At 42.2% G+C, this 144,179-nt stretch overlaps 4 protein-coding genes across 4 annotated transcripts; 2 read left to right on the top strand and 2 right to left on the bottom strand.

The window, feature by feature from the left end:
- Window positions 1-11,267: 11,267 nt before the first annotated feature.
- Window positions 11,268-14,187, top strand: CITED2 (Cbp/p300 interacting transactivator with Glu/Asp rich carboxy-terminal domain 2). The gene is made up of 2 exons (XM_066178981.1): window positions 11,268-11,543; window positions 12,186-14,187. Exon 2 carries the CDS (start codon window positions 12,193-12,195, stop codon window positions 12,913-12,915), a length of 723 nt encoding a protein of 240 aa, XP_066035078.1. The 5' UTR covers window positions 11,268-11,543; window positions 12,186-12,192; the 3' UTR covers window positions 12,916-14,187.
- Window positions 14,188-30,951: 16,764 nt separating this feature from the next.
- Window positions 30,952-65,901, top strand: TXLNB (taxilin beta). Its single transcript, XM_066178980.1, has 10 exons — window positions 30,952-31,042; window positions 35,916-36,332; window positions 38,262-38,353; window positions 42,129-42,299; window positions 47,897-48,091; window positions 49,746-49,865; window positions 54,949-55,023; window positions 60,207-60,299; window positions 61,419-61,514; window positions 62,595-65,901. Exons 2-10 carry the CDS (start codon window positions 35,930-35,932, stop codon window positions 63,399-63,401), a joined length of 2,052 nt encoding a protein of 683 aa, XP_066035077.1. The 5' UTR covers window positions 30,952-31,042; window positions 35,916-35,929; the 3' UTR covers window positions 63,402-65,901.
- Window positions 65,902-77,351: 11,450 nt separating this feature from the next.
- HECA (hdc homolog, cell cycle regulator) lies at window positions 77,352-103,082 on the bottom strand. The gene is made up of 4 exons (XM_066178979.1): window positions 102,706-103,082; window positions 87,533-88,573; window positions 84,261-84,415; window positions 77,352-81,667 (listed from the first exon to the last, which is right to left on the bottom strand). Exons 1-4 carry the CDS (start codon window positions 102,935-102,937, stop codon window positions 81,503-81,505), a joined length of 1,593 nt encoding a protein of 530 aa, XP_066035076.1. The 5' UTR covers window positions 102,938-103,082; the 3' UTR covers window positions 77,352-81,502.
- Window positions 103,083-125,539: 22,457 nt separating this feature from the next.
- Window positions 125,540-130,156, bottom strand: ABRACL (ABRA C-terminal like). Its single transcript, XM_066180461.1, has 3 exons — window positions 130,066-130,156; window positions 127,601-127,667; window positions 125,540-126,107 (listed from the first exon to the last, which is right to left on the bottom strand). The coding sequence occupies exons 2-3, from the start codon at window positions 127,659-127,661 to the stop codon at window positions 125,923-125,925; spliced, it is 246 nt and encodes an 81-aa protein (XP_066036558.1). The 5' UTR covers window positions 127,662-127,667; window positions 130,066-130,156; the 3' UTR covers window positions 125,540-125,922.
- Window positions 130,157-144,179: the final 14,023 nt, after the last annotated feature.

Genomic DNA, 144,179 nt, shown 5'->3' with positions numbered 1-144,179 from the left:
CTGTGAAAGGCCTCAATTTCAAAGATTCTCTGCTCTCGGGTGCTGCACCACTTCCCACACACTGTCACAAGTCTCCAGTACTTGGTGCCGTTCTTTTCTGGCACCAGGTGATCTCAAATCCTTTCTTTTTTCTAAGTAATTTTCCATTCCTCACACCTATGAAGAAGAGTTTAATAAAGGTAATTCACCTAAAGCTAGGTGATTTTATTGCACAGTTTTGGCTCGTTCCCTGGGCTCAGCCAAGGGACTCACCATGTAGGACCACAATTCTCATCCAGGTTGACAGTTCCCAGCTCATGGGGACACCAAGACAAGCCTGCTCCAAATCCCCAAATGCGCAAAAGCCACATGCCCCAACAGGCACAGCAGCAAGGGGGACTCAGGCAGGTGCTGCTAGCTGAGGTGGTGGCCAGGGAGAGGAGGGCGATCCACTTGAGGATTGAGGAACTGTGGAGGCTGTTTTGTGAGGACTGAGAAGAGACACCAGGGATGAACAAGGCTGGGGTGAGGCAGCTGTGGGGTGGAAGGCAGAGAGGAGCCCTGGAGGGGAAGGGAAGCCCAGGCTCGTGCACCTGATAGACCTGGTGTCTGAGAGAAGTCTCTCCTGCAGGCAAAACAGAAACCTGAGGAATTTTCCTGAGGGACAAGGTGGCAGCTACTGATCAGTCAGTACCAAATTTAGTCACACAAGCATGGGATCATAGGATTAAAAGTGAACCCTCAGCAAGCCCCAGACTGGGGTGTGGGTATGTGGATGCATCATTGCTGAGGAAACTTAATTTCTCTCTCTTTTTTTCTTCAGCTCCTGAGTGGCTGAGAGAACTGCCTCTGCAGAGATTGTTACTTCTACAAAACACAACAGCCTGCTGAAATAGATTTAGTTTATAAAGTAGCTCCCTATCCCAGCAGCACTGCAGTGGTACAGACCTGAAAGTCACCTGTACAGAACACCAAAAAAACCCAACACTCATAGCAGCAAAATCTTCTGGGTCAACAAACAAAAGTTTGTGAAAAGAAAGAAGCTTTGATGTCAGTTCTTTGGATTTTGAGCAATTTTGTGAAGTGGTAATGGGGAACCAGGGGATGTTACTTAAACAGTGCAAAGGCTTTGAATAGGGTGTTCACAAAAGGCTACTAAGGAAAGCCACTTGTCTGGAGAAGAGTGGATCCTGCCAGTCATGGATGCAAATCCAGTTAGGGGATAGCACATAGGGGCAGAGCAGGAATAATTGTTTGGTTTTCTTCACAGCATTTAAGTAGTGGGATGCCTCTAGGATCAATACAAATAGTGGCATTGTTTAATGTACTTATTGAGGTCCTACTAGAAAAGCTGGATCTGTAAGAGCAGTGGGCAAGATAAGGCTGGTGAGGCACCTTGGTAAGCCTTGACAACACTAAGTAACTGAGTAGTGCACCAGCAAAGGGAATGTGGTGTAAATGAGCACACAGTAATGCACCTTAGAAGGCATGATTTAAACTACTCATATACACAGATGGGTTCTGAATTAATTGTAACATTTCAACAAAAAGATTGAGGCATCTGTGTGGACAGCTTAATGAAGATGTCTGGTCAGTGTGCTGCAGTGTTCAAACCCAGAAAATAAGCTGTAATAAAAAAATAGATGACAGAAGATACTGTAACATGATTGCATAAAAAATAGCCATAGAAAATTTCGGTTATCCAACCTCAGAGGGATGCAGAAGAGAAACCTGCCTAGAGAATAAACCAAATGAACTTGTAGAGGTCAAGCCTGCCAAGTGCTACTTATGTCCTTAGTTACTGACTGCAGTGTATCCTAGAATCTCAGCACCTCAACTGAGCAGATTGATGACTTTTAAAGGAAGACTACATGAAAGTCTGTTCAATGAAGGAAAGAAAGGATGTGGCACATAGTATGCTTATGTACCTAGTTCATAATAAGGAAACGTGTAAAAGGACAGAGTCTCTCAATGCAGCCTGTAACTAATCTGTAGAAAACTGGTCATACACTGTTACTGTGGTAAATAGCTTTGTTTACCACCAAAACCGAGGAGACTTAAACATACATTAAAACAGAAAGGAAACACAGCCTCTCTGCTCATGTAAACAGAGTCAGTCCATTAACTGTTGTAATCAGTCGAACTGATTATACAAACCACAGAGGTACCATTTCATCAGTTGTACAGAAAATAAAAATGACAAGAGCCTTCAATTTCCAGTGTTCAAGAGTCAGCAGGGTTAAGATAGAAATCCCTCAGATTTATGTCTTCACCAGTGCTGATATAGCTGGCAAGTTGCTTTATATTAAAGTTTTGTCCTCTCAGTTGTAACAGTCATAAGGGAATCCTTCCTCAGGTATTGTTGAATGCCAGATGCATCAGGAGTTCTCTAGAAGACATTATTGTTGGCATTGCTAGTTAGGCAGAAACTGAACTTAGTGTACCACCAGCTTTTCTTGTGATATGAATACTTGTCTTCAGGCAAAATACAGGTGACTGAATTTCAGATGTCCTTTTAGCTATCTGTTCTTTCTGAAATCAAGTTCCCTTGTGCTGTGCAAAAGAAAAAGAAAATCAAGTGAGGAATTGCTAGCCATAATACATGAGAAGCAATATGGCAGTTTAAAATAACATTAATCGGAGCTATAGACTGAATTTAAGTCAGTTTTAGTCACAGAACATTTTGTTTTATTCTGCAAGAACTAATATAATATTCAAGTCCATTAATAATAATAATAATAATAATAATAAAATATGATGATGATGATAATAATAATAATAAGAATAGTGTTGAGCAGTCAACTAGTCTGGAGAGTTTATACATGAAAAACAAAGAATTAAATGTTCAAAACATTGCAAACTGTGAAGAGTTTTGCCCTTAAATATGAAGACTTATAGAAAATCTGTAAATGAAAATAGAGAATGGTAGATATTTCTCAAATTCTTGGGAGAATAAAAGCAGTATGTATATATCCATTAGTAGTAATAATCCTCTTCCTACCCTGGCATGGGAATGGTGGGGAGGGAGGGGGACAACCTCATTGAAGTACAGGGGTAGGTCAGCCTTTACCCTTGGAGGAAATATTTTTCTTAAGATCTTGAAGAAAACTTCAGATGGACACAAGAGCCCTAACGCACATTCAGCCCTGCCGCTGAACACCTTCCATACCAGAGCAAATTATTTGATGTTTGGTTTATCGTGTATGGGCATTATAGTGAGGGAAGTTGTTGGATTTAACATTTTCTAAATGAAACTGGTTATTGGGGTGTCAGAGTCTGGAGGGAAGAAAGAGGCAGTGGATGTGGTTATTGCAAAGGAGTTGTCCAAGAAGGTAACTTCACTGTGATTGATAGTATGTTGCTGGACTGCTGCCATTCACCCTGTGAGAGATTTGGTGGGGGGTGTTGTACGTAGCTGCAGGAAATGGGCTATTTGGAAGGAAAATTGCAGTGATCTTCCTGGACAAGAACAATGAGGATTGAAAGTTTCCAGGGATAATTCATCCTGGAGCAGAAAGAAAGCAAGAGCCTCCAAAGAGTCTTGCAGAGGTAATTGGTAAGAGGCACTGGGAGTGGAATATTTAGGACACAGGGAAGGCAGAGAAGAGAGGGGAGAATTTTGTCATGATGCTTGGGTGGGACTGAACACAAGGTTATTGGAAGGGTTACCTTTTGGATGAGATGAAAAATGCCAGAAGGGATCCTGCCAACACTGAAGTCAGTGATGGTAATGACTATATCTACTGACATTAGGGTGGCCAGAGCCCCACTCATGATCTGAAATAAATGCAGAAAACTAGGATAGCTGTAAAATGCTTTGATGTCAAATATCTGTGGACACAGTAGTGATTCTTAGGCATTAACCCAAAAAGATCTCTGCTAGGCATTTTCTAGGAGAAAGGTATCATTTTCTTCCACTTTACAGAGAGATAAACTGAGATCTATGTAGGACTTTCAGAAGGAGAAAGGAATTCGGGTGCTTCAGTCTGATTTTAATTACACTGCTGGAGCTGGGAGAGTGGGGAGAACAAATACCCTGGCTCCTGGCCTTTTGATGAGACCACTGCACAGCTATTAAAGGACTTGTTTTCCTTTCTGATTACATTTGACCATTTAAATCCATTTAAGCTTCTACTCTAAAAGGAAAAGAGTGCATGCTCAATTCTGGAGTAATTAGGTAATGTTGGTATTATGCTCTGAAGCTGGGAAGTGCTAATTTATGTAAAAGACGAGTAGTAGTATTATTAGTGCTTGAGTATGATATCATCAGGCTGATGCATAAGAACAGCAAAGTGTGAAAAATTACATACATCTGCTGTGAAAAATTGCATACATCTGTGCCTTCTTAAAAACAACCAAAACCAAAAATAATCAATTGAAAAAAAAATGATGGTGTAGTTTCCAACACTCATAAAGATATGTCTGATAAGAAAACAGGCTGTGTATTTCCAAATAAGAGTCTACCAAACTTCAGTTTTGAGTAGTTTTCAGAAATATAAACTATTTTGAATATTTACATTTCATTGTTTACATTTCACTATTATTCAGGGGTTTGACTGACTTACTGTACATATTTCAGAGCAAAACTTAAAATGTACTAGAATCGAGTCCGTTTTTTCCAAATCCTAGGGCCCATGAAACAGCTACTTACACAAATGGAAACAACCTTTGCTGGTGCCAACCAAAATGAAAGGCTGAAGGAAAGCAGGAAGTAATCCACATAGAAAGTGTGTAACTAATCTTGAGAGGGATAGCAACAAGGCTCCTCTGCAGCAAGCATTCAGGAAGGGAGAAGCACAGATAGGCATCTTCTACACTGAGAATGGCCTGTCTGAGCGAGATTAACCCTTGCCACAGAAAACAAAGATAACCTATGAGTGTTCCAGAGAACAGACAGTGTAAAGTGCTGGATTGAGACGAGACCAAATCTGAAATACAAAGCCTCAAAATACAGCTTTACAGTAAAAAGGTTCGCAACTAAAGAAAGGCAGTGAAAATCCACTGATATGACAGGACAGACTGGAATGATTCCCAGATTCTTCATACTTGTAAAAAATAAACCACTGGAGAAGGTGTATGCAAAGTAAGCTGCCTAAAATGACAAACAAGATGAGAAGGTTTGTTGCTTACAAATTCTCCTGAACCCGCAGCATATTTCTCAAAGCCTGGAATGGATGGTGCTGCCATTACCACACAGTACACACATTATAATTATTTCATTTAGGAGAAGAACATAATCAAATCAAAGGAGAAAATGTAACTGAAATTGCAACTGTCTGCTGACAGTGTATGATACGTGACACCAACACCACAGCTGCTTGTAACACTTTATCATCAAGAGGAGGACTAAACTACTTCCCTATTTCTTTAAATAAAACTTTAAAGTGGCAAAGTTCCTGCAGAAGCCATAATGACCATAGTGATTATATGGAACAACTACTTCCCTACATACTACAACACCATTTTTGCACACACTTGTTTGCTGCACACGGAACTCTTGAATCCCATGAAAGTCAGAATTTCTCACATGGTTTAGAGAGAATCTGCTGCATATGATACCATTAGGTCCAATAAGTATACCCAAAGTATATGCTTCTCCACATCTAAATTGTTGTTCAACATTGCAACCAAACATTTCTCATATAATAACCATTATGTTAATTTTACTAACATTTTCTTCAAGTCAGAAATATTGACATTGCAAAGACACAATCTGGACTTAATCAATGGAATAATATAATTACATTTTTAATTGGGTATTATTAAATTCCAGGCCAGACACTCACACAGATCAGTGTCTCAAGTGGACCATTGTGTTATAAAGATGTGATCACCTGAAAATCCAGTGCCAAGTACAGACAGTTGCTGGATCTAAGTTGTGTCAATTTGAACAGTTGGTGGTCTGAGAAGATTTTGTCAGTCTTACTCATACTGCGAAGAATCTTACTTCCTGCATAGCCTCACCCACTTAAAATAGAATGTTTGTATGCAGATACAAGACAGTAGGGTACTGTGTGAAGTGATCTGTCCAAAAAACATGACTCTTGATCATGTGTATAAATGTATCTGTATTCAGCCTTATATTTGTAATCATTATTTTTTTTGGTTTTTTAGCATTCCAGTTCATTCTAATAATAAGTTTCAATTATTCAGTGGACTTCAAATAAATTACTTGTCAACTACCAGTTCAATTAATTACAGAATGTATACAACAAATGCTTTAGGTGTACTCATCCAGGTTTAATAATTTTTAATTAAATAAAGCATTCTATTCTACCTAAAAAAAAAAAAAAAAATAAATAAAGTATTTCTTGACCCAAACAAGTAGTTATTAGTACGTGGCTTGGTGTCCAAATGAAAAAAACATTTGTTCATACAGCCTAGCCCTGGTGACCGCTTTCCACCTCTGTGCTCTATTTGAAGCTTGTGTTATTCAGTTTACTACAGAAGCTGCCACTGCTTTGTCAAAAGCACCTGAATGTTTCCTTTTGTTATTTCTGTTTCCCACTGATACCAAAACATAAAGAGCAGTGAAAAGATCTGTGTTGGGGTTCTGGATTCTGTGTGGCAAAGTACAAATGGAGTGATGCTTGATTCATTATTTGCTTATGTGTGTGTTTATTTTAGTATGTTTACATCCTCTGGTGCCTCTTCAGGAAATAATGTTTGTAATAAGTTTTCCCATTTTTGCAGAGTTACTTTTTCAAAAAAGATACCTTGCAGTGAAATTACACTTAAGGAATACTCTCAGTTGTGATCACAGAAGTTTGAAAGATTGCACAAGGAGGGCATATAAGGGTAAAAAAATGGAGCTTGCTACACTTTCCAAGACATTCTCACATGAATAAGATCATGCAGATAAGGATGCAAAGCCACATTCATTATTATCAAAATAAAATACACTGGCACATTACGATCTTGATCCATCTAACAAAACAACAAAAAAAATGTGGGTGGGAAGAGACCAGCACAATTTGCATAGCCTGTGTTCCTTAATTTTAACCAGCAATTTTACGTGTACATCTTTGGTTCCTGGCATACCAACAAGAGATGCAAGTACATGAAACCCTCTAACATATCCCCTAATGCTTCAAGGAAGTTCCTTGCCCTGGGCAACTCCTTTCAGAATGATTTGCTGCTAATAAAGCACACCTGTAACCCCAATTCTCGGCACAGTAACCACTTGCAACCAGCACAGAGATGGTTTATCCTGTGAAACCTGTCAAAGAAAAAATTAATCCCATACAGACTAATTGAGATAGCACATTCTATGTCTCGTTCTGCATTTCCACTGGCTTTCTCCAACTACCCAACTCTTAGGAATACAATACAGATTTGCTTTGACATCACTGCAGTAACTCCTGGTAACATAGGCCACTACTGAAAGAAACCCCCATATGGTCATCTCATCCACACTTGGGCTGCCCACCAGCATGTCAGTCAGGTGCAGTACCTCTCTGAACAGTGACCTTCCCTGGGACAGCAGATTGTTGAAACCGGAGGCTAGATGCTCAGATCTGGGGAATGCCTGGCTAGTGTCTGGACCAACAGAGGGGAGCTGTGATGGATTTAGGAAGCTTGTGTCTGATACTGAACTAAGTAAACGGAGTTAATCCTCTGTTTTCTGCCATAGTCTGGACTTTGGGGCTGTTTGAACAGCCAAACATGCCATGATAATTCCTTCTCACCTGGATACACAGGATCTTATGACTATACCCATGGTTAATCTTGCATCCAATCTTTCCCCTCAATCCCATAAGAATAAACAGGTCTCTCAGTAACGCAGAAAGCAGAGCTTCCTGTTAATCAAAACCCCAACAGCAAAAAACCCTAACTGTTCTTCTCACAAAGTGAATGCTAGGGGGTAATAAAACAGGCATGTTGAGAGACCAAAACAGATTTCTCTGCGTTCTGGGTGCCCACCTGGAACAAACTTGTCATTTTTCCTCAGGGTGGGTAGTGAAAGTAGGGACAGCCATCCAACAAAGAGCTGGGGACCTCCTGTACCACAGTTCCCTCCTCCATCCCAACTGCCAGGTGCCTCTGGGAAGGGTGGGATTGAAGGTAGCTTCGAAGAGGTCAGATGTGAGAGCAGCCAGAAAATCATAACTTGTTCTCTCAATAGCAGAGTATCATTTCTACAGAAAGGGCATTTCTTCCAGGATATCATTCTAATATAAAATTTCCTATCAGATAACCCTAGCAGCTGTCCTGACCTGGATTCTCCTGACTGCTTTGTGTCAGCGTGGGAGGGAACACACAGAAACTCATCTCCATAATCATCTGGGACAGACAAGTTACAGAGAGTTAGGGATTACATTTTCAAAGTTAGAAAAAAAGGACTTGAAGATCCAAGTCCCCCTGAAATTTGGTGCCCTGGATATCTTGTTCCAGGGACATAGCCCTAATACTCAGCAAGCTTAAACATTTCCAGTAAATATCTGAAAACACACCATCTGGGATTCTCCTTTGTGATTTTCCTTTCTTCCCTTTCACCACGCTCAGCAGACATTCCACACTGGAAGGAGTGAACAGGGCCACATCTGCAAGCCAGCCTTCCAATCCAAAATGTTAACATTCAACCAAGGATCCATCTTTGTCTTTCTTTTCCATTGTCATGTTTGATGTTTCTCAGTGATTTGTCCTAGATGGGCCCTTCAGTCACATTCTGCTTTCAACTCCACTCCAATTCTTGACTTGAGAAGCAACTCTGTGAATCCTGCTGCTTTCATTCCCACCCCTGGCCATCTCCGGCTTTCTCCTGATATGCAGTGCCCTGCTTTCTTGCTGTCTGACTGAAGAACCAACTCATATGCAAAAGACTTTGAAGAGTATGAGTGAAAAGATTTCTTTAAATAACCATGGCTTAGATCAGGAGTGGCAAACAAATGAGATTTGGGCATTCCTGAGAGCTCAGTGGTGATGGGCTTATGCTTTGTCCTGCAATCCCTTAGTTGCCAGTCACAAGTCTTCCAGCCACTGGAAAGTGACCAACTGACTGTGTTCCCACTTTGCTATGGCCATAAACAATGACAGACATGCCTTGTCTGGCACCGCTCTGCGGAGCCTTATCTGGATCCTATTGCAGCTCCTGATGGAGAAAGCACCATCCCACCTAATTCTTTGTATGTGGGCTGTAAATACTTGATATGTTTTGTATGAGTGAAGTGTCATGGAGGCTGTGACTTCCCTACTATTGCTTCTGGCAGTCTCACGCCAATTGTTCATAACTCACTTTGGCAAGCTGGCAGCTTCCAGCACCTGAAAGCTGAAAATAGGAAAGGGCATTTGCAGGGTGGTGATACAATGTGTGCTTGCCTTTAAAAAGGATCACAAACTTAAAGCAGCAGAGAGCAAAAAGGCATACCAGTATCACCATGGATATGTGACATTAAACAAACCACTTGTCATGATACACAGCTGACTACTTGCCAAATGGAACAGGATCTTCTTATTATTCATTGTTTTGTCCTGCTAAACCTGCACACCAACGTGAAGAAAAGAACTCCAGAAAGGTACTGTCACTTTTCTGACCAACCCCGGCTGTATTGGAGATCCCTTTTCAGTGGCAATTCCCACATCCATCTACTCATGTGCATTTGAAGGGCAAAAGGTGAAATCTTGGTAAGCACCCTACATAACTGCTGCAGGAAAGGGAGCTCCACGATAAGGTAAATTACTTGAAGTAACTCACACTTTTAAAGCTTTCTGTCCACCCAGCACTTTGATTTCACCCCTTTTGTCCCTCACAGCTGGGATGTCAGCCAGGTATTTTCCTGGTATCCCATGTGTGCCCAACCACTGCTACCTGCCCACGTGGCTTTGCCAAAGGATTGCACCAGCCACACACAGACACTCATCCACCACAGCTCAGTGCATCCAGAAGCCCAGTTCTGCTTTCATCTCAAGGAGAGACAAGGCAGAGATAACTAACCATCCTTCAGGTTTCATAAGCCACTGCAGCCAAGTAAGAACCTGGCCCACCCAAAAGGGGGCAAGACGCTGCCACGTGGAGAGCCTCTTGAAGCATCCCATTTGCCTCACCTGTGCCTCCCTAGGGAGGCCCTCTGGCACTGTGGTGCATCCTTGCAAAGCATGTGGAGGAGCAGAAACCCCATCTCAGCCTACATGATGGTGGTCTTGACCTCAAATTCACAATTCCTTGTGCCGGGGAGAGCGCCCTGCTTACCACTGTCCTCTCTGTGTCCCCGTAGACGGCTCCAGGAAGAAAAACAAACACGGAAGCAGAAAGCCAGGCAAAGCCAGGCACTGTGGAAAAGTGGGCCACCATCCAGCACTTCCCTGTGGCATGCCTCCCCCAGCCCCTCAGCTCTTCCCTGCTACTTCAGCATGGCTGCCCTTCAGAAAGGAGCTGGTGGATCTGGAGCAAAAGGCAGGAGCGCCGGCCTCGGGGGTGGAGGGGCAGCTTGGATACGCGTAGCCCTCGCCGGGGCTGTGCAGCGAGGCACGGCTCTGCCGGGAAGGGGGAGCGACAGGGGACGTGCCTCGCCACGGCGATTGCCCGTGCCAAGCATGTGCCCACCCGCAGCCCGCATGTTCTGGTTTTCTTTGCCATTCCAATGAAAACAATCGTAAATAACTGTAATAAACCCCACCACACCGGCCAAGGGCAAGAGTGGGTGAGCATTCGCCCTGCGCAGCCCGGGTGGCAGCGGGGAAAAAACAGGAGATGGAGGGACGTGGGAAGTGGGGAGCGTGCCGGTATCCCCACATCCACCTCCCGCATACGGCGCCCGTGTTTGTAGAAAAAGGTGGATTTCGGATCTCGCCTCCGGGACAGGGGCCGTCCCCAAGGACGCCCACGCGGGTTCTGGGGCCTCACGCCGGCGGATCGGGGCACCTGCACCGCGGCGGCGCCGGAGGGACGAACCTCGCCCTGCCCGGGCAGCGCTGCCGGAGCGCTCAGCCCCACGCGTGTCGGCGGCCGCCGCGCTGCAGCGACACCAGCGGACGGGGCGCAAAGGGGCAGCGGCGATGCACGGGCGCGGGGCCGGACGGGGCCGCGGGCGGCGGGAGAGCGGCCGCGGGGTGCGCGGGGTACCGCTCCTGCCGCCCCGCCGCGGAGCCCCGCTTTGTTCCCGGGGGAGGCGCTGAGCGCGGGGGGCGCGGGTGCCTTCCCGAGCCGCCTGTCCCCTTACCGCGTGTCTCCCAACACGCGTGTGCCCCGCTGCCTGCGCGCGCGCGCTGGGTGCCGGGGGTTTGGGGTTTTTTTCCCTTTTCTTCCCCCCCTTTTCCCTCCTCCCCCCCCCCGCCCCGCTTGCTCCAGGTTTTACTTCTGGTTGCCTGTAAGGGTTTTGCTCCTCCCTTCTGAAATCCTATATTAGCCGCGGCCAAAGCCGTGTAAGGAACACAGCTCATTGTTGGCAAGTGCCGATGCGCCTCGCGGAGGGGCGAGAACCAGCTCCGGGGCTGCGGCAGCAATCGCGGCGCCGGTCACGTCAGCGCCGGGGAGAGGGAGCTGGAGAAGCCCTCTCTATGCTGGGTGACTCTCGCTGACTGATTCCACCGCCACCTTTGAAGGAGAAGAAGAAAGAAGCCGGGAGGTGAGTGCGGCGGTTCTCATGGCTGGTGCCGGGTGTCCCTTTTGTGTGCAACAGGAAAAACGTGACTGTATAAACACGCGAGGAAAGGTGTTTCTCGGCTGCCTGGCTTCATGTCCTTATCTGCATTACCGTATTTTCACCAAAATAATTGGGACTTAATTCCAAAAGTTGTTGACAGAGGCTAGGTAGGACTTGCCAGTTCTTTGCTTGTTCCTCGCAAGTTAGCGAGAGTGCCGTGGGAATCCGCTGCTTTCGCGGGCGAAGCCGGGGGGCTTGGGCGGCTCCGGAGCGTGCGGGGAGGCGGCGGCGGTGGCCGAATGCGACGCTCCCCTCCGATAGGTATGCGCGACTTGGAGTGGGAAGGCGTGCTGCCCGCCGGATTAGCGGAGGGGACCGGGATTTTCTTTCAGCGGGCTCCCCTTTTATTTTTCCTTTTGTACTCCATGGTGGAGCCACTGTAGATTTTTGGGAGATTTTTTTATTATTATTATTATTATTCCGTCCACTGGGAAGGAGAGAGGACTGCAGGACCAGCGAAGTAATTTCTGCCATGGCCAGGCATATGCAGCTGGTCCGGGAGAGGGCAGCTGGATGTCCGAGAAGGGTGTATTTTCCTAATGTATTCACACGCTAACTTTCCAGGTGAGCCATGGCAGACCACATGATGGCCATGAACCACGGTCGATTCCCCGACGGATCTGGCGGGCTCCACCACCACCCTGCGCATCGGATGGGCATGGGGCAGTTTCCCACCCCCCATCACCACCACCAGCAGCAGCAGCCGCCGCAGCAACACGCCTTCAGCGCCCTGATGGGCGATCATATACATTATGGAGCTGGGAGTATGAACGCGAGCAGCGGGGTGAGGCACGCCATGGGGCCGGGCAGCGTGAGCGGAGGGCACCCGGCCGGCAGCATGCCGCCCCCCGCCCGCTTCAGCGGCTCCCAGTTCATGGCCCCCCCCGTCGCCAGCCCCGGAGGGCAGCTGAGCGCCAGCATGCAGCTCCAGAAGCTGAACAACCAGTACTTCAGCCACCACCCCTACCCCCACAGCCACTACATGCCGGACTTGCACCCCGGTAGCCACCAGCTGAACGGCGGCAGCCAGCAGCATTTCAGGGACTGCAACCCCAAGCACGGCGGCGGCGGCGGCAGCGGCTTGCCGCCCGCCGTCCCCCACGTCCCCGCGGCAATGCTGCCGCCCAATGTCATAGACACGGACTTCATCGACGAGGAGGTCCTCATGTCCTTAGTCATCGAAATGGGGCTGGATCGCATCAAGGAGCTTCCCGAGCTGTGGTTGGGACAGAACGAGTTTGACTTCATGACAGACTTCGTTTGCAAACAGCAGCCCAGCAGGGTGAGCTGCTGATTCATTTAAAACAAACAAAGGACTTTTATCGGTGCGAATGAAAACATTCCCCTAGACACGGTGTCTCACTTTTCAGGGCTTGAAAAGGTGAGAATCTGGAAAGCAGAGTCAACTATGCGCTTGTATAATTTTTTTTTTAATCGCTGCCACTTTTTTTTTTCGTTTTGTAGCTTTGTCACTCACCTCCCCTCCTGTAGTAATAATATCTAGCGAACTCTGCCTTTTTAAGTTGGTTGCCCCCCTCCCGACCTCCCTCTCTTAATTTCCTCGCAGTAACGTGCCCATAATTCCCACAGTGCCGGACTGTTAGATATTAATCTTGGCAAATTGCTTAATCTTGTGGATTTTGTAAACTATGATTTCCAATGACTTGAACTGCATTCAAATTCTGAGTGAACAGGGGAAAAAAATTGCATTAGTTGGTTGCATGAACTTTGAAGGGCAGATACTACTGCACAAAAGCTGCCATCTTGCTTAATTTTTAACTATGCATTGCAGTGCAGACTAATTTTTTTTTTTCTTCTGAATACGCTAAACTGGAAGCTTAACAGATGTGGGCCAAACCTTTCCAGATCAGGAAAAGTAATACTGTTACTTAAAAAGTCTGCTACCCATTCCCCCTCCCCCATATGTACAGACAATAATATGGTGTGGATGGAATGTTGACTAGTGGCAAACATTTCACAGATTTTTTTTATTTTGTTTCTGTCTTCAGCGTTTTGACACTGTGCTAATATAGTTTATTCAGTACATGAAAAGATACTACTGTGTTGAAAGCTTTTCAGGAAATTTTGACAGTATTTTTGTACAAAACATTTTTTTGAGAAAATATTGTTAATTTATTCTATTTTAATTTGCCAATGTCAATAAAAAGTTAAGAAATGCTTTAGTTTTTCTAGAAGTCATTTACCAGTATTTTTCTTCAAAATTCTTCCCCACTGTCCCTGGTAAGTAGAACATAACATCTATCTGTACAACCGTGTTGGTGTGCAAAAAGACATTCCAAGATAAAAAGTACACTACACCTATATATATGTCATGGTGAACTCTGTAGGTGAGCAGGATTTGAACATACTTACAGCATAAAGCCTCATGCATTACATTGTAATATGCCTGTCAGTGTGGTTTTCTGAGAAATAAAGTTGCCAAGGGTGCAACTTTTTTTGTGACTTGCCAACATACTTGCTTTAAATGTAGTTGTCCAGAGTTATGATGCATAAAGTATTTATTATATTTATCTATTAAACTTGTAATTTTATAAATCTGCTTTCATTTATATAGTAGACTTTGTTCTTTTGTATATTCATTATCTCACCTGGAAGAGCTATGTAAAAAGTGTTTGTAACATGGGAAGGGAGGGTGGTGGGTGTCACCCTCTGCCTCTCTCTGACCTCACAGGGTAACACAGGAGTTTGCTGCATCAGTCCAGATCTGTGTGACACTGGAACCAGTTTCATTGCATTTCCAGTGACTTAGGAAAAGGGGAATATATCACTGAAGTATTCCACAGTGGGACATCCCTGACCCCCTCTCTCCCAGAAACTGCTGCCAACTGAAGTCACTGACACAAATCCATACAGGTCTACTTCAAATATTTTGGAGAAAAATGCCCATTATTTAAAGGCAGCTGACATTTAGTGCCAACTGTTGCTGCCTTCTGCCCTCACTTGGCCTTTGGCAAAGCTCCTGCACAAGTTATTAGTTTGGTGAGGGTTGTGGGATCAGGACCCTAATAATACATGTAATCCTGTTTAGCCATGCTTCCCAAGTTTGACAGAGGACCAGTACCACTGAGCTTTCTTTTTGCTTGCTTTTTGATCCATGTCTCCTGAATTAAGAAGAAAAACAGCATGGTGGATGTAGTTAAATTTCAAACCTGGTCACGTAAACAGGAGGATATCACCACACAATGGGAGTGTAAATAGCAATGTTTTGAATCAAGCTGGGAAATTAAACTGATTACTATTTCTAAGATTGCCTCAGCTGGTGAGAAAAGTGATACTTGTCCTTCTTTGCCTTACAGACATGAAGCAACTAACACGTTTATGAATGTAAAAAAAAAATATTAGCAAAGGTAAAAAGAAGGAAGTGTATGCTTCTGGGAAAAACTGAGATGACAAAATGCACTCTGCAGGCAGTGACAGTCCATTCCTAGAAAACTCAATACCAAGAATTTTAAAAAAAAGCAGCCTTCTGCTTTCAGCCAATGATCACTAATGTTTTGTGACAGTAAATTTTACATCAAATGACAGTAAATCATAACTTACCAACTCACCAATAACATAAGAGAGTGTTTAGAAGAATATAGCTGTAGTTTTAAGAGCCATTGCCCAATTTGCTACTATATAAATCCTTTTTCCATTTTAAGGCTGTTTTATCTGCGCACATTTCATTGCCCTCTTCTGCGGGAGTTAGGGAGGGTGATTTTTCTGATTCTAATCAACTTCTTGTAAAACGGACTATCAAATTATGTGCATACCAAATTGCATAGATGTTTAAAGCCTTGACGATCTTCTAAAACCAAAGGGAATACTCTCACTTTAATGATAGGCACTTTTGCTTCATAAAGTTGGTTAAACAACAGATTCTTCACAGTTGAGACATCACTACTTAAGTCTGTCAACATTAAATCCTTCCATGCAAGCTTTTCCAAGAGTAGGCAGTTCCATGGGCACACTGGTAGAGTCTATTTGCTTACAGCTCTGTGTAAAACTGAGAGCTGCTGCCTCTGAGGAACAGCAGCGACTGAAAGCATTGGCTTTGGGCAAGGCATCGCCAAGGGGTTTTATTACTTCTTAAAAGTAGACCCTGGGGAAATTTGCCAAACAATCATATTGTCAGCCTTGTCCCTTAATTTCTAATGAAGAGCCAGATCCCAGTGGATAGCACAAGTGTGTATTTTTTTTATTCATTATATCATCTACTGAGCAATACTGGGGGCCTGACCCTCATCTTGCCAGCATGAACCCCTTGGCAATGGTCCCGCTGGCTCCCATGGCTGAGGCAGTAACAGGCTTTCAAGTAGATTCTCTCTGTCCTCCACACTGCTTCGAAATAGACTGAAGTAATTTATTATTGGAACCCAGCGATTAGTGAAGGATGCACAGTGACCCAGTTCTCCAGCTCCTCACGAAGGACACTGCCGTCTCGCGTCCCACAAAGTTGCTGTCAGTACAGGAAACTTGACCTCTGTACTTTGGCTGTTTTTCAAGAACTTCCAACATGGTACATGAGATCTGCTCCTCTTTAAGCCACGGCCATAAATAGACGCGCTGCTTTATTTGGAAGGGAGATCAGCCCTAAGCCGGCCCTCCACGCAAAGCGCGCTCGGTGGGAAATCAGGCACCGATTAACGCCGTCCTCGTCCTTGTTCCCCGGGAGCCAAAAATTCACGGGTGGGCGCTGGGCTGGAGGCCGCAGGAGGGGCAGCTGCCCGCCCACCGAGGGACTCGGGCTCTGCCCGCCGCAGCCGAGGGCGCCGCGGCAGCCCCGGCCCGCCCCAGCCCCTCAGCCACCTGCGCGGGGCGGCCGCGGCGCCAGCGCGCCCCCCGGCGGCGGCCGCGCGCTCTGCCGCCGGCCCGCTGAGGGGGCGCGGGGCCGAGAGCCGTCCCCGGGCCGGGACCCTCCGCCGTCGCCGCGGGCAGGGGCGGTGCGGGGCCAGGGGACCGCGACGAGGCGTGCCGGGCCACAGCAGGGGCACGGCTCTTAGCCAGGGCAGCCGGCCCCGGGCTCGTCACTGCCCAGCCGAGGGACCCCTGGAGAGCCGTGGAGGGAGTGCCGTGCCCGTCGACGGCGACCCTCCGCAGCGCCCGGCCCGAGTGGGGTGCGGGCCCTCCCGAAATTTCTCGGGGCGGGTTTAGAAAAGAAGCACACGAGCCTGGTGAAAACACGCCTGTTGGTCTCAGGTTTTATTATCAAAAAAAAAAAAAAAAAAAAAAAAAAAAAAAAAAAAAAAAAAGTAAAAAGAAAAGTTATATAAACAAGGATTATCCCCTGCTTATCTCGTCTTGCTAGGGGGATTGGAAAATTCCAACATCTGGATTTGCGGAGTTCCTTTCATTTGTTTCATTTTTTAGTCACTCTTCTTTTTTTTTTTTTACTTTTTCCCCAGGGAGATGTTTTCCGCACTCGGTTGGATATAAAGCCTTGTGGATCGCTGGTGTTCAGCCAAAGGCTTGTGTCTGTGGAGCCCCACAGAAGTAGTTCATCAGGGCATAGGTGACTTCTGCATCAACATCTGGTTGTAGGAGTCAGCCTATTCCTACACCTTGTTCCTGCCCTCTTCCTCCTGCCCTCTGCCTCCACTTCCATCTGACTGTGTGGCACACCGGGGCTTAACGTGTGAGCTGGTACCCAAGGGGACAATACACCCTTGTATCAGAAACCCCAGCAAAATCATGGGTCACAAGCATTGAGCAGAGGGAAATTAAATCACAAAAAGCAGTTCTTGTCCCTGACCCTACAGCTGTCCTTTTTGAAGCCTTCATTTCTTCAAAAATACTTAGGTTTACTGCAGACAGGAATAAGAAATGCCAATGTAATGGATCTGGGTTATACACACCGACCTTAACCTGATCTATTTCTGTATCATCGCTCATAGGGATAGCAGTGTGAACAAGGACTAGGTAACATTGACAGGAGCTGTTTAAATGATAAGACAAAGTATTTTATAAATAGTCTGGCAGATATATTTGTCAGATAACAGTGCATGTGCAATAAAACTCAGATGAGGAATCAGAGGAATTTGGAACCCAAGGCAGCAGCATTTTCTCAGGATTTCATGTATTCTCAGTGCATCATTTTGTCAGTAAAGAGGAGGTGTTTTACATAGTTTATGAAAATATATTTACACATTTCAATATGGTGTCACTATTGTGCTCACACGCAAGATAAAGCTGAGTCTCAGTAACTGCAACAATAAAGAGATACATCAAATGACTGAACAGATGAGCTGCTGTTACAGTAGGTTCTCTGTTATTCTCTTTGCCTCATTTTAGAAAAAAAAAAATTGCAACACCCGGTTTTTAATAGAGTTGGTTCAGTCCCTCTCCATCTGCTGTGCCTTTCCCCCTCTTAAAAAATTACAGAGGGCCAATTTGATCACAGGCCTGAAACAGATTTTGAAAGACTTATTTACCATATTAAAACCAAGCAAAACATTTTCCACCTTATTGGGCTTCATGAAATGCTAACCACTTTTCACACCTTTTTTTTTTTTTTCCACTAGGCCATTTTGTTATCTCTCTCTATTGGAGTGTGCAGTTGGCAGCATATTACCTATTTTATAAGCAATAAAGTAAAATAAAAGAAACTTTCAGAATTGTCAAGTTCCTAAAACTGTGGCTGAAGTTGTTAGTGTGAGTACACAGCATTTCTTAAGCTCAAAAGCTAATTATTCAGCAGATGCTCATTGCAACAAGCTGCTGAGAGCAGTTTTGACCAAGAGCTTCCTGAGAATTGCCCTGTGAGTTTTCTGCTGCAGGCTGCTTTGCTTGCACTAGTGCACTGTGCTGGAGAGGGAGACATTTCTGAAAGTGTATAAAATGTCTTATCTGCTGCTATTCAAACACAAGTAGCACAGAGTATTTCAGATTTCACTCTCTCTCTGCCAGGATATGTATTTAAAGGCTTGATACTCAAAATCTTTTCTATTTACTTCAAGTTACATTATTTGGTCTAATAAGTGATATTATCTCTGTCTACAAACCTCATACAGTTATATGCCCTCCATCAACTTTATATGAAGTAGAGTGTGTATTTGAAGGTAGAAATTAATTCTTAGGATTTCCCAATGCTGGGGAAAGACACCAAGCTTCTGCACACATCTGCTTTGTACAGAAACTAAATAGTTATATTTTAGGTTCCTTAGAGGGTTATAAGGGTTATATAGTTATACTTTGGGATGCTTATCAGCAGGCTGCGCTGAGACTAGTGTGTGATGCAACAAGGAGATGAAGGGCAAGGTTCAAATACAGGTGTGGGGATGAATACAAAGTCTTTCTAAGCAGCAGGCAGAAAAAAATTAGTGACTATCATAGAGAAAGTTTTAGGGAAAAGGCATGAAGATCAGTAAATCCTTAACCTGATAGGCACTATGAATGGGTGCCTATCAGTGGAGTGGTCAGGACAGGTTGGTTTTGCTCATCATTTCTGATATGGCACAACACTGTATGCTAGGTAAGTGGAGAATTCAAGAAAACTTGAGGTGCTGAGGTTTTGAGATGTTAACCTTCTCCACAGACCATTATTCTTATTCAGAAAAATCTGAATTTTCTTAGGTGAATGTGAGCAAAGCTGCTGCTGGATGGAGCCAAAGAAGCCTGCAGTTTTGAGTACCAGCTTCTCTGCTCTTGAGGATGGACACAGGATGCATGTCCCTGCTCCTGGACTGTGAGTAGGGAACAGTCCCATTCCCATCAGTTGTCACACTGGAAGCCGTTGTAGCCAAAACATGGGCTTGAAGCCTATGCTCAGTGCTGCTTCTGAAAACCACCTTCTCTCTTTTTAAATCCCTTGTAATATACTGTCTCAGCTTTGTCTGGTGGGACTCTTTCAGTGGCCAGAAAGCACCACAGGCCTTGTGCTTCCTCATGTTCTCACTCCGGTTTAATCAGGGCAAATGTAACCGTTGAAAGTATTTGGGGCAGCAGCGTGTTTGCTTTGGGATGCACGGTCAGCCAGTGCGGTACATTATTGCAGCTGTGCTCTGGGATGGTAGTGGCGGGTGACAACTGGTATGTCGCAAGTCACCTTGTGACTTTGCCCTAGAAGGACAAGAGCAACTTCTGACAGGCATCTTGCCCCGCCCCTGGCTCCGCTGAGAGGGACCTGCTGCGGGGCAGCCCCATCCCATCACCCCACTTCTTGGTCTCCGTCTGAGCTGTCGCCTTTTGAGACCTTGCCTGACATTTTAATTAAGCACTTTGCATGAAAGATGCCAATGCAGCACAGATAATCACACAGATTTTTACAAGGAGCTGTTTAAATTGTTGATACTTTCTTGGAGGTGCTTAGTTTCAATTCACAGTTGCTGTATTGAAGCAGAGCTGTAGTCATTTACCACGACAGACAAAGCCTCGCTGTCAGAGTGCTGCGGAGAGGCTGCAGTACTGGGAGCTTGTAGCTAGGTGTAGCTGACGCCCTGCCTTTCTTATTGATTAAGATATTTAAAAGAGTAGCCTTTTAATTTGATTTATCGGATACATTTTAACTGAATGAATGTAGTCAGAATGAATAATGATGGATGCTTATGGAGTAGAGCCTTTACCTGATGCAAGAATTGCTTCTTGGCAGTTCCACAATGCCTTCACAAAAATTATATTAATACACGCAGTGACTCTACTAGACTGATTGCTTTGGCCTAAACCTCTTAGTCCAGGGGTCTTTCTGACATGGTTTGTTTTACACATAAATATTGCAAGCAATGAAATCCTTTATCAGAGGACTGCGTTGTTTTCCCCCAAGCTCTCAACCAAGGTCTGTGTTTAAAGGGCAGGATTGGTTCCACAGGAATCAGTGAAGCAGAGCACTTCTAAATTCCAGAGCTGAGCTCTCAGTATTTTGGCCTAAGGAAGGAAAGGAGACTACTTTTCTTCCTTGACTATCCTTCAGATATCTACAGCTCTTACTGTACATAACAGCTTTGCCCTGAATGGCATTCTCATAACTGTGATTGAAGATAAGGGAAAGTTCAAGGAGGTACATTCTATTCTACCTCCTTTGGTTTGTTTGTTTGTTTGTTTGGGGTTTATTTGGTGGGGATTTTTGTTTGTTTGTGGCTAGTTTTGGTTTTGGACTTTTGGGTTTTTATGGTTAGCTTTCAAAAGACAGTGGTCTTGAAGTGTCAAGATTGACAGGACTTTATTATTGACCTATGATTTTTTCCAGATATGCTTTATAACCAAAATCTAGATCAGTGATCTTGGGGTCTGGTTCTGACCTAGGTAACTGCTTGGTCAGTGAAATCCAAGTCAAAAATCAAGGCCTGACTGATGGCTTATCCAGTATGGCCATAGCCATGGGATCCTTTTGGGAGTGCATGTAGTACTCTATGCCAAAACTACATAGCATATTCTGAGTCTAATGCAGTTACTTCAGCTCCCCCAAAGTCACCCCACCAGAATCAGTGGGCCTAAATAATGTTCAGAACACACCATTCATTTTAGGAGGACTATATGTTATATATATAGCTTGGTCATGTTATGTCATAGTGGTGTAAATTAGTCTTTTTAAGTCCTTCTTGAGATTCTGGAGTGATGTTGCTGGAGACACTGCTGGATCAAGTTAAAGTGTTGCATGAGCACACTTTTCATGTGCAGACACGAACCATCCTCTCTAACTTCAACACCTCATGTAACAATGGTAATTTCAGATTGGATTACACCAGAATTCACAATCAATATGATGACTGAGAGTCTATCTGATGTTGTCATTAACTTAATTCAAATATAGTGTCACACATTTGAGTATAAGCTTAAAGTGGTGTTTGGGTCGAGAATGGATTAGGGTACGTTCTGATCCATATTTTGCTCTGACATTAACCTATTGGGGTTTATTACTGTTACAATCATTCTGATAAAGAGCAACTGTGACCTTCTGATTACCTTTTTTCCTCGGCCTAAAGTGAAATAATTTGAAAACGTCTTTTTTCTTAGTTTTGTGGGTTTTGTATCATCCTGGTAGCAGGTGGCCTTTAACTACTGAGGGGGAAAGGAAAGTAGATGGAAATGTGATTGACTAACATTTTCCAATTTTTTTTCCTCTCCCACAAAAATGAGCAGCTCCAAAGTGCTTGTCAGTGGCTTTGGTCAGCCTCTTTAATTGTGAGAAAATTGCATGCTGCTTTTTAAGGAAGCTTAAATACATTCATGAATCGCTTTCATGTATGTCACATCTTTAGGATATAGACACACTTGTTTTCTGGTTGTTCTGCTAAAATAGTAAAGACATAGGTGTATATAATATTTAACATCCAAACAAATTCACGCTGCCAGTAAAGCATCCATTGTTATCAGGGACATTTTGTATTTTCCTTTAGAAAGGCAAGTTGCCAGCTTACACCTGCTTGTGCCAAGAGTTACCGGATTCATGACTCCTCACTGTTTGTTGCCTGAGATGGGTGATCATGCTGAAATGCTACACGACTTTCTTCTTCCACTTCGTTGATAAAGGTTATGTGGAAGATTGATGACCTGTGGGTATCCTTGACATCTGACAGTCTACGAAGGAACTGGGTCATGGAACAGGACTTTGAAACTGATAGAGCCTCACAAGGACCCAGCTAGTCAAACGTTTGTTGGTGACATAAAAGGAAAGAAAATACCGAGAAAAACCAGACTCAAAAGAACTGTATTTTCTCCTTGCTTGCTGTTGGCTGGCACATAGGAGGTTTCTGGGGGCCTTACTGACTGGTGTGCCCTCCAAAAGCTTTTCGTCTTTGTGACTGGCAAATAAGTGAGAAACGATAGGACTATAGACTTTGGTTTTGGGGGTTTTTTTCTATTTCTATGGTAAAATATTTCTATGGTAAAATAGTCCACAGTCTTGTGAATTGTGACCATGCTTCTTGCCTGCTCTGCTAGCTGATCTCCTAGAGAGAAAAGATTATGGCACAGAAGCCAACACTGAGAAGCCTGGAGGTGCAACTAGACAGCAGGAGCCTGCTGCACCAGGAAAGCACAATCATGTAAGAGAATGGTGGCTCTGAGTGACTTACTGTCTAGCTTACAAGACGGGGAAGACAGATGAGAGACCAAATGATGGGGGGAGGGAGGGAGGAAAACAAACTAAGAAAAGGTAATATTTATTAGTTATTAGAATAATGATATTACAGTCCTGTGGTTTTATTTGCATTTTCCTGTGTGGGTTGTCATAGTCACAACATCTGAAATTTCTCAGAGATCTCACGGGTTTTCTGAATTTAATGAAAATCAGAATTACACATTTCCCTGGTCATGTGGACTACACATGCTTTGTACAGGAATAGATTAGATTGGTTAACATTTAGACATTCCAGTCCTACATCTACTTAACTTAGCTCTCCTTTGTTAAAACAGTGTGGGTTTTAGACCACCTTTGCTCAAGCTGACTGGACAGGTCACATGAATTTGTCAACCCATGTAAACCCTTTGCAGCAAGTGAAGGCACATAAAGCACACAAAGACACAGAACATTTTTGTGAGGTGGACTTCCCTTTTGCTCTAAGTATGCAAGTCTGGCCCTCCTGTGTTAAGCAAGCATGCCACAATTAAAGTAGGAAAGCATCTGAGCACATCTTGTTCCCATCTGCATGACCTTGGGAAAGTCCTTATTTATTGTGCATTAACATGTAACGCTTTATGTCTCAGTTTACCCTTTCAAATAATGAGTACAGTGTGCTTTTTGCAGTTCACTGCTGCTTGATGTTGAAGTTACTTAATAGGTTATATTATAATCTTGCATGCAAGCTACTACACAACTGGAAAACACTGGAAGCCACAGAAGCAAACAGTAACTAGTGATGTATCTTGCAATGCTTTAGGAACACAGACAATATTACAGATTGCCTGATCATGAGTTTCCAAGTGAACGAGAATTGTTCTCTCTGATTCTGAAGTGGGGGGATAAATAGTTAATTTTCTTCCCTCAGTTCAGCAATTCCCCATACTCCAAATAGTTTGAGAGTCTCAAATTACATAATTGCTCTGAGGCTATTGAAAAGCCCTGAGATCTGACCCATCCTCTCCTTTAGAATGCTGTTAGAGGAAAAACACTCTTTAAATTCATAGTAATAGAGTTTTGGAGACACTTCTGAAGATACCTAAAGCTAAATATTATGTATGTATCTGTCTGAATACTCCTATTCAAGTCCAGGATCTAAATTAGACACCAAATTGCCTTTCTCAATAAATGTGACTTGCATAGGCTTTTTATGTACACAGAATGAAGATTTACTATATTCTAACAAGTTGGGGACATTGATGCCACCTCTCGTATTTGTCTTTCAGCTTAGTAAAATATAATGCTCACTTTCACCTGATCTTTTCTTTAATCATCCTTTCATCTCTTGGGTTCTCTTTTCATCTTTATTATTTGATCCCACAAATGTTCTGTTTAATGAGTTGCTTCTGCGTAGCTAGAAAACCCTTATAAAAATCCAGTTGATACCATTTCCCAGTTCTGTTCTGCCAGTGCCAATATACCTCTTGCATCCTTTTGTGTTTTCCACATAGTGATTCTCCTTCCATGCATGCCTTAAAATAGGTCATTGGTGTTTACATCAGCAGCAGTTTTAGACACCACAGAGTAGTGCTGCCAGTTCTGCTGATCACAGGATCGTTCCATCTGAACTAGGAGTTCATTGTCCTCCCTGACATTATCCTATAAAATAAGATCCCCATTAGGACTTATTTCACCATCACTGTCTCTTATTTTTCCAGTTTTTCTACAGATCTTTATCTTTCACCGCAAATGTTCCCCTGATTTCCAAGCATCGTTTATCTCAATCTGTGTAATTTTCATTGTGTCAGCCCCTAATCTTTCCTCCAGTATTCCTAGACAGGTTAGTCATAATCTCAGTGTTGTTCAGCCTCCTGCCCCTCTCAGCTTCCTTATGATTATCAGCAGAATTTGGACCTTTCCAGAGAAAGATGCTTGGCTCTAATTATGAGATGCTTTCCTGCCCATGTACAGCCCATACAGCTGAGAGATTCAAGCCTTCAATTTCTAATTTGCTTTATTCTCTCTGCTGCTCACAAGCAGGTGCTGCTTGGGAAATCAATGACAGCTCCACACACAAAGCAGCTGCAGGACTGAGCCTTTAATGAGTCTTTTCCATTTCTAATTTTTATAAGCCAGTTCTAGCAGCAATCTAAAATAAATGATACATATTGATAATGAAACTGATGCAAGTGAACATTACTAGCAAATGGAAGGATTTAGAAAAGGAAGGAAAAGACAGAGACAAGTACCTTTTACAAAGTAATTCAGTCTACATTATCATGCCAGAATAGATAATTTCTTCTCTATAGCTCACCCTTGACCGACATACCACTGGCATTTAAAAGACTTCCCAATTACATTTGATATGTGATGTACAGCATGATCACATCTGAATTGGGCCCAGAGATTTCCCCTGGCAGGTTCAGAAAATGTCTGGGGTTGATGGCTGGGCTTGGCCCAACTCTTTTCCCACCGTCAGTTGATAGAAGATCATTTCAAGCTAGAGGAGTATAATTTTAAAATGAAATTACATGACAAATAAAGATTGTTTCAGGATTCAGTACCTTTTTGAAATTTCATGCTAGATTTGTGTTCACTTATAATGGTGTAAGTCAGCAGTAACTTCACTGCAGTACCAGAATAACTAGAAACAGCTAATACTGCTCTTTCCCTTCCCAATAAATTACCTTTATATATTGGTGAAGAGTTATTTTCAAACTGCTGATATGCATTCAGGTGTGACTGCATGCCTCACCTGAGGGTTTTCTTTACCTTTTGTGTGATTTTTCAAGTGGAGCTATTCTCGACTCTGCCAAATTCTCCAAGTAGCACATAGCATAATGTATTTATGTAGAGTCTGTCTCTTGGGCAAGCTGAAGCGGTGGAAATTGCCCGAAGAAAATTGAAACCCTGATAATTGATTTTGCTAGCTCTAAAAGTTTCAAACGACTTGAATCTTGCCAAGAATAAATCAAAAACTGTTCAGTAGCAGACCATGGGGATTCCCTCCAGATTCTTAGAGTGGTTTCCTTGCTACAATGCAGAAATTATATTCTTAGTGATGTAGATTAAGAATTAAATTATTTGCTTAAAATAGTTAAGTCTGTTGCCAGTTGGGGTTTCCTGTATCAGCTAATTTGGCTGTGTTAAGTGCCATTGGTAGCCAGGATCTTTGAGCTCTGGAAGATAAAGCATGCAAACATTAGGTATATGACAAACCCTTCAGGCCATAAAATCTTATTAGAAGGCAAATCACAACCTTCCAACCCTTTTGAGATTGATGTGGAGCTAGGAAATCTGTAGAAAATTGATACAGTGTGGAATGCAAATATATTACTCCCCCTCCCCTCCTTTTTTCACATTAACACAGGACTAAACAGGACAGAAATGATTCCCAAGACACCACCTTGGAAAATGTCCTGTTGGTCCTGGTGTTTACGAAGTTTCTATCAAAGTAAATTAAACCCAGTGGAGGTTGGTCTTGACAAACTTTTTATTGGAAAATCATAGGACTCTCCCAACACTAGTTTAGTTGTAGGTGCCAATGGCAGAAAAACACTGCCAGATTCAGCAGCCTTCTGACTTCTAGACCACTCTTCATGTCACTGTTTCTGTGTCTCAAGACCCATTATGAGGGCTTTTTCTAAATTCAAATTATATGTTTTAAGTTTATAGGCATTTCTAAATTCTTCATCAACACTATACTTTCATGATGTATTTTACATGCCTGTTTGTTACTGTATATTATCATGTTATATGTATATAATTTTATTATGTAATGACATAAGTATATTATGGTCATATTTAAACAGAACAGATCAATGTTATTTCATAGAATCACAGAATCATAGAATCATAGAATGGCTCAGGTCAGAAGGGATCATCTAGTTCAAACCTCCCTGCCACAGGCAGGGACATCTTGCACTAGACCAGGTTGCTGAAAACCCCAACCAGACTGGCCTTGAGCACTCCCAGGAGTCGGGCATTTACTGTTTCTCTGGGCAACCTGTTCCAGTGCCTCACCAACCTCACAGTGAAGAATTTCTTCCTCATATCTTATCGAAATCTACCATTTCTGAGTTTGAAGCAATTTGCATTTGTCCTATCACAATCTGTCCATGTAAAAAGTCACTCTTTCTCATTTTTATAAGCTCCCTTTAAGTACTGGAAGGTTGCTACAAGGTTTCCCCAGATGTTCCCTTCTCCAAGCTGAACAACCCCAATTCCCTCAGTATTTTTTCATAGGAGAGAGGTCCTCCCACATTTTTGTGACCCTGCTCTAGACTTGCTCCTACAGGTCCGCACCTTTTGTGCTGACCTGGGCAGGTGGGGTCTTGCAAGGACAGAATAGAGGAGGACAATCACCTTCCTTGACCTGCTGGCCGTGTTGCTTTTGATGCAGCCCCAGATTTGTTTGGCCTTCCAATGATGTTTATAATATAATTGACTGAAATACTAGCAAGTGGTTCTGTCCCTGCAGACTAATTTGAAAAACCTGTATCTGTCAAAGAAGAAACCAAAAACTGTTCAGGAGGAAAGCCATGAAAAACTCATTCAGGTTCTTAGAGAAGTTCCTGCACAAGAATGAAAAAATGACACTCTCACTGATACAGACCCGGCACTGAAGTAGCAGAAGTCCACTGAAGTCTGTATCTGTGTGTGTGACAGGACTGGGAATTCTATTCTCCAATTTTTCTTCTGCTGCTGGCAAGCAGGGTCATGGAGCAGAGCAGCTACAAGTTGCAGAGGGGTGCAGATAGCCCTTTCCTTGCCAGTACAGAGGACAAGAGGACCTCTGCAGCCTCTTTGCCTTCTGTCAAAAGACTGGCCTGCAGGACAAATCAGTCTGTATGGCCTCCAGGGGATATTAGGGCTTCTGCAGAAACTACGTCTTCATTTAGGTGGAAGAAGAACTAAGGTTTGCCATTGCTTGTGGTGAAAAAGAAACCCTCAAAACTTTTTCAAGTGGTTTTAACCAACACATTATTGCCTTCAGAGCAGGCATTTTTTAAAGCTCTTGGGCATTTGAGAGAGAGACTCCAAACATGAACCATCAGTCTTTCACCTAAACTATCCCATGGCACACAGAAAGAACACACAAGAGTCCCAAAAGCAACATTAGTGCTGGAGGGAGTGAGGAGAGCAAGGAGCATCAGCAGGTGAGGGTTGAATGTTGCAGGCGTGGAAAATGGCCTAGGCAAAGAAGGGAAAAGGTATGTCAGAGGAAGATAGGAAGGAAACCCAAAAGCTTCAATAGCATTGACTTAATGATGAATTTGTCCTTCCATTTGGTAAGGTTGAACACATTTAATATTATATAGAGCAAATGACAAATACAGGTAGAATTTTTTTCCTCCCCTGGGAAGTCTATCCTTCAATAGATTTATGCTGATGATGATTATGTTTAATCCAGAAATAGACAGCTTGTTTGTGATATTCCCTATGACCTCTGGAAATGCCACTGTGCAAAATGAGAGCATAGAGTTATTGATATGCAATCCAGCTCATAGCTGAACACACCTGTAAAATAAACTCAGCTTTGTTCCTGCAAATTCTCAAGGAGTCATCTAGCTTTAATGTGAGGAAGGTACATTTCTCCTCTTTCTTGTGTATTAGGGAATGATTTCTTTCTCTTCCCCAAAACAGGGACATGAAATGCCTAAAACATTGCAAAAACTGCAACCTCAGACACTGTGCAGCCTTCTCAGAAAGCATTTTCAGTCCACTCTCTCCTGAGCTGGCCAGATGTAACCATCCCAGCATGCAGAGTCCAAGTGCCAGTCAGTTGGTTGTCCTCAGCATGTAAATTGCCTGCATGGCAGTTTCAACACACTTGTTTAAATTTATCTGTCTGAGTTTCCCTTTCCATTCCTAAGACAGTTATTTCAATTCACAGCCCAAAATCCAGCAGATCCCTTTTAATCTTCTGAAGCTACACCCACATACTCCCCACAAACTTAGTAATACTGATTTTATCTGTGCCTTTCTGTTTCCTGACTCTACCACAGACTGTTTTATTTACTTGCATATTTAGGAACAACTCAGAATATGTAGCTTTGTGCTACTTGTAGCTGATTTTTATGATGACCCCAACTAATTTCCTGTTATCTGTACACTCTGATGTCTCAGGGACATGACCAAGTTCCCAGTGCCCAGTGAATCCCATCATGTCATTTGAGCTGTGATAAGGGTTCCCGTGCATGCAGTCAGACTGTTGCAAAAATGAACTGACACATAATGGCTTTAACCCTAGTGAAAGAGAGCAAAGCTGAGCCTGTCTTACCTTGTGTTTTCCAAGGAATGACAATATGCCAGAATAAGTTTCTGCAGCTCAGCTGTTACTTAGGTCCTTGGTAGCTCAGGTGTGCATTTTGATCTCAAAGCTGATTTTATTTCAAAAGAAAAATGAACAGGGACTGGAACAGGGGAATTCTTCAGTCAAATCAGAAGGAGCACAAAGAGCCATACACTCTTATCTTCACTGGTATTCTGATCTCTCACACTGCCCTGTCACAAACATCCCCAGAGTTTTATCTTCTCTCAAAGATAAAGCCAGTTTCCAACCCTCTCCAAAAGATTTTCTGCAGAAGCGTCTGACCTTGTAAGCTCACTCTTTTTCATTACCCCTAAATCAGTGACTTCCATAGGAATACTATGAAGAGAATTGGAAGAACTCATTTTCCCTGAAGCCACAATGCCCATGAATCCCCTGATTACAGGAGCTGCCTTTTCCAGGTAGAGAAATAAAACTAATGAGAAACCACGTCAAGTGTGAGCTTTTTGCCCCACCATCTCCACAAATATAGCAAGACCTCTGCAGTCCTCTTTAGTCCTCTCCAGTAGAAGTCTGAGATGCTAACACACAGCTATTTCTGAGCTGGTACTTCTTGATACTGAGCTGCCCACCACTGCTTTCTCTGACATCCCTTGTAAATCAAACACAAAGCATTTCTGGTTCTTCTGTTGCCATGGATCAGTTTGAAGGCTTACTCCAAATCATTATAGTACACTTTTGTTCTGCCACCTTTTGTTCTGAGGCTCTTTGTTTTTCGCTGGAGACCAAGTCCTGTTTCTTTCTCATAGCCCTAGCTGCCACTTCCAGTACCAGCCTATCGTTTCTCCATTGTTTGCATATCTGTGCATTCTACTGACCTACATCTCCTTCTAGGGAGTGGGCAGCAGATGGTACTTAGGCGATATGGCATCTCAAGATGGTGCTTGAGTGGCTTGTGGGTCACACAAGTGGGAAATGCTGCTTGCTGCTTAGGCAGCTTGCAGATGAGCTCCCTGGGGAGCGCTCTGCTTGTTTGTATCAACAACTTTGGGCCAACATGAGCCAGAATAGTCATATGCGGAAAGTAGGTCAGGCAGGTTATCTTGGCTGCAATATTAGTTTGGGAGCTGCTGAGATCAGGGGGGCAGGTACGCCACTCACCTCGTAGCATTGCTGCCTTAATGGAAAAGTTGGTTAATTCAACAGAGGAGCACCTTGGTTGCTGGCACTGGAGCACTTGTTCTGTGAGGAGAGGTTGGATGTTCAGCCTGGAACAGGGACGGCTTTGGAGGAGATGGTCAAGAGGATGGAGAGAGGGTGTTTATAGGAGTGTAAAGCAGGAAGACAAGGAGCAATAGGCACAAGCTGGAACAAGGGAAGTTAAGGCTAGGTAGAAAGGGAAACTTTTTCAGTGCTATGACAGTCAAGCCAGATAACAGGCTTCCCAGGGAGGTCATGCAGTCTCTATCCATGGAGGTTTTAAAGACTAATTTAAAGCCCTGAGAGACCTAGTCTGAGATCACAGATGAGTTTCCTTCAAGCAAGGGTTTGAACTAAAGACGTCCTGTGGTTTCTTCCAGCCAATGAGACTATGATTAACAATCAGTGTGTTTTTAACAAATCCCGCCCAAATCCCAGGCTACAAAGGGCAGTCACAGCTGGGAGTTCACATTATGGAAATCCAGTCTTTGTGGTAGACACAGAAAATTTCAACCAAGTTCGACCAATCCATAGTCAATACAGACAAATTTCACACAGCACAATGCCTCAAGTCATTGAGGGACTAAGACTTAAATTTGAAGGGTAGCAGCTGTGTAAGTATCCTTCCTTTATTTTCTCTTTCTGAGGGCCCAAGTCTCTAATCACTCATGCTATCTCTGTCAGAGCAGGGAATAGCCAACATAGCTGGCTCATGCTGCCAGCCAGCAGGCAGCTTCCCCTGCGCCTATCAGAGACGCTCCCTGCACAGTGTGCACTCAGTCCCTGCACTGTTTGCTCCTCCTGTGTCATTCTGTCCTTCTCTCCTCACTTGGTCTTCCCGTCCGTCTTCCCTCAGTGGCAGGATTACAGAACCAGTGGCCTGTTGCTGGTGTGCCCTTGTCTGAGCTTTCTGCCCGACCTTTTTCCTTCTGCTCAGCTCTTCTCTTTGCTCCGGTAAGTCTGATGAACAGCTTCGTTGCTGTCACTGCTTGGTGACATGGCACAAGGGCTTTAATGTAAGCACTTCCCCTTGGGAGTGTCAACCCGCATTTTATGGGAACAGCCCTAGGAAAGTCTGGGCACCATGTGACATCTGAGGAAAACAGGGAGGTATCCAAGGTTGTTGGTGGAAGTAAGAAATTCTTCTCTTAAGAGTGATCAGAGAAATTTAAGATTACTTTGGTAGCACTTGTGTTGAATTGAGACCGGGGGTCATGGATGATCTGCTACAACAGTCAGTGGTCAAGATTCAGGTGCCACATGAGAGGTGAGGCAGGAGGCTTCAGAAAGCCTCCAAGTCTGGTTCTGAGGGTGCCTGTGTGGAAAACTGCCACGAAACCTCCAAAGTTTTGTTCAGTTTTGTATTAGAAAATTGTGCATAAATCATAAAGCTATTCAAATGCAGTGGGCAGCTGATACAGCTGGTTTTACCTCTGCTTTCTAACACACAAGGCAGTGTCTATCTAGACTGTAAGAAGATACTTGTATTTTTCTGGAGGGTGATCGGAGCTACAGTAGTAGGGGCAATTCCAGAGTTTGATGTTTGCTGCTTTGAGGTGTCACTGCAGATCAAACCAGTGTTATATAAAGATAAAAAACCCCAGATTTTGTCAGCATGTGTTGGCTGGTGTAAAGCTTTGTTTTAGAGAAATGTGTGTGTATGTGAACTTTGAGCATAAAGTGCTAAATACCATCACCCATTTTAGAAGAGCTTTAAATAGCTCCTGGCTGCAGAGCAGGTGCCATGTGTCCTTCTGCTGAATACATGGGGATGCAAAAGCTAAATATAGACCAGTCTGTAAACCCTCTAGAAGTTCAAGCTGCAAGAAGGAAATCAGGAAGCAAACCCCTTGAGAAGGAAGGGGAAGCACACTGTTTAAAAAAGATAAACAAAACTCTGTGACAGTCTTCAAGGCAGCCTGCAAGACAAGCTAAGAAGAAGACGTTTAATTTGTGTTTTGTTCATGCCAGGAGGATGCCTGGGCAGCAGTGTCAACTCCCAGCAGTGCGAGAGGTGGGCTGGCACACCCCAGCACAGAAACAGTTTTCTCAGCAGCAGTGGGATGGCTATTGCAGCTCTGCTAAATCAGTCATTGGACCTTACCTACTGACCTTTTACTTTGGAAATACTGGCTGTTTTCAAAGCACAGTGAAGGCAAATTGTGCTGTAAATTTGAAATATTAAGGGATACAGTTGCAGAAAAATAAACTCAGCATGTAACCAGACTGATCTGAGGTGCACACCTTTTACTGTTGCCTCTGGGTGCAGCTGTGGCTATGCTGAGTATTCAACTATGCTGAAAGCTCCATTTCTGTCCTGAGTTATCCCAAGTTCTTAACAGAGGAAGAAGGAGAATGGAGAAGAGTCTTTCTCACAGTGGAGAGGCAGCAGCACCTTCTGGCTCTTTGGGGGTGTTTCCCACTGAAGGAGGGGAGGACCAGTGACTTTGTAGGCAGCAACCACAAGTGTCAAGTTTCCATCCAAAACACCAGGGCCAAGAAAGGCGCTGATCTCACTGCTGTGGAACAGGTCCAGGATTTGAGAATGCAGGAGGAAAAGAATAAACAAGATGTAATGCTCAGACTTAGTCAGACTGGTCAGTCCTCCCTCTTGCCATAAAACAGGATAAGGCTGTGTTGGAAATTCAGGTGCCTGGAGGCAACAGTAATGGTAGTAGGAGTTGCAAAACTGAAGAGGTGGCTAGTCTAAAATTGGGCAAGTCTGAAAACCAAGGAATTCTTCTTCTGGACTCAGTCATCTAATTTTTAGGCATTGCCATGTTTAAGATAGAGTATAATGTAAACACTTTGGGTCTTGCTGAAATGGTTACCAAAAGACTTTTATGGCCTGGTAAGGGAGAATTCCTTGTGTACATCAAGGTTAAGCAGGCTGGAGTACAAGGGAGAACTGGAGCCAACGGCAGTAAAAACTCCCAGTATCAAAGGCTGTAAGCAGGCGACTCTCAGATGCTGTGGCTCCCTCAACATAAACTGTAGCGCTGTGGAAGCTGTTGTGCAAAACAAGGGACAGAAGTCTTCACAGGCATTGTGTTTGTTCTGGAAAGCAGTTATCAGACCTCTGGTTTAGCCTGAGGAAGAACGAAATAAAACATTAGGATATTTATTTGTGTGTGCAAATACAACCCCCAGTATGACCCAGCAGGTGGGCAACTTTGGGTTAAAAGTTCATTGCTGTGTGTTCCTGGGGTTCCTGCCTGCTCACCGTTCTGGGCTGGTGGATGGAAACTCAACAGATGTGAATTGCCATGGTTTCAGACTGATTATTACTAATCCCTTTCTAGCCAGGAATGCATGTTAGGGAAGATTTCCTGCAAGCCAGCTTGTAAACATCTTGTGTCCTGGATTCTAATTATCCAGTTTCTCTTTCTTTCACCCATGTTTTTCCCTTGTTATGAGGCACGTGCACAGATCAATTCTCACTGTGGATTTAAAGCCTACAGTATTTGGAGACATGCTTTGTGATGCACTTAAGAGAAAACCTTTAGCCAGACAGTGCTGTCACATGAGTGATGAAGTTGGGAGGCAGCCAAGGGAGAGAGTCGGGGTACAGAGAGAACATCGACTTGAGTCTTCTTACAGAGAGAGGGAGATAGTTGGAAAAGAAATTAATATTTGGAAATGGAGCATTTTGCAGTCCTGCTCTTCCTCTGTGATGAATGTATTACAAAAATAGCTATTTTAAACTGGGATATACTTTCTGAGAGTTTTATTCTGCCTAAACAAGAGCTGGTAGTCCTGGGTTTTCTAGCTGATTGATTGCCAGCTGCCAATTAGCTCAAATTAATGATTGCAACAGTAAACACTAGCCTGAACATGTCAGAGATAAACATATATTTTGTGGAGTGCCTAGCTTAGCTTTTAAAATACTCTTACTGACCTTGAATTAGTTGGCAGTCAATTAACTCTAGTTCAAAAAGATCACAAACAGAAGGATAACATTTGTGCTATCTGGAATTATTTACCTAAATTGCACATATAGGATATAATTTTTCAATGTAAATTAAACTCGATATAACATCAAATCAGATTGATATAATTTTACAATCATTTTGCAGTGATACAATGACTGTGCCACAAGGAGTAAGGAAAGAATGGGATGCAATTGTGTGACAGGTCTGTGAGACCAGATCCAGATACATTCCTGAGCCATTTCTGCTGGCAAGCTGTATCTGTGGGTTGGACAGCAGGGCCATGGATTTATAGCTAACAGTTTTCAAGTGCTTCCTGAGGCCACTCAAAGCTTTCAATTATTTGCTTGAGAGAAGATAACTGATTTGACTATCTTATCTGCAAGCCTGGTCATATAGCTAGAAAATCAGATCTTGAAAAATGTTGCCTTAGTGATGGCCATCACTGCACTTCCAGACATCACTTTGACTGGGGGGAGTTTAAGAACACTGAGTCATTTATTGCAGTAAATTACATCTCTCTTCTCATATAATGCCTTTGGTCATGTTAGTTTACCATTTTGAAAGCTGTAGAAATTTAGACACTATAGAAAATATATGTTACAGCCTGTTTGAACAAGGAACAAAATGCTTCCTAGTTAGCTCCATGTTTTCAAAATCTTTTAAAAAATAAGAAAGCAACCACTTCACATGCTGGAAAGAACCAACCAAGCAAGCTTTTTCCCCTCTTCTTCCCCACTGGCACCATTGTAAATCATATTACTAAGGAGAGGAACAAAAATCAGTCTGGAAAAGAGAGAGAAAGGATTCATGGCTGGAAAGAGTACAGAGTCTGCAGTCAAGCAGCTGTGGGGGTTAGCTGCAGATCGAGGTCCAGCTGTGCACCCCACACCTCTGCACTACTTCATGAGGGCAACATAGAGGTGCCAGCAGCCTCTCTCTCTGAGAGAGAATGGGCCTTCACTACTCTGAGTTTTCCTGGTGCCCAAGATGCTCTTGCTGACAACCTTATTACCAGGTCCTGGGAAAGCCAGAGCAGGAACACAGACATGTTGGGATCTCTGTATTTGCCTGGCTGAGTGCAGCTGCTCAAAAATGCAAGAAAATAAAAGCTTCTTTTTGCAAAGTGGGAATAAATTAGCTGAAATTCGCCCCACAAAACACCATGGACTATCAAACTATGTTATGTGTGGTTGGGTTTATTTCACTGTGATTTATTCTGTAGTTTGTACTTTGTCAAAGAAGCTGTCGGCCGCACACAGCAAGTACAAGAGAAGGGTGGTTTAGAGCTGTTTATCTTATTCTTTGCTGTTATTTTGATGGTACGAAACCACATCTCTTGTAGATCAAGCACCATGCTGGGCTTTCCAAGGGCACAGGGCAATTTTCAGTGCACCAGTTTAATTTAAAATATTTTTTCATGATTATTGACTTAAGATGTGCCAACAGGAGACAAGCAGGAAATGAAACTAATGCAGCTCTGAAGTGAAGCTGCCCATATCGGTATCCAGTGTTGCAGGTAAACAGATCAAGGAAAGTAAACATGTGGCAAATATTTTAGTCAAGGAAGAAAATGGTATAAGTGACTGGGGTATCATTTCATGTGTCATTGCTGGCAGCAAGAATAAGAGGTTTTCAATTTTAAATGTTAGATTTGGGTAGGCTTTTCTCTTGGGAAGTATATAATTCGCTTTTCTCCTTGCAGGCAAATCACCTTGGTTATTTATGTAAGTGTGACATATTTGTCAAACCAGAGCAAATGGACAAGCTGCCATCCCAAATTTCACACAAAATCACTCACATGCTGGCCAAGCTTTGGGAACAGCTTGATGGCTAATTCTTTATATGGCTAATTCTATGCCTTTAAATTAACCCTCCATTTGTATTTCCTTGGTCAGGTGCTGCACCAAGCATGGAGAATGACCAGTCTTCCACCTCACCTGGGCAGGACATCCAGGGGCAGAGTGGGGATAAACCTGCCCCTGGCCTGCCATCCCCTGCTCTAGCCTCCACGGAGCAGCCAAGTTCCTGGCCCGAAGCAGCCGTGTGTGACATCTCAGAGGAGCTGAGCCGGCAGCTGGAGGACATCATTAAAACCTATGGGTCTGCCACCAGCTTGATGGAGAAGGAAAACACTGCTACAGGAGCCAACAGGCCTGAGAAGGGAGAGCCAGGCAGCTTGGAGGATGCAGAGTATGATGATGGAAATGAAGAAGGTGAGAAAGAGAAGCTGGCTCCTGGGGATGCCTCCAAAGCGAAGGAGCTCAGCGGCAACAAGGAGCAGAAGCTGGAGAAGAAAATACTGAAGGGACTAGGCAAGTATTGTCATACTCACACAGCCCTTCTGCAAACACAAGTAAGAACTCCCTGGTCCTTGCCCTGTACCATATTAAGTTTCTACTATGGATGATAGGGACCTCCAGCTACCACTGAAAATTACAGTGACCATTACAATTTTTCTATAACTGATAATTATTTTTGGCACTACCTAACCTGTGGGCTATATCAGATATTAGTTCTTTTAAAAAAAAGTTGTAGCACACAACACTGATGTACTACTGGACCACCCATGTTGGTTAGCCAAAGCTGTCAGTCCAATGACACACTGCACAAAGTCACTTAGATGAAGGAAAACCTAGCCTCTTGTTTGTACCTTAGTGAATGTTTTCTTCTCCTGTCTGCTCAGGTATGCCTACTCACTGGTCACAATAGTAATGATGGTACTACTACGTGGCATGGGGATCTGCAGAATAAACTCACTGGCATGCCCAGGTTATTTTTCATTTAGTAAACCCCTGGACTCATCATATAATATGTATGAAATAAGCCAATACATTTGTTCTTTAACACCTCAGCCCTGGCAGGGCTGTCAGCTGAGCTAGAAAGAAGTCTCAACAAGTTTTTGTAAACATGTACTTTCTGCCGGACAGCCACTAGAGAGCAATGTAGTTACATTCCAGTCTAATATAGATGTAAATTATTTCCCTTCCTACATTTAACTCCAGCCAATCTTCAAGCCTCTTCTTTGCATGAGAACCCAAAACCAAATGCAGACTAAGCCTGTAAAGAAATCACTACAGGACGTTGCTACAGAAAAGGGACTAAGGATAGGAGACAGCATGGATTTTTTTCCACAAAAATTCTTTGAATGTCCAGAAGAAAATTCCTCCGTTTCTACTGCCTTGGCTCTGGTGCTGTTATTGGTACCTCAGCAAGCTCAGTGAAAACCCTACCAACACACAGTTCTCCATCTGCCCTTGAGACAGTTCACCCCAGGATTGGATTTTAGCTCGCTTCCACTTATTTATGCTGATGCTATAGAGAGAACTTAGTGTGAAATGAAGAATTTTCTCCAGAGACAGACTCCCGGACTGCACTAGACTTAAAGTAGAAAACTTCCAGCCCAAAGCAGAAAGCAAATTTTGTCTCACAGCCTCAGGGAAGAGGAGCATTTGGAAAAGCATGTCCAAGCCCCTGAGACCACAGGCAACCTTATCTCCAGGGACGTCAGGGATACTTTGTATTTGATGAACAAGCAGTGTTCAAGCTCCAGCGCATAACTAGGGCTGAAATGTAAACCAAGAGGTATCAGAGGAGAAGCAATACCCAAATGGCTGTGCAGTGATTTAGCTCTGCACACCCAGGGAGCTATTGAAGTACCTCTGCTGTACAAGCTTTCTTCACCAAGGCAGAGAACTGATTTACACGAGTATCACATAGCCCAGACCTGGCTGGCAGCACCTACCACTCTCTGATTGTTTACTTCCACACCATAGTCTCTACATCTGACTTAATATTTCTGATGTGTTGTGTGGGTTGATCAGCAAAGGAGCTGAGTACACCAGATTTGATCCACTTTCACATGCAAAGAGATCTGTTCCTGAGTCTTCAGGGTCCAGGACCCTTCTGTCCACTTTCAGTCAAATGGGCCATGTGTCTCACCTAATCACGGTGCAAAAACATTGAATGAAAATCAGATTACACAGGACACAAGCATTTCACAGACAATGCTTTTGTTAGAAAAAAGCACATTACTGAGGTCTGAAATGGAGGAAAGTCCTAGCATGTTTCTTCTTATGGGGCAAAGAAAAACCCAGAAATTGCAAAAATTATTCCTTTCCTTCAAAAATGCCTCATTTCACCCTGTGTTTTTACAGACCTGTGCATCAAACGAGCAATTTTGTAACTGTACATCAACTACAAACTACCTCTAGCATCAAATCTCTGCTTTCTCTTTTTCTAAGGAAAAGAAGCCACCCTACTGATGCAAAGTTTGAATAAGCTGAATACTCCAGAAGAAAAGCTGGACCTGTTGTTTAAGAAGTATGCTGAGTTGGTGAGTACAGTGTTAGCTCTTTTCTGTACAAACTGCCTATACAAGAAGATATAAAAAATACATGACATGCAGCATGGTCAAACCTCACATGCCAGTAGTATCTGTCCTGATAAGTGAATCCAAATACAATTGTCATGGTCAGATAATTATGGGTAAAAAAGAGAAAAAAAGTGAGGAAAACAAGTTTTGGATCACAAAATAGATGAGGCAGGGTATTTGTACTTAAAGCTAAATCTACCAAACTGACCTACACTGGAGACTGGTGTCTAGGCTTCTGCCTTCACCTCCTGCATGAAGTTTTGCATGCTTCTGTTGTGGCTCTTCCTTTAAATTATGCACTGATGATTTCAACAAAATGAAAATAATACATTATTTAGTATAAAACTCAGGACTCCATATAAAACTTCCTATATTAGGAAGCAGATAATAGACAGCTGAGATTAATAGTAAGAGAAGCCACAGCACAATGAAATGAAGAGTCAAAGCCACCATAATGTCACCCCTGTAACAATGCCACCTACCTGACTGTTCTTTCCACACTTAAGATAGGTTATTTTCAGATGAAGGGATTTTTTTCTGTGTAGTCAAAGGACTGTATGACCATAAGCTGTGGAAATCTTACAAATGACAAGACTGCAGCATTTTACGCTTTGTGGAGTGCTGGAAAACGTGCGAAGCAGAACATTGACTTTGTAATTGGTTTTATGCACAGATGTGTCCATGTCTCATCATAATGTGAAGTGAAATTTAGCTTTCCCTTTTTTTCATGTAAAATCCTCTGATTTCATAAATTGAGCTCAGGCTGTTCATAGTTTATCTCATGCTTAAAGGGACTTCATGCTCACGGATTAACTGAAATAGGTCTTCTTCCTCTATAAAATCTTCCTCTATGAAGTACTTTCCACTGCATTCAAAAGGCACTGCAGCACTATAAAAAACGGGCCATATTGCCAGTAGCCCATGCAGGAGAAAGGTGCTAAAACAAAAATCCTGAACACTTGTTCCTGACATACTGTGCAATGTTGCTAAAACAAATCCTTCAGTAAATACAACAAAAACCTTGTTGGAGAAAGGCTTGCCCTGCTCACTGGGAGTGGCTGAGGGGCGTATGGTGATTAATGGCTTGTCAGTGGTTGGCTGTAGCTGTGACCTCTCTCCCCGCTCCCTCTTGTCGATCCCCATCACACACTTCAGATCACGTCTTGCTTTTGCTGAGTTGTTTTCCAGCCAGATCAGCTCCCTGGTCTGGTGGGCCATGTGGTGACACAAACACTTGTTGCAGCGCCGCTCAGGGGAAGGTGTAGCCATGTGACAGATGGAGCTGGGTGCTGGCAGTGGCTTCCTCTGCTTCGAGTAGTGTTGGGGCTGGCTGTAGCTGAAGAGGCCACCCAGCAATGTTGTTTCCCTGCCAGCCCGTGCCCTGGCACAGTCTGCATGACTGTGGGTACACCGTGAGCTGGAGCATGGGCTGGGGAAGGCAGAAGCCGCGCCGGCGGGGCTGGGGAGCAGGACGGCGCGACCATTCGGGCACAAGCTCTGCCACGCTGCGCACCAACAGAGAACACTCACTGAATCCGGTGTGTTGGGTTAGTAAAGCAGATTGTGCTTCACGACAGCTTTTGCTTACCAACAGCTGTTGCAGAATTGTTTATAACTGGATTGTTTTCAGAGGTCCTGGGAGTCTCACAAGTGCTGGGTGCAAGAACAATGTGCTGATAAGTAAATATGAGCTCTGTCATTATCTGCAGTGGGATCAAGATAAAACTTTCTTTTCCTAAATTGACTGTTTATTTCTCTAGGTCAGCTTTCAAAAATCAAAATTCCTTCTATTTGCAGATAATTTTAGCTTCTATTTCATTAATTATTCTTTAAAAATTATCACTGGGCTCCCTTTTGGCATTCCTATTTACCAGTGAATTGCCTTTTTCATTGCAAAAGTAACACCATGTCTTAGATATTCTTGAGAACTTTGAGATATAAGTTTCTAGTGCAAGTAATAGTAATGATGGGGAAAAAAGGCAAAAAAATGCTTGGAAGACTTCTCACGTCATGATTAAGACCGACTTTATTCTGAGCTCCTTATCTCAAGCACCGTTTGCGTGAATCGTAAAATTTGGATAAATTATTATCCACCAAGCATAGGCTGTGCATGCAAAATGTCAAGCAAAAAGAGCACTTTTTATGTTTTTTCTGCGGAAAGGGGAAGGGGACAAAAACAAGCTTATGAAGGAAAAAGATCTCAGCCTTAATTACAGAAAAGAAATTTCTTTTCCTACAATACCAGAAAAAATATTTCAGCTAGTGCAGCTAAATTAGATGCAAAAGCCCATATTGTGATCTACAGGAGCAAAAATAGACAATGCACATGCTAAAAGTTGGACATAAACTGTAAATATACTCCAAGCTGGTGAGAGCACTGTTTTGTGGTACACTTAGCTGTGATTTGATTAATAATACACAAAACTCTCTATTATAAGCATAAATTACTGAGCATCTGCAGAAAACAGATGAAAGTGTAAAATATGATGCTTTAGACTGTCTTGTTTGAGCTGCACATCATTCCCCAGTGCTCTCAGACTTTCCCAGTCATACTGGGGTTAATTAGTACAAGTGGTACCATATTATTAAATAATGTAGTCTTAACAGCAACTGTTATTATTAAGGCTTGCATGTTTAAGCTCATGTGCTACTGTTTTTCAATCAGAAAACATCTGGACTTCAGAAATAGCTTGCAATATTTGCACACCTGTTATACAGTGAGGAGGGTTATTGTGTGTTGGAATGGGAGATTAAATCATTAAAAGCTTCAGAGCTGAAAGGCTTCTTTGACCTGACTGTTGGGGTGTTAATTTACAGTATAGGATTTTTTTTCCAAACATCCAGTGATAGACACATCAAAAGAAATGACCAGACTGTGCAGGGATTGCTATTAGCAATTTTGTTGCTGGTCCTCTTTACCCCCTCCAAATACACCCTGTTCCCTACCAGCCTTCCAGGGAAGGCAGGAGCCATGCACCCACAGAACAGCAGGCACCCAAGGGAACATCAGGGACTGTCCTTGTTTCCTCCAGGAATTAGAGGGAGACAAAGAGCCCAAAAGAGGTTTGATTCACCATGACCCACCCTCATTTATGACAGGACCTCCAGAAGCACAACTGACAGATGCTCTCATGTGGTCCTGTGAGCCAGAGGAGCCTGGCAAGAGGAGGTGCCACATGTCATTTTGGGAAACTCTTCTCTGAAGAGAATTCTCTTGCTCAACAACAAAGCCCCACACAAACAGCGTTCCTGGTCTTCAGCACCTCTTCTGTTGTTTTTTCCAGCAGGTTCCTGGATATTTAAGAAACTGCTTCTTTTTCAGGAAACTGTAGAATGAGCAACTACTGTATTACCTCATGATCTGGAGAAATCTCACCACATAACGCACTACTGACTGTTCTAGTTCCAAATGTTGAAACAAAAATAAAAATCTCACAGATGTCCTTCAAAGAAATTCAAACCAAAGAAGGAGGAACTAAAATGGTGTGACAAGAATGTTAAAAATTATGTTCACCCATCCACAGTACAGTACACTTGGGACAGTCACAGCAAGCAGGCTTGGGAATCTCCGGGTTCCTCCCTCCTCTCACATTAGTGCTGGTAAATACAAAAGATTTCCTAAGAGGTTGAGAAAGTGTGAAGACTTTCCCCTAACCAAAAGAGCTCATTTTCTTTTCTACGCCTCTTTGTTTCATTTTAATCAATATTTCCCTGTTTTAATCTCCGTTTTGCCCAGCTTGAAGAACATCGTGCTGAGCAGAAAAAGCTGAAGTATCTACAGAAAAGACAGGCCCAGATCACCAAGGAGAAGGACCAGCTGCAGAGTGAGCACAGCCGAGCCATCCTCGCCCGCAGCAAGCTCGAGAGCCTGTGCCGAGAGCTCCAGAGGCACAACAAGAACCTCAAGGTGAGTAGGAGCCTTATCCCAGTACCCAGCAGTGGGGGGAAAGATGATGTTGACACCTTCTCATCTCCCTCTAGTACCAAATCAAAGGGGCTTTTGCATCTGCACATGCAATATATAATAGTTTTGTATACTCTCTAATCTTGCAGTCCTTTTGCACCAAGTCCCCTTTATTCCTCATTTGGAAATATCCCAACACTTTTGGACCTAGGGTTTGCCCACACTAACTCTAAGCCCTCCTTGCATTATTAGGGAGCTCAGAGCAGAGAAGAGCAGCAGTGCCTACAGACCAGGCCCCTCAGAGTGCAGATGCAAATGCATGGACAGAACCACAGGAGCACCAGCTTTGCTCCAGTGGACTCAGAGGAGGCTGGTGGGTGTTTTCATGTCATTCGAGCACTCGGACTTTTACAGGTGATTTGTGAGGGTCAATCAATCAGGACATTTGCCTCAAGACACCAACTGTCAAAACAGGAAGATTGCCAACATTATTTGTAGAAGTTGTTTGGATTATGAGGATTGGTTAAAAGAGAAAATTTACAGGAGTGTCCAAAGGCTGGAATCTATACACCATGTCTGCCAATTGCTTGGTGCATCACACCATTTAAATGTGAAAATTATAATATGATTATGCTCTTTGAAAAAATGTATGTTCAAGAAGAATATTTCTGTTGTGATCATCCTTTTTTTTCTGAGTGCATGATAGTGATGGTGTTGGTATTAGTATACAAAAGGCCTCTGCTTTGATCTATTAAAACCCTTTCTTTATGGGGATATAGTTATGTATAGAATTACACATAGGAATTGTCAGCAACAAGAATTTCATCTGATATAACCTCTATTACTGGTAATGCATTTTCATTCATTTCAACCGGCTCAGGAGTGGGCCTTCAGGGTCTTGCTCTGACTTTCATTGTGTGCTGGTAAGAATACAGCTGGGAGAGGGAATAGTCACACTTACACTCAAACTGTTCCCTAGTAGGAGGATAAAAGCAGTTTCACAGATAGGGAAGCTAGAAGCAAATCTCTCTGTGTGCTCAGTTATAGCTGTGCAGAACTGGTAGTGAATATTAAATTTGTGCCTATCATTTTTATTAGACCTGAGCTATTCCTCAGTATTGATCCACAGTGATTTACCAGGTCATCTGTGGGTAAAATCTTTCAAAAGAAATACAAGCCATTTTTAAAGTGAATTAAGGATACAGTGTACTGTGCTTTGCATAGCCTTAACCGATATTCCTAAGCAAATCATATAGTGGGACAAATCAGTGAAGACTGGGCCATTTAGAAAAACTAATTCTATTTGGAGAACATATTTGGAACAAATGCTGTTGAATTCCTCCAGCTTCCCAGCTACTTTATGCTTATTAATCTTATTACTAGAAAGCAAGATTTTTCCATTCTCTTTGTATATAAATATTTCCTTACACATTTCGTCTTTACAATTAGGGAAGTCTCTTCCCAACATCTTTTTACCTGCTGGACTGCTTTGCTTTGTGACTATGTTCTCTAAATAAATGTACAACTTTAAGACTCCGTTCTTATTTTTATCCTGTATCTTTGCCAGATGAGCCAGGGAAGATACCTGAGGTGATCTGGTATTAAGAAGAAGTGTTCAAATTTTCATCGCTTCTTTCTAAGAATTTGGAGACCTTTTAATAAACCCAGAATACTATCTTTCCTCTGGTTCCCCTGCTATCAGTGCAGAAAAAAACCCCAAAATGAAATAAGACAGTAAGACAAAGTACACTTGTGGAATGCATGAGAAATAAAGTAATAAACAAAGGCATTCATTATCTTTATCCAGTTTTGTCTCTCTAAGAATTTTAGCAAAGTTCTTGAAATATTTGCCTTTATGCTTTAGCACCTGGAAATGTGTGAATATCCAGAAACTCATGTTTGTTTATTTATTTAAATGAGTGTAATTTTCTTTCATTTGGTACTGAGAGGTCCCAAAACCAAATAATCCATCAAATGTTATTTTTAAAATCTTATGTTTAAATATTTTTATTTTGGTTTTGGCAGGATAGAGATTCATAATTTTTTAGTGCTTGGGATTAGCAGTTCTGATTATGTTTTGAATTGTGGGAAATAGAAGATAGGGATTGTTGGAGATTGTGTCATTTCAATAGGAAAGGAGAAACCTGGCCTGCCCAGATCAGAAACCCCCTCTGACTTACCATGTGGTACATTTTATGCACATCACGTCATGCAAATGTCATCTTCACTCATCTGGTGTGTGGAATTCCCATTAACTGCAGATCCGTGCAGCCAAGTGGTGATGAATATGCAATGCAGTGCTGCATTGATATTCCACAGGGCAGATCAGAGAAGAAAAATTTCTGGTTAGTACTGGATACCAGCCTCAAATTCTCACTTACGTACAGTCCAGATATTCTGATTACTTCCTTGCAGTTACACAGATGTTTAATTTTCCCTCCAAGAAAAGCAGAATAAAGGTTCGTGAAATAGCAGAATGTGCTCCCACTGCGATAGAGAGCAGCTCTGCTAAGAGCAACAGCAACTCATTTCTCTGCATGGGGTTCATGTTCTGCCAATTATCTGACAGTTTGGTAGCTACTTAGCATCTTGTAGTGACATGAACATCTCAGGTCCCTCATCCTTCCTGCCACCAGGAATTAAGCAATGACTTTCATACAAATGTCACAAAAGTCAACAGCTTCAGTTGTGGGCTCAGCTCCAAACTGGCTCAGATCGTGGTGCCTGGGAATGAAGAGCACAGTTCATTGAAAAAAAGGATTCCTTGCTCATATCATCTTAGCTGATATGGTTTCAGCAGACAAATAGTCTTCTGGAACTGCCCCAGAGGCACGAGAACAATTCCAGTATCAATCACACTCTTCTGTTCGCAAATGATCTCACATTCCTGTGCTAAATCCCAAACTGCAAAATATCCTGTCTTAATTTTAACAAGGTTTTACTCATTGCATTCTCACATTCTTGGCAGCAAAACATGAGAGCAAAGGCAATATTGCACTAGGACAAGAGCATATGTTTGAAAGGGTAAACATGGAGTGCAAAGGTTCACAAAGGGCAGAGAAAAGAGAACAATAGTTTATGGCTGGCCTCTGCTCAGTGCTGTAGCCACACCGTTGTCCTTCTGCTTCCCCTCACCCCCACCCACCCTTAATCTGTGGCTGGGATCTCCAGAAGTTAGCAGATGAGGGCCTCTGAGGAGCTCCCCAGGACACATACCAGCCCCCATCCCCAAGCAAATATCCTTCTCAAGTATATTTTTCTCCAAAGCAGAAAAGATACAGAGAAATCCTGCATCCTGCAAATAAATGTTTACTGGCTCAGTATCTTTAACCACAAATCTTTGTATTGTCTCTGTGCTCTGTATTGTATCATTTTTCTACCTCAGAAGAGCAGGAAATAAGATCTTCTGAGTAACACATGCAGAGGGTCGGGTTTTTTACATTTGCATGATTGGTAGTCTCAGGATGTCTCATTTCACCTTATAACCGAACTGTTTGGTGTGACATCCTTTTTTTGGTGACATATCCATCATTTTTGTTTTATATTCACATGGACTTAGTACTCTGGAGAGCTTTAAATCATGGCAGTGACATGTTATAACGCTACCTGCGTTATAACAATAAAATGTTTTTGAGGAAGGATGCTTTGAAGCCATAGAAAGAGGACTTCAGACATGCAAGTTCGGTTTCTCACTCTGAATTCTCTAAGTGAAGCACCTGGTCACTCTTCTGCCTGCTCAGGGCTGCACCTATGGGATGGAAAACTAAGAGGCATGAGAGTTTTTTAAACATTAGAGATAAAGATATTAGAGATATCTGTATCTTTAAAGGTATTAGGAATTAAATGGAATTTTGACTTCCTAGGAATTCAAGTCAAATTTGGAAAAAGTTTCAAATAAAAATAAAAAGGATGACATTGTTTGCAAACATGCCCTTTCAAAAGAAAATTAAATGTTTCCTTTTGGGTATGCTAAAGTGGTAGGTTCAAAATACCTTCTGAGCAGCATTTTTAACTCTACTTTGGAAGAGCATTCTTCTGCTAATAGGGTTTAAAGAAAAAATACCTACAAAACAGTTCAATTGCTGGTCAAGCAAAATGTTTCAAAATGATTCTCATCATCTGAGAAAAAAAAAAATGGAGAGCTTCTCTTTCATCTTGCTGCAAATTTTCTGTGTGTTCAATTTCCACACCAGGTACTGAACCAGGACCCAACCCCTAAGTCATTTGCTGAGTTCTACATGAAATTCTTCCTTCCTCTTGGGAGGGAGAGTCCTTCTGGGTTCACACTTTGTATTACTCTGTTTATGAGTACAGGCTCTTGTGTGAACTGCAGAGCACAGCAGGGCTCCGTGGTGGTTTCTGTGCACCAGGGTATTATTAATGGCTCCATTGCTTTCCTCCCATCATCCAAGGCGTTGTCGTCCCTATCACTCCCCGGACAGCAAAAGGACAAACATGCCCTACCTTGAACAGCAGCTGTCCTAGATCAGGCTCGTGTAGTGCATGCTAAGCAGATACTGGGTCATTTGGTATTCACCTTACCTCATGAGCAGGGCTTGAATCAACACCTGCTATGTCACATTCATGATACAAATTATACCTTTTTAGAGTCAGCTAAGGCGGCTAAGGCTTTATTCAAATATATTTATAGAAAATATCCATATGCAGTGTTACCAGAGATTTTTTATGCAAATTACTATGCTAGTTGAAACCATATTAGAGTATGCCATTTGCATGCTGTGGAGTGAGTTTTTAAAATGGTCCTGGCATGATTTGTAACTACAGCAGATAAGGTCCTAGCCATTCTATATCAGGATTACATTCCCCAGAAGGGCAGACTGCCCTGGAAGAAAATGAGGAAGGAATAAGAATAGTCTGTATTTCTGGATCCAAGGCAATGAATCCATCCAGATTCTTTCTGCATTGTCTTTTATATAAACAAATCTAAAACAAAACTTCAGTAGTTGGGAAAAAAATCTGAATGCCAGCTTTGATTCTGTAGGAAACAACTTACAAGCTTTCCTTGAATTCACTAGCTAGTAAATTAGTGTAAATGTTCATGTCAGTTGTAAAGTTAGGGAAGGAAAATTGAGGAATTGGAAGGGATTCTTCAGCAAGTGACGGATTTCTCTTAAAAATCTGAATCCCAAAGGCCATGAATTTATATGAAGATTCCTTCTTAAAATGAGACGTTTTAAAGGGTGGTTTTTTAATTCAAAGAGAATTTTGATTAAAGGGCTTTTGACTGGTTCCACTAAATATTTTTTCTGAAGCAAAAGTTGTGCTGCAGTATCATGAATCAAGACATGCATGTATGTCCTCTCCTTCAGGCTTGCTTTGACCTGAAGCTCTGCTCCACATCCATCTGTATAAATGCAAATTCTTCGTTCCCTAATTTTTTCAAGGCCACTGTGTAATTTGCTCTGTAAATTTAGAATAACGCCTAATGCTGGAGCAGATGAAAGCAAGAAAATCTCCAAAGAGGAATGCAAACACGTATAATCCTTCAAAGGGAAGCCTTATGCTGCTCCAAAACAGTATTTTTCTGGAACTGCTTATTATGCGTCTCACTTACTGTGTTCTCACCCATTTAACAACAGGAGGAAACAATCCAGCGGGCACGGGAGGAAGATGAGAAGAGGAAAGAAATAACCAATCACTTCCAGGGCACACTGAGTGAAATCCAGGCTCAGATCGAGCAGCAAAGTGAGAGAAACATGAAGCTCTGCCAGGAGAACACGGAGCTGGCAGAGAAGCTGAAGAGCATCATTGACCAGTACGAGCTGCGGGAAGAGGTGAGCGGTGCCCTGGCTGCTGGCTGGGGCGGGCAGCACCCCCGGCTGTCCCAGGGGAAGCAAGAAGCACTGCCAACAGCCTGGCCATCATTCGGGTGTCTCACAGGGGTAACAAGGGTCGCCCCCCACCGTGCTTTGCCCTGCCGGGAGCGCTGTGCCTGCAGCAAGCCCTCCGGTCTCCACGGGTATGGAATTGTGCGGGACAGCGCCCTGCCCGTGGCAGCCACGGCAGCCTTGCTGCTGCGGGGAGAGGGGTTGAGGTACCCAAGCAGCGAGACATGCCAGCTGTCTGCTAAGCTACCCCACCCCATCACAGCTCCCCTAAATCCCTGGGGACCTCCCCAGCATCCCTTTCCTCCTTCCCCCTGAGTACATCCCAGCTCCCATTTCTTTAGACAGCCTGTTCTGCAGGTGACAACAAATATATTTGGTCCCTCCAGAAGCAGGTTGCTGAGAAGTGCTCTGATGTAAACTATTTGACCCTTTCCCAAAAGCAGAAAATTAGGATGACAGATAAAGGTGACCCTTTGAATTGAAATAGATTTTTTTTTTCAGGCACAATACTTACTGAGATCTAGCAGATCGTAGACAGATGGGAAATTATTCTTTCTGTAAATACTGGAATTGGCCAGAAAATTTTGACACCAGAAAAAAATCCTCCAGTAAAATCCCAAACTACCTTTTTTATTATTATTTTATAACAAACATAAACAAATATCACAATGGGTCTTTTTATAGTTTCTAAATACATTTACTGTGAGCCTCAGTGCAATCAGACAACATTATCATACTGAATTAAACATAAGTTATCTGTCTTTACAATCTGGAATGACTGATACAATACCTGCTTTTCCAAATCTGTTGAATCATGTATGAAGTCCTACACTGAGTGAAGGAAATGTACACTCCTCTCTTGTGCTGTGATGAGAAGAAAATGTAAACAAGAGGGACACAGTCAGAATAACTGCTCCTGTGAATTTTATCTAAGTGAATTAAGAGTGAAGAAGGCTATCAGCAACACTCATCTCCTAAAAGTCACCGTGAAGGCAGACATTTTACAGGCTAGAGGAGGCCTCTGGTTTGTTTGGTCTTATCTCCAGGTCCCCACTCATGTCCTGTCACCCAGGCCCTCTGTTGTGCAGGTGTGGCCAGACCCAAGGGGTTGTACTGGGTTTGTATTTACACAGGGGATGTTGTGGGCTGTGCACATGCTCCCCAAGTACTGCTGTTGCAATGTGTCTACACCATCATCCACACTGTGGCTTAGATCCACTGGCCATTTAACAGCTAAAAAAATGTGTGTCCACAGCATGTTTATTATTGGTGAGCAATTATTTGACCTTCAGTCATACTAGATTATACTGATGACTTCATATGTAGAGCACAGGACTGGCAAAGATGCTAGGGACTTCTTTTTTCTTACAATATATAAAAATTGATAATGTACAGCAGTTTCCCTTCCCATGCTAATTCTGGCACAGTTTGTTCTTACCAGAGCTGTAATTTTTCAGTAATTGCAATAGGTTGAGTGTCTTCTTGTTTTGCAATGATTTTGTCGTTTAAGTGTTCCAGTAAATAGCTGTACATGTACAAGCATGAAGGTCTATGTAGATAATTAAACCTGCACATTCAGCAGAATTTTTTTTTTTTACAGCACCTTGATAAAATATTTAAGCACAGAGAACTTCAGCAGAAACTGGTGGATGCCAAGTTGGAACAGTCTCAGGAAATGATGAAGGAAGCTGAGGAGCGACATCAGAAAGAAAAGGAATATGTACCTATCTTTCTAATTTGTCTTTTATCTAGCTTTAGGCCAAAACAAGCCCTGCATGCTATTTCACTAATATGCTCAGGTTCAGTCTGGGGTATGGTAGCAGAGAAGTTTTTATAGCTATCAACGGTCAGTGCAAAAGAACAGCCTCTGAAAGGCTGCTTTCCTTGGCATTTACAGTTTTAGAAGCACACTGTGGGTTAGAGCCCAGGCTGCTTCAGCTAACTCACTGTTACTGTGCAGTTGGTGCGTCGTGATGTTGGGTCAGGTGATGCCATTAGTTTTCAATTGTCTCTGGTATTTGATCCTCCATCTCCCCACACAATAAATGCACAAATCTAAACCATCAGAGAGGAGACCAAGAATGTGGGATTGAAGTGAAATGGCTGAAGGCTGCTATTCCCCCAGATTCCAAGGCTCCCCAGGCATCCTGCCATGGATCCACTTTTGCCAGTGGAGGAATCCACAGGAGCCACTTGCTCTTACAAAGCCTCCCCTTCTCTGTTTCCCTCCCTATATGGGTTTGCCAGTGCCTCTTTCAGGCAGGCAGGGTCTGGGTCCGTTTAGCAGCTTTGTCTGCTCTTCCTCTCTTTCTGGAGGAGGGGACATCTCTAGCAGGGGGACAGGGAAAAGCAGGTCCAGGAGGGACGTCCTCTGCAGACACAGCTGGGATGGGAGGAGGACACTCCTCCATCTGTAGTCTCACACATTTTGTGACTCAATCAGACTAAAATTAATTTTCTCAGACTGCCTGGTATTTTCACAGCAACCCTCACATCTACAAAGGATCGGAGTTCATGCAGGCACATGGTCCCTCTTCTCAGTGGAGGCAGCAGCTCTCAGAGGGAATGACAGGCTCTCATCAGCTGGAAGAAACCTTTCATTTTCACCAGTCCTCCAGCTAACTCAGGAGCAGCATGAGAGATTTCTATAAAGAGAGGATATTTATCCCTTCCCTATATTTGGAAACAGATATATTAGCACAAGCATGGCTCTAACGCGTTTCTTAAAATACTCAAAATAGATGAAAATATGGGGCTCTAAGACTTGTGGTTAGAGCACAAGGGAAACACAGCATACACCTCTTACCAAAAACACCCCATAAGACCACCTATCGTCTTTCTCCGCACTGATCTTGCAGATGGAACACACACTCCTGCTCGGCTTTATTCCCAGTTAAAGAGTGAAAGTGAAAAAGAGCTGGGCCTTCTCTGTGCAGGTCTGCATATCACTGCATGACAGTTTGTAGTGCAGCTGACTTATTCTCTTTCACTCCGAAACCTACATAAAGCCAAACCCCAAAATTTCATTCATGACCATTGATTCCTGGCAGATTTAAACTCCAGAAAACTCCAGATGTCCAAGAAATCACTTACAGTGGTAAAGCAAATATGGACTTGCTTTACTGATGTCACTGGGAGTTCTGGTAATGAATACCGAATTTCAAATACTGAGAGGAAAAAACATTCAAAACAGAAGATACAGCCTTGTGTCAATGACCTTTCATGCTACACCTCTCAGAACATGAGTTTTGGGGCTGCTTGTCACCTCTGACTGTCCTTGTTTTAGTCAAAACTTCTTTGTGTATTATCCAGAACTGGTATGCACAGTTTTGGTATTTTCATTTCTTTTAAAGCACTGAAAGTCATCACTGTCTGCAATTGGGAGTGGAAGCTTTTCTTTTGCACTTTGCTGTGTGTATGAAATAACAGGTTTGAAAACAAGCTACAAAGCCTTTACGCAGTGGGTGTATAATGGTATGCACAGTGTACAAAGAATATTTTTCCCATCGTCCAAATGAATGCTTAAAAATTCTGTCCTTGAGGTAGGCTGGTGTGTATGGCTAACATCACCTCCAAGCAAGGTAGATTTAGCTGCAGAAATTAAGGCCAAAAGCCATGCAATGAGTCAAGGCATAATTAGACATGTCATGATTCATCACAGGTAGCCCAGCACCCAGAGAGCTGGCCTACATTTGGCTCCCACCTTCATCCTATTGATGTGCTCTTAGTCCCACCCACCCAGCTATTGTGCTAGTGTCTGTGGGAGTAATGTATATACATGTATGTATGAAATCAAGGTGCTTTTGATGGAGTTCTCTCACTTAGCTGTAACTCTCTCCAGCTCAGTCATGTGCAAAGTTAGAACAGCTTTTAGAACCTTTCTCTCCATAGAATTTTCTCACCCCTGTGCATGACCTTTGCTGCAGGATTTTGCAGGTGTTCTTAAATTAAAATTATTGTATTCCTTTATCCATTTGGTTACTCTTTGAAGGCTCACTTTGATGTCTTCCCATGCATTTCTTCCATGTGGGAATCTTTCCCCCTATGCAAAACTTCTTTACCTCTGACAATGAGATGTTCCCACTTGCAGAGCCTGTACACCTCAAAAGGACGTAATCTCATTGCTTGCACAGTTCACTCTTCACATGCATCAAAGAATGCAATTCCCTATTGAAGCAGCAATGGTTCATAATATGTGGCTTCCACAAAGGGACAACTTGACCTAAGGATGCAGTTTTACCACCATCCCACAACTGGTCAGCACTACTCATACTTCCTCTCCCCCATACCAAACTTTTTTAGCACTTGTAATACAAACTTTGATGTGCAATTAATTGCAGTTTAAAGAGTCTGTGGCTTTCAAGTATATGACTGCAAGGTATTGGTCAGATTTCTACATATTTGGAATTTACAGAGTCTGACAGCAAAAAGAGAAGCTTAATTTTCATTAAGTCAGTCCCTGTTATTGTCTGGGCCTCCAGCAGCTATCATAGCTCTAATAATAGAGTGTAGCATCACCACCCTTCACTAAAGTGCTGCTCTGTAAACACCACATGCAATATTTATTCATTTCTTGATACTTCAGCCTCCTTGTTACCACTTCATCATCTATTAATAAATGCATCAGTTCTGATTCGTTTTCTCCCAGCTTGGTGTTTGCAGATGACCTCAGGCTGCATAATAAGAATGTGTGCTAATTTGAGCAAGCCTTTCTGTGGCTTACTTCCATTACAGAAGAGTTTATTAACTCTCGGATTTTTACTGACTGAAGAAGTTATATGGGTCAGTAAGAGAGAGGGATTTCATTAAGAGGCAAAATAAGCAACTTTTCTTTGCCTTCTCTGCCCGTCTGTTGTGCTTTGGCTGAAGACATGGTGCAGGAGGTGGGACCTTTTTGTTATTCCAGTCACTCTGGGTATGGAGGTAACCCTAGATGAGATTAAAGCAGTACAGATGAAAGTCCAGTTCTTAGAAGTAATGACTGGTCTGGGGACTGGGCAGCTCTGAAGGCTTTCAAAGCACTTTTCATAAAATCATTCAAACCCTATAAATTCTAACAAGCACTCTAAAAAAGTAGATATCAAAGAAAGGTGAAACTTAAAAATCCAGATTTCATCCAAACTTTTAAAAAATTGATTTTTTTTTTGCACATGTAAAGCGTACCCTCTTCTGAGAAAATAAATGCACAAACTGATGCTCATTTAACCCATTCCAACTCTTTTTACTGGCCATGGCACAACTTATTTGAAATTTTAATCCACAAGATCTGAATTCAAGAACTTGATTTATCCCCATGGAACGAAATATCAAATTAAACTCTCAAAATAAATATTAAGAGGCAGGTATAAAACAAGTACAACATGGCATTTCTTCATAATTGAGCTGTAAAACACTCTTGTCTAGGAAACTTTAGATGGTAAAAATTTAGTGGGTCCAAATCAAAAGGCCAAATTGATGGAAGAAATATTTTTCTAGAGCTAATACATATATGTTTATATATGCAGCAAGTCTAATTCAGATAGTCTCTGTGCCACAAACAGCTGGAGGCAGTCAGCATTTTAGGGCTCATCCTCAGCTCTTTTACCAGGTGGTATTTCCATAGTTTAGTTTAGTTTCACATTTCCAGTGTGTTACTTCCAATAAAATGGTTAGAATAAAAGTTTTTACTGGGGATCAAATACATTTTCTGCATGTGCTTCTACTCGCCTTTCACTTCCAGTTTAAGATCCACTGACGTACACAGTCCTTTTAATTTTCAATATATTTTCAGAGGCCAGCTGTGCTATTTTAAATACAATTTACAGTACAATTTAAGTACAGTTTAATCCAACAGAGCAAAATCCTGTGGTAAAATAACTTCTTTATTCTCATTTTTCAAGCTATCATTAGCTTTCTTTTTCTAAAACATATTTGGCCTGACTAATAAAACACTTTATAAATGTTTGGTAGACGACAGGGACATTTCTTTAACACTCTGATAAATGTTTCCTGCTTTCAGATTAAACCAATTTCTAAAATATTACTGTATACTTTGGAAGTGCTAACTCAGAACTGTAGCTAGGAAAGGTCTCTGTACATCTCATTCCTACAATTAATTCAGCCTTGACCAATCCTCCACCTGTTTTATCTGCAGCCTGCACATCAGAATGCGAGTTTGCCAAACACCTTGGAGCTGGGAAGCACACCTTCCCGGAAGAAGCCAGGAAAGAAACTGCAGTCAAGCTCCTCCTGGGCAGCCTACCTAACCTGAGATATTTATCACCCTGAGCTGGAACTGGGTGCAATTGTCAGTGCAAACAGATCCTAACAGACAGCAGTAAATGTATGACATTTACTATGCACTGGCTTTCTGAAAATTCACAGGTTCTTTTGTGCAGGTCTGAATGTGACCATACCCACATGCTAACTCATGGTCATTAACGAGAAAGGAAGTTTGCCATTCACTGGAGAGCAGGAATTTGGCTGGAGCTGTGCTGAAATGAATGTGCCAGAATGTATCATAACCATTCTCTAGAAGTCTGGTGAAGATGTGGTTAAATACAACAATTTTTATAGCCCTCTGTACTGCACACTTAATTCCAAGTAGGTTTTGAACTCCTATTCAAATATGCCTTTGGAACGCAAATAGCCTGTCCCATGTCTCCGGATAACACTAAATAGTCTGCCTTACTTAAGTGCTCTAACTATATTCACCTGAAATTTAGATCACTCCTTATCACAGTGACATGAGTAGCTGGAGGATGAGGATTTCCAACTGTTAATCTAGGGACCTAACAATTTTCTCTCTGTTGCCCAAAACACAGCTCCTGAACCAAGCTGCAGAATGGAAGCTCCAGGCCAAAATGTTAAAGGAGCAAGAGACTGTCCTACAGGCACAGGTGACGTAGGAGAGGTTATTGCATGGTGTGCCTTTGTTTGCCTGTTTTTAACCCGTGAGGCACATCCCAGGTAAAGTATCCAAACTACTTTCTATGTATTTCTTCTAGCCTCATTCTACATCCCATAGACTAATGCAAAGGAAGCAGGTTATTTGCAAGCCAACTGTAAGGTAATGCCCATACTGCAAATCATACTCTGATATGTGGGTTGTTTAGTCTAAAGAAGAAAAGAGAAGGCCCGTTTGCAAATTTCTGGTATTTAAAAGAGGTTTATAAAGATGGAGAGAGATTTTTTGCCAAGGCATGTGATAGGACAAAGGGTAACAGTTTTAAAGTGAAAGAGGAGAGACTTCTTTAACATATGAGGACGAAATGCTTTGCTATGAGGATGGTGAGACACTGGAAGAGGTTGCCCTGGGAAGTTGTGGATGCTTCATCCCTGGTAGTGTTCAAGCCTGGCTGGATGGGGTTTGAAGCAATGTGGTCAGTGGAAAGTGTCCCTACCTAAGGCAGGAGGATTGGACTACATGATCTTTAAAGGTCCCTTCCAACCCTAATAATTCTACAGTGCTGATTTATGAGTGTTCACAGTGCTCAATCACAGAACCACGTGTGTGCCTTGATTATTAACCATAACTACCCTTCAGGCAGGTTTCTAATACAGCAAAACACTGAAGTACACACATATCAGGAAACAAGTTTACCAAACTGGACCTGCTGTGCCCATGTACTTTTCTGGACTGGGGTGCAAAGGCAGCATTTTCATTAACTTTAACAGGAATTCTGTCTACTAAGGGCTTATGGAGAGGGGGTCTCTAGGATTTCAGTGCTTTGAAACTTTCAATAAAATAAAATTACTTGCCAAAATTACATGAGGAGTCAATCTGGAGTGAAAGGCATTAAAACCAAGAAATAGGCAGAATATACTACACTTTGGGAGCAATGCAATTATCACCTTGAATAGTCAAGTGAGACCTTGAATCAATGAGTGGGAACACTAGATGACATCAAAAAGGGAGAGTATCAGTAGATTTTTCTAGATTCAAGAAACAATTATGTAGGTTCTTTGACCTGTCTATGAGAAAGATTCCCCCCAGGCAGAACCTTGAAGGGGGGGTGGTGTCAGTCTGTCAGCCCTGCTTGCAGCTGCCAATCTCACCCATCAGGAAGCACTCTCCTAGCCCTTGCTCACAGTTAATCATACAGGCAAGTTGCCCCAGCTTTTTCCTTGCAGATGCTCTAATTGCTACCTGTTGAGCCATCAAGAAATGGCAGTGTTAAACTGATAACCTGGAAACATGCTAAGAGGCATTTAGTTTTTCACGGGGTTTTTCAGAGGCTGCGATAAGCCAGTGGCACACCAAAGAACATCATATAAACTGCTGCTGACAATAGTTTGACAGGTTCTGCAATCAAACCTCAAAGACCTCCGACTGAGTCTGTCACGACTACAGACCTGTTCCAAATTTTCCCAGAGTGGTTTTAATCAAACTTTTATGTTCAACCAGAAGAAGAAAAAATTTATGCAGGCAGACCTCCATAGCCAGTTTAATGAAGCCAGAGGTATTGCTAAAAACAAGAACATTTGAAACAGAAAAGGCTTTTTTAGAAAACACCAGTCTAGCAAGTCTGTAAAGGCATTGAGAATATATGTGCCCCTTGCAGACTTATGCAGACAAAAATTAGGTGATTCACTTCCTGAAATGAAACATGTTGCTTAAGTGTGAGAGCTCTGTCACTTACATATCAGCATTCATTTGGAATTACTGGGAATAATAACATTATTATTTTTTAAATGTTTGTTATTTCCTGTATGGTAGCACCAAAGGACCTCCCTCATGGACCAGACACTATCATGCAAGCTGTTGTGCAAGAGCAGAACAGAAAGAGTATAAAGAGGTCCTTGATGCAAACAACACAAAGCAATAAATAGATATTATGTCCCATCCCTGGAAGTGTTCCAGGACAGGTTGGATGGGACTTTGAGCAACCTGGTCTAGTAGAAGGTGTCCCTGCCCATGCCAGGGATGGTCTTTGGGGTTCCTTCTAACACAAGTCTTTCTATGATTCTGCGATTAACAGAGGAACAGCTGCATGGAAATTTATGAGAAGCCGTTGGGTCAGTGAGATAGGGAGAAGCCATAATATAACCTTCACAGCTGAGATATCACTCTGTTTCAGAGGAGGTGATGAACACCCACTCCTTCCTTGAGCTAGAAGGAACTGGAGACATCATGTTCATGCCACTTTGTCTCTGGATGGCACAATGTGCCAGAGACAGCCCAATATGGCACTCCAAATGGTGACAGGGACCTGGCACCAGCTGAGGAGGTACACCCAAATTGTGGTGGTGCTTCCCAGGATGCTGCATGCCCTCCCCAGGCATGATGCTTAGGCAGACTATTTTAGCTTCATGCATTGAAACAAAATCAAAAGAGAAGCCAGCCAAGATCTTTAGTTTTTGGTAGCCCGCACAGTGCAACCACTAAGCCATGGCAACCAAGAAGAACATAACAAGGCCAAAGGGGTGTCCCCATCGTAGCATCCTCTCAGCATGGCAGTGCTGAGGAGCCCCCACTTCCCAAGGCCTTGTACTCACAGCAGTGCTGCCTCTGTCCTCCCTGCCCACACAGTCCTGCTGGATGCAGCAAGGGAGTCCTTGTCTCCCTGACCTTGGAGCACAAGTGCACGCTCCTAGTGAGTGACATGTCACAGCCTATTCTCAGCCACTATGGAAGCATTAATCTAATATTCAGTTTAAATTGCAGAAGCTATTCTTAGTGCTATGGTGCTGCTTAGGGCCCCAGCTGAGGTCAGAGCTTGCCCTGTTCCAACGTGAAATGTTTTTGACCTAATTCAACAATAGGCAAAAATTGGAAGGGAAAGCAGAGACAGAATTGAGGTGAGCTTTTTAAAAACAGATCTGGGCTAGGAGCCTCAGTTCTCTGACTGCCACCCCTGTTCTGTCACTTGGCTTTGGGATGCTCAGGCATTTCTCCATAGAGCTGTGACATCTCTTCCAAATGTCAGCGTTCCACTGATACACTTGGTATCAGTGTCCCACCTAGGCTGGGGAACTTGGGCTGCTAAAACAAATCCCCGAGTTTTTGTTTGTGCCTAGGTCTAGGTCACAGCTCTGGCTACAGCCTTTAATAAATACAGACACGCAAGCTTCATGTCAGCTAGCTCTGATATTGGCACCATGGGGTGCTCTGTGTGGGTTAACCTCCCGTGTCTTCACTCAGCTCTGTGGGGAAGAGCTGGAGCCTGTGCCCTCCTCTCAGCCTCCAAGACCCTTACAGCCAGGTTATACTTGGCTGGAACCCTGATCTGTGGCTGTGGCAAAGGGCACCACAACAACTAATTTGAACAAGCATGAGTCATTATATAACCACACCTGATTTCAAAATCAGAATGAAACACACCCCTCTCTTAGCAACATTTTCTAAATCTTCTTTTCCTCCATAACTTCACAGCAGTTTCAGGGGAGGGGGTGGGTTGGCTGGCACCACACTAAAGAAAAGCTCCTAGATAATCCTTTATCCAGCTCCCTGCTGGTGTGGAGAGAGAAGGCAACCAGCTTCCTCCCACACATTGGAATACTGGAGGCTGCTCTCGACCCTCCCAGTGCTCTGCACCCACCCTGCCTCAGCTACCACTTGTGACACCATCACTTTCCCTAAGAGCTGCCAGGCTGGACAGATGAAATGTCTGATGACCTAAACATTGCTGGGGATGTTCTGGCACCAGAAGGAATGGAACAAGCTGGAACTGGTCTTCTTTTGCAAAGGGAAAAAACCCAACAAACAAACAACAACAACAACAACAAAAACCAAACCATCCAGAAAAAGCCAAAACCAAGAAAATCTTACAGAAAAACTAACCTTGGATCTTGAGAACCTTTGCTCCCCCAAAACCATCTGATGATTTTAGATACAAAAAAAAAAAAAAAGAAATTGTAATAGTGACAAAATACAGCCACAGATAAACTTTCACATGGCTGCCTGATATAAATTGATAGCAAAATATGGAGCCCCAGTAGTCTGAAATACTGGCACATTGCAATAGAGCTTCCTTCCACTTTGCTTCACAGAGTGAAGTGAAACAGGCAGAAGAAGTTGGCTGGGGATGGCCTGCTCTGTCTTTGTTGGCCTTGCCTACAGCTGGAGTCCAAAACAGAGCCGACAAGGTGCCCTCTCAGCTTGCTTAAGCTGTGGTGCAGTGATGCATCTTGAAGGAATCCAGTGCAGAATCACAGCGGTGTGAAAGTGAAGGGTGGGCTTTGCTTACATGCCAGGTAACATAGAAAGTGAGCAGTGACACTCCTCTTCAACAGGAGAGTCCAGTGAAGCACATCAAACACTGCCTGTCCAGCTCCTGGCCACAGCCTGAGCCACCAGGTGGAATGCTGGAAGAGAGGGGACCATGGCTGCAGCGTGGTGTGGGGATGCCTCTCCTCCAGCTGACTTGGACATCAGAAGCATCATAGCCAGGGTAGAACCCAGGTCTCAGCCTACCTGGAGGAGTATTCCAAGTAATCCACAAGGCAGGTGAACATCTGGGCAGCCAGGCAGTATTGACCTCCTCTGTCAGGGCTGAAACCCCCAGGTTAAAGCTGGGGTTTGGTGACATCTGCATGGTGAAGCAAGGCTTAGAGCTCAGGCACAGCTCTGCTCATGCTAGCTCTCACCTTGAGTTAATCTCACTGAATGGTCCTGCACAGCATCAGTGGCTGGAGGTTGGACCAGCTCAGGTTGGTCCTTGCCCATGGAGATGGGCCAGGGATCAAACCAAGGGAAATGTTTTCAGAAGTCTTGATATCTACAGATTTACTTTTCTTCTGGACACCCTGTACAGGGATACCACAGCTGCAACATTCAGGAGAATAGGGCGTCCATAACTCCCAGGTCTTTTTAAAATCACTTGCCTGGATCTTTCTAGTCTTACTCAGTGTGTCTTTCTGCAATGGAGGAATCATAACAGTTTGCAACCATAAAAAGATGCTAAAGTTTCTGTTCCCTGATGTTTGTGCTCCATGGTCTCCAAGCAGAAGCTAATTTCCATGTCCAAACACAATACTTATTTTATTATTTTCTACCTAAGTAGAAGTTCACCATCCTGGATATTCTGAAATTACTGAGGGTTTGTTTTTGTTTTGTTTTGTTTTTCCTTTGTTAATACAGATCACTCTTTACTCAGAAAGGTTTGAAGAATTTCAGAAAACATTGGCCAAAAGCAATGAAGTGTTTGCCACATTCAAACAGGAGATGGAAAAAGTGAGTAGGAGCTCATGCCTGAACTCTGTGATTGATACTTTCCTTTTAGATTTTGATATTTCTCCCTCTAATAATTCTACCTGAGATGGGACCATCTCTGCACATTTTGAAGAATAATTTCATCAACATTCAAATGAGATTCAGGACACACTCAGCCACAACCAATAGCAGGTTAGATTTCAGCTCTGCAAGCTGAACAGCAGAAAGGAGAGTAGAAAGCTCTCCATTTCAGCTAAAACTGAAAATGCCGGAAATAAAAAATATTTTACCTAAAATCTAATGTGGTGGTTGGATACAGATCCCTAAGACATACCCGAGGGGGACTCTGGAGGCATATTTATCAGACCACGTTCCCAGGAGTGCCCAGAACCTTCTGGGTGACTGTCACTGGTACAGAGAGTTTGACATAGGCTGCACATCTTTCCACTAGAGTATGTAGGCAGAGCTGAAGCCCACCAACCCCTTTGCACCATGTGCAAACAGTCCAAGAGTCTGTTTCCTTGCAGCTGGGGTTCTTATTTCCTGCAATGAATGGGAGTTAAAAACCAAACACACCTACATATTATATCTGCTTTCATAATAAGCAATGTCCTGCTCTGCCACCAAGGCTCAAAATCCTCATGCCCTGATCCAGGCAGCATCTAATAATTCTTCACACAGAGTTCTGCCTGCAGAAAACCAACAGGAAAAATGGTTCTGTTTAGCTAGTGGTGTGTTCTGGAGGTAGTATAGAGGGGTGACTAGTCCAGAGGGAACTTCCCTGGCCTTGAGGGCTCAGAAGAGCCCATCTTTAACTTCCCAGCAGTCTGACTCTGTAGTCTGGTAAAGAGACAAACTGATTCCAATTCTTTGCCTTTTGTTTTTGTGGTAGTTTGTATGCTGGAAGTTGGCTATAATCAACTGTTCCTACTTTGGGGACTACAGACTAGAGGCTGAAAGTGACATAGCAGCTACATCAAATGAAATCCATCTCTTAACATAAATTATTACTTAGCACAGACACTACAGCTGGTAGCAGAGTTATGAGTATGGCCAAAGACTTGAATAAAGGGGTTGCCCTAATTTCACCTTCAGCATGGAATTTCTGTTGTGATTCATCTTTTCTTCCTGATTCTATAGATGACAAAAAAAATGAAGAAGTTGGAAAAGGATACTGCTACGTGGAAATCCAGGTTTGAGAACTGTAACAGAGCATTACTGGACATGATTGAAGAGGTGAGCAGTCTTTCCCATCTCAAGATGCATCCTTTTCCCCACATAAAGCTTTAACTAGGAGATGAGATAACCTGAAAATCCCAGAAGTCGGTGAAAAATTTCTTCCTGAATCTAAGGGTCTGTCTTTCAAGCTACCTTGATAATTGGATGTCTTTAGAGAAAAAGACAATCCCAATAGGGCTTTTAGATTGTGCCAGGATCCACTACATCCATGAGAAACTGAATTATGTAACTCTGAATTTTAAGTGCTCTAAAAATGGGTGACTCTTAATGCTCTCCCATAGAAGCAAATTGGCATTAGTTCACTTCATGCTACTTTCCGCATAAGAGCATCCACCCAGGGAATCAATGTGTTCTAGCTAATGAACTTTAAAATCACGCCTTTCATTAACTTCCTGTGTAGTCAAACTCTAAGAGTCAAAAGCAAGTACTGTGTCTCACCATATAAATGTGCTGTCCCAGGGGCATTGCAAAGGAAGTTCATAAGCACATTGGAACTCATTCAAAGAAGATAAGAGGCTGCCTGAAGTTTCACCCCAAACATATGCTGAACTTGGACCAGATCTTTCTGGTTAGCTTTGTAGCTCTGTGCTATTGCTATTTCTATTTTTATGGATTTCTGTATCTCTTGTTTCCTCACTGGGTGTAGAAAATGTTCCATTTCAGGATGCTCTCACAGAACCCAAATGCAAGATAAAAAATACAAAGCAGCTTGTTTTCCTCCAAATTCATACCCACACCAACCAAAAGTCCAGTTAGGCTTTTCGTTGCTTATCTGTATGGACATCCCCTATGCTTTTCCATCTCTCCAGATCATCAGCAGGTATTACTGCAAATATATTTGAGTGAAATTGATCTGAATATGTATCCAGAATGTTAATACACTGTAGGTATAGGGATGAACTTCCTTGTGAAGCTTTGGTCCATAGTTATTGAGGAGCAGTTGGTGAAAGCCAGTCACCTGGCAGCATCCTCTGAGGGCTGCTTAGATCTCAAATAATTTCCTAATTGCCAATTCCACTAATGAATTGCATGCACCCAAACTGAGCCTGTACCTTTGCCTGATGTCTTTGACTACAGAAAGCCATGAGGTCCAAGGAATATGAGTGCTTCATGCTGAAAATCCAGAGACTAGAGAACCTTTGCCGTGCTCTGCAGGAAGAGAGGAATGAATTGTACAAAAAAATAAAGCAAGCACAGTTCCCAGAAGAGGTAAATGGAAATGGCATCTTAGAAGAAGAAGAAGAAGACGAAGAAGATGGAACTGAAACGATCCCTTCCTCCTCTGAGCAGGCGAGCATTGAGCTGCATGAAAGTGACAAGAAGATGCTGAAGCAGCTGGCTGAAGCTTTCAGGGTGTCCCATAAGGCAGAGGAGTCCCTCCCAAGCAACAGCAGCAATCCAGAGACCTGTGACACTCAAACATGTAATGCTGTCCTGGTGCCAGAACCCCCTGCACCTCTCACTCCACATTCAGAGGGTGAGAATCACTGTGAGCAGCCCAGCACGAGCACACCAACACCCACTGAACACACCCCAGCACCCACTGAAAGTATGACAGTGCCCACTGAGAATGTGTCAAAGCCCACCAAAAGCACACCCTCACTTCCAGACAGGGTGCCAACACCCACAGAAAGTGTGCCAGTGCCTTCTGAGAGTGTGCTTGTACCCACTGGGAATATGCCAATGCCCACTGAAAGCATGCCAGCAGGCCCCAAAAACATGCCAACACCCACACAAAACACACCCATTTCCCGTGGGAATACCCCAGTCCCCATGCAGTGTCCACCAAAAGCTGCAGAATGTGTGGATGACCCAGCAGATAGGTCTGTCCAGGGTCAGCCTACGGAGCAAACAGGGGACACAGACATGGAAGCAGTGGATTGAAGACACTGTGTGTCCAGGCTTGTCTTCTGCAAACCAGAGCTCTGCTTTGTCCTCCTGATGGAGACTTTTTTTTTTTTTTTTTTTTTTTGTTAAGAAAATACACTCATGTATTTGTATGCAAATGTAATGCACTTCTTTTTGCTACCACTATCCTGTAATAATGGGTCTGAAAATTTTGCAGTCCTCCATATGCTTGAAGTATAATATTTTCTTAATGACATGAAAATACAATGAAATCACAGGATCTTTTTTTCCCAGGCATGAGTCATCTCATTCAGGAAAATAATTTTAGTGTTGCACATCAATGTTTCAAAAACCACTGCAATTCTCATGCATATATTTAAAGATCCATAATTAATTCTATCTATTTATTTTGACATTGCATAAAAGATGGCCTACTTGGACTCCCAGTGATTTTAATAAATGAGGTGAAAGGAACCTGTAATTACAAAGTAAAATAGTGAAACCATAAATGTGGTCAGCCATATCCAAGGAGCAGTGCAACAACCAGAGGTGAATTTTTTGGCAAGGAAATAACCACTCAGCACTGTAGCCTCAACACCCACAAGTTTTCAGCCTTACCTTCCATTGGTTTTTTCTGCTCAGCGTCCTAGAGTACATTTTGTTTTCAACAGAACTACAAGGAAAGGGAAAAGATCTTTTCTAAATTCACATAAAATAACTGAAAACAACAGCAATTTCCCAACTGATGGCAATTCCCAAGGTAGGGGTCACAATTCTCTTTGAACATCCAACAGAAAACTGCTACATTGTCACAGTCTTTGGAATCACAAGGCCCACAGTGGGATCATGACTGTTTCCAGCTCACAAATAAGACTAGAAGTTCAGAAGTTGGTTGCAAATCCCAGTTTCTAGGCAAGGAGCAGAAAGCAGAGTGGAAGGTACCAGGATACCAGGATGTATTCCAAAAGAATACAGAAGAATAATCCTGAGACCATGCTTCTGGATGGTGCTGTCTCTCCCAGTTACAGCCACAGGAACCACAGCTTCCTCCTGGCACTGCTGCATGTGCTAATGCTCCCAGGAGAGGGATGAGGACACTCGCCTGTCACCCCATTCTGGAAGCAGAGCACAAGTCAATAAGCTAGAAGCAAAGAGGAACCAGGAAAGCAGGAATCCCTGTCACAGACACCTCCAGGGGCTGGCTACATTCTCATCCTCTTTCTTGTCTAACCAGCTCTTCCCATCTGCCTGCCAACAGCTACTGCTCAATAATGCAGCCACCTTGTCAGAAACTGGATTACTCTGGTGCCAAGAACAGAGATGAAGAAGGAAGAAGGCAAGAGAGGGTACCTATCCAGACAGCTCTACAGTCTCAAGCAAGGAGAGTAAGCAGGCTTTTTGAAAGAAGGTTAAAACAATCCTGTGGACACATTCCTTGTTTCTCATCTCCTTCCTCTGAATTCCACCCAGGCCTTTCAGAATCTGAGTTGGATAGCTTAAGAATTTGAAAAGGGCAATTAAACAAGATGTTTAGAGGTTGGAGAGGGAAATCTTGCAATCAAAGAAACCCATGTTTATAGACAAATCCCAAGAAGACCCTGAAGACAGAGTGACTCATTCAAGCCAAAATTGAAATATGGGTGAACCAAGAGGAAAGATGTCATCTTTGACACACTGTGGGGAACAGTGGACACAGAGTCCTTCCAGCATGCCACCCTCCAAAAATGGAGTTTGAATTTCTGTTTGCTGCCAACGTGGTCCATACCCTGGTTAAATAAGTCTGTGAACTGTCTGGTCCAGCCTTTTCCAGAGCTAACCCTTGGAGTATACAGAGAATAAACTGCAGAAGTGTGTCTGGATATGGCCTGTAGCTATTGTGACTACAGCTTTCAAATGTGAATCCCTTATGTTAGATAACAAGACCTGCAGGATTTATCTCATGTCTTTAATCATATGAAAGTAGATAATTTGAGTCTTAATTATATTAAGCTTCTTTTATAAGCAGCAGAGAAGAAAAAGCATCTTTTGAGGACAAGTTATCCCATGATAAGACTGGCATCCAAGTCAGAAGGAATTCCATTCTCTCAGAAGATGATCTTTCTCTTCAGATTCTAGATCCAGCCTAAGACAACTAATTTAAATTTAATATGTCTATTGTTAGGTATCTAAATTAGGCAACATGAATCCCATTAAATATTCAGATTCAAAGCCCTAAGTGAATGGCCATCGCTGAAAACCAAGCCAGTTACGTGCCTGTGAAAACATTAATCCATAACAAATCTGAATCCTAAAATAAAAAGTTATACTCACCTGATACACTTTTTTTTTTGTTTCCATTGGCTTAAGTAGGTAGAAATATAGTTTCCATTACAAGTTTTGTTTGTTATTTGGGTGAATTTTATAATTAATGCAATTTATATACTTGTTAATGTTTTGGGGAATTTAATTCTTGATCCTGTTTGATTCTGTTGCCATTTTAGTAACCAGCTGCATGAAACCAAGTTCTTTTTCTTTAAATACACTCTTCTTTTTCTTCAAATAACCTTCAGTTGTTGATGTTTTCTTATACATTCAAACATTCAATGCAATAATAATGGCCTTGCAACTTTAGGTTGGTTCCATTTTGCATATCATTATGGTCACATCTTTAATTATGTAATTGATGTCTCATACCTTCCAACTTCAGCAAGCAGAGAGACAAGGATCCTGCAGATAAAAACTTCCTACATAGTTATGATTTATTCTTACAGCATCATTCCTCATGAATAAATACACAGCCTTCTGGGAAAATTACTCCCACTCTATTCCACCTTCCTCATTTTTGCCCTTGAAATTCTAACACTGCACTCACATACTTGCAGCTCCTATTACTGTGAGTTTCTCTCACCTACCTGTTGCTTCTCTTCTTTAATACCATGCACCAACTGCATTTTATCCCAGCAGTTTCCTCCTCATTTTCAGTATGCATGCACACATACAACACGGAAAGCACAGGAAAGTGACCTCCACAGCTTTTAGTTTCAGGATTTGGCTTCATGTGTTTACAAGAGTCAAGAATTGTAGGGAAAATTCTGGCTGATCCCAGGCTGCACAGAGCATTTAGAGTCGAACTATGGAGATAGTTTATGTGCAATCTCATGGTCTGTAGAGCTGTGGAAAGCTGGAGTACCCTCAGTAGAAGCAGAAAATCTGTAAAATTTAACCAAGTACCTCTTCATCATCCACTGCATCAGACTGGAAGATTAAATCACCATCACAGATTTCTGTGTGCTAACCTACATTCTCTCATTCTTCTTCAATGTTAATTCCTGGCCTCCCTTGCTCTTTTCTTCCACTGGTACCCAATATAAAACTAACTGTGCATAGTATCCTTGTGAAAAGCTTTTGGGATGGCAGTCTGCACAACAGCTCTGCTGCACTTCCCGCCAGGTGCCTCTGCACTCAAGGCACAGAAACCCACATCTCTGTGGGTTTCAACACTCATTTGGAGGCAGCAAGTGGCAGTAAGACCTGCCTCTCTGGTGTTCATTGTTATCATCACTGTTCTACTAATCTGGCAGTCTCATCAGTCCTGGTGTGTTCTGTGGTTGCCTCCTTCAGTCTTGCTTTTATTTCACACAGTTATTCTCTTATCATCAGGCACAGATTTGGGGGTGAGGAGAGGTGGTGATGGTAGCTATTTCTTCCTTACTAAGAAGCAATAGCTTTTTTAAAATCTGCATCTGCTGAGATTCATTTGGTTTCTGGAATTTCTGTTTTCTCAGTTTAGGTGACACCAGAAAGCTTCAGCCTGCACACTGCCAGCTACTTCAGGTTCTGAAAAACAAAGTTGCAAGCTGAACACACCTTCAGTGTCACAGCCAATCCCACACAGAAAAGAACTTAAAGTCCCAAAGGTCGAGTGCTGCTAGTCATCACGCTATCTCTTCCCATGTGTTTCCCACCGGTTTCCAGAGAAATAAAAATAAAATGCCATCTCTGGCAGAAACATGAGTTACAGCTTGTCCCCCCGTGCCCCCATTCAAGGCATCACTCCCACTCAGATGCTGTACCCGTTGCCCTCAGCAGTGTGCATGGTTGCATTTGAATTGGGCCACTCAAACAATTCAGGTTAAAAATACACCACCACAATCACCAAGAAGAGCCAATTTTAACTGAGATCATTGCAGTGATCCTGTTGGGTTTTTGTTCTAACAGTATCTAGGGAAACATGACCTCAGTTCTGGACACCATAAATGCTAATTGAACTCCACCCATCCTTTGCTCATAAAGGAATCCACACATTTGGATGTTAACTCTGGAGTATCATGCTGTTCTCAGAGTTAATGGTAGCCTTTCCATTTAATATTTTAACAGACAATCCCTGGACCGAATACAGAATTTGGAAAGTTGTATTTTAAATCTCAGTCTGACCCCCAACACAAAATACAGGGAAGATACAATATCCAACGCACATCGATAATGACCAGCTGCAGCCTTTGGAACTGTGTGTTACGTCTTCTGCACACAAAGCAAGATCTCACAGTTCCATACAGACACACTGTGATCTCATACAGGAGAACAGGTCAAGTACCAGCAGAAAGTGATCACTCAAACTTCAAGGATCACATCTCTGGTCCCAGTCACTGTGGTAGAGGCTAACTGGGAAAATAACTCAGCAATATGCATGTACTGAGTTTCTCTTTTTCTTTTTTCTTTTTTTTTTCTCTTTTTCTCTTTCTCTTTTTTCTTTTCTTATTATAAAATGTTATTAAATCAAAGTTTATAGACCACAGCATCCCAGAACACAAGACTCTGCTTCTGTTACACTGGAGGCTGAATGTAATGTCAAAAAAATTAGGCATTTTTTTCACAGAAAGAAGAAAACCAATGAAGTCCATGTCATTTTTACTAGAAGCAGTCTCTATTTGTGGGTTGGTAATGCAGTGTTAGCTCCTGAAATCCAGGGTCACATTTGAATTACATCAACTGGAGACAGTTTTGATTTTAAGTTTTTGCTTGTAGACCATCTACACTGCCAGACCATTGCACAAACCCACATGTTTAACTGGTGCTATTCTGCACAGCTAGAGAGTCTGCTCAGAAAAGTCTTGATGACAGAAATAGCAGCTTGACACAGGGTTGGAGAGAGATGGACCTGCCACCATGAGAGATGTCTTAGCAGCAGATCTCTGCACCTGCCTTGGTCAAGCCATTTATCTCACCTGTCATTTTCTGCATCATTAAATACATCCTTAACACTTTAGATGAAAATAACTGCAGTTTACAAGCATAGTTCACAACAGCATGGTACATTCAGCTGGCTTCTCAGAAAGGTGTCATGGTTTAACCCAGCTGGCAATTCAGTACCACGTAATCACCCCTTCATTACCCTTATCCCCACAGTGGGATGGAGAGGAAAATCAGAAAATGTAAAACCCACAGACTGAGATAAGAACAGTTTAACAGTTGAAATAGATTAAAATGCAATAATAATAATAATAATAATAATAATAATAATAATAATAATAATAATAGTGATTAAACAGGAGATAACAAAGAGAGGAATAAACCCCAAGAAAGGTGAGTGATGCACAATTCAGTTGCTCACCATCCACTGACTGACGCCCAGCCTGTCCCTGAGCAGCAATCAGCAACTCCTGGCCAGCTCCCCACAGTTCATACACTGCACATTTCACTCTTTGGTGTGAAACAACCCTTTGGACAGTTCATGTCAGCTGTCCTGGCCATGTTCCCTCCTGTCTTCTTGTGCCCCTGCTTGCTGACAGAGCATGGAAAACTGAGAATTCCTTGACTTAGAATAAGAACTACAGAGCAGAAACTAAAGCATCAGTGTATTATCAACATTATTTTCATGCTGAATCCAAAACACAACACTGTATCAGCTACTAGGAAAAAAATTAACCCTATTGCAGACAAAGTTAGGACAAAAGTAGATTGAACTCCTTCTGTAAAAGATCACAGTGACCTTGTGCATGCACAACAGCAGCTGACAACCCACATAGGACTTCCACATCTTTAGTTTATTAATGTTTGCTGTTATCTATTTCTATGTCTCTGTTACACACTTAAAAATAAAGATTCTTAATGAAACACAGCTTAAGCCACAGTTACTGGTGACTTGACATATACCACACTGACATCCTAATTATGTATTAATGAATTGATCATTGAATGATGCAGGTGGTTTTGTTACAGACCTGCAGAGCAGTCGTAAGACATTTTAGTGGTGTAAGCTTTGCAGCACCACAGCTGCAGGGACACTGCTGTTCTGCTTAGTGACCTTCTACTCCGGAGAGGACCTGGGTTTCTTGCTGCACCCTGGCGAATCCCAGAGGTACCAGTGGATGGCAGGGGGAGACATAGAATGCAGACACCAGGTGGTGGTGCACCTGGAACTTCTGCAAATATTGCATTATGATCTCTGCTCTTGGGACCCTGTGTCTCACATGAATGATCTTTCTGCCTCATATTGCTGCTTGTAAAATGTGGGTAGTGAATGTGGTTGTGAATTATTTTGAGTGCAAGTTACATTTACTGCCCAGTAAGACTAATTACTTTCATCTAATTTAAGATGCCATTAAAAATTATAATCATGTAATATCTCATATTGGTAAGGAACTTTAAAGATCACCTCCCCTTCCTAAGGGAAGCAGGACCAATTTTGAAGCTACATCAGGTTGCTCAGGCCCTGTCAGTTTTGAGTATTTCCAAGGATAGAGACTGCATGTCTCTGGATACTTGTTCCCATATTTGATTTTTCTTCACGGTGAATTTTTTTCCTTCTATCGAATCTTCCTTGGCGCGGCCCATGTCCTTGGCCTCTCTCCTTGCCATTATGCAACACTGTCTTCTCTACAGCCATCATTAGTTTAAGATTCCCTCTGAGCCTTGTCCAGGCTGGACAAAACCAGCCCTTGAGATGACATGGGACATTCTCATTTCATAACAAGAGAACCCACATACATGTTTAACTGCAGCAGTGCATTTCCTGCCTGTTGACATTGCTGCTATCCAAGTAAAGGAGCCACCACTCCCCATTCATCCACCAGTCTTCCCAGTACCTCACCCTGAACTCCATCCCAGTGGAAACCCTCACCTATTTTTCCAGCATGGCAGCTCACGTGATCATTTTCTAACCCAGCCTGGTGAAAATACCTCAGGCAGCTTTAGATTGTTATGAAATACTCAAGCAAACCAAATCATTTTGAATTGACTTTGCTCAGGGGATGACTTCGTAGGCAGCTGTGTCAGATGAGCAGAGAATAAACTGTTGGCCAACAAGGTGGGATCATCCAGGTCCATTGGGAGTGAAAAATCCTCATCCCTCTGTGGCTGCAGCTCCCACAGGATGTGTGGCACAGCAGCAGCTACTTGAGCACTAATTCCCATAGGCTCCGGTTCCTGTGCTTGATAGAGGTTTTTCTCCTGAGGTTTTTGTCAAAACTTTCTGAGTCCTCAGCAGAGCAGTAATTGTTAACAATAACATTTACACAGGTGTATGAACTTTCCACACACACTGTTCCTGTTTGCCAAGCAAAATGTTACAAGGATTAAGAAAAAAGAAAAATGCAGCAGCACAAGAACTTGGTTAAAGCACACCCATGCGTGCTATGTTCAGAGAAAGCTAAACAAGCAAAAGTCTTTTCTAATCCTTAAAGGTTAAGAAGCTTAAGTCAGTCTTGTAAAGACATTTTGTCTTGTCACACCAGCCTATTACTGAGAAGCCACTCTAGACTAGAGTAGAATGACGTAAAACAGAACAGTTCAGTTCTACAATGGGGAAGGGATCTACAATGACCACCTAGTCTAATGATCATCTGCTTGACCACTTCAGGGATGACCAAAAAATGAAGCACTTTGTTCATGGCATTGTCCAAAAGCCTCTTAGACCCTGACAGTCCTGTGCCATCAAGAACCCCTCTAGGAAGCCTGTTCCAGTGTTTGACCACCCTCTTGCTAAAAAAAAAAGGCTAATACCCAGTCTGAATCGCCTCTGTTGCATCTTTGAACCATTCCCATGTGTCCTCTCACTGGATTCCAGTGAGATCAGCACCTTCCTCTTCATGCCCCCTACTCAGGCAGCTAGAAAGAGCAACAAGGTCAAAATTCAGCATCTTTTTCTCCAAACTAGACAAGCCCCAAAGTCTTCCTCCACTCCTCACAGGACATGCGTTCCAGCCCTTCCACCAGCTCTATTGCCCTCTTCTGGATGCACTCAAGGACCTTCATATCCTCCTTAAATTGTGAGCCCCAGAACTGATCACAGTGCTCAAGATGAGGCTGGTGATGCCGTGTCTGATGCACCCCAGGACACAGTTTTCCCTCCTGGCTGTCAGAGCACACACTGCTGACCCACAGTGAGCTGCTGCCCACTAACACCCCCAGATCCCTCTCAGCACGGCTGTTCTCCAGACTCTCCTCTCCCAATTTATACTTGTACCTGATGTTACTCTGTCCGAGGTGCAGAATCCTTGTTGAATTTCATCCCATGAATCATTGCCCAGTACACCAATCTATCTACATCCCTCTGCAAGGCCTCTCCCCCCTTCAGAGTCATCAGCACGTCCCAGCTGAGTACTATCAGCAAACCTGCCAATGGGGCATTCAACTGCTGCATCCAGATCATTTTAAGTACATTAAACAGAAACATACCCTACAGGACTTCTCAGAAGTTCTCCAACCATCAAAGTCTGATGGTTTATAACCCTTTTGAAGTCTGTTGGATATGTATTTTTATTTTGAAAACTGCTGAAACAACTTAGCTAACAGTCGTGGCTGATGAACAACGTAACTGAGAGGACTTGTGAGGCATCAGCTTGGTCCCAAAAGACAGGGGAGGGTTAAGTCAATATGATGAAGCTCTCACATGGTCTGGGCTCTAGCACTACTTACTCCAGGACTCAAAGAAGCCAGTCTGAAATATCTTCCTTCCCCTGTGCCGCTGCAGTGTGCACCTGCAGCAGTCAGAGGGAGCAACAGTACTGCAGAGGAAAGTCAGACTTCTTTTGGGGTCCTCGCTACCACACTACAGGTTTCCAAAAGTGCAATACTGACATTTCTGGTACATTTTCAAATTGACACAGTCAAACCTGCGTAAGTTCCCACACGCACGTTTATTGTGCCTTGGCATCCATCAAAATATTCAGAAGAAAATGAGAGTTCACAGTCACACAGTATTTTTTCTGAAGATTATACACACCTACTTTAAAACCTGGCTTAGTCTCTCTGGCTTGCCTCACAAAATGACATTTTCACTACTCAGTAGCTGAGCACAGAGGGAAGAGAGAATTCAGCAGTAACCTGAACTGGAAAGTCCAGCTGCTTTACGTGTAGGTGTGTGTTTGTGCAGAGGTGGCAGCTGAGAGATCATGGGACCAGAAGGCAGCCTTGCTCTCAACCCAGGAGCACAGCAGAGCTGGGCCCTCCAGCGCTCCTCTCCTCCCAGCACATTTTCATCAGAGGCAAGACATGAAGCACGTCAAAATCTACACAAATAACAGAACTCCAGTAAGCCCAAGACAACACTGCAGAGGAGAGTGCCAGCATGCAGGCACCATCCTCAGCAAAAGCTGACTGCAGCAACAAACTCCCCTCCCACGGTGTCCTAGCATTGGGCTGTGACCATTGCTCTGGGGGGTAACTCCCACCAGCTCCAGTGACCTTAATGACAAGACAGAGATCAGAGGAAGCTCTTTGTATTTGACAATGGTTTCTCACCATCTTAGCTTTATATTGCAAATAAACTAAATGAGTCATGGAAAAGCTTGAGTGAAGCTCTCTTAGTCTTCACCAAAGTGCTAATTCCACCTCTCCCTCAGTCTGTTGAGTCAGAACATTTCTCCCTCCAGCCCTGCTCTGCTGTACACAAACCAGAGAGGAATGGCAGTGTTAATTCTCCCACCGCCTTTTCATGCCCTCAGCCAAACGTCCTCACCTTACCGTATGAGTCAGATTTCTGATTCTGTTCTTCCTGTGAAAGGGATTTAGCGGATAAACCCTTATTAATATTATAATTCTTATTAGGAATTCCTTGCTAATGAGAGATCTGCCAAACACATGACTAGACTAATTTGTACAGTGCTTGTTCTCAGCAATACCTGTACTCTGAAGTTCTGATGTCCATCAGTTATTCAAAGCATCAAATACAAATCCTCTGGCATAAAGAGGCACAACCCCATTTCCACAGATTTCAGGAAACAGGACAACTACATTGCCAAAATCCTGTCTTGACTTCCCAGATCTGCTGCAAACTCTGCTGCATTGCTCGCTTTTTCCAGTCACAAACAGGCAGCTGCTGAAACATACTTCTATTAGGATCATCCCACAGGGCAGAAAGATGGGTGGGCAATCCTGCTCCACCTGCTGCAGATCTGGGCCACCCCCTCTGCACGAGCACTAGGCAGTCACACACACCATGGTAGCAAGTGACAGTGTGCTCCCACCAACCTTCCAGGGCATGACTAACAAAGCAAGGACCCTCTCCAGATGTCTGCGTAGTGCAGGGAACTTGAGCAGGCTCATGGTGCTTTAGGTTCCCTGCATAACAGGCCTCACATCACTGACACGCAGCAACAGGGGTGGCTAGGTGCTGCTGCTTTTTGCCTTGCTTTTCCATGACAGCCTTTTAGATAAATTGTTCTCAGAAGAAGGTGACAAACATATCAGAGATGACGGAGGCAGAACGTAGGAGGAAAACAATTCAGTTCAGTTTTATCCCTGCTGGCCCTCTCCAAGGCTACCAACTCTCCACATCTTGTACCTGCAAGCACTAAGGTGCACAGAGCCAGGCCAGGGGGTCTGCAAGGAGCCAGGTCCATGATGCCCCTGGCTGTGAGCATTGCTTCAACTCCAGTATGGGTGGGACAGCAGAGGTAAAGAAGTGGAACAGGGACTCTTCCAGCCAGAGGCAGAGGAAGTTAAATTCAACAAGGCACAAGCATTGCCACTTTTTAAGTGAGGAACTGCTAACAAAATCAACAGGAAGAATTGCCGTAAAACTTCTGACTGGAAATGGCCCTTACTCTGCACTTTTTACTCCAACCAACCTGGCTGCTGCACTGCCTGAAGCAGTGGATTACACTTTGTGTGCTATTGTACTCCCAACCATTCAGTTTCCATGTTCCACTCGCTGTATGTTGAGGTCTGCAGCCTGATCCCATTTGGCCATCAACCTGGCAGCCAATGACTGCACCAAATGGAGAGGCTGTCCAATGACAAGGAAAGACTCCCACACAGTTCAATATATTCTTTGGCAGAAAACAGATTTAAAAGCAGGCTAAATTCAATTATTTGTATAACTGGAATACCTTGTTACAGGGCCTGTAACCATAGCAATCACTTAAACAAAGCTTTAAAGAAAATATTCCCTTGTTATTAAAATATTCAGTTTCCAAATCTTCCTAGTTTCTGATCTCTGAGATGCTGTCTGCCTCCAGGTATTATAAAACACATGGAAAAGGAAGAGCTCAGCTCAGAAACACCAAAGTATCCTCAGCTAGTACTTGTGTCTTGTGCCAATAGAATGATACTTCCTAAGTATACAAATACAAAAGGATCAGGTTGTCTTGTGGGCATTGGGAGGTTTGCAAACATTATACAAGCAATCAGCTAGCAGGGATGTTCCTCAGAACAAGTCTCAGGCAATTAAACTGAGCCTACATTAATCACATTGCAAACACAAAGTATTACTTCAGTTGGAGCCAGATTCATTTAAAAGATCAGGCACTAAAAAAAAAAAAAAGAAAATTGGGGGAAAATGCTGAAGTATTTGGCAATTGGAAATATACATTAAGTTCCCTTGATATTATGGCTGGATTATCTTCTATCTCCACGGACTCCATTCCACAGTTATGACTCTTGTATTAGTAAGAGTCATACAGACAGCACACAAAGGCAGCACTGATTTGTTATTCTGTAACTCTATCTGAATAACCAGGAAGAATTTATTTTGAAAAGACTCAGCCGGAGCCTTTTACTTTTTTCAGCTGCCTATTAAATGAGTATGTAGCCAGAAAAATGGGACACAGAAACCGTAAGATGGATGTGATCTGCACACGTGTTTTTCTCACAAGTACAGTGCATGTTTAACAAAAGGGAGTAGCTTCAGGGTTACATTATATAATGGAGCTGAATGCAAACTCTCGAATACACAGCACCTCAGGGAGGTACATTAGGAAAGGTACAAAAAGGAAAGTATTTTCTTCATGCGAGGAAGGAGAAAATTTCTTCTTGAAACATGACTTGAGAGTCCCTCCTGGATGCCACCACAGTTGGTTTGGCTCTGCAAACTAGCCCATGTGTTTTGGATTAGGTGGTCTGTGGATTAAGGAGCTGTACCAGCTGCTTTAGCTTCTCTCCCCATCCCATTGATGTTGGTTGGACATTACTGAACAAAAAGCAAACATGCAGGAAGCTCAGTGACTAACAGATGTATTTAAGGCCAAAAAAATATTCATGTAGCAAGTCAATGACAAAGTACTGCAGCAACAGCTGTTCTGGAAAGCAGGTTGGTTTTTTTTTAACATGCCCAGGTTCAGAATGAACAGAAATTGTTTCACAGAACACTGTCAGAATAGAAATCAAATACAAATGTATCTGTGTGAAACCTGAGCATGTATTTTTAGGTGCACACACCCACACACATATGCAGCCTGAATAGTTCATTCCCCTCCTCTGACATAATCAGGAATGCCTTCAAGAGGAAAATGAGCCCAGGCATGCTCCTAACCCAATCTGCCTGTGCCACCCCTATTTTAACTACATACTGTATCATGCAACGGCTTGAAAAGCTTTTTATTTCCCTGACGTTTTCCTTCCTCTACATTCTCACAATGCTACTCAGTTTCTTTTAGCAACACAGTAATGCAGCAGATCAAACCTGAAATTCTGCAGTTTAGCGTTGAGTACCGAAGACTGCAGTAATTATACTAGGGGAAAATTCTCTCCAAAATATTAGTTCTCCTTTCCTCTTCCCACATTGGCTTAAGGCTTAAACCATGACCTAAGATCCTTTCAGCAAAATATCAATATAGAATCACTGCAGTCACTTGCAATTAGCTGATGGCAGCTTATTTACATTCCCATCCCATGAGCAGATACTCGTATTTTAAGCAGCAGTTATCCAGAAGGCTTTTCATTAACACACACGTTGTCAGTTTCAAGGTTATTCAGACCAGCCACAATATCTGCTTCCAAAATTAAACCCGCACAGCTACAGAGGGGTCTTTAGAGTGTTTCCAAATCTCCAAATCCCACCTTACATCTCCTGAACTGTGGCATTCCTTCCCTCCCAGCAGTATTTGCTTTACCTTTTGTACGTCCAGATGGCCTTGATCACTTGCATCCTTTCAGAACTTCTCTATAGTAATATATAATGCCTGAAAAATCATGCTCTAAGCATATGGAGCAAGGTTTGCTAAAAAGGATGATTTCACGATTAGTTAGACTGCTGAAAAACCTTAGACAGGAAGCAAACATTTGCAGCTGGGTTTCAGAGAAGAGGTGTTCTGTCATAATGTGGGAAACCCTTTTGCCCTAGTTGCTACCCTGTTGTGTTCTCCCCTCCAGAAGCTCTTCTGGTATTTCACAGGCATCAGAGGGTGCTTTTCCATTAACAGACTCCACCAGGAGTGAAGGATTCAGTACTCTGTCCTCCATTCAGCCCCACAGGGAGCAGCTGGCACAGCAGACCAGCATTCCTGAAACTGCTCCTGCAGGACTGACTTCGCTGCAGAAGGAGCATTTCTGACATCAGCAAAGTGAACAGGACTTCAGTTTGGCAAGGCGACACATCACACACCCCCCACAAAATCACCCCTGTAGTACAACAGTCTTCAAAGCAACAGCAACAAAGCTTCATTTTAACTGACACCAAAACCTGGTTTTACTGTGCCCTTTAAACTTAAGGCAACTGGAATAATTCTATAAAGAGCAGGTGTAAGAAGTTACTCCAGAGAACGGGAAAGAAGAACCCACACCATTAGCTGTCTGGTATTTATTATTTTAATACAGAGAACTCACAACAAAATATTCTCTAACAACACACATAAATGATATCATAACCAATTGTTTTAATTTCATCAACATTCATTTGCTATGTACATATTCTTCCATCTGCAAAAGTGCAATCCAAGAATGTCTCAACAAGAAACCTTTATGGACAAGTATATTTTTGCGGGGTTTTCTCACCAGTGGCCTTGCAACATGTTTGTCCTTGGTTACTTGGTACAGGAAAACGAGGAATACATGGGAGGGGGGGAAAAAAAAGGAAAAAAGAAAAATATTGGGCTAGATGCCTCCCTTGTAGGAATATTCCTTATTTTTCCAATTAAACTCATTACGAATACACTGCTCATTACTGGAAATGTTAATACAAATAGACTATAGGATAGTCTATGGTCTAGCTATAAAACTCTGTAGTTTTAATGACTCTGCAGCATTAGACAGAACGACAATTTCAAGCTGTTCACGTTGGTAGATGTCAAATTACACATCAGCATATAAAAGATGTCCATTTTGTTAGTTATGGTTATTTTGTAGACATCTTACTGATGGATTGAATCAGTTTTACACATCCAAAATATGAAGTCTACCTAAACGCAAGCCTCTCCTATGGAAAGGAGAGTTAACTACTGGAAAGAAAAGCATTTGCACATGCAACTCCTATTACTATCACAAGGAGTATCGTGCACTTAAGAAGAGTAGAATGAACCTCCAAATCCAGAGGACTGCATTCTCATTTACAAAACATATTTCAGGCAAATTTAATCTGACTATGGGCCGGCTTAAAAAGAACACACAGCATGAGAAAAATGAAAGGTAATGAAGACTAAACGAGCCAAATAAGCAAAGCAAGCAGCTCCCCAGATAGGGAGGTAATTTCCCTTATGATGCATTTGTAAGCTCATAACTACTTCCAGTGCTTGTCAAGACAGAAAGCAGAGCAACTGTGGTCTAGTTCAACCTCCAAAGCAGCGATTAGGTCCCAAAGAAGTTGCATTTGCCCTTCTACTTCTGCAAAGCCCAGGAAACTGCCACGGCCAACGGTGAGGGCTCACTGCTTGACTGGAATCTGCATGTTACAGAAAATCGTGCATTCTGCAGTAACCCAAGAGCAGCTTTCAGTACCAACAAGAAGCAGGGAAAGCCTCTAAAATTAGGGATAATTAACTTTGGAGTGAGAAAGTTCTGAAGAATCTTTCTGTAGCTCAGCTGGTTGCCACTGACGATCATTTTTACAGTGCTATGTGTGCTGCTAGCCTCCAGTTGAGAAATGCATTTTACAAGAAAACAGGCATTTCCTCAAGCAGTAGATAAGATTCAAGAACAGAATTAAAAGGAAAAGGTGGCTAAACTAAACCGCTTTCTTAGGATAGATTTGTATGTAATTCCTTGTCAGTATTGACTTTAAATGTACTTCTCCCTTCCCATTTTCTCAGTCTGCTCTATTCCTGTTATTGACTTGCATGTATTATTCAACCTCTCATACACTTGTTTTTAAAGCTGACCATATTCACTTTATTGCATGTCTACTCATTTTTGATTGTCACACATACAGGTCTAGAGAGGCATCCAAGAAACTCAAAAGGCAGAATTATAAATTAAGCTACTCTAAGGGGAGCAAGCAAACAAGTGTCTAGGACAACTCCAGATCCCACTTCTCTCCTGCCATGTGCATTGTACAGTGACACCTCCTCTCACCACTGCACAAAAAAGTGGGCCCACAATGCCATGTATCCTATGTGGGAATTGACACCCCAGACCCACGATGTGTGACTGGCACTCAAGACCCAACCTATAGTAGGAGATGTATGCTTTTATTCTCTCTTACATTGTTTAATTACAGCAGTTTTGTCTTTGCTGCGTGATTTTAGGCCGCTGTAACAGCCGCTGTTTTCTGTCTGCTTTGGCTCTCATGGTACTGCCAGGCAACACAACCCCAACCTTGTTAGCCACCGTAACTCCAGCAGGTTGCTCAACACACCACGAAAGCTGAAGGGCTCATCCTTCTGGGGGAGTTAATCCAAATTATAATTTGATTGCTCTTCAGAAGGGAAATCTACACTGCACAGCTAATTAGGTTTTATCTGCTAGAAGCCTTCTTCCTGCCAGGTATGCCCAGGCCAGGTCCTGCTCCTACGGAAAACGGGCGCAGTGCTGGTCCCACTGCAGCTGGGCTTGGTGTAACTCTGTGGTAGCCATGAAAGGACAGTGTCAGAAGTCTCTCAAAGTCTTTCCCATAATTCTCCCAGAAGAAGAAACAGGTTTTCCCAAAACTGTGGCAAACAGGGCAACTGCACAAAATGCCAAGAACGTGCTGCAGACCCAAAACCAAGCCCAGGAATTTGCACAGAAGGAGAGGAGCCACCAGCGGTAAAGGCTACCACAGCCTGCTAACACGGCTTTTCAGCTGGGTGGCAACCAAGGACACTGCCACTCAAACTGTGCCAACATAAGTGCTCTCTTTGTGCGGCCTGGGTATTACTGTAATGCTAAAAGGAGCTAATTCTGCAGTGGAGACAGCCAGGAAATGAGACTCTGAACTTGGCATTTTTACACACAAAGAAACATGGATATTCAACTCATGTTTTATGTGCACCATAATTTCTTAATTCAGCAGAAAGTGTAATTCTCAGACCAACAGAGGAAAAAACACTATTTTGGCTTCTGACTTTTTTGTTTTCTTCCCTAGGGTGGCAGACTACCAGGGCCATTTTCAAGACTGTGATTTCAACAGATACACTCTAAAAAGATTCTAATTTGGAAAAAAAAATACTTCAGAAGAAACAAAAAATAATCCCACCATGTAAACAGAAAAAACCCCCCCACACTTCTCCAGTGGACAAACACTTCATAAAAACACTATTGAGAAAAGAAAACAAAACAAATGTCCCTTAAATCTCAACTGATTTGAGAAACCAAGCAAAAAATTAATGACCTATTTTAAAAAATTTATTTAAGGAAGGGAGAAATGGGAGTTAAGAAACAACAACTGCAGAGTCTACAGGGCCAAGCTCCTTGATACAAATTCACTGCTTAATGCAGTCTATTATGTACAGCACAGAGGCATGTAGAAAGTAAATATGCTAAGTTTGCAAGTCATAAAACATCTCGGGTTTAGATCCTAGACTGAACACAATTTTGAAAGACAAAGGTGCAGCAATCAATTGTTTTTTGAAAGTGATGGCATGTTTTGTACTCAGTACCTCTCAGCTCATACAGGTCTGAGGGCCCAGATCCCACTTCATGGTTCTCCTTCCACACCAGGCACACAAGCCTGCAGCAGGCAACAAAGCCTCAGTCCCAGCAGGCACATACAATCACATCCCCATTCAGCTCAGCCAGTTCCTTCCCTAAAACGTCTGTGAAGAAACACCTTTAAATAAAGCATTTTAAGATCTCCAGCTTGTTTTGGTATGAGCAGATGACCCAGCTGGGAACATGACAGCCCTGTTGGAAGCAGCACTACTGCCTGCACTATAACTCAGTAAGGGCAATGCACATCAAACACACATGGCAGGAAGACACAATGCCAAAAGAATTCATTCAAGATTGCATTTTCTGGCGCACATTTACATTCACTTGTCATGATACCTTAGTTTACCCTGGTCGTGGGAAATCTGAAAGAAAGCCTGCTGAGGGGATGGGCAACACAGGGCCAACTCCTGCACCCCTGGGAACCAATGCAAAAGGCTGAATGAGTTCAACAGTAACAAAACCATTTCTTTCCAAGGATTTCCCATTTCCACCTAGCTGGAGGAATAACCCTATGCAATTACCCATTTTCCAACTGGACATATTTCTCTGTCCTTTATGTCTCCCAACACTCTTCCTGTAAACTGTATTACAACTATACAAAAAATAAACCCAAATCATTTTTAGCTGAACTTTACCCCACACATGGGATATATTGAAAGGCCATTAAATTGGCTTGCCTCCAACCTTCACAGAGATCTTGTCAGGAGGATTCTGGTTTTAACAACATGTATATATACATATTAATATGTACACTGACAAAGAAGCTGCTCTTTCAGTTAGAAAAGAAATTAGATTTCATCACAGAATGAATCCTATAAAAAGATATGTAATAAAGTTGAAATACCCATAAAATAGCTATTACTAAAGCAAAGCTTTCGTCAATAAGCCTCCAAAACTTTAAATGAAGAAAATGGCTTCACGAAGTGGTAGTCTAGATTTCCACAGTGAGGACACTGCTGGACATTGCTGTATTCAGAGAAATACTGCATGCCAATCCGCACATCTATTACTGGCTTCCCACAGTGCTTACAGTTCAGTCGAGCCTGTAAAAAACAAAGAAACAAACAAAAAACCTTTTTGAAATGACCACACTCACCTCTGGAAAAGAGGCAGTCCCCTGCCCTCCCCAGCAGGAGAAGGTGTCAGTCAGGAAACTGGCAGTAATGGGATGTGCTGGTAAGGACATTCCTCACCTGGACTGGGAACTCACAGGCACACACCATGCCTTTCAGAATAAAGACCACCACCAGATTCTGGGGATTGGGTCACCTCCCATTCTGATGGAAGGTAGAGACTATCAAAGTTTATTTTGTGCTGCTTAATCTCTGAATCAATTCCTCAATCCCCAGCAGAAAAAGTGGTGTCTCAGTAAATCATGAATGAAGTATCAAAGCGAAGAGAGCAATTTCATATTTGTGCCATGCAATTCAACTGTTTGGGCTGATGTTTGAACATCATCTGTCTATGAAATATATCAGCATTTTAATCTTTTGCCTTAACAAATGTATAACTTGATCTGTTTTATCAGCACAACACGATATCATGTCACTTCAAGTGTCTATTTAAACATTTATAGTACATATCAGTTTATACAAGCTAAACATCACTTCAACACACAAACTATTCTACAAAATCCAACTGAGAAAGAAGCAACATCAACTGGGTGGATACGAGAAATAATTCAAGGTCATAGGTGAGGAAGGACAGAGCTATTAATATGCAGCTGTTACAAAAAAATGAGACTTCAGAAGAAATCTAGCTGAGAAACACAGACCATCTGACACAAAGAAAGCAACAGGCAGTATGAAAGCTCAGCAAGCCCTTTGGAATACTCAAGAGAAGCAGAAAAGATTTTAGACTGTAAAGAAGTTAAAGAGGGCAAACGAGCACCGAGGGCCTGAGCTGCACTGTAGTTTAACCTCACAGCCCAGTACACTAATGAAAGCTTCAGCTCTCCACTGGAAAGAACAGAAAGTATTGTCTAGCCATCTTGATTTACGGGATTTTCCTGGATAAGGAAAGTAGGAAATTATTAAAGTACTATCCCTGTTGAGATCAGATTCAAAAAGACACAAATCAACAGCTTCACTGCTATCTGCTCTGCTTGAAAAGCAAAAATTTTAAGAAATTCAATCTACTAGGTTATGAATTTTTATGGAATTCTTAACCAAAGTATTTTCTCCTTTACTACAGTCCAGGACATCAGCTAAGAATTAGTAATCTGACAATGGTTGCAGTTCATTATTCTACATGCTAATTTGTGATGTAGAATTAAATATTTTGAAGTAAGGCATGAAATTATTCAAAACAAATCCAGAAAGGCAATTTGGAATTATATTGTATACCATATTTAAATGTCATTCTTCTGTATGCACAGAATCATCTGTAACAATCATGGTGAAACAATAATGCTTATTATCTAGCAATCACAACCACTGCAGCTAATGCTTTTATAGTCAGTTCTTATACCATGTACTGTCACACTGTCCATTAATCATCTAATTAAGCCTCTCGTATGATGAGCTCTTAAATCTTTTCTTGTACATTCAACAGAAGCAAATCAGATTTAAAGCTGCTGACTTTTACAAAGGTAGCAAGTCAATATCAGTGCTTTCTTTACCTTTAAGAGTTCCTTTTTTTTAAGAAAAGTTATAGCATCAAGAGACACTAATTTTGGAGGTAATATATCAGTCTGTAGTTATAATTGCTACCAATGTCGCCTTAACCAGCAGCAGCAATACCACTTGTCTTCAGAGCAACACATTTTGATAAATACGTTAAATTTAAATTAAACTGGTATTTTGCATATTGACAAAATGGCATTTCAGATGGTTTTAAAGAATGCACATTACCATGAAGTTATCTCAGTTTGAATGGGTGCATCTCTGCAAGGCTCCTGTCCTGACCTACAATGACCTATGTGTCCAAGCATCTGGACCGGAGCACTGAGTCATTCCCAGACAGATTTTTTTTCACAGCTGTCTACTCCTACCTGCACAATAGAAGTGCTCTGTCCATCACATGCACAATTAATTCTCTGGAAAGCAAACAATCCTGATGTCTACTCTGGAATAGCCCCAGGCCTCAGATGTTTCTCTCTCAAGGCATATACTAGGTGAGCATTTAATGAACACAAAGTTGCTTCAGGCTGTGGTGGGTGAGCATCATCACCGGGGTCAGCCACAACAAAGATTAAGGAGAGCTGAGTAATCTCCAAGCAAAAGATACTTTGGACCTTTTCTGTTCCCTTGGTACCTTTTTGTTACAATTATGATAAAACACAATTCATGAACTAAAAAACCCTGGAAACATGAAACATCAGCTCAAAATGTGGAACTATACCTGACACTAGTGGTGCTAGTGATGAAGCATCAGATTTAATTACCAGTGAATTTAAAGGGGGCTTTATTTAAAAACATAAATGTATTAACCACTGACCCTTGCAATGACTTTAGTCTAGCTAAAGGCCATTGTACCTTTTAAGACAAAGGGACAGAGACCCATCAGCCCTCTTGTATTGCACTTATAGGTACAGGCTGGAAAAGAAGGAGGAAAGGGAGAAGAAATACACAGCCTTGCCTTTATCTAATCAGTTGGAATTTCTCCTTGTGAGTCTTACTTACATATGGTACTAACCTGACAACAGGGAGATGCTGCCAGAATATCGTAGGTATACATAGTTCCCAGCTGATGCCAGCTTCCATCCCATCGGGACTTGCACTTAATGCAGATAATTTTGTGAACCCCTTCTAAGCAGTCTACACAAACAGCATAGAGGTGCATAAGCCTTCCTGTGGACAGAGAAGACACATCTTAAGGAGACAAAAAGAGAAGATTAAAACAGACATTTTCTGCAATGTGGTATCTAACCTCTAGTAATACAAATTGCATCTTATTTTTTTGCTCTTCATAAAGAGTGAATGATAAAGTAAAAAGTACTTCCCTATAGGAAATACAGAGGGCTTGACTGAAGCTATGCAGAGCTCAGGAACTAGTCAGCACCCTGCCCACTCTCCCTTACATCATTTGCTGGTAGGTCTTAGCAAAATACTTTATAAAAGGAGTCGCTAAAACTCCAGGAAGAGATGCCAGGTTAAGCTGTAAGATCATCTGCTGTGTTTCCAAAACCAGGAGATTGCCCTAGCCTCATCCCCACCTGACATAACAAGTGGACAAGTGCTGAAGCTTATTAGCAAACTTGGTACAGATGTGTTTAACAGCTTGCCGGTATCTTCCAACAAAGAGGAAACCAATGCCCTAATATTCCCCACAGAAAAAAAGCAACAGTCAGAAGAGCAATTGTTTTTCATGTAGTTTCTTCTGACTGTTCATTAACAACAAGTATATTTACATTATATATAGCACATACAAAGACTTTTACATGCCATTCAGAACTATGAATATATGAAGCTCTATCATGACCTTAGACTCTGCATGCACAATGACTTTCAAATCCTGAGTTACATTTAATTCCATAAAAACAAGCGGCTCCGACTTGGAAATCAAGTATTTTCACTAAGCACATGTGATTAAACTAACCAATGCAAAATCTGAGACTGACTTTCATAAGAAAACAAAATTCCTACAAAAATAATAAAGATGTGGAACCTAGATTATGCCTTACTTGTAGTAGCTAAATCAGTTTGCAATTTAATAGTTGGCTATTAGAAGTGGCCTGACACCGAGTACTAATCCTTTAGCACATCAGATTTTGCACTGCTATGTAAGATAGAGCTAAGCAGTAGTGAACTTACAGATCAGCAACAAAATAGGACGTGTTCACCTTGGATTGCAATTTGTGCTCTTTAGCGTCAAAGCACTGAACACATCACAAACTGTAATTCAACAGACACACATCTTCTAACTGTTCTACAAAAATGGGAACAAAATAGTAATAATTTATGACTAGTCTATACCAGACACTTTCAAAATTAACAGTGTGTTTTTACTTGTTTTGTTTTTTAAGCCACCTATTTTAGAAAAACAGGAATAAATAGACTCTTCTTAAAATATACATAAAAAACACACTTGCTAATGTGAGCTGGTAAAAATTGAGTTATTCTACACTGGCATGTTCAGCTCTAGAAAACATGATGGGATGAAACTAAAGTCTATATAATATACAGATAATATATATAATTAATTCTGTTCCTAATAATATAATAAACTCTGTTCCTAAAGTGAACACTTGAGATTGGTGATGTTCAAACAACTCCACGCACAGCAGCTGTGTTGAGCAGGAAGATAAGTAACTTTCCCCATCTCAAGTTCTGCACTTTCTGCACATTAAAATACTACATTCCCCCACCACTTAATTTTCAGCATACTTTTTCTATAGGAAATGAGGCACCTGATATCTTAAACATGCCTGAAGTAAAATGAGTGATTTTCTCTATTGAAAAGAAAATAACAACCTGGTATAGCACCTTACAGCTCAATTTCATTTCAAAGAGTACTTCTGGTAATAAACCATTTTACCCAGGGCAAGGAAGCAAAAATTTTAACAATTATTCACAGCAACTTGTCTGAAAAAGTTTTTCAGATATATCACCCAACAGTTAAGAAATAATTAAGGTTAAAAAAAAAATTTCACAGTTTCATTCTTAGCAGCAACGTTAATGAATGATGAGTTTCACTATTACTAAACCAGCTTCTTGTACTGATAAAATCACAAGCACATTGTGTGACTCCCCATCAAAGCAAATAAGCATAGTTATCTCACATACATATATTCGGTTTATCCTGGAACTTTTCTGGCTTGTATATTTGCCTATCACTTTTTCTCCTTAAAGTACATTAGGCAAGACAGAAACAGTAATGTTAGCATGTATACAGTTTAGTGACTTAGTGCTTAGTGATTTAAGGAAAGAAAAAAAATAAAATACAAAGTCTACTGAGCAAAGGTATGTTATACAACACATATTATGACCATGCATGGTATACAATGTATTTATTGAAAGGTGAGAAAGTTTGATGTTAAAATACCTCAGGTTAATCCCTTACCAACACACTTTTCAACATATAATTCTATGCTTTTGACCACCAGGCTAGGAATACCTTCTCTGACTTATTTTAGCCATGCTGGCTGACAGCAGGCTGCAGGACAGGCACATCTAGCCATGTACCAGCCTGATCACTTAAGTTTGGGCCACAGCTTTCAGGCAGAGCTAAAGCTCATGCTGGCCCCCATTCATTTCCCTAGGAGGAAAAAAGAAACATGTGCTATGGTCTCTACTCATCTGAGAGCTAGGACATAATCAAGACATAGTTCAACCACGTACAAGTTTGGAATTAAGTCCAAAGTAAGTCTAAAAACCTCCACTGCTACACTGCTGCTTTAACACACCATATTAAAAGCTTACTCTTACTACATCCAACCTCTCCAGGCCTGTGTTAACACAGCCTTTTTCATACTTAAGAAATAATACCTTGCTATTAAACAAAACTGATACTCTCTGGTCTGCAAGCAGGTGAAAGGTACCTCACCCTCACCAGTGGTACAAATACAACTTTCACCCAGACTGCAGCACAGCATGCTTAAATTGAAAAGGCTGTTTAAAAGGCTGAAGTGCATCTTGGAGTAAAATTCCCCAGAGATAAATGAGCATGTGGGTGCCCCAGAACAGATTGGCTGGAAAACCTTCCCATGGTCTACCTAGAAATCACACCAGAACTTGTTTAGTTGCAAGCCCAAACACAAGGCATGGATCATTCTATACAGCATCTTTTTGTAATTCCTTCTAACTGTTTCAATCTGATCCATGTGAGTATTTTGGACATTACGTCAAGCTTTACAGAACTGCTTAAAAATGCAGAATTGGGATGAAAATCTGTAATGGCAGGGAGAGGGCATAGAAAGCAGTTCCATCGTTTAATGAAACCTAGCATGACTGACAGGCAACCTGTACCTTGAAGGTGACAGGGAACATCATACTCAATCTCATCATGTCTTGATGGGCTAAGGAACAGTGTCCCGTCCACCAGCGGAAACTGTTCAAACACTGGCAGCGCCCTGTGGCACAGGGCACAGTTTACAACGTTCCTGTGGCTGGCACTGAGGGCAGCAAGGATGAACTTCCGAAGGTCCTCCCCTTGCCCCACCTGGGCGTCGTCTTCCATCCGCACGTGGAAGGTATTCAATTTATGCCTGGGGATGTGAGTGAGCAGCTCAGACAGATCGAGCCTTCTCAGAAACTGCACGGGGGTATCGAAGTGTCCTGATCTATGTGCTTGCAAGCCAGCTGCCCCGTAATCAAAATGTGCATTCCTGAACATGCCCCCACCAGCCATGTTCTTCTTGTGGGGCTCCAGGTGAATGGCATTCTTCAAAAACTCTCCCAAGTATCGCGAGGAACGAGGGCCGCTGAAGTGCGTGGGGGCGAGGATGGAGTATCCGGTGGGCGGGGACTGGCCAGGAGAGACACAAGGGGAACGGACGGCGTAGCTGCCACCCATGACTCCCTTCTCCTGGGAGTTCTGCCTGTCCATGGAGTGCCTCCGCTGGAGGTCATTACTCAAGCCTTTCTGTGGTTTGTTGGCCGGCCTGCCTTTTTTGGCCTCCTCTGCTGACTCTGTCATGGACCTTCCCGTACTCTTCTCCAACACAGATTTCTTCTTCTTGTCATCCTGCATTCGCTTCACCTGGTACCAGTCCGTGTCCTTCTTTAGATGACCCTGCCCACAGCGACAGGAGCAAAACCGAAAAGCCAGGTCGTATCCCTTCTTGGTCCACATGTTTTGGCGACACTGCTTTTCGTTCCAGCTCCTGGCTCTGCCAATGCAATTGAACTGGACGAGGATGCTGCTCTCCCACTCGTAGAAGCATTGAAGGTGCATCCAAGTGCTGTAGGGACAATGCTCGTTGTTGCATATAACCTTCTGGTAGTCATCCTTCTCCAGGTCCACCGGCCTTCCAAAGCTACAGATCAGCGGAGTAGCACAAGGGGCTTCTGTGAAAGGCAAAACAGATACATTAATAACTGAATGGCCCATTTATTGCAGTACTTTCTTTAAACACTGTGACAAACACACACAATTCTTACTAACAACCTGTATTACTAAAGGGCCACAAGCATTAGCTCTGGGTCAGTGCAAAAAGCAGTATTTGCCAAAAAGAGATAATAAGCATGTGAAAGGAGGTAAGGAAATGCATGAATAAGAAACAAAATTACACTACACTCTGTTTAATATTCAAACCCAAAGCACCTCAGAAGCATTAGCCCTCCTCAAGCATTTGTGAATGCCATTGCAAGGCCTTAAGAAGCAAGGAGAAAGCACGGTGAATGTTTCTGGAGGGCTGCTTTGAAGCCTGAGAGGCAACATGGAGAGAACACACAGAGATGTCTGTTTGAAAAACAAGTAAGTAATACAAGTAAGTAAGCAGGTAAGGCCAGCTTCACAAACATGGGGAGAGGCAGGAATTGATCTTTTTTCTGGGGACTAAGCAAGAAACAACAGCTAGGGAGAGAAGGAGGAAGCAGAGAACTTTGAAAAGTAAGACAAAGAGCTTACATTCCTAGTACAAAAAGGAGTGCCTTCATTACATTGCTTAGGCAAATATAGACTATATCACCACCACTCACCTTCTGGATAGCTAAATTTCACAAACTAAACAGTTCTGCAGCACAGACAGGTGAAAAAATCCAAATGCAACACAGTATTTTATCAGCAAAGTAGCAGCTTTGCCATATCCTTGAGCAAAGACAGTTTACTTCAATTACCTCACAGCAACAATATCAGCTTCTACACAAAAAAATGCTCTACAATAAAATGTTCTGCATTTATGAACCAATGACGTTTCCCAGCTCCTCATCAAAGTACCACAGACTACATATGACTCCCATTGCTGGATGCTCTGTTGCAGCTGGGAGGCTGAAAGGGATTGGAAATTTTCTACTGGAGTTTTTGTAAGAACTTTTTAGATGCTGTAGTGGGTTGACCCCCACCAAAGATGCTTACTCAAGTATTACAAATATTTCTTCTCTGTATTTCTGTCTTCCTAATTCTTCCACTTCATCAGGAAGTACTGCTCCAACAGGGCGGTCAGGCTGCCTTTTAACCTCTGTATGGCTGCTTTCAAATACTAGCAGGCTTCTTCAGGGTCTTCCATGGTCAAGTGCTGCCTCACTATCTAAAACACAGCAATCAGCCTCCTGAAGTTCCCTTGAAGTCTCAGCCAGAGCCCCAGAACTTACGGCAGAGATGCACAGAGCCTTGAGGAGAGAGACTGCTATGACTGAAGTTTTGCTCCCTTAGGACTTAAAATTTTTATCTGATGAGCAGGCAAAAAACCACTTTGTTGCATTGTTTTTAATCCCATTCTTATCACTGCTTGCACAAATAACACAACATAATTTGCAGTAGATTGAGAGGTTTTATGCTGCTAGATGTACTTTGACTCCAACTCTCAGTAAGAGATACACTATCCATCATCACCTGTCCTACAGTAGTAATACACAAATCAGATGATCTACAACAACGGATCTTCGCTTTGCTAGTGATCCCTTTCCCAGCGAGTTTTTGGAAAAGGCTATAAACAAACAAAATGTTCAAGGCTACCTTCAGTAAATTCAAGATTACTGTAGTTCTTAAAACTTACTAACACCAAAGAAAGAGGCATAAATAGCACAGAAAAACTTTCCTAAGCCATTCCCTGGAAGATGTCACATCCTTCACCTAATTTCTCTGTCTCTGCTTCTAATGGCAGAAGTGGCACACTGGCAAGCAGAGTTCTTCTGCAGTACCTTTCCTTCAGGGAGTGGCATACAAAGTGCAAGCAGAACACGTTCCCAAAAGCTTTCCTTTAAAGAAGAAAATGCCTATTTCATTACAAAATATGGATTTTTCAGTCATCAAAAACAAATTACCAAATCGGAGAGATCAGAGACAAGAGAGGCTTTCCCTAGTGACTCTGTGAAAGTTCCTTCTATACGTGGCATATTTTTATTTGGAGTCTCTGAAAAGCCTACTAAGAACGTGCAAGTTTGGCGATGTCTTTGAGAAGCAACAATGTTACTGGCTACCAGTGACTAATTTTTCTCCACTCTTTTACCATATGTTATTAAGTATAATGTTGCTATTATTTACTATAATGTTGCTGGCCAAGAACAAAACTGAGTGGTAACTTACCCGCTCTGAAACAAAATCTGTTTACCAGTTCAGAGAGTTTTCCCACCCATTCTCCCAGACTTAGATTCAAGTCACACTACCACAGCAAGCATCTCTGCAAAGCTTTTCTTCATTGGGAGTCTCTCTTTCATCATACTTAAGGTCTGAAATTATAGTTCATAGTTACAGCATCCTCATGCAATTGACCTCAGAGAAGCCAGTTAAACTGAACCCACAAAAGGCAAATCGTCAGAAGTCACATGTGAGGCAAGGTACCAGAGGCACCAGTATGATCAATACTCACTTATGCATTTCCTTTATTCATCTATTTTGGTACCTATTCCTTTCCGCCATTGCAAGAAGGCAGCAAAAAAAAAGAACATGCCAAAAATCCACTTATGCTCTCAATGTGTTTCAGAGAGTAAATTTTCTAACAGTTCCAGGTATAATTATAGCTGACAGCTGAGAAAGTACTACACAGACAAGACTAGAATTGAATACAGACACTATACTTGTTCATCCATACTGGCACAGTTAACTGACTAAAAAAAGGAAAGTGTTTCCTTGATTAGCCTTTGAACACATTTTTGAGTTTATACGCAAAAACATAATCTCTGGCTTCCTGAGAAGTTTAGACTCTTCACTATGTGGACAAAAATTGAAATTAATAAAATAAGTGACTGAAATACAAAAACCATCACCACAGCCCATGTATTCCACAGAATACGTCTGCAATTACTTAATTATGATCATGTACTGGGTGTCTGGAGGCTAAAAGAAAGGTGACTTTCAACAGACTTTGCTTCCCCTTTTCTGAGTCAGTCAATGGAAGTACTGTGGAGTGAGATCTTCTCCAGTTTCCCCTTAAGAATTTACAGATGCCAGATTACCTGAGGAACTTCTCACACAGTGTAACTATGGTCAAGAAAAGGCAAAGCTGCAAGTTCTGGAGAGCTATGTCTTCTTCCACATTTAAGTTAACTAGATGATTACAGAGTTTTCACACATTCCCTCATCTGATCTGCAATCTACACAGTGTGAATTGACTGGTCACATGATCACTGCAGCAAAAGCACATCCAGAGCAGCTGGAAGGCAACAACAGAATTAACAAAAGCCTTCCATCAGGCAAAAGACTCCAATGAACTGTTAAACGGTGGCACTGAGATTGCCTTGGAGAACATCATTGCTAAGAGGAGAAGCTGGTCTCTGCTCATCTCTTCTGGGGACTCACCTGACATTTCACTAGTGTCACTGCAGCTGCATAGGAACTACTCCAGAAAACTAACAGGTCTCTCTGCCACGTTGCCATGCTCCACAGCACAGGTTATGCCAAGCTAGTCAAAGCACTAGTCTGCTTTCACTGACACAGATTTGCTTTTATCAAGTCTGCTGGTTTGGAGAAGGCCTCGATTAAACTGCTGCAGTATTTCCACAAAAGAAATTGAGAAGCCCAGCATGGCTAATTCAAGTGGTCTCAGTAGAAAGTTCTACTGCTTTTTGTAGTTTTCCTGTATTTAAGAAAGCAGAAAATTCCACTACCTGAAAAGCATATAAAAACCTCAAGCCAACATTTGGTTTTGCCACACATTTCAAGTTCCAGCAGGTGCATCTGTACAAAACAGACTGCAGGACCAAACATCCCTTGCAGACTTCTCTGTACCCATGTCTCCTGCCAAACATAACCATGCCACATGTTCCTGCATAAAGAATAAATGAGAAACAGAAAACAGCCATTTTAGTGCAATGTTCCCAGTTCATGGCAACAGACATGCCTTACAAGCAAAAGAGACAGCATTCAGATCAGTATGGGAGACACATTTTCGGTAGTGTGAAGAGCTCTTCCCATCAATTCACATCCTTAAAAGTGGTCTGGGTTATTTAACCACCATTTTATAAGTGAGACAGAGCACGTTATTCAGTATTATAAAACTTACAAAATTCTTGTTATCAAGCCCTTGTACTTCCCATAATTAGAAATAATTCTTGAGTATTCTTCAAAAAGTCCGAGCTAGAATCACTGTCCTAATGTTATATGATGACAGTGTTAATGACGACTGTCAAGAGAGATTATGACGGGGAGTAAATAGAAATTACATAGCCAAACTGCCCATCCACACCTATAGCCCCAAACTGGTTTGTCACCTAAATTTAATTTGCTTCCAAGTAGATAACAGCTCAACAAGTTTCTGCTTTTCAAAGCTGTGGAACTGAACTTCAGAAAATGAAAGATTACATGGTATCAGAGCAACATCCATTCTCCCAGCAGCCCCTTTCAAAAGAACACCAAACTAACAATAAAAGAATTTCTATTTAACTCTCAGTTTCAAGACGGGTTTCACAGCCTAAGAGAACAAAACAAGACAGCGTGCAGTTTTGTGTAGCAGAACAGCTTCAACGTAGGCTGTCAAGTTGCAACTACAAGCGCATGCTGCTTCTTTCAAGACGTTACATTTCCACATAAAAGAAATAAATGTTTTCTCATATTCCTCTGTAGTGATTTGGAACAGTGACTTTGAAAATAGTTGGAAGGAGCAGTACGTAAATGTCTTCTAAAACAGAAATAACATACAATATTCCAAACACGCGTACATTTGTGCAAAGATAGCTCACTGTTTAAACAAGGTTGTGATCTATGTTTGACAGAGCCACCATAAAATTAACTTTTCTTTCAAAAATGAGAATATGACAGAAGACTGCAAGGAAGCTGGATTGGCTTGTTTGGCTTTTTCTCATTTTTTCTGTTCAGGTTTATAAACATTCATAAAAGCCAGGAATAGGAATTGAAACAGAACATCTGAGAAATACCTCTTTCAACAAAACAAAACAAAAAGTCCTCCCACATGAACTGGTTCTACCTTTTAATAAAAAAGAAAGGCAGTATATGAAGACCACCCTTCCCATTTTATGACCCAAATGAAAGTAGTACAACGACAGCTGCCTGAGGAGCTTCCCTCTGGTGAAGTGTATTAAGGAGAATGTTGTTCACTTCTGTTTACGCACCCATCGTAAAACCAAAGATGCACCCAGCAAGCCAAATGCAATGATTCCATGGCTTCAGTTTCGTGACTGCTCTCATTTGTTCCAAGTCCTCAATGCAGATGCCTAAAGCAAAATTCGCTCTTCCCCTGCTACGCTCCCACATTATCCATTGTGTTAAGCACCAGAGTTTTTCAGTCAGTGAACAGAAACAGATAATTATTTCCCATACTCGTTGGCATAGGTTTCAGCTCACTGCACAGATTTGCCATCTCTGGTGAAACTCAAGGGAGGTGTTAAACATGTGAGGCTGGGGGCAGAGGGAGAGGGAAGTGCAGTGGGCGGCTGGACGAGACAGCCCTACTGTCATCTTAAAACAACTGTCAGGCAACAGTAGGTTGTTATGGATCTGGAAAAAGAAATTATCACCAAAAAAAGGCTAAGGTCTTGGCACCAGACTGGTTGCAAGACACTTACTATGGCTTGCTCTTGGTCTACTCTTACTCTAGCTTCTTTTCATCTAAGCCAAGGACACACTAGTTGCCCTTACCTAGGTCAGAAGGGTTCCTGCAGGACACATACCTTGCAAACCAAGCACTTTAACCTCTTCCCTGCTTTCCCACAAACACTGCTCTCTTCACAACCTTACACAGCTAGGAGCTGTTCACTCTGCCAGCCTGAACCAGAGCTGAGTCATTCCTGGGGAAGGCCACTCCCTACCAACCATCTGCATGAATCTTCTCAATTTCCTCTGCCATCAGCACAGCTTTATTTTAATTGAAGTCATACAATATTACTGCACTAATACAGTAATGCAGCTGCAGAAAATAAACCACCACCACAACAAAACGGACAGAAGGAGAAAGTTTGAATTCTTTGATGCATTTGCTTTGTTGAACCTTGTAGTACAATCTAATATTCCAAAGATTACCAAGGTGTGACAAAATACTCCTAACTGGTTAAACAGTACAAAAAATATGGCAATATAGAAATGACTGGCCACTTTCCTAAGAGCCTAAGTGCAGCAGAGGAATGCAATGAGAAAAAACGTTTCACAAGTTGATCCAAAAGGCAGGCTTGGATCTTCAGTGTAGCAACAACAACAAAAAACAGCTGAAAAACAGTAAAAGAAGTCTTCCAAAACAGCTCGGGTCAGGGCTTATATTGGTAACACTCATTGATGATGACTGGTATCTCTTCAAAACTTCTTAAGCAATCTTTGCCGAATGATCAAGACAAAAGCTTCCAGGAGGATTCTCCAGCAGGGAAGGGAAACAAACAAAAAAAGCCATTGTTAACAGGCTTTCTTACATGCCATAAGACTCCCTCACGCTCTTGGAAAGAGAGGCCAAGGCCAGCAGTCCTTTCTCAGTAAGCAACAGACAGAGCCACTGCCATTGCAATGAGGAGCTGTCTCGAGTCAGTCTGGCTGATAGCTTTACATCTATTACGCACCTACATATTGACATCTTCAATAGGTGCCAATCCAGAGCTCAATCCTGCCCCCAAGGACCACGCAGCTGCAAGCAACACCTACTCTCAGAAGGGATTTAAGGAGGACAAAGCCATAAGCAGCCCAGTTCCTTCATGCATTACCCTATGTGCAAGAACTCACAAATTCTATTATGTGAGTAGTAACATGAAGTGATCACCTTCCCCTAGAAAAGATTTCAGGTAATTTGGAGCCACTAAACCCTGGTTCAGCTCAGAATTTAGGTGATGGGACTCCCAGAGGGCTCCCAGCTGCTAGAAGCATCTCCATGCACCTCACTTATGCTAACTTCACACTTGACCTCAAAGGCAATCTCTTGATGATAAAAAAATAAGTTAAAAAAACCCACACCTAGCAACTTGAGAGCAGCAGGAAAATACCATGGAAATCATGAAGGCTTAACTCATACCTGTCACATTAACACCTTCTAAATAACAGCACAGTCTGAGCTAATGCCTGTTTATGAAATCAGCAACTAGCATGTGATACAGTTATCAGCAGCTCTCATTCAACCACCCACTCCCAGCTCAACCATCACCTCACCAAAGGCAGAAAATCAAGATTGAAACTGTACAAACTAAGGAAGAGAGGCACTTGCATGTGCCCAATACTTTTGTAGCTTGTTTACATAGCCATCTGTGCTCCAAGCTGAACCTACTGCCCACACTGCTGAAACCCAACATAAGAATTAATATGGTCCTGTAGAAATCATAAAGCACACAATAATCTGTACAATTATCATCTAGCCAAATTAGCCAGTTTCTTTCCATGTAACATGTGCTGTCCAAATACAAAAAACAATCCCAAACAAAAGCTTTGGCTTTTGCTTGGGATGCATAGACCCTCTCTGTATAGGAGAAATCTTGCCCTGGCTCATTCAGTAACACCTGAATCCAACTAGAAATATCCCCAGAAAACAGACCTAAGCCTCTACCTCTATCAGTACCAGGTCAACTATGCTACCCCAGTACTCCCATGTGAACTCCGAATTGGTTTCATGAGGTCAGAAGACAATTGGCTGCCTGTGCCATAAGCAATCATGCCTCAGCTAGGAAGACTCCTCAACATCACGTGGATTTTTCTGATGAGTTCTGTCATGGTGAATGCAGAGATTAATGACAATCTCAAGATTGGTGGAGCTTAATGTGTTTTTAACATTGGTTGTTGCTTAGTCTGCACATGAACTGTCCCCACAGAAAAGCACTTCCACCATTAAATCCTCTCACTTTAGCCTTCCAAGATCTTTTAATAACTTGAACTGCTACAGAGAACTAACCTTGGTGCTTCAAGAAACAGTCATTCTAATATTAACTAAAGACTCTACTGCACCTGCCCTAGCAAGTTTTCAGTGGCAAACTCCAACTCGTGCTGGAAAGAGAGATAACTGTGGCATGCAGTAGATGCCCTAATGCCAAGCACAGATGTAAACACTGCAGGCTGGACTCACTCAGACTGAGAGCCAGCTAGCCACCACACTCAGTCCAAAAGCACAAGAAGGCAAGAGAGAAAGAAAAGCAGGTTGAACCAAGTCGTACCTCTTATATTTTCAAACCTAGGGATATTTGTGTCATTGGACTATCCTTCCCAAGTTTCAGTGCAACAGACTGTATTTTATTTTCCATGCTAAAAGCTGAAGAAGCTGGTAGAAACTCAGTGGGAAACAGGAGACGCAGTACCCAGCATCTCTCCAAGACAGAAGCTCCTGAGGCAGAGTTGTTGGTTCCCCCAGACATCTCCCTCACGATTGCCAGGCTGGCTCCCGGCCCTGTCATGTACCCACACCTGTGTGGAGCACAGGGACCTCAGCTGTACCCTGCTCCCACAATGGGTATCGGCAGCAGAGGAGGGGAGATGGGCAGTGCCAGGCACACACTCAACAGCCAGGCTCCAACAGAAGCTACCTCCTCTCCCAGCAGGCATCGGACACAGGAACAGGAACAACAGCAATAGCCCTCTCAAGCCCAGGAACCAGGACTGATAGACAGACTGGGAGAGAGAAAGACATAGGTTGAAGTGAATGCTCTCAAGATAAATGTCACTGAAGCCTACCAGGAAATGCCACTACTCCACTCGAAATCCCACAAGCTTTCAAAATGGAATTACCCACTCCACTGACTAGATTACTGCTTCAAGAGGCCTCTTTGAAATTATTTGAATTTCTATCAAAACAGTTTAAAGAAAACCCATGCCCTACTAATCCTGTTATAATTTAGACACCTTGAAGATTAGCTGTAGTATTTTAATCTGAGCTGAATGCAAGGTTTTCCTCTGTTTTTCTTTTTTCCCTTCACACATGCTGCAGGAAGAAAAGCAGAGCAGGATGGACGTCTGCCAGCCATGACAGTACTTTAATATCAAAGGATGTCCCAGTATGCAAGGCTGTCAGCAAGGCTGAAGAAAACTTACAAATGTCTCCAAGGGCTAGAAATCATTTTGTCACTACTTGTTAGATCACTAGGAGTAAGATATGGGATGAGTACAGACAAAGCAAAGCAATCAGTTCAAAAACTGTATTTCCTTGTATGAGACAGAGCAAATATCAAGCCTAAACCTTATTCATGAGAGCACTACACTTGAGCAATAACTAATCACATGAACACACAATGCTGTCCGGGCTCCGATAACCATTTTGATAGCAAATAACTTAAAAACCCCAAACTTAAATGGGTGTGGGCTCGCTTGCATGAAAGGATAATATTTATTTTACTCAGTAACACCACGAACATGATTCCATTTGCAAAGATTTGCAGAACATGAACTGCATTTGCTACCAAAGCATGTAATCGCATAGATCTAAAAATCCTAAAACTAACATAAAAGTCCTTTTGAACCTGATTTGCATTGATAGAGAGAGCGAAATTTGCATTCAATTGATTTCTGCAGTTAGAAGAACACAATGGTATTATGAGGCAAAATGATTTCCCCTTAGTAAATTAATAGGTATTAAATTTTGCAGTCACTGCAACAGAATAGAAACTTAATTTTCCAGGTGGTCTCACTGATACCAAGGGGACTCCCTCAGGCTAAATAATCAGAGGATGCCAATACAGAACATCACTAGAGTGCCAAACTGGAACCGGATGTTATATGCAGCAGGGAACATTTGACAGCAAATATTAATTCAGGCTTAAACACTCCAACAATTCATTCTCTGAAAGCACATTTTTAAATTAAACATTGCATTGATGAATTTTCTGTCCCTCTTTAACTATCCCACACCCAGGATATCACTATTTTTTTTAGTGAATCATAACTGTTGGCCAGTCACAGCATTCAACACATTAGTCACCGCTGTGCTAACTGCATACACTCTCCATACACTTTTCCTACATTAACATTTTTATTTGAAAGTAAATCAGTCTTACAAATTTTGAAATCCAGGTGAAGTGTTCAAAAGAACACAAATCTGCCAGCAGCTCCACCTGCCCACCCACCAACTCTGCCACTTGTGCAGTTTAAGGATTCACTTATGGCAGGAGGTGAAAAAAACAAGATCTTAAAACAAGTGGCCAGTACACTGTAGAACAGTAATTTAAAGAGTTATGCTGCGGGTTTTTTCAATAGTTTAATTTGGCTGACTTCAATGAATTCCATGTTAAAGGCAAAAAGCACAGCTAAGGAGACACAGCTTTTTCTTTTCTCTAGTCTTCTCACAGCACCGGTGCTGGAGAGAACAGAGTGACCATGACAAGGCGATGAAGCAGCAAGATGATAAAATAGGGACCACCAAGTCAAAGAAGAGGACTTAGCTCTACTGGACAATGAGAAGACGAATGGAAACAAGGCAAAGAAAATGGGCACAATAAGGGATATTAGAGTCAGAAACAACTGTATGTCAAGACTAGAGCTAGACATTTAGAGGATAAAGGGATAAAACAGCTGGAGCAGAGTCTGAAAGTGTCCAGCCTCAGCAAGGCAGAAACAGAATAGGAATTTGTGCCTCAGATCTGAAAGTTAACCCCGTGGATTTTCTCTCCTGATGATGGGGCAAAGTATCCACAAAATGTTACACTCATTCATGTCTGCAGATAAACGTAACCAACTACTGCCATCAATAGGGTAAGTGCAAAATCTCATGCAGTATATAATTTTACATGATGACAGCTCAGACTTTATGAAAAGCAACACAGAAAATTAGCAAAAAAATTAATTTTTTTTTAGAAACATCATTCAATCAGTCTGAAGACAGGTAATCTAAGAAATGAGCCTTCCTGTGACATCACATCTCAGTTTCCCTGTGCACTGCAATACTGTTAAACTAGTCAACCCACACCCCATAACCCCCTCTCCATGATCTGTGCATCACTTAGTGCAGAAAATGGATGCACTTTGGACAAGCAAGATTAATCTATGATATGTCTGATGGAAAATATAGGAATAGAGGACATAGCTCAGAATGTGAATCCCCCTTGTAGGCATCATCGCACTACCTGCTGAGAAATTGAGAGTGCGAGGTGAGAAAAGCCATCACAGCTGGTCAGTGGCTATGCTCCCTGCCTTCCCTTGTGGGAAGTCTAGAACGCTACAAGCACAGCCTGAGCTCTGAACACACAAAAACTGAAACACCACCAAAAAAAAACCAGAAACAAATGCCCTCTTGGGGCAGGAGAAAAGGCTTCTGACATTTCTCAGTCATCATGCCAAAAACTGACTGATTGTTTAAAGGGAAAATTGTGCAGGGATTGAGGCAAAATTTATCAAAATGTAAAAGTGAACAAGAACTTTCCACGTTAAAGGGATGCTGTAATGGCAGTTCCCAAGCACAGGGCACAGCTAGTCAGGGCTGCACAGAGAAGCTCAGAGGAAATTAAAAACGCTATTTTCATTACACCACATGGATGAGGGGCAGAAACACAGCAGAACTGTGAAGACTTAAAAAAAAACTCCATATCTGAATCACTATCTCTTCATGAGTGAAGCAGGGTCCTGATGTGATTGTGTAATTAGACCATCATACTGACATCATGATGCAAAGCCAAGGTCTGCAAAGACATTTTCAACTGTTAAATCTGCTGCTTTCATCTCTGCATACTTCTTCTGTCTTGTCACATTAATGAAAGAAAGGTTATGTCACTAGGATCATCCAGCGCTTTTCCAGGGTACAGGTGGAGTAGGAGAGCAGTGATACCACACACACACAAATTTCACCAGGGCAGCACATGGTGACAATGCAGAAGAGAAGAGCGAGCCCAGGCTCCCACGGGACTGGTGAGCCTGGGCAGCACAAGTCACAGCATGCAGCTGCACAGTCAAAAGCAGCACTGCTAGGAGCTTCCCTGCAACCCAGAAGACTTAATCCACAACCCAGACAGTCTCCCACGAACAGTCAGGACTTGACTGTGCACAGCAGAACTCTATTAACCCCACCACTCACTGCACCAGGCCACATCCTCCATAAACTGCTTAGTGATCAAGCAACCCTCAAGTGCACAGCCTCTTACAAATGTCTGGAGTCTAGTAATGGGCTAGTTGCCTCCAGGGCCGTGCCTACACTACAGTTTCATTTCAGATTCATTGGGCTTGAAGACTTGAGGGAATCCATTATCACTGTCCAATCTTTTCCCTGCACATGAGCCAGATTCCCAGTTCTGCAGCACAACCTGAACCAAAACTGTTGAAAGCTTTGCAGTTATCAGTGAGAATACAATTTATGAAACCTACAGCTCAGGATTATCTGATGGGCAGTAGCCAGTGTAAAACAGATCTAGCAACCACATCTACCCCTCCAGCCTTTATAATTACCTGAAAAGAAAGGAATGATGAGATGCAATGATCCTGTCAAGGCAAAGATCAGGTGTGCTGACCAGGCATTGTACAGCAAATGCTGAAGCCAAGGTTGTACCTCTGTTGTGAAGAGGTAAAAAACGGGGGAAGTGAGAGATTTGGTGAAAGAGTCAAGGGATGTTTTTGCCCACTGAGGCCATGTGGAAGCAGAGAGAGAGAGAGAATAAAAGAGCACCTCAGGTTAGATGTCAGAAAGGCAGCTGCAACTTGTGTGAGGAAGCTGGCCAGCACAGGGGAAGGCTGCGTCAAGCACATGGGACACACAGTCTCAAAACTAAAGAAGACTGACAACCTGTCTGGCTAGGGAGCTGTACCACTACCAGTGTTCACTGGCACCACCTCCTGTGGCATCTGCAGATGGAACACCACCTCATCATCCACAGGCAATACAGCCACACCAGAAATGCATCCCTGCTGCCACTAGTGCCTGAACAACACAAACAAACAAACAAACAAAAAATCAAAGCATTGTTTCTCCCCAACCAAAGAAAAGCCAACTGCAACGTGGATGTTGAAGATATTACATTACCATACTGAAGTCATGATAAAAATACTCTAGCAATATTCTAACTCCTGTTAACCTTTTTTTTTTTTTTCCTTGTTCACTCACTCGAAGCAAATAGTAAAGAAAAAACCTGAAACAAACCCAAAAAGGAAATTCTAATCATTCTCCATGATTCTCTGGAGTAGTACTCTTACAAAAGCAGTCTGGCAAAGACCTTGTGAGCTAAAATGAGTTATAATTAATTGATAATATTTCCAAGGAAAAGTTTCCATTAAATAATACATGGGAATCAGACATCTTGAAAACCAAACTAAGACACTTGGAACTACCTTTCTAACAGCAGTAGGCAAAACAACCGCCACAAAGCATAACACCAGGTGTAGCCACCCTCCCGCTTTTCGAAAAGCATGGAGAGTAAAAAGCTGAAATCCAACTCGGGAGAAGAAAAAAGTGAAGAGCAGGGACTCTGCACTGCAGTTTGTAAACCTAGCAGCAGACCTAACAGGTGGGGGGGTTTTGGCTTAGCAAACCTGTAATAAAGTCTTTGCCTGCATTTAGTTTTAGCCTGACATATCCTTTTGCAGCAAACAAACACGAATAGCAATGCAAGTTCCTGCAAGACACCACCTTACCAAAACCTCTCCGAACCAAAATCCAACCCACCGACCAAAGGCAGCATAAAATGGATGATGCGAAGCGAGCACGTTACCCTGACAAACCCAACTGCTGTACGACGGCAAACAAAACTGACCGAAAAGCAGGACTCCATTTTTAATCGTGACGGAGTAAAGCGGGGATTTTTCAAGGGAGCTCCGAATCAGCCGCTGCCGGCGAGCGCTGCGCCTCCCGCCCGCCGGGGATGCGCTCTGCCCGCGGACCGCGCTCCCGGGCGGCCCGCAGCCACGGCACCCGGGTGCCGCGGGCTCCCGCCGCTCTCAGCACCGCCGCCGGGCGGCCCCCGCCCTCCGGCGGGTCACCGGGCGGGGACACCTCGGCGCGCAGCCCCCGCCCCGCCGGGCGTTTCGGGGAGATCCCGCCGGCGGCAGCCGCGCAGGGCGGACCCAGGCGACACGCACCCGCCGCCCCGGGCACCCACCCTCACGCCCCTTCTCTCCGGGCGCGCCCCCGCCCCGCGGGTCCCCCCGCGCCGCCCCCCCGGGCTCCGCCGCCGTCTGCGCCATTGCGGGAGGCCGCGGGGCCCGGCCCGCCGCTCACCGCTCTTGACGTCTCCGGGCGCCGAGCCGCCCGCGGCTGCCGCGCCGCCCGCTCCGCCGCCCGCTCCGCCCCCGCCGCCCGCGGCCGCCGCTCCGGTTCCGCCGCCACCCGCGGCACCGCCGCCCGCCGCCGCCGCGGCTCCGCCGCCCGCCGCCGCCCCGTTCTCCTGCTCGTCGCCGCTGCTGTTGGCGCGCTTATTCTTCTTGCCCTTGCCGCCCTTCTGGTTCGGCATCGCGGGCCCGGCCGCCGCCGCGGCGAGGCGGGCGGGCGGCGGCGGCTGCGGAAGGCGCCGCCGCCGCTACCTCCGGCTCATGGCGGGGCGGCGGCGGCCGCGCTGCTCTGCGCCGCGCCCGCGTTGGGCGGCGGGGCCCGGGGGGCCGGGCCGGGGAGGGTGAAAGGCGTGTCCCTTCTCGGCCGCCCGCTACCGCCGCCCCTCTTCCTGCCGGAGCAAGCGCGAGCGGCAGCGGGAAGCGCTGTGCGCTGGGAGGGGGGGCTGGGCCGAGCCCGGCGCGGGCGGCGGGAAGGGCTTGTCGGGAGAGGGAAGCCGCGCTGCTGCTGGCGCGGGCGGTCGCGCCTCCGGGAGGGGCAGGTCGCGCTCTGCCGCCGGGAGCCGGAGCGGGAATCGGAGCTGCAGCCGCTATCCCCGCAGCCGGGGCGGGGGTCTCCGTGCGCGCCCCTCGCCGCAGCCCCGGCTTCGGCCGTCCGCCGAGGGCCGCGCTCCTGCCACGGCGTCCCGGGCGCTGTGAATATGCAAACAGCGGGGAACACTTGGAAAATGTCACCTGAACGTGGAGAAATAAAAAGGGGATGGAAGGAAACCAAAACAATGCGGTCTCGTGGGGGAGGGGGGGGGGCGGGTTAGGGATCACAAAGCCTTACAGCAGCACAGCCCTGACTTTGGATTTCACAGCTCATGTGGTTCCTGATAGGGACCTCCGTGTGTGACAGCAGGGGAGAACCTTTAGGATATGAGTTACGGGAAGACTCAAAGTGCTGCTGTCCTTTGGAGCAGAGCTGGAAGCGCCGCGCCTCGATAGAGGCGTTGGCATGGGGCGGCAGCCTTATTCTCCAGGAGTCCGGGCTCGGTGGGAGGCACTGCGGAAAACTGGTAACTAATAATCGCGGGATTCCTGCACCCAGGGACGGGAGATGCTGCCCGTCAACTGCCAAACAGCAGCATTCGTGACGTACCTTTTCCTGGCTGACGAGCAGCAGCTCACTGCTCACGGGTGTCACCTGCCCGTATGCTCGCTTTTTACCTACCAACATCCAATCTGGGAATAAAAACTGCAGCCTATCATAAGTGCATTGCACAAGCTCCCAGGATGAGCCGTTATTCTGACCTTGGCAAGCTTTTCCTTGCACATAAACTTTTTTTTCCTTCTCATCCAGATCCTGGATATTAGGTTTCCATGTCTCCCTTATGGAGGAAGTACACAGGTATGCAAGAAATTGAGCAGTTATGTGACTGGTTTATGACTGATCTGTGGCTGGGAGGACAAGACCATGCCTTAGCTGTTTGGGCTCTAGAGATCCAGTCAAGGTGGATAGGTCAAAATATGTGGGATCTCTCTGATATGAATGCCACATTTTGTAAGTCACAACTTGGTCTGAAGTAACTGGGCAAACTGTTTGACTGGAACGGATCCCAAATATTTTCCTTTTAAAAATGACATACGTTCTGGATCACCTTGCACCCGCAGCCAGGGTGTTCGTTTCCCAAGAAAATTAGCTGCTTTGTTTTCAAATAGTCTTGAAGCGTCTATCACATGAAGTTTCGAGTCAAATAGCCTGGTTTCTTTGCTTGCAGACATCAGCATTTCTGAGATATTTTTTTAAAGTTCCTTGTGTTGGTGGAAATCTTGTTAAATTATGTGCTTTGCGTTCCCATAGCTAAATGTCCTGCCTACCTCAGTTCACAGTTTTGAAGCTTCTAAATTGCATTTCCATCTAGAAACCAGAGGAAAGGAGAAATTTTGGCCAGTTTCTGAGATCACAGATCTGGGCAAATCTGGATTCTAGCCACCTCAGTTGCAGGACTTCAATCTGTTTTGGCAGAGCAAATTTTACCCTTAGTCTTGTGGGTTTACAGATGGATAAAAAAGCAACAAAGGATCCTTTCTGCCATTTCACAGGTACATAAAGGTGCTTGCTTGCTGTAATTGGGGGTCAGACCTCCAAGAAAAATTTTTCAAGTCTTCAAGTTCCTATAAAATGGTAAAAACTCCATGGATGTGAAATATGGGCCTGAGCCACATGTGCAGAGTAGGTGTGGAGTGTCAGACTAAATGGTTCAGTTTGAGCCAAGACAGCAGCTCCTTACTGAGAATCAGAAGAGTTAGAGGATTAACTTCCATGGCTGGGTACAGGAGTTTAATATCTCAAGCATCAGTTTTGCAAAATTTAAGCTTCCTGGTTTGTGAGGTCAAATCTTGGTGCTGTCCAGTCAGCCTTTACACCTTTGCAAGGGTCATGCTGTGTATAGGGAAGACTTTCTCAGAGTGAGATCACAGGTATCAAGTGCAGAGATCAATTAATTCATGGCAATTTCAGTAGTCACAGAGACCTGCTGTGATGTTCTGGGGCTGAAAAAAATTCTTCCACCATTTGGCAAGTACTGATGCTACCATGTATGCTGCCTGATTTCCCTTGTCTGATCCATCAGGAGAACAAGATTGGCACAGTCCCCCAGGAACATGTCCTGCTTAGACCCATGGTTGGTTGTGGAGTAATGAGGATCCCTACACATAAGGGATCTCCACCAGCCTCTCCATAGAGGCCTTCTCCTTCTCTGTCCCATGGAAGTGAGGTGGCTTTGCTTGGGTCTGTGTCCTTACTGCACATCATCAGCCAGGACTTGTCCTGGAGATGCATCTTTCTGACAAGTGCGGCAAGTCTACACCAACGTGTGCTGCAAATTATCAGCAAATTATCCACAATCCAAAAATCTCCACAGTCCAATCCTTTGCACAAGCCTTGTTTTTCATAACTCCAAAATAAGTATCTCTTTTTCTTTCTATATATTGTACACAGAGTAGTTGTGACCAGTTCATGCTGAAATGAGTTATTTTAAAAATCAGGTAGTTTGTATATCATTCACACAAAGTTTGGAAAACTTAACCAGGTTTCTGTTAACATTTTAGATCTTTTACCATACTTCCTCAGAAGTTCTTTTATCAGAATAGATATGATCTCCTTTAGTAAGTAAACAAGGAAGATGTTAACAAAATGTGCCACCTTTCACTGCATTTTATTCTTGTTTGTAATTTTTTATATTTTATTTCTTTCTCTATACAAAGACATAGCAACACTCCCAGAAAGCTGACCTTAGCATACCTGATTTGCAGCCATTCACAAATTGTTAAATCTTACTGAATTTTGATTTAGTACATAAAAGTTACCTTAACACACAGCTGCAGTAGTGTAAACAATATCACATTTGTATACTTCAAAAGAGCTGCACATAGAAAGAATCAAGAGGCTAAGAAAATGTACTAAGTCTGTTTTCTACAGAGAAGAAAAATTCCCTGAAGCAATATATTTTGGTTTACTGGTATTGGCCAGTATTTCATTCTTGGTGTAATCTCCTTTGAGGTTAAAAAATGAGCTTGAAAATAACAATAACAGAAATAAATTACTGCACCTAATCAGCATGATGGTATAGGAACAAACAAGACTTTCTCAATTGATACAGACTAGACACTTGAAATAAGGCTCAATCAACACTAAATGGGAGAAGATAAAATAATGCCATTCTACTTAAATTGCTGATAGAGAAAGACATATTCCACTCCATGGCTGTCAAAAAGTGTGAGAGAGCTAATGGGAAGATGTTGTGGATCGTTTTGGAATCTTCCTCTCAGAAATATTTAATACAAAAAACCTGTATTCTAAACTTTCTGTGTAGGTGCTTTTATGTAAGCATAAGTTTAAAATGAAATAGATTAAAATAGTGCATGCTTAACTCAGACCTCTGCAGTTCTCCAGACAATGAACTGAACAGCAAAGGTTCATTCCCATTCGGTTCAAGCTGATCAAATAGAACTACCCATAATGAAGAAATAAAAGTAGAACATCCTTTGTGGGACATAAAATGGAGTACTTTGGTTGATTTATTGCTAGCTATTACTGTCACCTCTCCAGATAACAGATTACTGCTCACCCAGCAGGTGACTAAAAACTCACATCTGGGCTCCAGTTAGTTGCTGTTCACAAAGACCCACTCTGAAGAGAAATGAGTCCCTCATCCTCTCACCCTGTCAGCCCCATCTGTGATTTCCACTGGTGCCACTTTCACCTCCCATCCCCTGTTATTAAAGCCCATCGCTGAGTGCCTGGACATATCTGTGCTGCAGCTCCCCTCTGCTCAATGGCTTTGGCCCAAACTCCAAAACAAAGAGATGAAGTGACTCTGGTGCTTCAACCCAGTCTCTATAAGTAGTTTTGGTCCTAGAAGTCACTTACCATTTTTCCCTAAGTAGTGCTATGTGAAGCCTTCCAACTTTTAATACAGTAAAATCTGGGTTTCCTGAAGCACCTTTCTCTGTCCCTAGTCTGGAATAGTGGCAGACAGGCTCATTGCAGTTCACCAGTGGAGTTTGTCAGGGAAAATGAGAGCTTCTCAACTCAGAAGTAATTTGTGACAGCTGACTGAATGCAGACTCTTGTGAAGCCCCAAGTATTTTTCAAGTCTTGGGAGCTTTGCTTCCAGAGCAGCACATTCATAGCTTTTGCAAGTACTGAGGGAATAATGGTGGCATTTCTCACCTTCAGTGCTGCTGTTCAGAAGTTGGTAGGTGATGAAGCTGAAGAAAAATATATCAATTTCACATAATTATTGCAAAGATTACAGGCAGGGCACAGATTTTCTATGGGAATATCAGGTGTCTGTGAAAAAACACCTGATTTTTAGGAAGCTGAAAAACACAAAATTATCCATAACCTGAAAATTTTTCCAGTTGTCCATGAGTGTTTACTACAAAGAACCTGTTAGTTAGCATTTCTTCCTGCCATTTCTTAGGAAAAGAAAAAGGAAACACAGCATATAATGTGTCAGCTGTAACTCATTCTTTGAATAATGAATGCTATTTTCTGCAAAGGCTCCAAGCCACGCATGGGCAAGTTTTCTCTGCAACTGTAGGAAGGTGATAATAGCAACAGTTGGGATGGGAAAGTCTTTATTTCACTTTTGTGGTGTTTACTTTTGAAAAACTCAATTGAGTTTCCAAAAATCCAGTGGGGAAACATTTGCCATGCCTGGGATGAGCAACAGGCAGGGGATTAGTCTCTCCTGCTATCACTAATTTTGTGTAAATGCACAGGTTTGGGGATTTATAATGAGATCTCAGGAGATGGGTTCTGCTATTTCTAATTGCTACTACTCAGTTGAATGGGAAGATTGGTTTAGGTATCTGTGGTAGGGAGGCTGCAAAGCACTGCAGAGCCGTACATGAAATTAGGGAAAGTCGTGCTGTATGCAGTCCCTTGAACTCAAGGGAGTTTGAGCACTTGTGATCAAAGGTGAAGGTCCCAACTCCAAAGCAAAGCATGAGCATGATGTTCTCCTTGTGCTAAAACTCAATCCCCCTGACCCAGACTTTATTTTCTGGTGATGGGATCAGGGCAGCTGCTGCACAAGGTCTCTTTCTTCAACCTCCTAAGCATAGCCAGTGCAGCAGGCTTACCTGTCCCTTTCCGGTGACCAGGTAAAGCCCTTCGTGGTGATAACAGTCAGCTATCCCACATTCCGTGTCTGAGAACATCACCGAGGTTTGTAGCAGTTGTGTATGCCCGCCACTGCAAGCAGCAGGGCAGGCTGAGCTCAGCACTTGCTGTTCTCCTACCATCCTCATTCTTATAAACAGATGGGCCTCCTGTACAAGTCATGTCTCAGTTTCATTTAGCTAACAAAAGCAACAATCAAAATCTCCACTGCACCCGAGAAGAATAATGAGGATTAGAGTCTCGTCCAGTGTGCTGGAAGGCTCATTTGCATTCCTGGTCTGGCAATTCTCCTCTTTTCCATTTTGTGAAAGGACCCTCTCCCCAATGTCTTTCTGTCCCTAAGACAAGAGAGCTAAAAAGCTTTCACTGATGGGGGAAAGTGGAAGATCTTGTTCATCACATCTCATTTATACATAATTCCTACACATCATATACTTCTGCCACAATTATCATTTAATTCATTTCTCTCCACGAAAGCACACCAATCGTCTTTGTGGCTGCCCTGTTTATTATCTGCGGCTGTGGGAGCCGGTGCCGGCCAGGTGCAGGGACAATGGCTGGCTATTCATTTCTCTGCACCAGCTGTTACCCTCAGCATGCACCCAGTCTGGGCCCTGCTGGAAACAACCCTGTTATGGCTGCTGCTACAACTTTAATTTTATTTCAAGAGCTAATCCCAGATGATTGTTCTGAGAACATGCCTAAGTATAGTGAGGGGTAAGTATATTTTATGGAAAGACATGTTCCAGGCTTTGAATCTGTCACAGAATAGCTTGTAGGTCTGTGTGAACTTTTAGGGTTTTTCCCCCCCCAGACTCAGGGGAGATGCTGACTGGTGGAGTCAGATAATGCCGAAGAGAGGAGAGGAGAGGAGAGGAGAGGAGAGGAGAGGAGAGGAGAGGAGAGGAGAGGAGAGGAGAGGAGAGGAGAGGAGAGGAGAGGAGAGGAGAGGAGAGGAGAGGAGAGGAGAGGAGAGGAGAGGAGAGGAGAGGAGAGGAGAGGAGAGGAGAGGAGAGGAGAGGAGAGGAGAGGAGAGGAGAGGAGAGGAATTCATAATGAACTGATGGCATGGAAAGAATAGAAAATTTGCATACTACATGTCATGAGGCCGCTGAAGCCTGAACTGAGGATCCAGGTACCACTTATCCAGTCATTTGCTTTCAGAAGCATGAAATGCATCATTTCCCATTTAAAAAGCAAACAAGACTCTCTGGGTTTTCAGGGAAATTCTGGTTCTCATTTCAAGTCCAACTGTTCACCAAAATGTTAACTGTGGTTTTTAAAAATGTCTTTGGACAAGCTGTGTTGTAGCAGAGGAAGAGATATAATTTGCAGCTGTATGGAAACAATGTAAAAAGAAAGACATATTAAACTCAGAAAATATTTTCTTAGCCTTGATGATGTCATTCACAGATCTCTTCCAACTAATTGTCTTTAATAATTTTAAACTAATTGCTTTACTTTCAAACCTTTTTCTTTATTATTAAATAGAGACAAAACCTACTCATAGCTATGTCTGTTACATTTTACTTAAATCGATTGTATTTTCCTCCCCCACATTCTCAGCTCAGTCTGTTATATTATCAGTCAAAATTCCACATTGAAGAATGTAATTTCTGCCTCTGAGATTTCTGCTCACTTATTTACAGATGAGAGAAGGAATTTGCCAGTACTTTGACCTTTGTCTTTCTACTAATCCAACTTAAATCGGTAGATGCCAAAGGCAGCTTAGTTATTTCATATTTTCCCAGTTTTATATGCCAGTAGGGCATCATTCTTTGTATAGACTCAGGTCTGAAGAATGGTACATTTTGTTCTTTTACAGGCTAACAGAACAAGACAAATGGGATGCTGTAAACACGGAACTAAAATTCATGAATAAATGAAACTGCAAGCTTTGAGAGAGGCCATTCAGAAATAGCTTCAATTCCAATAGGCTCTCTATTAGTGACTCAAAATTGTGTACATAGCAAATCAAACCATCAGTTTATGCTCTGATACAGGGATGAGGACTGCTGGATATTTTTTTGTGAATTATTGACTTTCCTTACAGGAGATCTGCCTTCTTTTCCAGCAATTCCACACATTTATGGTATGATGTTGAGCAAATCATCCTCTCTAGTTTAAAATCTCATGTTCCGTAGAATAAGGGCCATGGCATGGATGTTCTTTGTAAAATTCCTTGAAATCCATGGTTAAAATCAAGCTTTACACTGAAAAATCAATGGCATTATGCATTTACAGAGGAACTTCTCAAAATGCTATCCTGAAATTGCAGAAAAATGTATACAGTAATTCAGGAGTGTTCTAGTTAGATGAAGCTGTCTGAAAAGGCCATATTCCCAGTTCAGGGACTTTTTTTTTTTTTTTCTCTTTTTCATTTTCAGCTTTGGCCCAAATTATATCGAACTCAGAAATCATTAGTATTTCCCACAAATGGCAAGTTCCAGGGGGAAAAAATAATCAGAAATAATAATAATTCCCAAGTGAATCCTGAATTACAGACAATGGGTGCCTCAGGCAGGGGGTAAGGAGGAAAAGAAAATTAGTTTTGCAGGATGCTTGGAGAGAGCCAAGCAAACCTTGTATATTTAAATTAGCATTTATCTTCTTTTTGTGTTTTAACCTCAATGCTTAGCCAAAATTCAAGGTTCTGTAGTGATTTTCTTGCAAGAAGAGTAATGATAAGAGAAGCGGGTGTTTTTGACACAGCTCCACTTGTTTACAAATAACATACAAAACTTTACTTCCTTGAACAAGGCAAACCCAGCAAGCTGGAGACAGCTTCTCAGAAGGGGGTCTGGCATGGCCACCCGCCAAGCACTCAGAACAGCAAGAGCCCAGGAGACTTTCCCAGCACCATCTTCTCTGTGCTTATTCGCACTGTAGCTTACGTTTGGCTTGACTTCCTCCCTCTTGGGTCTCCCTGGGCTGCTTGCATGGAGACACAATCCAGGCAGCGGGTGTTGCAAACTGAGGCCTCTCTCAAAGTCTCTACTGCTGGACACAGCATTAAACTAAAAGAGGCCACTGCAGATAATTTCGGTGAAAAGTTGAAAAAAAAGCTTGCATGGCAACCTGAAAACTCAAAAAGGAGAAGATAAGAGGACACCCAATGTACTTGCTTTGCCACAGAAATGTATCCTTAATATGAGGGTATTCGTTACTCTGGGCCTGGTTGCTGGCTTTAAACATCTGAGGATTGTAATTTTCAGGAGCAGGCCCCATTAGGTAACAATTCAGTACCTTTCTGCCACAAGAAGTATTTGAGATTACTTGGGTGGATGAAGATGGGTAAAAGTCATAAATAACACAAAGGTGGTACACAAATGCCATCAGCATCTCCACTTGGCACAGCCATTGCCATTCCTGTCACAGGGTGAAAGGTCTCTCTTTCTGTAAGAAGCCTTTTTCAACATCCAAAAGAAAAGTATATTGAAAATCACAGTGTTTCACAGCAGGGAACATGCATGAACTCACTGTGAATTATAATAATGAAATTGTAGTGTATATGTAATTTCCAGCAGAAAAAAATCTGCTACCCACCAGAAAGGAGAAACTAGAAAAAAAATGGAGATTTCATTCTCTAATTTGACATCATTCCTTGATCTCTCTGAGTAAGACTGGGGGGCTCTGAAGCAGATCATTTAGGCTCCTTCTATCTTTTCTGTAAAAAAGACCTCTGCATTACAGAAAGGAAAAGCTGGTGTTGAAACCACAAACTCTAGCAATTCTAGTGAATCCATGTGAAATTTATGAAGTATAGCTCCAGGCACATTATGAAAAGGGTGGAAAGTGTGAAGGTGATCTTTAGTCTTTGTAAACACTGAGAAGAGATGAAGAGTCTTGGAACAGCTGAGCATTTTTTTTTCCCTAAATTCCCTTATCTTTAATCGGAAAGAGTAGGTCTCTCAGATATTGAGTTTAAATTTAGATTACAGTGTTGTTTACTACTCTGTTACGGAAGTCCGATAGATTTAATGTCCAGACCTGTAAATCCTTTGCAGTGAAGCAGGGAAAAATAATGAAGCCACAGAATGAATACCAGTTAATGGAAGTGTATGGACGAATGGCCTGTGGGGTGTTCCCACTGACTGCTGTGCTGATTTGTATTGTTGTCATCACAAACTTCCTGTATCATTTCTCATTGTACTCAAAGAATATTGTTACAATTAGATTGAAATTTTTCTTCATGGGAGGCATTGCTCTGACAGAAGGATGAGGATGATGTTCCTGGGCAATCTGTAATATAGTTGTCCCCTTAAGACTGCCAGATGACATCCACTGGATCTTTATCACCATGCATAGGGCCAGCCCAGAAGTTGGGGAATGGTTAACCACGTGATTTCAAAACTCCCATACCTGCACTAAACCTTCAGATAAAAGACAACTACCTTTGTGTGGAATCAAGGAAGGGAAAATCCAGGCACCTCCCTCCATGGCTGAGGAGGAGTTGAAAGCAGCTGCTTCTGCTAAGGTTCATGCTCATGCTACTGGGGGGTGGTGTGCGCACACATTGCAACTATGTACATTCTGTACATCAGACTGCAAAAACCAAGACAAATTAATCATCATTTCACCTTGCCAAGTAAGTAAATACTAAAACATTCATCTTGCATACAGGGAAAACGAGTCATCAAGCTGTCACAGAAAGAGCTGGGGCCTGTGCCAGGACATGGAAACAGCTATCCAAGCTCTCCAGTGCGCTAGCTCTCTTCCTACTTCCCTCAGGCAAAACAACTGATCTCCATCAGAGTTAAATTCAAACTAGCTCCTCTGGAACAGGGGAAGGTGGCAGCCCAACTGTCATGATATCCCTTGGGCCCTCTCTGTAAGGAGCAGGTCGAACTTCCTAGCTTTTGGATACTTGTAACTCGTTCTTTGCCAGAGGAAATGAGAAGCCTCATGCAGTAGTTCTAGGAGGTTCTGATTGCTTCTGTAGTGGCAAAATAGCAGGCACAAAAAATAACAGTGACAAGCTTTGAAGACCAGCTAATTTTTCCATCTAATTTTCAAAATTTCCTATGTGTGCATCCAAAACACAGATGAAGATTAAAAGCTTCCCATTAAAAAACAAAACTAACAGCCTGGATTTTCCTTAATCTCAGAGGCATCATGGTGAGATCTTCACAGATCCCATAGCTGACTATTTTTTTCAAAGGCAGGCCAGCATAGACTTCTTGCTCCTGTTTGTATAGCTCAGTTTGTCCTACAGACTTTCTGCTTGTAGGACTATGAGATTGCCTGTCTTGATATACACATGCAGGTATGGTTCAGACTTTTCCTCTCCCTACAGGACAAAGAAAGACTATCAAATAAATAAAAAAATAAATAAATTTTAAAACCTTCAAACTTAGCAGAGAAAATAAGATGCTTGGACAAACCCAGTGCTCTGGGAGGGCTGATGTTTGATTTTCCCTACTAACACATCAGTAATTCTCGGTGCTACAAAAGAACTGTGTGGTTCAGCTTGTTTGCCCTCAGGGTTGTTGATGAAATCCCCTAGCTGCATACTCATGAAGGAGGCTTTGCACTTTGCACCACAAGTATGGTATGTGACTGATAGGCCCTTCATTTTAGCCTTGAATGGGACTGACCACAGTGATGTGGCAGCCATGTGCTGGCAACTGAATTTAGCTCCAGTCTGATCAGATAAGGCAAACACACAGATTTTGGCACTTCTATTCATGAGGGCTAATATTAAGAGCTAACACACAAAAAAAAAAAAGTGTAGTAGAGCAAAAGGAATATAAGGAAAAGAAAATAATTTGAACCAACTGGACGAGTCCATCTCCAAGACAGAACCAGCATGAGTGAAGGTTGTATTTATGTGCACAAGGATAGAGGGAACAGATTTTGTGTGTGCTCAGAGCTGGTTAGGGAAGGCAATAAGCTCTAGCCTTTCCTTTCCAGAAAGTAAAAGGATAACTTGTTCTGCATTTAAAAAAAAAAAAAAAAAAAAAACCAAAAAAACACCCCCCCCCAAAAAAACCCCAAACAAACCGGAAACAGGGGAATTGCCACAGTGGACTGTTCTTACTCCACCTGTGCAAATACTTTTGTATCCATTGGCAACAAATCTGGAAGGTCCATCTGCTTCTAGCCAACATGTCAACACCCACTGATCCCACCTCACATGCACTTATTCTGTGTCCTGTCATTTTCCCAGATCATAGAAAGGGAGGAGGAGGAGGGAGAAATCCAGTGGATTTACTCTAATCCTTCAACGCAACTTTGGATCTGCTTTGTATGGTCTCAAAGCCACCCCCTTGTCTATAAACAATATCCCATGCTGAACAGGAGATTCTCTACAGCCCATGGAGAAGAAAAAGGAGAAAAGAAAGGGCAGTGAGAAACAGCATTTAGCTTAGGGAAGTATAATCCAATATTGGCAGAGTTCGCATTTTTTGCCAAAAAAAATCCCTCCAGTTTTCTCAGCTTTTTTTTTATGAGAACTTGCTGAAGTTGAGAGGCAGAGTGTAATTTTAGAGGCTCTGACACATTTAGCTGACTAGCAGAGCAAAAATGCTTAGGAAATACCTTTCACTAAGTTCAGAGGTACAAAACAATACATCTTTTGGTTAGTATCAACCTGGTTTTCTACATGCCTAGGATTTAAATGTAAATCTCTGCCAAGCATAACGAGTTTTTAAGAGTGTTAATCACCTAGCCCTTTTTATAGTGTGTGAAGTGATTTGAAATCATTGGGGAACATTAATACTTTGTGGAGAGAGTTCCAGGATAGAAGACTGCAGTTTGCAGCACTGCTAAGACATATAAATCACTTTAGCTGTGGTAGAATGTGATGATTTGAAGTCATTGCGTTTGGAAATGGAAAAAGGACATGATCTTGAAAGATTCCAACCACTTTGGATATATTGAGCTCAATCTTACAGCTCTGATTGAGATATTTTCAATAAACATCAAAGTACAAGCTGCAAAATCAAATACTCTCTTCTGGGAAACTTCTAATACAACTTACCCTTTCTGGCTCAGCATATGCTTAGAAATACTGGGTTGAATCATACAGCAGTTTGCACTTGGTGTAATCACCTGCTGTTGTGCAAACTGAGCTCAAGCACTTTTTCTGATCTAGTAATATTGTACATCATTTTGCCATCTGTGTGAAATGCAAAGCCGCAATGAGGAGGAATGCTTTGTTCTGCAAGGGGAAAGAAGCCAGAGAGACAATATTCTTGCTTCCACAAGACTGCCCTGCAGTAATAAGCAGAAAAAAAAAAAAAGATGGAAAGATGAAGGACAGTTATAAAATTGCGTAAACTACATAAAGTGGAAGTGGAAAAAAGTGGGAGCACAGCAGGTTCATTCCTATAAGCAACATCAGCCAGGATGTAGGAAAACTATCATCTTTACCATCTCGTCCTCTAAACTTGCTCATAGGCAGTCTTGAGGAGGGGAGGGAAAACACATTTTGCATCCAGTTTATGTATTACTTATACAAGTCTTGCACTGTCTGAGCTCTTGTACTGTGCTAAGAGGAAATGCTAAGAAAGGAAATCTCTAAAAAAGGATTTAGGAACAAACAGCTGTTGATTGATGATGCTCAGTAAGATGTCATTAGTGACACGGGATCAGACAGGGTGTGTTTAAAGATTACACTGGCTTCTAAAAGCTATTGTGTATCCACAGAATAAAAGGGAATAAACCACATTTCTAAGTTTACCAAATTTTAAGCACACCAAAATCATTCTTCTGAAAAAGTTTCCCTGCCTTTTTCATAACTTAATTTAACAGTAAGAATGACATGAGAGCAAACTGAGCTTGTATGTGCAAGTTGTGAGGAGTTACATATTTAGCTTGATTAGTTTTTGCTATTGCAAAAGATATCTGACCTTTTCTGGAGGAACTCATTTGCTATCTCTGCCTCGTGGCAGGCCTTTGGAAGTCTGGAGTGAGGAGTGGTGACATGGATGCTGCCTTGCCTCCCGGGGAACTCCATTCAAGCTTGGATGACAAGCATTTTTCAGGTTGCTACAGTCCTTTGGCCATCTGCATTTGCCCCATTAATATCCTGCCAAAATAATGGAGCACAAGCCATGGAAGGGGTGGAACAGACTGTGCTACCACAACTCATACACAGATCCAGAGTGAGACCCTGCTTTCCATCTTCCTCGTGAAAGATTTGTATGTGGAAATGTTTATCAGCATGGAGATAATGCTTATCAATGAGTATATAGGTTCGTGATACAGCATTTGCATGATATGCTTTAGAATGAGGTTAAACACTCCAGAATTATACGAGGCATCTTCCATAGAGCCTTAATTTGGATCCTAGTGGATGTACGATGGAAGATAGCCCATAATTAAATGTTATTCTCTTTTTTTTTTTGCTACAATGATCTTGTCATATAGGGAGAACAGTGATAAGAATAAGAAGCAAGATTGGGAATTAATGAGGCTCCTTGCCTCCCTTGTTCCACCATGTAGGAAATGAAATTTCTGCAAAAAATAAAGGCAGGAGACTAAAGGAGAGGGCATGTCTTTTGGAATAAAGCAAGTGAATATTACAAAATGAAGCCCTGCCACTGCTGCACACTTCCTCCCTGACTGTAACCACAGCTCCCTCAGTCTGGTCCATGGGTGGTGAATTGACCATTTAGACATGACAGGGTGGGTGGAGAAGAAGTGTCTGGGTCAGTATAAAATGGGCCAAGATTAGAGTAACTGGCAGCTCTGGAAATCAGGAAAGACCAAAATTTTGCAAGAGGAAGGCCCAGAAACAGAACATGACACCGAGGAAGATTAGGTACGTTTTAATATCCTAACTCTACATGATACAATATAGTTCTTATATTATAGAAAATGTGTATTTGGCAAAATTCCCATTGGGACATATTTTAAAGTCCACTCCAACACGTGAAACACTCATGCTCTCATGAAGACTAGTTACTATACTTGAAAAGAACATCAGAGTGTACTTTCCCAATTTTTCTTCACATTTTCTCTGGTACATTAAATGACTTCATTTCAGAAGTGAGAAAAGGAGGAGTGTTAGAAGGAATCAACTAAAATTCATCTGTGTAGTGATCCTGACCAGGAGGCCGCTGTGCACCAAGGAATCAATCACCCTCCACAGCAAACCTGAGCAGTCCCAGGCCTGTGCTGTGCCACAGTGCACATCCAGCACAGCCTTCAACCTCTGCTGTGCTGCACTAATTGACTCCTTGACTATGGGACAAACTTGGCAACCTCATTATTCTGAGAGGAGCCTGTGGGCAGCTCCCCCTTGGTACTAGCAGTTACACCATCCCATTTGGCCTTGGCCTCATCTGAAAGTGCAATGAGAAGCTCTAAGGAAAACATACTTTAGGAAAAGGGTTGGGTTTTTTATAAGGAAATTATTTACTAGCTCAAAGGGCCATTAAGGAAGAACCTTTCCTTAGAAGGTTCTGCCCTGGGAAAATACATATGGGGTCTGTCTGATGCTGTGGGGATGTAAGAATTGCTTACTATGTTCCTCTACTTATTCTCTTATTGAAATGACTGTTTTTTCAATCTACTTGTTGTCAGCCATTCTTTCTGAAATCCAGAAAGAGCCCTGAACTGTATTTCTTTCCATCTCTCTCTCTCACCTTACCACCAACCCAGTACAAAACAAAGTGTTACATGGATTTTTAAAAAGCTTTTTGCTGTAGTAGTGGAAAAAAAGTCTGACTAGAAAAATATTTGGGAAGCAACTAAATGAAAGTTTAGATGATTCTGTCATTTGCACCATTACCTCAGTAAAACAGATGTTCCAGTTAGGACTGGCTTTGTGGTGCATAATTGGACAAATCCAAAGGAACACAACTTACTCTGGAGATTTTCAACCAAAAAGTCCTGGTGCTACCAGGAAAGCAATAGGGATTAGATCTGTGATCACAGATGTCTTAACGAGAACATCTTCTGAAATTTATGGGCTAAGAATTCAAAAGGTTGTTTTCTCTACCCATCATGTAAAGATGGAGATGTTTTGTAGTATAACAGGTATGGTTATGTTGCTTGGGCATACCCTAGAGATACAAACTAAAACAAAAGAGAATAAATGCTTGTAAAATGGACTGCTGGTGTTATAGACACACAAACTCACACTTTACCTTCTCCAACAAGGGCCGAGATAGTTACCCTACAGGATAGTCAGCTCAAAAGGCACATCTCAGGGGTGGGAGGTGGAGGCATCATGCCCACCCCCTAGACTATGGACCTGTAGGTGAAGAGGAGCTACATGGCTGTATCCATGGTAGAGACAACAGTGTCTCTAGAGCCCAGCCTCTTCTCATAGCCATAGTCAAGGCTGGGCAGAGCACCCAGTGGAACCTCAGGTTTTCTCAGAAGTTTCATCCTGGGTTTCTCCCCTAGGCTTGCTGCCTTCTAGCAACCAGGTGTCCAGATCACCCAGCAGCCTTCACAGCTGTACCACCCCAGTGAACCTTTAAACCCAAAACAAAAATGCCAGGTATATTTTTTTAAACAGTAATGGTAATGAGTTAAGCTGGTAATTTATACCATTCTCATGAGACAGATGTGTCTAGAGTTTGATGTTATGTCCAAGCTGTGGCCTCAATACCATGTGGTTTAATGGTATGGTAGCCCCAACTACTGTGGTTGTGAAGCCACAGGATCATTATGTAATAATGCATGAGTGGCTAACACACTACCTGTGCTGAGGATGGGAACGTGCACAGATAGTGAGTGCAGTAATAAAACTCATGATTTTCACACTGATTGCTTCTTTGCTTCTATAGCCACAGCTTCATATGTGGCTTGATCTCATGTGAACTGCCCCACTGACTTGTAGATGTTTGCAAAAACAAGGATTCTATAAAATACAGAGGCATTCTTAGAAATTTGATGCAAAAAATGTATTTCCTTTGTGGCCTCACTTTAGCCATACAATACCCTCAAGATTTTAGATTTAATGAAAACATTACTCTTGTACTGCAGACAGCAGCTTGGAAATATGATGAGAGAAGTAAGGAAGGCAAAGAAAAAGCACCTCAAGCATTCTTTAAAAAAGAACTTTCCAAAATCTAATTTTTGCATCAGCCTCTTGATATTCTTGCAGTCTGACTCATAAAGTGCTGAGTGTGTGTGGGAGAGGCAGAGGGGGAGTGAAGGGATGGCATTGCCATTTAAAAAAAAATTATAAATGGATAAAATGCCAACTGTCTGCATTTTACCCTCCAGACATCATTACCTGGCCAAGATTATTGCCATCATCTGTAACTAACAATGCAAAGATGATTACTTTTGATTCTTAAATTTAAAGGAGACTGTCATGAGACTTGACAGCAACAAATGCAACTTGCAAGGAACAGCTCAAGTCAGGAGTTTTCTAGACAGTTTTAGCGATGTTTCTTTTTTTTGTTCAAAACAGCAATTTAAAATAAGAGCTTGCATGATCACGAGTAGTCTGGATTGCCATAAAGCAAAAATTCGCAGTATCATTTAGTTTATACCATCTACTCCCTGCTGCTTCTGCTGACATGAACTGGTTTTGTTTTCTTTTCTGCAGAAGGGTTTCACCCCTGGCTGTCACCCACCACAACATCCTGCTGGCGCGCGGGCTGCAGACCGCAGAGAGGAAGGTTTGACTTTTACATCCAAATGCAAACCCTGCTGTCTTTGGCAGCTTTCAAAATGTAAGGGAAGCATGCTGTGTACAGGCCTAAACTTAGTAAAGGCAGTGGGACTGTGGTGGTGCCATGTTTTAACCCTTCATTCTCTGGGCCACATGTTGTTATACTTTTAAGACAACATGTGTTCAGTAAAGTCATCACAGCTGTCAAGACGTGTACTAGGGTGCACATCTATGAATGGGGTTCCAAGCATGATTGGGAGCTCTTTTTCTCACTATGTAAGGTGTCTGAGAGGGAACCAAGCAATGTGTGCTACAAGCTTATGGGTGCCTTCCAATTTGAATCATTCTATAACTTTATAAACTGCCAAAAGTGTTCATAGAGAAGAAAACAATTCTGAGAAGTCCCACTACATCAGTTCCCTGCTATCAGGCCAGCTGGCTGGATGTGCCTGAGTGGAACACGATGCAAATGTAAGCACACAGAGAGGCCTTGTTTTCCAGACACAAAAACACAGGTTAGGGAATCCCACTCTTGGCTCTGAGCAAATCACTCAACCTCAGTGTTGCTTGACACAGAAGCACAGACCAGCTTCCCAAGGAGCCTGGGGCACAGCTTTTGACGTAGCAATTTCTCTTTGCCTGCTGACATTTTTGGGCACAGCATGTGCCATGCAGGGGCCTGGCAGCAACCTGCACCCACCCTCTGCTCATGCTCCCATCCCCTTCCATCGAGAAACAATTCATCAGGATAATGAAAGATGTCTGAGTGGGTGCTTAAGGAGAAAATTACAGACATTTTGTATAAAGCTGAGGACTACTCTGTGTCCCTGCTTCCCAGCACACATCCTTGGTTGACTTCAGGCATGTGAGTGTGTCTTGATTCCCTGTGGTCATGTGTCTGAGACAAGCACTTTGGTGTTCCATGGAGACAAGGTGGCAATGCCTCCAGTTGCAGGAAGGTTTGCATGATTTTAGGTTCCAGGCAACGTTTCCCAGTGAAACCTTAGGTGTCTGTGGACTTGGAGCTACCAGAGTACCTTGCAGATGTCACATAGCTGAATTTAAATATTTCAATGCCACTAAAGTAACCTGCAACACAGTTATTTCCATGTTTGTATTTTGACTTCTGTGTGAACTGCTTCATTGTGCTGAAGTCCTGATGAATGGTGGTCAGTGTCTTCAACTGCTGTTGACTTTCTTTTTTTTCCCTAAGAAAACTGAAAGCAGATTTCCAAGGAAATCATAGTGCTCCAAAATAGAATTTTATAAAGGAAGCTTTTTAGAACATCAGCTGCAGAGACAGGCCAAGGCCTCTTGACTAATAAGGATCTGGCAGTAATATGTCTTCTATTACCATAACTTTGCAAAGACCTAATTCTACAAGATACAGACTATCAATTTTACTAACATGATCTTCTGTGGCATTGAGCAGACTTAGCAAAGACCAGGAAATGCAGATCACTATATTCCCACTCAAACATAATTGTCATTTTACTGCACATTTCCCCACTGGGAAAAAAAATAGTCAGGTTTTGAGTACCTGTTGTACCAATAAGTCTGCATAGTATGCATATACAATTACATAGTACATACCATTGTCCTCTCTGGAGAAGAGATTTAAGCATGGCAAAGTGGCAGCAAAACCCTTTAGTGTCACTCAGCTTTCAGTGGTTGTGCAGGAAGAAGCTCCAAAAAGGAACAAGGTTGTAGACGTCATGCTGCTGTATTTGTGAAAATGCTATACTGGAAAATGCTCAGGTCTGATTCCAAGCATTTCTCTGAAAAGTGTTTTGATCTGGATGTGATCTGACAAGACTCAGGAGAGCATTTGTAGGTCGAATGACTCCCTCTCTAGGTTACCAGGCTGATATTTGAGTCACTCAGGTGCTCTGGCAGAGATAAGCATAATCTGCAATGACATCTAGGCTACACCAGAAGATAATGCTGCTTCTGGTGTATTATTCAAAATACATGCCAGCAGACTGGCTTCGGCTGCTTAAATACACACTGCAGTGCATTTGTGGCTAAAGCTGTACTCAGAGTGGCAGAATTAATCTGAACTGCCACTCTCAGGAAAACCTTATTAGAATAATTTCACATTAGGCAGTTTATGTAACTAGATGTTAAAAACACTGCTTTCTAGAAACACTGTCAAGCTCTTATCCTCAAATAACCCATTCAACTTATTTTTAAACCAGAGGTACCTGGAAATACTGACCATACAGATTCCTGGAAATCGTTGCACTGGATTAACTCTTCAACCTGGTCTTGACTTTATTTGAGAATGGCATTTCAGATCAAAATGCTGAAGGTATCTTGCATTGAAAATCAATTCATGAGGAGATCTAAACTGGTATGGGTTTTGCTGCTGAGAGAAAAGGCAGATCACATGAATTTTGCAAAACTACTGACTTTGCAAGTTTCCAAAAGAAACACGTTGTGCTTTTTTTAAGTCCTTGAAAGCATGATTCCCATCATACAGTTATCAGACAAAGGATTTTCAAGTAATGCTGAACATAACTTATGCTGCAGACTGTGGAACAAACTTTTAGGACTGTTTTTTATACTAGGTGGAGATGATACAAAGATATAATTAAGGGTTAGTGTTTTGGTATGGAGCCATAAGGCCAGTCCTGTGACAATCATGGTGTCATCTTAGCAAAAGCTCTGCAACTGTTTAAACATACTTAATATTTTGTGCTGCCAGAGTAGAGGAGAATCTCAGCCTATTTCTAAAACATCCAACTAATTTAAAAGAAAACCATTAAGGATCAGTGGTAGCATAATAAGTTTTCAGTATGCAAGAACTTCCTGCTTCTCTTCCTCTTGTTCTTTCCTTCAAGTGGGTTTTTTTTTGGCAAAGCTTTACACAGGAATGAATGGCAAAAGTGACATTGCTGTCATCAAGAGAAATCCCTTGGTTCAGAAAGAATACCTGCAGCAAAGCTTTGGAGGGAACATGAGAAATGAGCAAAACACAACATGCATTTTCAAAATTCATTTCAACATGAGAGGAACATAAAAGATAGCATTGCATATATTTCAAATCTTGCTTTCCTCATGCTCCCAGAAAAAAACCCAAAAAACAAACAAACAAAAAAAACCACAAAAAAAACCCCCCACCCAACACCTAAAAGAACTATGCTCACAAGAGAAATAGCAGCAAAGTTTAAGATGTCACCACCCTTTACAAGAGGTTATGCAAACCTGCATCTCAGCACCTTCACAGCTTAGTTAAAACTCCTTTGAAAGGCACATTTATCTCCAGTCACTGGATTTTGTATAGAAACAGTTGAGCGAGTGTGAGTGCACACAGGCCACTCCATCAGCTACTCTAAGAGTCCCAGCTGAAGACATGCACTGGTGACATCTTAAATTGTATCAGTTAGATTTGCCTGGAGCTCATCCAGCCTCTCCTGAACTTTCCACTATGCTCTCGGATCTTAAGGAGATTGAATTAGCCAAGCTACACTTTGGCTAATTTCCCGGCATTATCGCAGGCAGGTAACAGCTACCGATCGTTCTTATGTTGTTGTCAAAAATCTCTGATTCTTCCTACTTCCCCACAATCAGCATTACTTTCTATTTTGGAATGACTGGTGCTCCTGGCTGACCTGCAAATTTCCTTCAGACCCATAGCTGGCAAGATCACAAACCGACCACAGAGGAGTGCTGCTGATTGTACTACTGTTTATAGAGATAGGTAATTCCCCCCCCACCAGCTTTCTATTATTGTGTCAAGCGCTCCAGGAACTACATCTCATGTCTAGGCCATTTGCTGTGGAAATGATTTCCTCAACAGATGTGTTGTCCCATGCATAGGAAGAAATGTTAATATTTGATTTTCTCTGGGCAAAAAAAAAAAAAAAATTAGAAAGTCATCAGTGCTTGTAAATAACCTGAAGTGAAAAGCCTACATAATTCTGAGGCCAGTAGATACTGGATTAAACTTTGCACTGGAGGCAAATTCCTGGATATACATCCTTGTTCCTGTTGTTCCTCTCCTGCTTTCAGAAGCAGAGAGAAAATGAAACTCAACTGCCCCAGGCAGTACACAAGTCACATTCTCCTCTGATTGTTACAGATTTATTTTAATTCCAAGTTTCTCTGTCTCTTTCTCCATGGTGTTCACAGAAGCCCTGAGCACTTTTATTAGTATTGTTAAGATAAATCTAAAATAGGAGAGATATAAAGGTCTCTTCATAGTCTTGGCTCCAACTCAGCACTGAGCCTTACATTTACTGGTTTGGTTTTCACTAAATTTTCAGGGCTGAGGCCTTCAGTGCTTAAAGAGCTGTCATGAGCCTGCACAGAGAACTACTTCCTGGCTGTGATAGGTTGGTACCCTCTGTACCAACACTGGCATCTCAGACACTCTGAAAGCTCTTGGTATCTGTCAGCATACTCAGGCTATTCTGTGAATCCAGACAATCCAGACTCGGGCTTGCAGCAAAATAGAAGCAGAGGAAAAACCAGCTCCGGTTATCTGGCTCTCTGGTCTCACCCCTCTGGCATAAGGCTTGGACCTCTGTCCCCCTTCTTTCTGCCTGAAGAGCACAGGGGTGCAGGCACTTGCCAGCTCAGGTCTGGAAGCAGAAGAGCTGCACAGACTGACAGAGCACAGTAAGCTGTGCTGAGCTCCTGCTCTGCTCCTGCGCTCCAGCTGGCTTGGACCCAGACAGCTCAAGTTTCTCTGCGTATCACTTCCCTGCTCTTGATTCTGGGGCCAGCACAAGCAGAGGCAGCCCAGATCTGTTTGCACACAGGATCTAAGTTGTTTTCCTGTTGCACAAAGCAGAGCAAAACAAGATGAAAGGGGTAGCAGCTGGAGCTACACAGCTTTGTAGAGATTCAAAAACGATGCACGCATTTGCTGGATCTGTAAATGAGGAGAAGCTTTTCAAACATTTTGCACTTGTAAAAGGCTGCTAAGGGAAATTCACCCATCCTGCAACTTTAAAAGCTGCAGCTGTGGAGTGTAAGCACAGAACAGTAAGCAGTTTGCTTACCCATGGCTGCTCTCCTCATGCAGCACCTCTTTCTCCCTACTGGAGGGTGCACTTCTACCTGATAGAAAGAGTGAGCAGAAAGCTAGAAAACAATTAAAAGGGCTTTTTTTCTTCCCCTCCCCTGCCACCTTCTGCCTGGAGAGATTTAGAGAAAGTAGGACTTCTATGAGGAAAAGAATCACAGCCTGAAGCTGCTGTAGTCACTTCCGGTTAACACTGCATGAAAGCACTCTGGGAGCTCCTCACCCACTTCCTTCACAAGTCTAGAGGACAAGGAAACGAAAGCATATGATCCTGCCACAGATGAACGAGGTACATTTAACATTCATACCTTTTTGTGCACAATCTGGTCAATCTGAAGGGCACTCATTTTTCTATTGAATCACACTGCAAAATTATTTCTATCTCACTGTGGTGCTTTCTGAACAGTTGCCTAAATATACTCCTTGCAGGAATTCAGTTTGCTTTCATTTCAGATTGCAAATAAAAAGAGAAACCAAAGCACCAAGAATAACACAAATTTAAGTATGTGCTTTTATTTTATACTTTAATGGCACATTTTCATTTGTAAACATTAAATTACCAGTTCTCTTCTTCGTATGTTGAAAATAACCACCAGACATTGGAGAGAATTACCTGAGATTTAAAAAAAAAGAAAAAAAGGAGAGAAAAATATCTGGCATCTTTTACGTTACTCACATACAGTACCATTTTAGGAAGACTTACAAAAGGGAATGTTTTCCAAAATAGGAAACAGTTTTCTTTTGACTATAAAGATATACAAAATACATCAGAATGCCTTGGAATGATCAGCCTTATTAAGAGCATGTGGCAAATCAAACAATTGTTCGATTGATCAAACTGTTTCAAACAATTCCATTAATGCATAGGTGAAATACTGCATCAGTCCTGCAGCAGCATGATGTCCACGTTGTCATGAACACCTTGTAAAAGCAGCTCTCCTTGGTAAGTGACGATCTTCCGTCGTTTTGCCGCCTTAAGCGTTCCCACCAGGGCTTCAAAGAGGTTGGCACACTTCTCATCTGCAAATAGCACACCAAACTTCACGCTCACTTGTCCATCAGCATCTAAACAGAAGACATAATGTAGATTTCCTTCAAGTTAGGACATTACTGGGGAGATAAGGTGACACAGAAAGCATTGAAAGCAAACCCCTCATTGCTTCCCAATTTATTTGGGATCATATTATGAATGCTGATGGTAAACAGCAGGCAGAACTACTGCCTAATCTAACCTTGCCTTTCCTTCTAGAGCTTAGTATCAAGGACCATGTATCTGCTCTGTTTACTTTTATTGATGACTTTCTGAAACCTATGACAAGCACAGGCTATCGAACCTCTTCACAGGGTTTGGAGGAAATTAGTTTTAAATAATTAAAATCCTACAATATCAAATTGAGAGAGACCCATACGGATCAAGTTCAACACCTGTCGCCCTGATTTTTTCAGCCTTCTGATGTTTTGTATTTCTGTACTGGCATTCTGCTTGTAACATAAACAAAGAGTGATGTTTTGTAAATCATGCATTCCTTCCTGGGTAAAGGACAAATTGATGTACTTCCTGTTTGACCAGTGGGGTCAGAGAGGTATCAGCCTCGTCCCCCAATCCCTGATCAAACTCCAAAGACTGTATAAGTCAGAATCCCAAAATAAACTTCTTTCTTTTCTGCCCTGACACTGACTGTGTGAGTGTTCTTCTTTTCGTGTCCATCAGGCGACAAACACCCTGCTCCTCCAACCTAAATCTAAACCACATATTAAGATTTTTTTTTCACTATTTTTAACTCATTAATATTTGAGGGTCACATTGAAAAGGCTGCAATGTGAATTTTCACATAAAGCAAAATTTTTAAAATATATGTTGAAGTTATGTTATTCCTAAAAGGCAGATGCAGTCATACAAATTGCAAGATGTACATACATGTTTAGGTTTTAAAAACAAGTGAAACTGAATAAATGGCACCAGAACTGACATATGGGAGCAGGTAGCACATCCACAAAATTCATATTTGTAAAGAAAGAGGAGTTTTAGCAATGAAAAACAATCTTAAGAGAAAATGGTACATTTGAAGAAAGTTTAAGGAAGTTTGGAACTACACATGTAACTCCTGGATTAGTTTTAGGATAGAGACCAATTTCTTCCAAATAATACAACCATGAATAGAATTGAAATGCATGAATTCTTAAGCAAAGAAGTTACCAAGGAAGGAGGTGGAAGGAGAAAGTGCAACTTTCTTCTGTGGTGACTGTAGTGAGTATTGAAAGCCTAAAGGAAAGGATTCAAGGGAACAGGATTTCAGGCCTACATCCTTTCTGCTGCAGAGGCTTAAATGTTTAACATTATGGCAGAACTACTTTAAAGGCTGGAACACAGGCAGTAGCATACAGTCCAACATAAGTGCATATGCAGATCTTCAGGTTAGCTGCTTGTTTGAACTTGCCAAGTTCTTAGTTCAATATAACATGACTACATCGGTATGACATGCATGCATGGTGACATGTGTGTACACACACGCATCTATAGCGTGAGTACATCCATACAGAGATCCTGCAATACTTACTTTTGGTTCCCAGCCGTCGAATCTCCTCAACTAAGAGGCTAATTTCATGTTCCACATTCATGGTGGTCTAAAAGGAAAAAAAGAATTTTACAAAGTTATTAGGAACCCTGTAAATCCTTTGCACTGCTGTGGCATGTTCTCAGTTCTTCAGGAATGTCACAACACTTCACAAATCCCACTAGCGTGGAGATGCATGACTACAGGATAATCTAGGATTTTAGTCTTGAACAGATAAAGAGCCTCTGCACCTCCACATTTGAAGGGAAGGGAACAGAAGTGATAATCTTGTTATACATATATAAGGAGCCAATCTCAAAATATGACAGATGTGGAAAGGTCAAGGAACAGGAGAGTTGTTTGTTTTAAAGAATGAGCTTAAACTGCAACAGAATCAGAGCAACTCACTAACATCACAGGTCTTCAGGGGCTTTGCAACTTTCCATCAATGACCTCAATTAAAATGGAACATCTGCCTTTAAATTTCTTTCTGGGATATGTGGTAGATTTGGTTTCTTAAACCACACCACAGCTTTCTGCATATGCTGAGAAGATACCGCAGACACATGTTGCTGGTTACAGACACACACGGTGTCTGAAAGGACAGCAGCTCCTGCACACCTGCTACTGAGAGCAGAACTGATCCAAACTATGCAAGTAACCGAAGGCAGTCAACATTTTTGCCATTTAAAGTGATCCCAAGAATGTACTACACTGCCAAACATATCCTGGGCACCTCTGTGCTGTGAAAGGCAGCAATTTGCACCAATGTGTACCAATCCCTTGTGACAGTTTAGCGATATGTGGCACAGCATATGGCAACACTACAGTCACACACAACACTTATCTGGCTACAAAGCAGCCGAGGTTAACAACTGCAGACACCTGAAGGGTGTTTCACGGCCTGTGCTGCGCAAAGCAGCATCAACACAGTGAAACCTTTAAACACTGAACTGCTTAAGCAAAAACTGGCATTGAGGTAAGCACAAGAAACTGAGCATCACAGACAAAGCAAAGCATCAAATGCACTTCCATGGGGGCCAACGATGCAGCCTGGAAAAGCCACTGAGAGCTTCTGGAGCTGAGCACTAGCTAAAAAGGGCTCAGAGAGCACTGAGACCCACTCTGTTGTTCAAGAAACCAGGATTTCTACACTAGTATGAAAGTGAAGTTAAAAAAATAGCCATCTGAATGCATCACAAACTCTTCCTAAGAGAAAAGCTTCCCCTCCTTTCTTTTTTTAGTGAGTTAAAATAGGTAAGAGTGATATAGTTCCACTTCCTGACCCCTTATGATTTACCTAAGAGGCAAAAAAACCCTTTGCAGCAGAGTCTGATTTTTAGATCCAAAATTCACATTAAAAAAATGTTTCTTTTTAACATGCAAAACCGATCAAGCTTAATTACCAGCATGAGCTTCGGGCAAAGCCCCAGCCAAACCACAGGTTCATCCCCAGTGCACGGTAAGAGCAGCACTCCAGCGGATAGCAGCAGACCGACAGGCGACACTGAAACTGGACATGCTGCCGAGGGACCCCCGCGGCAAAGGGCAGGGCAGCAAGGCTGCACTCCTGCAACTGCCTTGGGTGAATCCTACAAACTTCCAGATTTTGTTTGACTCGGCACTACACAGATCATCAAATCAGCAAGGCAAACATGACCCATCTCTTAGAAAGCTTACACTCCCATTATTTGACAGACTGCCAGTTTTGATATTGGTCATCACAACGGCATAATTATCTTCTCTTTAAAGACGTTCTTCTCACTTTAAAGGCCCTTTTTTACTTTCAGCTCTTTAAATTCACGTTGATTTCTAATTATTTTCATACATGTACACCATCAATATAAACAGCAGTATTTAGAATTAAAAAAAAAGTTTAATTCTACATTATTAGGCAAGACTTTTGAGATCAGAGAATCGTGGCTGAGCAAGGAGTAGGGATGCTCGGTATTTCCAAACTTAAATATTTGCTTTACACTGTAGATGCTCAACACACCAACTATCAAAAGTGCACGCCAGCTGTTAGACTCTAATATTCCTGACGCCAATACACTGCTGCAAGGCAGTAAGTGCCATGGAAATTAAACTTCTCCTTATTTGGCAGAAAGAAAAGCGCCGAACCGCTGCGAGCACGCACACACCCACACACACGCACATCTGTCACCCACCGCGCCGACCTGTCCCCTCGCAGGCACTGACGGCCCCTCGGCGGGACGGCGCTGGGAGGCAGAGCGCGGTTCCCGTCCCACACCCCGGCGGGATCCGAGTCCCGCCGCCGCCTGAGCAGGGAGCACAAGGGAAGCGGGCCCCGCCCGGGCCAGCGGCAGCTGCACCCGCTGTCCGGGCAGCGCCTCTGCCCCCAGCGCGGAGGGAGGGAAGGACGGCTCCCCGGCGCGGAGGGAGAGAGGGAAGGAAGGAAAGACGGAGGCACTGCTGTCCCCGACCCGCTCTCGCCCGCCGCCACTCACCCGCTGCCGCTGCCGCCGCTGTGGCCGCTCGGAGCCGGCGCAGCCGTGGGGCAGCGCCGGGCGGGGCCGGGGCCGGCGAGGGGCGGGCGGAGGTGGCTCTGCCCCCGCCGGGGCCGCGCCGCCTCCCTCGCTGCGCTCCCGCCGCCCCGGGGCGGCGCTCCCGGCCATCTTGGCTTTACCGTGAGGGGAGCTGTGCGGGCGGGCTGGTGCTGCTCTGCCCTGCTCTGCCGGGAGCCCTCTGCCCGCGCCGTGCCAGGGTCAAATTCTTCCCGCGGCACGGGCGTCAGTGAGTTTGTTAGGTAAAACGCCTTCCAAGGCCAGCCCTTCAGCGGCTCCCCCTTTTCCAGTGGGTCAGCTTTCTATAATTAACCCTGTTGCTTCAGTCACTCTCCGTCACCGTCCCATGTCCCGTATGCCCCGTCTCTGCTGGCATCCCCGGGTGACATGCCACATTCTTAGGCCTCCCACATTTATTTTCCCCTAGAAAACCAGTTCTCCTTCCAAAGAAAATGAACGAGCTAGGTTAACACCATTTACCCCCGATAATGTTGTGTTGCAGTGTATCTGTGTTTCCATTCAGCACCCATATCCTCGCACCCTACGCTGCAGAAAGAATGCGATTTAATTTTTTCTGTATTGTGTCATGGGCATTCACTACTGCTCTTGTCTCTCCTTCCTCTTCACCTCACAGAAACGTTTACGTCCTCTCTCAAGGATTCGGGCATTTAAGCTGAGAGCTGCATTAACTCCTAGACGAAAATGAAGCTGCCGCCAACCCCCCAATCAGAGTCAAGGTTCTCTCAAAAATTCTCACTGCCACAGCTGAAGGCATTGCCGTTCCCAGCCTCTCTCTGCTCCTCATCAGGCATGACTGCCCCTGAAGCAGAGTTGATAAAAGAAACTATTTCCAGCCCTTGCAATTCACAGTTTTCATGCACTAGTTTCTGTAGGTGAGGCTGAGATTCTTTCTCAGACTCTGAGCTGTGCCAGATGGGGCTGGTCCCTTATTACATTCTCCCATCCCAGGTGTGAGGAGGAATAAATAGGTGATGGCACCTCAAACCACTGCAGCAAGCTCTGCTAGGGCACAAACCTGCAGCTAGATAAATGGATTTGCACAGTGGAAATGATGCCAAGAAGATCACATTTTTATCACGCCAGGGATTATAGTCCAAGCCCATTGCTTTTCCAGGGGATTTTTTGGATGGTGTTTCCATGAAAAGATTAACTTTTCCTTTGCATAATCACTATTTATCAATCAGTTACAGAATCTTTGGTAGTTAAAAACAAAAGCATACTGCTTTCTGGTTTTGATGTGCCATCAAAATATTTTCCAGAACAGATTAGATTTATTTTACATCAGTAAGGGGTGCTCTTTGCAAAAAACAAAACTTGATGAGAAAACAAGATCAAAAGGACTACATTCCTAAGTTGCTAATGAAATAAATAAAATATAAATCTATCTGAATTGAATCAAAAGACAGTGAAAATTCCCAGGAGAATGTAATACCTGAAGACCACTGATGCTCTGTGCATATGATGCCATATGTGCATACTGCTTTTCTAAGGCCTTTGTTATATTGGCTGACATAGTGCAAAATACTACAGTAAAAAAAGGTCATTTTTTTAAGGCAGATCTGAGACAAAGCTTTTAAAAGTGAGTCTGATGAGTGTGTTAGCAAATACGTCAAAGATTCCAGTGAGCAGTATAGAATAAAAGTGCTTATCTTCTGGTTTTATTGTTAACAACATGCTTTCAGTTGCACATAATCTAGATTTCTTAATCATCAAAAAGTCTCATTACATTTGCACAAATAATGTAGGCCTTTGCATAATGTGATTTTTATTATGGATAATTTATGTTTGATTGAGTAATAGTTTATGACTTTTCAGACTACAGGTATTAATATTGTGCTGATGATGAAATCTATGTTAAAAATTCTTTTCAGTTTTGACTCGTAGACCCTAATTTATAAGAAGCATCAACTATATATCTGAGAAAGATGAACAAAACTCTGTAATTTGTCATCTTATTTTCTTTTAAAGCTTTTTTTTTAGTAAGCCTAAATTTTTTTTTTTAAATTCTGTCTTTTGAAAAGGAAATACCCAAGTATTTTTCTCCAGGCATCAGAAGATTTTTGAAACACTTTTGTTACTATTTCTTTCATGGCCCTTCCAAGTCATGCACTGTTAAAATAGGTTAACAGGAAATCAAAACCATCTCTTACCATGACAATTAGGGTAACAGATACTGCCAAAGTACAAAAATTAGCTGGGCAGCATCCGAACTGGATGACTGATTATGTCCTTACAGGGGCAGCAGCAGTGAGCAGGAAACATGATAATTCTGGAGATGGTGATTTCCCATCATTCTGTTTCCACAAATTGATGCTGTTTTAAAAATGAAGAAGTGCAAAGTTGTCCTTTACAGGCTCACTGGACAGACATGGAAATATTGCTCATACATATTTCACATAACTGGTGAAGGTCATCATCAGAATCATAACTCATTATGCATTTTAGCTGTGTAAGAGTGCTCCCTAAAACTCATGAGATTCTGCCTTAAAACAGACTATTCTGGTTTGACCTTCCTTGGCATCTCACTTTATTGTTACTGTCCCCCCAGATGCCCATGAAGGCAGTCAGACAGATGAACTATGCACGATGTAAAAAACATCACTTGAGAACAACACAATCAACATACTGCATCTGATCAAACCATCAATTTAACTGGACATTTTGCCTCCAGCAGGGACCAAGAGCAGGCATTTGGAAACAGTGCAATCAATGAAAACTATCGGTTTTTCTCCTGGCTCCTGGCACTTACTGGAGCAAGTAATTATTCTATCTTCTCCTTTCTCCATCACATTCCCTAATTTAATCGCATATAAGATGAATGTGTCTCCATGTTGCTGATCCTTCTGTTTCTCTTTATAATTTTTCAAACAATTCTGTGTTAGTTTTTGGGACTGAAGTAGCAGAACTGTCAGTATTACTCAGCATATGGGTATAGTATATACAAAAGATGTAAGGATGTTTTCTGTTTTGTTCTCACTCCCAATAATAAAAATTCCCAAAATTTTACTTGACTTCTTGAAAAGTTCTAAGCTCTATCCACAATGGATTCAAAAACTATTTCCAAAGTGGTACAAATTAGTTGTTCTGTTACAGATAATTAGGATTACTCTCCCTCCAGTACACTTCTTTACATTTTTCAGTACCATCAGGTATTTTACTGTGTAATTTAAAATAGGATCATACAAATTTCATCACCTCTTTTCCCATGTCTTCAAGGACAGCTTTGAATAGCACAGGAGGTCCAAACAGAAATGGTACTAAGAGCGCAGTATTAATTAATATCCTCTCGGTCACAACGATCAGTTGACTACCAGCTTTACCTGTCTCCTCTTACCTTTCAGCTGTTCATTGGTTCTGAATGGAATCTGAATATCTTCTCACCCCTTGAGAAATTAGTTCTATAAAAGTACTTAATGTTTACAGTAAACATGTGGTAAACATATTTGTTGTTACAGGTTTCTCCAGAGACGGGTGTGTAAGACCATGAGGGCCAAGCCTGAAAAATTTAGGGAAAAGTTACAAGGTCATTTGCTAGGTAATGTCCATTTATATTGTTTCCCAGCATATATCAACTAGACATTCTCACTTTACTAGTATATGTTGATAACCCATGCTATTCTTGTATATTATTATATATTTTGTATAGTACGGTTATTTAAAATTTTTGTCGTATTATATGTGCTTATATGCAAGGCATATGCATCACATGTACAGAGTTTTGTGTTGAGATCCTCCTGAGCTAGAAACCATTAGAACTGACTCCATGATTTGCAGATTTCACTGTTAGATGAGATCAACTTAACAGCCTTCTTACATAATCCAAGTCTTACTTTTGTCTTAAAACACATTTTTGTTTGACATGTTGATTTAGTAGAGACATCAATTCCTGCTGCATATACCTGTGTCCCCCTCCCCTTGCTTTAGCACCAGTAACTTGTGCCTGTTCAAAGTGCCAGATTCTCCTTACTGTCTCCAAAGCTGGATGGAAACTGTGGTGCTGTGGTTCAAACAGGCATGTGTAGATGTGTCTTTCTTGACTTACCATCAGGTATCTGTGCCACCAGCCTGCCCTGAGTCACTTCTCACCGTGGGTGCATTGCACCCATTGCACGGCTGTGCCATAGGGTTATGCTGTAGTTACTCAGCGTGACTCAACATGAACTCATAAAGCCATGTCAGCCCAGGCTAAAACAGTTCTTAAAAGTCTTCTTATGACTTAAAGATTTCCAGTGGTAGAGGATCTACTACGGTGCTTATTCCTGTGGACTTTGTAACACCACAGAAAATGTAAGATATCTTTTTCTAGAACATGACAGGGTCCTTGAGTACAATGAGAAATTAAAATTCAAGTCAATGCTGTTACAGAAAGCTGAGGGAAATAAGTAATATTCAGAGAGTATGGATATTAGGGGCAGTCAGAAAAATAGCTGTATTTTTTGAGACAAGCCAATCAATGAGGAAAACAGCACTCCATATCCAAAGCATCTTTGTAGTTTTTGATCCAATCATTGTCTTCCTTGGCCTGTGAAGGATGTGAAGTAAAGAGGATGTGCATGAATATTTTGAGAGAGCAGAGCATCAAACTGTGTTTGGAGACAGTTTACAAAGAGAAAAAAAAAAGTATAAATAGCTAATTGTATGTAATGTGGTTTAGATTGTTCTTTGTTATAAGAGTTGAATATTTGAGAGAGAGCATCATGAAGACTAAATACTTTCTCATATTCCTGGTGTCAAAAAATCTTGTGTGGCAAGGAAACAGCAGTACATCTCCTGATCTCCCGACAGCATGGGAACAGCTGAATCATCCAGTCCCTCTGTCCTCTTGTTTGGTATGCATCATGAAAAAAAATCACCTCCCTTTCTCCTTTCCCTCTACACATATACATACACATACTGAAATTTCAGGGAGTTTTTCAGAAAACCAAAAATAAAGGCTTTGCATAAAAGATGTTAAATAATGGTAGCAGAGATGACAGTTACATCAATATGGAATTAGTATTCACATCCATATCAAATACAGTTTTAGGTGTAATATCTTTATTTATTGGTTTCATATAAATTTCCTTTTTAAAGTTCAGGCATTTATCATGAGTCATGACAGAAGTGCATCAGATCTTTTCCTGAAAGAAATCTAATTGAAATGCAACTGTGATTTGCATTTGTCAGAATGCATTTACTTAGCATATGATATCGTGTCACGGCAAAAGCCACCACAGTTTATTTTTTTTTAATTGGTAAAATGTCAAAACCTTCTGACCATGCAATCGTGGTTCACAGTGGTTTACTGTTGGCTAAAAATAGGGAGGAAAACTTTCTTTATCAATGGATTCAGGATAGTTAATGATCATTTAATTCAAGATTCCTGTTCACAGGCATTTTTAAGGGTCAATTTTGTCTGTATTTTGCTTGTCTGCATTCCAGGTTCTTAGCCGAAGAACAGTGTTTATGGTGCATGTCACACCAGTTGAATCTGATAATATTTGCACTGAATTTATATTATATTTTTAAGTCACATACAGAAACATCTTATTGTTTCCTGCATATGGGGAGGTGTATTTTTTACAGTAAGATGTGTATACAAACTGCCTTTTAGGAATTCTGTTCTGGCTTCAAGGTACAATGCCAGCACTGAAATCCAAATGAGGTTCAAATTCACGTGTCATCAAATTTTATTAATTTCACTGGCACTGCAGCCACAAGTCATTTGTTCCTAAATAATTTGATTTCATGCTGTCTGAAACTGCAAGAGAGAACAACGATCAGACTCCCAGCATAGCTTCCCATGGAGCACTGGCAGTGGTCTCGCATATTGACTTGAGAGCCTAGGAGGATTTCTGTCGTGGTGAAGAAAGTTAAACTGTGTGTTGATTTCAGAGGGGAGACAAATATCTACCAGGGAAGTACAATGAAAATATAAAATTAATTTGTGCTTTTAACTATACCACATGGTTTGATTACAAATGGGACAATTTTTGCCTGCATCTAACACCTAAGTTTTATGAATTTTTCATCTGCGAAGCGAATTGCAATTGTTTATCCTAAGCTTCTGGGATAAGTCTTACCCTTTCTTATTTTTCCTTGAAGTAATTACGTCCAAGGATCTCTGACATGTTGGAAAAGCTTAGATTTAAAAATATAGTTAAGAAAAATACATGACCATCCTTTGATTTGGTTTATAGTTATCCAATGTGATTGTTACATGTATATGAATAATATTTGCCTCTGAAGGTATTGTGATGTTGTATTTTGAAGCTTATATTATTTGTTCTCTGTCACACAAATAACAGAGATGGATCCCACTTCCTTTAGGTTTACTGAAAGAAGCACAAAAGCTGTCTTGCACATAGGCAAGGGTTTTCTCTGTGAACGTTAGAGAAACTTCCCACTGCACTTCCTCTGAATCCAAGTCTTCCTTAAGTAAGTTTACACCAACTTGTTCTTACAGTTTCCTGCCTCCGTTTTTCACAATGCATCATTCAAAAAAGCGAGGGTTTGCCACTTGGAGTGCAGCATCACTATGAAGTATATTAGGAACCAGCATATTACTCCATGGTAAACAGTTAATCTCCATTTTGATTGTAATGGAATCTTGTAAAACAGTATTAGATGATGTGAAAGTAGGTTTCTGCTGATCTGCAAATTTGGCGGAAATGATGAGGGTGAGGAGGGGGCTGACAATTCCAGAATTTGTGTATCTATTTCTGCTCTAAAACCCAGAAACAACTGTAATTACAGTGCTAACAGGAAACAGAAATTGGAGGGGTAGTTTTGGTGCTTTTTTCCAAACAATCAATTGTATCACAGACCAACCAAAATAAATCAGTGTTAACTTATTATTAGTTAACAGTGTTAACAAATACAAAGGCTCAGTGTTAACCACTTCTCATATAGCAAATGGTCATCAACAAAGACTTGGTAAATTGGTTAACTGGTTACTACAGATCAAAATGTTTCCATCACAGAGGCAAGCAGAAGGCTTGAGACTAGTATCTCACACCAGAAGAAATGAAGGCGTTGTTTTGTTTACTCACTTTCTAAGGAATACATATCTTTTATTTCATTACTGGGAAATAGAGCTTGTACATGTTCCCAAGCTAAAATTGACTGCACAGGCTATTTTTCTCACAGGTCAGATGTGAGGAAACAGAACCATTTCACTTCCTTCATAATCTCTATATAAAGAGAAGAGGAAAATGGGACCAGACCTATTGTTCTTACAGTTTCCTGCATCCTTTTCCACTATGGCTCATTCAAAAAAGCAATGGCTTGCCATGTTGAGTGCACCATCTCGATTTAGTGTATTTGGATATCTAATTTTATATATATTATATATATATATATATATATATATATGTCTTTTCCAGTACATTGACCATATCAGAAAATCCCTTTTTGATAAAAAAGTTGTATGTGAAAAGCAGCTTCTGAGTTTGTGGGAGGGGGTTTCATATAAAATATTGTAGCTCCCCATTAAAAGTGTTCTCTTTCTTTCAAGTTAATAAGATCAAACTACACAAATAATCTGACCAAAAATCTCAATAAAATATTTTTGTGTTTCCTTTTCTCAGCTGTTTTTCCTGAGTCTTCAGTCAATTGAGTGCCTAGAGTACTATGATCAAATATAAATAAGAGAAAAGTTTGGGTTATAGAATCATAGAATCATTTAGGTTGGAAAAGACCTCTAAGTTCATCAAGTCCATCATTACAAAACACATTTGGTGCACTCTTGGCCACCCTAGTCCCAGGCTTTTTGCCAGGACTGCAACAACTCTTAATGAAATGAACTGGAAAGTGGGACAAGAAATTTCTGTTCTCGGTCATCAATGAGCTGTAGATGGAAATGTGGGGAAGCAAGCATTAGCCCATTATGTGCTCCTGGCAAGCCTTGCTTTGCTCTCCAGCACTATTCCTTCTATCTCTATGACATCCTCTGCAAATGAATTGCAGGGATTGTGCCTGAGGCTTGCCCTCACTGTCTCTCAGCCATTTGTGAGACACCTATAAAAAGAAGCACTGCCCAGGTATTTCCCATGAACAAACATCCTAGTTCATCAGTCCATGGGTCAGGAGAGGACAAGGAGGCTGAGATAGCCTGCAACCTTTTGGTTCCTGTTCAGGCTGCTACCTTAGCCAGGTAGCAGCAATGCTTAGGTTCTTGCAAAAAATCAGCCTTGCCTTTTATCACAACTGAGGAGTACAGAATACATAAGAATTCACAACACAGCCCTTCAGTCAGAGAGATGCCTTTACATTCTAATAGCTTCCTGATTAAATTATTTTTTATAAGACAGTCAAATTGCTCTTAGCCTGAAAGAAAAGGCACCTGGGAAGAGTAATGATGCAAAGTGCTGCTTTTCTTCACCTTTTATTTCATATTCCAGTATAAGAGGGATATGTGCTTCATGCACTCAAGAGTATTCTCTCTCCTCTGTCAAAGACACAAATCCTGGAAAATTACTTTGGTGGAAAGCACACACAAGTTGACAGTTCCATGAAAAAATGTGTGGATGGCAAAAGATGCAATCATCTCTCTGTATTTATGCACATATATCCATTCCATCCTGCTAGTCTAAAACACACTCATTTTATGATTAATTTAAAGAACTGTAAGATCTGATTTTTTTTTTTTCCTAAAAGAACAGGGAGAAATAAAGTACTTGGCAATGATTCCACTTAAATTCAGAAAGTTGTGGCGCTATGTAGGCTTAGCCCAAATTCTACCAAATATAGGCCAGCTAAAATGACTGGAACAGAACATGATGTTTCAAAAATAAAGAAATTATATATTTATTTAGAACACTTGAATGTGTGTTAATTAAGTGTATTTCCACTCTGCCCAAATCATGGGTTTAGTTCAAATAATTTTTATTGATTTTACATTACAAGACTGTCATTAGCATTTGCCAACTGAGTCAAGTTCTGATGGTAATAGCTTTTCTTCAGGAATTATTTATATACTGACAAGAAAACTACATCCTTCTTCTCTGACATCTTGAGACTCTCAGTGGAAACAGAAGAAGTTTCAGTTCTGTGTATATTTTATATATCTTACTGTCAAATTAAAAAAAAAAACGGGGTCTGTGAATGGTTTCTGTGAGTAGAAATGGTAGTACAATGGAAATGCTACTGTACTTTGATATCAAGTTCTGCTGTCAAGTATACTGGCATAAGTACAAAGTTATGCTCCTCAATGTGATGGAATTATCCTAGCTTTTATAAGAATACATGTGAGCTGGGGCCATGCAGGTGAGGTCAATGATCAAAGGAGATGGGGATTTGGCTGTGGGGGTCTGGGTCAGCTGCAAAGCAGCTGCTGGAGGGGCAGCCAGGGCCAACTTTGTCCCAAGGGAGCTGCCTTCATCTCAGGTTCCGCTGCAGGGCCTGGCCAGAGCTGCAGCCCCACTGCATTGCTGCCCTGCATGTCCCTGGCTGTGGGCTGCCCCTCCAGACCACACAGTCCTTCCCACTGCCCAGGCTGGGGCGGCACCTCAGGGCTTTTGCCACTGCCTGTCTTGTGATCGTGTGTGGATCCCAGCTTCTCTTGCTAATCCCTCACAATAAATGTGGATAAAGAGATGCTGTTGGAAATAGATCTTCAAAATAAGTCAAGATGTTTGGAAGGGCAAAAGGAGAAAAATGTAAAACGGGACAGAAAAAAATAACGTAAAAATTAGGAAGTGTGAAGATATGAGTCTGTAAAACAGATTAAAGAAAAGCTATATATAGAGAGGAAGGCCTTTAATCATCAGACTCCTTCCTAGAGCCACCACAGATGGAGCACACAGCATCTTAATATCCCTCCTATACCTGACTGAAACATCAGAGAAATGTCACAACAGCGTTGTTTTTAACAAATGAAGCATATTTGAAAGCACATGGGGGTGTTTTTGCCCTAGAGGAATTTAGGAAAAAAAAATAAACTAGATTATTGCTATCTTAAAAAAATATGAGACATAGAGGGGTTTTTATATTTTATTTATCTTAACATACAAAGAACAGGACAAAACAGGAATGAATCAAAATCCTTGGGAAACTAATATTAATGGAAAACAGCTAAAAGGACAGCCTGAGTCAAATTCTGACCAAGAGGGAGAATTGCTCTGTGAAATAACAAACCCATGAACACAGAATAGAGAAGGTACTAAAGCACAAGAAAAAGGCAAGCTGGAATACAAAATCCATGAGTATCAATATTGTGCAGAATTGTATTACTGTCTGTGAGGAAAAAATATGCAGAAAGAAAGGTTAAAGGGGGAAATTAAAAATCTTGCATAATTGACTAGAACTGAAAACTCTTTAGGTAAAAAATAGTAAGAGGGAAATGAAAATGTAAGTGAAGTAATGTAACTGTAAGGAAAAGGACAGATGCATTTATATATAGAGCTAAAAACAGGGAATATAAAAAGAAGGGAGGGTTGAGTATGTGTGTAACATGGGAGAGATGTGAAATTTTGCTTTCAGCACTTCTTCCCACCTCGTAACCAATTTCTGACAAATTCAGTAATGTGCCAGAAGTTTCCTGAAGTAGCTATTAACAACCCTTCCATATGGAGATCATTTTTCAGTGGAATAATGAGGAATAATCAGGAAGGAATAATGAGGAATAATCCCATCAGGAAGGGATGACATCCTATTTCATCATCAAGTTACACTGCACTTCCACATTCAGGGAGCAAGAGGAAAGAGTGAAAGGTAGGAGAACAATGAGAACTGGTCAAGATTCCAGGGCGACGGAAGCTGAGTAAATAAAGGTAATGGAGGTTAAGACTGGTTTTGGACTAGCAGGGACTTCAGGATTGAAAATTCTAGAGCTTCAAAAGAAAAAAAGGCATTGAAGGACCACAAAGGTAACCCAAATAATTTTTTAAAAGTAATTTGAATATAGCCTTATAATACTTCAAGGCAGTTGTTATCAATATATAAATACTTCTGTGAATAAATACGTATGTTAGTGTCAAAAAGTACAAAGAAAATTTAATCTTATCCCTCCTGACTCCACGAAATTATAGAGAATACATTTATAAAAGAGGATGTAGACACTGTTATGAATAAACTAAATATTAATGGCAGCAAGACCAGATGAATTTACAGTTAAATATTGTAAGGATCTAAAAGGAGTTTTAATTTCAGTAAGAGACTTATTTGATAGAATCATGCAAGCAAGAGACATTCTTTTCTTTTGGATAGTTTTAAAATCTAAAGAGGTGGTATTCAATCAGCTCTCAGGCAGGTAAATTTGAAAAAATCACTCTGCCTTCAATATATATGTAAGGCCCCCCCACCTTTTGAGATGCAGAGATGAAATCTCCTTTAGAAATCTGCCAAAATCATAAGGAGCAAATGTTGCTCTCTTCTGGTATCTTCCATATGATTGCTTTAACTTAAACCCTTTCCTTTAAAGGCTTTGATTTGACTGCTTGTTCTTTCCAAACAAGTATTCAAGTATTTGGATGAAAGAGAAAAGGATTCAGTTTTTTAAATATGGGCAACTTTTACAAGGACCCTGACAGACACATAAAATTCAATGTTTAAAGGAGAGACTGGGGAAAACTGGTGCAATAGTGAGGGATATGGAAAGGACACTGTAGTAATGCACCCCACACACCCAGCAGGTGTCTCCATACAGGGAAAGTTTAAGGCTCACCCCTTAAGGTAAACCTAGCTTCTTCCATACCCTTCTGACAAGGATTGGCTCAAGGCCAAGACAGAAGCCCCTTTTGGATCTTGTCACCGTTCTTCAAACTCTGTATCCCTCTCTATTGGCTGCAAGCCAAGTTTTCCCTCCTAAAACATTCAGTATTTAAGAAAGAGCAAAGAAGGAGGTAAAGGCTTTTCAAGATGCTGTAGCAAGGTCTCTGAAGTTTTCTCAGGCGCCTGTGTTATTTGTTTTCTGCAACCTTTTGTTATTTTGTTATTTTTTTTCATTATTGAACAGTTTGATTTGCAAAACACCTTCGAGAAGCAGTCTCACTAATTATTATAGCCATTTTTCTGCAAGGCTGGACCCTCAGAGTGTGAAGTCAAACCCACAGGACACTATTCATTCTGCATTCAGGAGGCCTAGAGACATTAGATGTCTTCAGCCAGGAACCCATACATATTTCAGTGCTGACACAACATGCTAGGGAGGCTGCAGAGAAGGAAGTTACTATTTTCCTTTCTAGGATGCACCTGCACACTCACTTTGGTCAGTAACCACATTGCTTTAGATCCACTGTTCATGTGATGAATGCTCCTTGCAAAGGTGCTCTCCTTGTATAGAAGGAAAAGAACAAAACCCCCATCATTGTTACTGTGGAAAGGATTTTTACATCCACCATGGAAAATCTCATAGCCTTAAACATAGGATGCCCTTTTGATGGAGAAACAATCTCAACAGAACTGGTAGAACCGGTAGGTTCTTTGAAATATGGATGTCATTTCATAGAAGGTAAAAATAGCACATGACAAAAGTGATGTTTTTCAAAATTGCAAAAATGTAAGGTTGGTAAGAGGTTGTAAACTGTAACATGGAACATACATGCAGAAATTTACAAAAGTACGGGTACAATGTCTGTAAAATGGCTATATTCCTACTAAAATGTTGCTTCTATACACAGAAAATACATTTGCTTTTAGAAAAGCGGAAAAGGAACTTCTTTCATTTGTAATTGTTAACACTGTTTTCAAAATCTTCTTCTGTCTGGAATAAAGTACCTTATGTCCAAAGATATCTTCTTTTTTGAAAAAAAATCAGGCAATAACAACAAGCCAGTTCTAAAGTCTGAGACAGCCAATATCTTTAACCATCCTCCCGTTCATTTCTAATCTACTTGTCGTTACCCTAAAGAATCAGGATAGAACAAGTTCCCAGAACTTCTGATGAGCTGCAAGTAAAGGAGTATATTGACAGAGATTGTAAAACCTGCTCCACAGCATTATGTATGCGGAAGAATTTAGAAAGGCAATGGCAAATAACCTCAGGGCCATTTTTCTAAACTTGGAGAACCAGATGCAAAATGGAAACTGGACCTGAATACATACTTTATAAGGCTGAAAGTTACTGAAGGTGTTTTAAAAAATAAAATAATCTGAGAATATATCTTACTTTAGTGCAAATGAGGTGGTAGGTAAGACCCACTAACTGTAATAAGAACATCAAAAGTAGGTAGGCTGTAGACATGGCACACCCCCATAACCTGATGAACGCCAGACTCTGCAACTGTTTATGAGTTGTGTTTATTTTTAGAAATTAGTCTGAACATGTGTAACAGCTAGTTTCCAGAAACCAATAGTAAGTTCACAGCTTATAAAAGATACTGAAACCAGTTTTAAGTGATATTGCTCTTAAACAAATAAATTTCTTTTTTTTTTTTTTTTTTTTTTTTTTTTTAGTACTAATGAACATAGGTACTTCTGGTCACATATCAAATTGTAAAAGTATGTCTTTTCTAAGATTAATGTGATGTTGATGTATAATTTAGGTCTGATTCTAAGAGTTATGGGCAGCAAAATGACCTTGCACTTCAATCCCCTTGGGTCACTGGACCTGGCCTTTCTGTGACAATGACTTTGTCCAACTCTGATCTCTTAAAGGGATGAATCCTTTGATACCAATATATGTAATCTAACAGTTTCTTCACAGACAATAAAATACAGTAAAATTTATAGACACCACGTGGAGAATAGTTTAACTCTTAGCTATTCAGAACTCTGAATCCTAAGAAGGTACATTGAAAAGAGAAATATAGGTAGAATACCTGAAAATCCAGGACAAAAAGGTCCTTTTCTTGTTCTGTTTAAAACATAAATTAAGATACTTCAATCAAGTGTTTCATGTACTGAAGGCTGAATCTACTAATCACTAATGATACATTTTGGTGGGTATTTCACCAAAAACCTTCTTTGTGTATCTAATATGAGTTCTGGGAAATGCTGTGATAGAAATCTTTCCAAACCAAACAACCTGAAAGACTTAATTGTTTGGGTCAGTTGCACTGGCAAGTTCAAGTACAGAGAAGTTACTCACTTCTTACTAGCATGCTTGAATACTGTTT

This window comes from Chamaea fasciata, unplaced genomic scaffold (assembly GCF_029207755.1).
Source record: "Chamaea fasciata isolate MVZ Bird 193981 ecotype frontalis unplaced genomic scaffold, bChaFas1.0.hap1 SCAF_3, whole genome shotgun sequence".
NCBI lineage: Eukaryota > Metazoa > Chordata > Aves > Passeriformes > Sylviidae > Chamaea > Chamaea fasciata.
Note: the sequence above shows the minus strand (reverse complement) of the source record. Positions and strands in the feature narration are given on the sequence as shown.

Bases quoted from the DNA above. Each gene is read 5' to 3' on its own strand.
- CITED2 (XM_066178981.1), top strand. From the start codon at position 12,193: ATGGCAGACCACATGATGGCCATGAACCACGGTCGATTCCCCGACGGA.
- TXLNB (XM_066178980.1), top strand. From the start codon at position 35,930: ATGGAGAATGACCAGTCTTCCACCTCACCTGGGCAGGACATCCAGGGG. The intron at 49,866-54,948 runs GTACCTATCTTT...CCCAAAACACAG, and splicing joins ATCAGAAAGAAAAGGAATAT to CTCCTGAACCAAGCTGCAGA. The intron at 60,300-61,418 runs GTGAGTAGGAGC...CTGATTCTATAG, and splicing joins TCAAACAGGAGATGGAAAAA to ATGACAAAAAAAATGAAGAA.
- HECA (XM_066178979.1), bottom strand. From the start codon at position 102,937: ATGCCGAACCAGAAGGGCGGCAAGGGCAAGAAGAATAAGCGCGCCAAC. The intron at 84,416-87,532 runs GTACAGGTTGCC...CTCTGTCCACAG, and splicing joins TGTTCCCTGTCACCTTCAAG to GAAGGCTTATGCACCTCTAT. The intron at 81,668-84,260 runs GTTAGTACCATA...TGTTTTTTACAG, and splicing joins CAGCATCTCCCTGTTGTCAG to GCTCGACTGAACTGTAAGCA.
- ABRACL (XM_066180461.1), bottom strand. From the start codon at position 127,661: ATGAATGTGGAACATGAAATTAGCCTCTTAGTTGAGGAGATTCGACGG. The intron at 126,108-127,600 runs GTAAGTATTGCA...TCTTCTGTTTAG, and splicing joins TCGACGGCTGGGAACCAAAA to ATGCTGATGGACAAGTGAGC.